This window comes from Eucyclogobius newberryi, unplaced genomic scaffold (genome assembly GCF_026437365.1).
Source record: "Eucyclogobius newberryi isolate DKJ021-1_F unplaced genomic scaffold, fEucNew1.0.hap1 SCAF_19, whole genome shotgun sequence".
In the NCBI taxonomy this organism is placed as follows: domain Eukaryota; kingdom Metazoa; phylum Chordata; class Actinopteri; order Gobiiformes; family Gobiidae; genus Eucyclogobius; species Eucyclogobius newberryi.
In genome coordinates, this window is record NW_027315823.1 from 1 (window position 1) to 112243 (window position 112243).

Consider the following 112243-nt stretch of genomic DNA (forward strand, 5'->3'; position numbering starts at 1 on the left):
AGCAAAACACTGAAGATCTAAAGACGATCGGTGAAAGTTTTGGACATTTCGACAAAGATCTAATCAGCGAAGCCTGAAAGGTGCTATTTTTAAAGACGTTTTGGAAGGACATTTTCTGGTTCTTTAAACTCTGAATGAAGAAATGACCTTTTCATGTCACGTTCATGCTTCATTTGGCTTTGCTTTGGTGAAAGACTGAACTGGAGACAGCATCGAAGACAGAGACAGAGACGCAGCAGCATCGAAGACAGAGACAGAGACGCAGCAGCATCGAAGACAGAGACAGAGACGCAGCAGCATCGAAGACAGAGACACACCAGCGCCACTGTTATTGTCGGTTGAAGACGCATGTTTCCTGCTAGTTTCCTGGTCGTTTCCTGCTAGTTTCCTGCTAGTTTCCTGCTAGTTTCCTGGTCGTTTCCTGCTAGTTTCCTGCTAGTTTCCTGCTAGTTTTCTGCTAGTTTCCTGCTAGTTTCCTGCTAGTTTCCTGCTAGTTTTCTGCTAGTTTCCTGCTAGTTTCCTGGTCGTTTCCTGCTAGTTTCCTGGTCGTTTCCCGGTCGTTTCCTGGTCCGGTTTTGCGTTGCCTAAATGACGGTGAACTCGGTGCTGACGCCCTCGATGAGCAGCAGCAACAGCATGAGCAGCGGCTACTGCAGTCTGGACGATGAGAGCGAGGACTTCACCTTCTTCACGGCCAAGACTTCCTTCTTCCGCAAACCCAAACATGCTCCAAAGGTACGCGCCGCGTCTGTGTTTGTGTGTGAAGGGGACGTTCTGAAGCCTGTACCAGAGAAGAAGTGTCTGAAGTTATTGGAGTAGATTCTTGCACTTACAGAAGAGACATTTATATATTTAGCACCGTCAAAACATGTTTTTCGTTTGCATTTATGTAATTTTAATCTTTTTTTTTAAGCGACAGAAAACGTTGATCTTTGTGTCACTTTAGTGTCAGATATGAACCATAAACCAGGACAAACATCCTTTAATGTTCAATGTGTGTTTGAAGTGTTGTTGTCGTGAGAAGCAGAAGTTCAGGAGGAAGTGGTTTGTGTGAGCACAGGCTGTGTAACCGCCTAAACCAGGTCTAAACCAGGTCTAAACCAGGTCTAAACCAGGTCTAAACCAGGTCTAAACCAGGTCTAAACCAGGACTAAACCAGGACTAAACCAGGATTAAACCAGGTCTAAACCAGGTCTAAACCAGGTCTAAACCAGGTCTAAACCAGGTCTAAACCAGGTCTAAACCAGGTCTAAACCAGGACTAAACCAGGTCTAAACCAGGACTAAACCAGGTCTAAACCAGGTCTAAACCAGGTCTAAACCAGGTCTAAACCAGGTCTAAACCAGGACTAAACCAGGACTAAACCAGGTCTAAACCAGGTCTAAACCAGGACTAAACCAGGTCTAAACCAGGTCTAAACCAGGTCTAAACCAGGTCTAAACCAGGTCTAAACCAGGTCTAAACCAGGTCTAAACCAGGTCTAAACCAGGTCTAAACCAGGTCTAAACCAGGACTAAACCAGGTCTAAACCAGGACTAAACCAGGTCTAAACCAGGTCTAAACCAGGTCTAAACCAGGTCTAAACCAGGTCTAAACCAGGACTAAACCAGGACTAAACCAGGTCTAAACCAGGTCTAAACCAGGACTAAACCAGGTCTAAACCAGGTCTAAACCAGGTCTAAACCAGGACTAAACCAGGTCTAAACCAGGACTAAACCAGGACTAAACCAGGTCTAAACCAGGTCTAAACCAGGTCTAAACCAGGCCTAAACCAGGTCTAAACCAGGCCTAAACCAGGACTAAACCAGGACTAAACCAGGTCTGAACCAGGTCTAAACCAGGTCTAAACCAGGACTAATACGGGTTTCTTGGAGCTCTGTCTACGTCCCGTTTGTGACATTGATCTCCTCCTGTCGCCTCCTGTCGGCTCCTGTCGGCTCCTGTCGGCTCCTGTCGGCTCCTGTCGGCTCCAGTTCTCCAGAGCTCATTACTCAGAGCTTCAGACACTTGAGAAGGTCCATGAGGACGTGGAACCTGGAACCTGCTCAGACATTTATGTAAACAGTGCATTTCATCCTGGTTCAGTCCCAGAGGTCAGAGGTCATGGTCTGAGCCCGGTACAGGCCTGACGCTGACCTCTAATGACTTTAATTAGACCTCTAATGACACTTTAGTAACACTTCTTGTCACTTCTTCTCATCTGAAGTCGTCATTTCTACTTTTTGGCCAGTTTTGAAACGAAAATCAACTGAAATCCAGGCAACATTGCACCTCAAAATATCACAATACCTGTAGTGTACCGTGGCTCTGAGTATCACGATATTCAGGTGAATCGACGCCCCCGGCAACGACGCCCCCGGCGACGCCCCTCACAGTTGGATTTGTGGGCGTTCTGGGATATGTTTGAGTGTAAATCATGCGTCTCATCTGTGCGTTGGAGATGTTTGTGCTGCTGCTTTTGCTCCACTTCAGATACAGTCGAGCTCTCTCTGCTGCCGCCGGCTCCTGTTGCCATGGAAACTGTGCTCTCATTCAGATACACACCGCCGAACTCTCAGTCGCTCACACAACTGGGTTTCTGTGACTTCAAAGTGCAGAAGCCGAGTTCTTGAGTTCAAAAATGTTCATTAATGTAAAGTTCTGTTCTGGAGAGTCGAGCGGCTGGAATGGAACTGCTTTGCCTGGAATGTGTCAATCAAACATTTATTCATGTACAGGTCTTTTTATTGCTCCTGTGATTCCCCGATGTCTTACTACGGCAACATGGAGGTGAACACATGTCTATGTGGTTCTTTTACTTTAATTCTAAGTCAAATATGAGCTAAAACACACATTGAACGGCTCATACGCCCGAGCAAACAGATCAGCAAAGAAATGTGTCTTCAGTTTAATAAATGTGTTTGTTCTTTGTGGATAAAGACGTAAAATAACGGTCAGAATCGCCATGTGCTGCACTTGAAGGACACGAGCAGTAAAAACCTGTTTAAAGTGTTGTCCTGATCTGTCATGTCACGTCTGAGATCGTCCATAAATCATCTCCAGACTCGACTTCATAACTGCGCGGCTGCATTAGCATGTCGGAGCGCAGCTAGCTTTTGTTTATCTCTTCAGACTTGAGCGACGTGAATTTATTAGTTTTTTTGCCAAAGTAACGAAAGTTTGAAGGACAAAAACAACACAAAAATACACAATAGTTGTTCTTTAAATGACTAAAGCTACAATAGACATTTTGAACTGGTCGTAATAAAAGTATAAACAGTCTAACAAAGTAACACGACCGACGCAAATGCAGTAAATGACTCAAACTCTGAGGAATCAGAAGTTCATCGTGTCATTAGCAGTATCAGGAACTTAAGTATTGTAGTTCCTGAACAAACCAACACCTTCTGAAACGTCTCATTTCCCGGTCTTTTCTCAAAGGTTAAAGCTCCTGGAGGTTTGAAATGTGAACTCTGAACTCAAGTAAAAGGCATGAGCGTTAAAACCTTGTGTTTCCTTCTGTGTCTTTGGGCCTGATTTGCTCTTGCTCTGAATTATTGACCGCTCGCTTTAGTCGTGTTTTCCACCAGCTGCTGACGCTAGAATATGGATTATCTCCTCTGACTTTTACTACAGCAGGGAAACGACAAAACGACAAGACACACGGTCCTTTTATCCTGGTTTAGTCCTGGTTTAGTTCTGGTCTTGTTTGTCCTTGTCCCTGGTTTAGTCCTGCAGCAGAATGAGATGTAGCCCACTTAGATTATGTCTGAACAGAGCTCATAAACCATATATATATATATATATATATATGTATATGTGTTTGTCATCAAGACAATGAACCACAACTATTTGTACAATAATACAATCAAAATTGAATTAAATGCGATCATGAAGTGGTTGCCATAGTGACGATGCTAGAGGCCGGTGCAGTTTTGTGGCTCAGGTTCCAAAGTTCAACTGAGCTGACTCGTCACTTGATCTTCTCCGTGAATCTTGATCCAACCACAAGAAATACCTGATCACACGGCTCTGCTCCCCCTTGTCCTGTCGCGGGGCCCTTGTCCTGTCGCGGGCCCTTGTCCTGTCGCGGGGCCCTTGTCCTGTCGCGGGGCCCTTGTCCTGTCGCGGGCCCTTGTCCTGTCGCAGGGCCCGTTGTCCTGTCGCGGGGCCGTTGTCCTGTCGCGGGGCCCGTTGTCCTGTCGCGGGCCCTTGTCCTGTCGCGGGCCCTTGTCCTGTCGCGGGCCCTTGTCCTGTCGCGGGGCCCTTGTCCTGTCGCGGGCCCTTGTCCTGTCGCGGGCCCTTGTCCTGTCGCGGGCCCTTGTCCTGTCGCGGGCCCTTGTCCTGTCGCGGGGCCGTTGTCCTGTCGCGGGGCCCGTTGTCCTGTCGCGGGGCCCTTGTCCTGTCGCGGGCCCTTGTCCTGTCGCGGGCCCTTGTCCTGTCGCGGGCCCTTGTCCTGTTGCGGGGCCCTTGTCCTGTCGCGGGGCCCTTGTCCTGTCGCGGGCCCTTGTCCTGTCGCGGGCCCTTGTCCTGTCGCGGGCCCTTGTCCTGTCGCGGGGCCCTTGTCCTGTCGCGGGGCCCTTGTCCTGTCGCGGGCCCTTGTCCTGTCGCGGGGCCCTTGTCCTGTCGCGGGCCCTTGTCCTGTCGCGGGCCCTTGTCCTGTCGCGGGGCCCTTGTCCTGTCGCGGGGCCCGTTGTCCTGTCGCGGGGCCCTTGTCCTGTCGCGGGGCCCTTGTCCTGTCGCGGGGCCGTTGTCCTGTCGCGGGGCCCTTGTCCTGTCGCGGGCCCTTGTCCTGTCGCGGGGCCCGTTGTCCTGTCGCGGGGCCCGTTGTCCTGTCGCGGTGCCCGTTGTCCTGTCGCGGGCCCCTTGTCCTGTCGCGGGGCCCTTGTCCTGTCGCGGGGCCCTTGTCCTGTCGCGGGGCCCTTGTCCTGTCGCGGGGCCCTTGTCCTGTCGCGGGGCCCTTGTCCTGTCGCGGGCCCTTGTCCTGTCGCGGGCCCTTGTCCTGTCGCGGGGCCCTTGTCCTGTCGCGGGGCCCTTGTCCTGTCGCGGGGCCCTTGTCCTGTCGCGGGCCCTTGTCCTGTCGCGGGGCCCTTGTCCTGTCGCGGGGCCCTTGTCCTGTCGCGGGGCCCTTGTCCTGTCGCGGGGCCCTTGTCCTGTCGCGGGCCCTTGTCCTGTCGCGGGGCCCTTGTCCTGTCGCGGGGCCCTTGTCCTGTCGCGGGCCCTTGTCCTGTCGCAGGGCCCGTTGTCCTGTCGCGGGGCCGTTGTCCTGTCGCGGGGCCCGTTGTCCTGTCGCGGGGCCCGTTGTCCTGTCGCGGGCCCTTGTCCTGTCGCGGGCCCTTGTCCTGTCGCGGGCCCTTGTCCTGTCGCGGGGCCCTTGTCCTGTCGCGGGCCCTTGTCCTGTCGCGGGCCCTTGTCCTGTCGCGGGGCCGTTGTCCTGTCGCGGGGCCCGTTGTCCTGTCGCGGGGCCCTTGTCCTGTCGCGGGCCCTTGTCCTGTCGCGGGCCCTTGTCCTGTCGCGGGGCCCGTTGTCCTGTCGCGGGCCCTTGTCCTGTCGCGGGCCCTTGTCCTGTCGCGGGGCCCTTGTCCTGTCGCGGGCCCTTGTCCTGTCGCGGGCCCTTGTCCTGTCGCGGGCCCTTGTCCTGTCGCGGGGCCGTTGTCCTGTCGCGGGGCCCGTTGTCCTGTCGCGGGGCCCGTTGTCCTGTCGCGGGCCCTTGTCCTGTCGCGGGCCCTTGTCCTGTCGCGGGCCCTTGTCCTGTCGCGGGGCCCTTGTCCTGTCGCGGGCCCTTGTCCTGTCGCGGGCCCTTGTCCTGTCGCGGGGCCGTTGTCCTGTCGCGGGGCCCGTTGTCCTGTCGCGGGGCTCTTGTCCTGTCGCGGGCCCTTGTCCTGTCGCGGGGCCCGTTGTCCTGTCGCGGGCCCTTGTCCTGTCGCGGGCCCTTGTCCTGTCGCGGGGCCCTTGTCCTGTCGCGGGCCCTTGTCCTGTCGCGGGCCCTTGTCCTGTCGCGGGCCCTTGTCCTGTCGCGGGCCCTTGTCCTGTCGCAGGGCCCGTTGTCCTGTCGCGGGGCCGTTGTCCTGTCGCGGGGCCCGTTGTCCTGTCGCTGGGCCCGTTGTCCTGTCGCGGGCCCTTGTCCTGTCGCGGGCCCTTGTCCTGTCGCGGGCCCTTGTCCTGTCGCGGGGCCCTTGTCCTGTCGCGGGCCCTTGTCCTGTCGCGGGCCCTTGTCCTGTCGCGGGGCCGTTGTCCTGTCGCGGGGCCCTTGTCCTGTCGCGGGGCCCTTGTCCTGTCGCGGGCCCTTGTCCTGTCGCGGGGCCCTTGTCCTGTCGCGGGGCCCTTGTCCTGTCGCGGGCCCTTGTCCTGTCGCAGGGCCCGTTGTCCTGTCGCGGGGCCGTTGTCCTGTCGCGGGGCCCGTTGTCCTGTCGCGGGGCCCGTTGTCCTGTCGCGGGCCCTTGTCCTGTCGCGGGCCCTTGTCCTGTCGCGGGCCCTTGTCCTGTCGCGGGGCCCTTGTCCTGTCGCGGGCCCTTGTCCTGTCGCGGGCCCTTGTCCTGTCGCGGGCCCTTGTCCTGTCGCGGGCCCTTGTCCTGTCGCGGGGCCGTTGTCCTGTCGCGGGGCCCGTTGTCCTGTCGCGGGGCCCTTGTCCTGTCGCGGGCCCTTGTCCTGTCGCGGGGCCCGTTGTCCTGTCGCGGGCCCTTGTCCTGTCGCGGGCCCTTGTCCTGTCGCGGGCCCTTGTCCTGTCGCGGGGCCCTTGTCCTGTCGCGGGGCCCTTGTCCTGTCGCGGGGCCCTTGTCCTGTCGCGGGCCCTTGTCCTGTCGCGGGGCCCTTGTCCTGTCGCGGGGCCCTTGTCCTGTCGCGGGGCCCTTGTCCTGTCGCGGGCCCTTGTCCTGTCGCGGGGCCCTTGTCCTGTCGCGGGGCCCTTGTCCTGTCGCGGGCCCTTGTCCTGTCGCAGGGCCCGTTGTCCTGTCGCGGGGCCGTTGTCCTGTCGCGGGGCCCGTTGTCCTGTCGCGGGGCCCGTTGTCCTGTCGCGGGCCCTTGTCCTGTCGCGGGCCCTTGTCCTGTCGCGGGCCCTTGTCCTGTCGCGGGCCCTTGTCCTGTCGCGGGCCCTTGTCCTGTCGCGGGCCCTTGTCCTGTCGCGGGCCCTTGTCCTGTCGCGGGGCCGTTGTCCTGTCGCGGGGCCCGTTGTCCTGTCGCGGGGCCCTTGTCCTGTCGCGGGCCCTTGTCCTGTCGCGGGCCCTTGTCCTGTCGCGGGCCCTTGTCCTGTTGCGGGGCCCTTGTCCTGTCGCGGGGCCCTTGTCCTGTCGCGGGCCCTTGTCCTGTCGCGGGCCCTTGTCCTGTCGCGGGCCCTTGTCCTGTCGCGGGGCCCTTGTCCTGTCGCGGGGCCCTTGTCCTGTCGCGGGCCCTTGTCCTGTCGCGGGGCCCTTGTCCTGTCGCGGGCCCTTGTCCTGTCGCGGGCCCTTGTCCTGTCGCGGGGCCCTTGTCCTGTCGCGGGGCCCGTTGTCCTGTCGCGGGGCCCTTGTCCTGTCGCGGGGCCCTTGTCCTGTCGCGGGGCCGTTGTCCTGTCGCGGGGCCCTTGTCCTGTCGCGGGCCCTTGTCCTGTCGCGGGGCCCGTTGTCCTGTCGCGGGGCCCGTTGTCCTGTCGCGGTGCCCGTTGTCCTGTCGCGGGCCCCTTGTCCTGTCGCGGGGCCCTTGTCCTGTCGCGGGGCCCTTGTCCTGTCGCGGGGCCCTTGTCCTGTCGCGGGGCCCTTGTCCTGTCGCGGGGCCCTTGTCCTGTCGCGGGCCCTTGTCCTGTCGCGGGCCCTTGTCCTGTCGCGGGGCCCTTGTCCTGTCGCGGGGCCCTTGTCCTGTCGCGGGGCCCTTGTCCTGTCGCGGGCCCTTGTCCTGTCGCGGGGCCCTTGTCCTGTCGCGGGGCCCTTGTCCTGTCGCGGGGCCCTTGTCCTGTCGCGGGCCCTTGTCCTGTCGCGGGGCCCTTGTCCTGTCGCGGGGCCCTTGTCCTGTCGCGGGCCCTTGTCCTGTCGCAGGGCCCGTTGTCCTGTCGCGGGGCCGTTGTCCTGTCGCGGGGCCCGTTGTCCTGTCGCGGGGCCCGTTGTCCTGTCGCGGGCCCTTGTCCTGTCGCGGGCCCTTGTCCTGTCGCGGGCCCTTGTCCTGTCGCGGGGCCCTTGTCCTGTCGCGGGCCCTTGTCCTGTCGCGGGCCCTTGTCCTGTCGCGGGGCCGTTGTCCTGTCGCGGGGCCCGTTGTCCTGTCGCGGGGCCCTTGTCCTGTCGCGGGCCCTTGTCCTGTCGCGGGGCCCGTTGTCCTGTCGCGGGCCCTTGTCCTGTCGCGGGCCCTTGTCCTGTCGCGGGGCCCTTGTCCTGTCGCGGGCCCTTGTCCTGTCGCGGGCCCTTGTCCTGTCGCGGGCCCTTGTCCTGTCGCGGGGCCGTTGTCCTGTCGCGGGGCCCGTTGTCCTGTCGCGGGGCCCGTTGTCCTGTCGCGGGCCCTTGTCCTGTCGCGGGCCCTTGTCCTGTCGCGGGCCCTTGTCCTGTCGCGGGGCCCTTGTCCTGTCGCGGGCCCTTGTCCTGTCGCGGGCCCTTGTCCTGTCGCGGGGCCGTTGTCCTGTCGCGGGGCCCGTTGTCCTGTCGCGGGGCCCTTGTCCTGTCGCGGGCCCTTGTCCTGTCGCGGGGCCCGTTGTCCTGTCGCGGGCCCTTGTCCTGTCGCGGGCCCTTGTCCTGTCGCGGGGCCCTTGTCCTGTCGCGGGCCCTTGTCCTGTCGCGGGCCCTTGTCCTGTCGCGGGCCCTTGTCCTGTCGCGGGCCCTTGTCCTGTCGCAGGGCCCGTTGTCCTGTCGCGGGGCCGTTGTCCTGTCGCGGGGCCCGTTGTCCTGTCGCTGGGCCCGTTGTCCTGTCGCGGGCCCTTGTCCTGTCGCGGGCCCTTGTCCTGTCGCGGGCCCTTGTCCTGTCGCGGGGCCCTTGTCCTGTCGCGGGCCCTTGTCCTGTCGCGGGCCCTTGTCCTGTCGCGGGGCCGTTGTCCTGTCGCGGGGCCCGTTGTCCTGTCGCGGGGCCCTTGTCCTGTTCGCGGGCCCTTGTCCTGTCGCGGGGCCCGTTGTCCTGTCGCGGGCCCTTGTCCTGTCGCGGGCCCTTGTCCTGTCGCGGGGCCCTTGTCCTGTCGCGGGCCCTTGTCCTGTCGCGGGCCCTTGTCCTGTCGCGGGCCCTTGTCCTGTCGCGGGCCCTTGTCCTGTCGCGGGGCCCGTTGTCCTGTCGCGGGCCCTTGTCCTGTCGCGGGCCCTTGTCCTGTCGCGGGGCCCTTGTCCTGTCGTGGGCCCTTGTCCTGTCGCGGGCCCTTGTCCTGTCGCGGGCCCTTGTCCTGTCGCGGGGCCGTTGTCCTGTCGCGGGGCCCGTTGTCCTGTCGCGGGCCCTTGTCCTGTCGCGGGCCCTTGTCCTGTCGCGGGCCCTTGTCCTGTCGCGGGCCCTTGTCCTGTCGCGGGGCCGTTGTCCTGTCGCGGGGCCCGTTGTCCTGTCGCGGGGCCCTTGTCCTGTCGCGGGCCCTTGTCCTGTCGCGGGGCCTGTTGTCCTGTCGCGGGCCCTTGTCCTGTCGCGGGCCCTTGTCCTGTCGCGGGCCCTTGTCCTGTCGCGGGCCCTTGTCCTGTCGCGGGCCCTTGTCCTGTCGCGGGGCCCTTGTCCTGTCGCGGGGCCCTTGTCCTGTCGCGGGGCCCTTGTCCTGTCGCGGGGCCCTTGTCCTGTCGCGGGGCCCTTGTCCTGTCGCGGGCCCTTGTCCTGTCGCGGGGCCCTTGTCCTGTCGCGGGGCCCTTGTCCTGTCGCGGGGCCCTTGTCCTGTCGCGGGCCCTTGTCCTGTCGCGGGGCCCTTGTCCTGTCGCGGGGCCCTTGTCCTGTCGCGGGGCCCTTGTCCTGTCGCGGGCCCTTGTCCTGTCGCGGGGCCCTTGTCCTGTCGCGGGCCCTTGTCCTGTCGCGGGGCCCTTGTCCTGTCGCGGGGCCCTTGTCCTGTCGCGGGGCCCTTGTCCTGTCGCGGGCCCTTGTCCTGTCGCGGGCCCTTGTCCTGTCGCGGGCCCTTGTCCTGTCGCAGGGCCCGTTGTCCTGTCGCGGGGCCGTTGTCCTGTCGCGGGGCCCGTTGTCCTGTCGCGGGGCCCGTTGTCCTGTCGCGGGCCCTTGTCCTGTCGCGGGCCCTTGTCCTGTCGCGGGCCCTTGTCCTGTCGCGGGCCCTTGTCCTGTCGCGGGCCCTTGTCCTGTCGCGGGCCCTTGTCCTGTCGCGGGGCCCGTTGTCCTGTCGCGGGGCCCGTTGTCCTGTCGCGGGGCCCTTGTCCTGTCGCGGGCCCTTGTCCTGTCGCGGGCCCTTGTCCTGTCGCGGGCCCGTTGTCCTGTCGCGGGGCCCCTTGTCCTGTCGCGGGCCCTTGTCCTGTCGCGGGGCCCGTTGTCCTGTCGCGGGGCCGTTGTCCTGTCGCGGGCCCTTGTCCTGTCGCGGGGCCCGTTGTCCTGTCGCGGGCCCTTGTCCTGTCGCGGGGCCCTTGTCCTGTCGCGGGCCCTTGTCCTGTCGCGGGGCCCTTGTCCTGTCGCGGGCCCTTGTCCTGTCGCGGGGCCCGTTGTCCTGTCGCGGGCCCTTGTCCTGTCGCGGGGCCCGTTGTCCTGTCGCGGGCCCTTGTCCTGTCGCGGGCCCTTGTCCTGTCGCGGGCCCTTGTCCTGTCGCAGGGCCCGTTGTCCTGTCGCGGGGCCGTTGTCCTGTCGCGGGGCCCTTGTCCTGTCGCGGGGCCCTTGTCCTGTCGCGGGCCCTTGTCCTGTCGCGGGCCCTTGTCCTGTCGCGGGCCCTTGTCCTGTCGCAGGGCCCGTTGTCCTGTCGCGGGGCCGTTGTCCTGTCGCGGGGCCCGTTGTCCTGTCGCGGGGCCCGTTGTCCTGTCGCGGGCCCTTGTCCTGTCGCGGGCCCTTGTCCTGTCGCGGGCCCTTGTCCTGTCGCGGGGCCCTTGTCCTGTCGCGGGCCCTTGTCCTGTCGCGGGCCCTTGTCCTGTCGCGGGCCCTTGTCCTGTCGCGGGCCCTTGTCCTGTCGCGGGCCCGTTGTCCTGTCGCGGGCCCTTGTCCTGTCGCGGGCCCTTGTCCTGTCGCGGGCCCTTGTCCTGTCGCGGGGCCCGTTGTCCTGTCGCGGGCCCTTGTCCTGTCGCGGGCCCTTGTCCTGTCGCGGGGCCCTTGTCCTGTCGCGGGCCCTTGTCCTGTCGCGGGCCCTTGTCCTGTCGCGGGCCCTTGTCCTGTCGCGGGCCCTTGTCCTGTCGCGGGGCCCTTGTCCTGTCGCGGGCCCTTGTCCTGTCGCGGGCCCTTGTCCTGTCGCGGGCCCTTGTCCTGTCGCAGGGCCCGTTGTCCTGTCGCGGGGCCGTTGTCCTGTCGCGGGGCCCGTTGTCCTGTCGCGGGGCCCGTTGTCCTGTCGCGGGCCCTTGTCCTGTCGCGGGCCCTTGTCCTGTCGCGGGCCCTTGTCCTGTCGCGGGGCCCTTGTCCTGTCGCGGGCCCTTGTCCTGTCGCGGGCCCTTGTCCTGTCGCGGGCCCTTGTCCTGTCGCGGGCCCTTGTCCTGTCGCGGGCCCGTTGTCCTGTCGCGGGCCCTTGTCCTGTCGCGGGCCCTTGTCCTGTCGCGGGCCCTTGTCCTGTCGCGGGGCCCGTTGTCCTGTCGCGGGCCCTTGTCCTGTCGCGGGCCCTTGTCCTGTCGCGGGGCCCTTGTCCTGTCGCGGGCCCTTGTCCTGTCGCGGGCCCTTGTCCTGTCGCGGGCCCTTGTCCTGTCGCGGGGCCCGTTGTCCTGTCGCGGGCCCTTGTCCTGTCGCGGGCCCTTGTCCTGTCGCGGGGCCCGTTGTCCTGTCGCGGGCCCGTTGTCCTGTCGCGGGCCCTTGTCCTGTCGCGGGCCCTTGTCCTGTCGCGGGGCCCGTTGTCCTGTCGCGGGCCCGTTGTCCTGTCGCGGGCCCTTGTCCTGTCGCGGGCCCTTGTCCTGTCGCGGGCCCTTGTCCTGTCGCGGGGCCCGTTGTCCTGTCGCGGGCCCGTTGTCCTGTCGCGGGCCCTTGTCCTGTCGCGGGCCCTTGTCCTGTCGCGGGCCCTTGTCCTGTCGCGGGCCCTTGTCCTGTCGCGGGGCCCGTTGTCCTGTCGCGGGCCCGTTGTCCTGTCGCGGGCCCTTGTCCTGTCGCGGGCCCTTGTCCTGTCGCGGGGCCCGTTGTCCTGTCGCGGGCCCGTTGTCCTGTCGCGGGCCCTTGTCCTGTCGCGGGCCCTTGTCCTGTCGCGGGCCCTTGTCCTGTCGCGGGGCCCGTTGTCCTGTCGCGGGCCCGTTGTCCTGTCGCGGGCCCGTTGTCCTGTCGCGGGCCCTTGTCCTGTCGCGGGCCCTTGTCCTGTCGCGGGCCCTTGTCCTGTCGTAAAATGATGTTCATAAATAATATTTTACAAAAACAGAATCAGTTTGACCTCGTGAAAACATGTGTTTGTTTGACCTTTGACCCAGAGGCAGAAGTTTAGTTCTGTTATTTCTAAATGTCTTTGTTCAGCTTTAAACTTGTCTGGTTTAGACCTGGTGGATTTAAGGGAGCTCTTGTGATTGACACTTCACTTGTGATTGACACTTCACTTGTGATTGACACTTCACTTGTGATTGACACTTCACTTGTGATTGACACTTCACTTGTGATTGACACTTCACTTGTGATTGACACTTCTGTTGTTGCTGTACCTAATAAAGTGTCTGACTTTGCCTCGCTCAGAGACGTTTGTGCAGCAGCTTCTGGCAGTGCTCCGCCCTGAACATGAAAACACTGCATTTCATTGATTTACTTGAGAAGTTTTGTCTTTATTTAAAGAAGAAATGCAACATTTATGAATAATTCCCAGCATCCTTTGCTCCAGATCAGTCCCCACAGTGAGACTTGATCTGTGGAAGCTTCAGTTCAACCTTTTCTACTTCACATTAATCTGAATTTCAGACATTTGTGCAGTTTTACTTTGGTTTGTGCAGATTTAATGTTTCACGTGGCTCTGATCAGATATTATTGCTTTGCCTTGAATTCTACACTAAACAGCATTATACAAGTGTAAAGTTGCTTCTCCACAGATCTGACCTGTAACTGCCCTGGAGTCACATGTTACACTGTAAAATAGGAATTACTGTCACAACGATTCATCCAAAAAAAAACATAACATTTAACTGGAACAGAGTCGTGATTTCTGTTTATGTTTTTTGTTACTATTTTTTATTCTATTTATTACAACTTAAACATTCACTGGGACGATTGAGCCGAGAGGGAAGCGTCTGGGAAGAGAACCAGCTCCAGATCTGAGGTCATGATTCTCAATTGGAAAAAGGGGTCCTTGTTCTCTCCAGGTGGGTGGGGGGTCCTTGTCCTCTCCAGGTGGGTGGGGGGGGTCCTTGTCCTCTCCAGGTGGGTGGGGGGTCCTTGTCCTCTCCAGGTGGGTGGGGGTCCTTGTCCTCTTCAGGTGGGTGGGGGGTCCTTGTCCTCTCCAGGTGGGTGGGGGGGGTCCTTGTCCTCTCCAGGTGGGTGGGGGGTCCTTGTCCTCTCCAGGTGGGTGGGGGTCCTTGTCCTCTTCAGGTGGGTGGGGGGTCCTTGTCCTCTCCAGGTGGGTGGGGGGGGTCCTTGTCCTCTCCAGGTGGGTGGGGGGTCCTTGTCCTCTCCAGGTGGGTGGGGGGGGTCCTTGTCCTCTCCAGGTGGGTGGGGGGTCCTTGTCCTCTCCAGGTGGGTGGGGGGTCCTTGTCCTCTCCAGGTGGGTGGGTGGGGGTCCTTGTCCTCTCCAGGTGGGTGGGTGGGGGTCCTTGTCCTCTCCAGGTGGGTGGGGGGTCCTTGTCCTCTCCAGGTGGGTGAGGGTCCTTGTCCTCTCCAGGTGGGTGGGGGTCCTTGTCCTCTTCAGGTGGGTGGGGGGTCCTTGTCCTCTCCAGGTGGGTGGGGGGGGTCCTTGTCCTCTCCAGGTGGGTGGGGGGTCCTTGTCCTCTCCAGGTGGGTGGGGGGGGTCCTTGTCCTCTCCAGGTGGGGGGGGTCCTTGTCCTCTCCAGGTGGGTGGGGGGTCCTTGTCCTCTCCAGGTGGGTGGGTGGGGGTCCTTGTCCTCTCCAGGTGGGTGGGGGTCCTTGTCCTCTCCAGGTGGGTGGGGGGTCCTTGTCCTCTCCAGGTGGGTGGGGGGTCCTTGTCCTCTCCAGGTGGGTGGGGGTCCTTGTCCTCTCCAGGTGGGTGGGGGGTCCTTGTCCTCTCCAGGTGGGTGGGGGTCCTTGTCCTCTCCAGGTGGGTGGGGGTCCTTGTCCTCTCCAGGTGGGTGGGGGTCCTTGTCCTCTCCAGGTGGGTGGGGGTCCTTGTCCTCTCCAGGTGGGTGGGGGTCCTTGCCCCAGGTGGAGGAGTTCAAGTATCTCGGGGTCTTGATGGAGCGTGAGATCGGCTGTTGAGGTGAAGAAGGAGCTGAGTCCAAAGACAAAGCTCTGGATTTACCGCTCACTCCACGTTCTGACCTCACCTATGGTCATGAGCTTTAATGACCCAAAGGACAAGATCGCGGATACAAGAGGTCGAAATGAGTTTCCTCCGCCGTGTGGCTGGGCGCTCCCTTAGAGATCAGGTGAGGAGCTCAGCCACACGGGGGGAGCTCGGAGTAGAGCCGCTGCTCCTCTTGGGCCCCTCCCTGGACAGGTGTTCCAGGCATGTCCCACCGGAAGAGGCCCCAGGGAAGACCCAGAACACGCTGGAGAGACTATGTCTCTCGGCTGGCCTGGGAGCGTCTCGGGATCCCCCCAGAGGAGCTGGAGGAAGTGTCTGGGGAGAGGGAAGTCCAAACGCCCAAACAAACAAAGACGCCATATTATATAATCAAAGTTGTGTCACAGATATTATGTTAATGACTTTAATACAGGTTTAAAATGATAAACAGTTGGTGGTTGTGTACGAGCGAAACATTCCCGAGTGTTTCTGACGTCGCTGGTTGATTGTGTCATGTTTAGACCGCTCTACATCGCTCTACATCGCTCTACGTCGCTCTACGTCGCTCTACGTCGCTCTACATCGCTCTACATCGCTCTACATCGCTCTACGTCGCTCTACGTCGCTCTACATCGCTCTACATCGCTCTACGTCGCTCTACGTCGCTCTACGTCGCTCTACATCGCTCTACATCGCTCTACGTCGCTCTGCGTCGCTCTACGTCGCTCTGCGTCGCTCTACGTCGCTCTACGTCGCTCTGCGTCGCTCTACGTCGCTCTGCGTCGCTCTACGTCGCTCTACATCGCTCTACGTCGCTCTACATCGCTCTACATCGCTCTACATCGCTCTACGCCGCTCTACGTCGCTCTACATCGCTCTACATCGCTCTAGATCGCTCTAGACCGCTCTACGTCGCTCTACGTCGCTCGACGTCGCTCTACATCGCTCTACATCGCTCTAGATCGCTCTACACCGCTCTACATCGCTCTACGCCGCTCTACGTCGCTCTACATCGCTCTACATCGCTCTAGATCGCTCTACGTCGCTCTACGTCGCTCTACGTCGCTCTACACCGCTCTACATCGCTCTACATCGCTCTACGTCGCTCTACGTCGCTCTACATCGCTCTACATCGCTCTAGATCGCTCTACGTCGCTCTACGTCGCTCTACGTCGCTCTACATCGCTCTACGTCGCTCTACGTCGCTCTACGTCGCTCTACATCGCTCTACGTCGCTCTACGTCGCTCTACATCGCTCTAGATCGCTCTAGACCGCTCTACGTCGCTCTACGTCGCTCTACGTCGCTCTACATCGCTCTACATCGCTCTACGTCGCTCTACATCGCTCTACATCACTCTACGTCGCTCTACGTCGCTCTACGTCGCTCTACATCGCTCTACGTCGCTCTACGTCGCTCTACATCGCTCTAGATCGCTCTACGTCGCTCTACATCGCTCTACATCGCTCTACGTCGCTCTACGTCGCTCTACGTCGCTCTACACCGCTCTAGATCGCTCTACATCGCTCTACATCGCTCTAGATCGCTCTACGTCGCTCTACATCGCTCTAGATCGCTCTACACCGCTCTACATCGCTCTACGTCGCTCTACATCGCTCTACGTCGCTCTACGTCGCTCTACGTCGCTCTACACCGCTCTAGATCGCTCTACATCGCTCTACATCGCTCTAGATCGCTCTACGTCGCTCTACATCGCTCTACGTCGCTCTACGTCGCTCTACGTCGCTCTACGTCGCTCTACGTCGCTCTACATCGCTCTACATCGCTCTACATCGCTCTAGATCGCTCTACGTCGCTCTACATCGCTCTAGATCGCTCTACACCGCTCTACATCGCTCTACGTCGCTCTACGTCGCTCTACATCGCTCTACATCGCTCTAGATCGCTCTACGTCGCTCTGTCCTGTCGCGGGCCCGTTGTCCTGTCGCGGGCCCTTGTCCTGTCGCGGGCCCTTGTCCTGTCGCGGGGCCCGTTGTCCTGTCGCGGGCCCGTTGTCCTGTCGCGGGCCCTTGTCCTGTCGCGGGCCCTTGTCCTGTCGCGGGCCCTTGTCCTGTCGTAAAATGATGTTCATAAATAATATTTTACAAAAACAGAATCAGTTTGACCTCGTGAAAACATGTGTTTGTTTGACCTTTGACCCAGAGGCAGAAGTTTAGTTCTGTTATTTCTAAATGTCTTTGTTCAGCTTTAAACTTGTCTGGTTTAGACCTGGTGGATATAAGGGAGCTCTTGTGATTGACACTTCACTTGTGATTGACACTTCACTTGTGATTGACACTTCACTTGTGATTGACACTTCACTTGTGATTGACACTTCACTTGTGATTGACACTTCTGTTGTTGCTGTACCTAATAAAGTGTCTGACTTTGCCTCGCTCAGAGACGTTTGTGCAGCAGCTTCTGGCAGTGCTCCGCCCTGAACATGAAAACACTGCATTTCATTGATTTACTTGAGAAGTTTTGTCTTTATTTAAAGAAGAAATGCAACATTTATGAATAATTCCCAGCATCCTTTGCTCCAGATCAGTCCCCACAGTGAGACTTGATCTGTGGAAGCTTCAGTTCAACCTTTTCTACTTCACATTAATCTGAATTTCGGACATTTGTGCAGTTTTACTTTGGTTTGTGCAGATTTAATGTTTCACGTGGCTCTGATCAGATATTATTGCTTTGCCTTGAATTCTACACTAAACAGCATTATACAAGTGTAAAGTTGCTTCTCCACAGATCTGACCTGTAACTGCCCTGGAGTCACATGTTACACTGTAAAATAGGAATTACTGTCACAACGATTCATCCAAAAAAAAACATAACATTTAACTGGAACAGAGTCGTGATTTCTGTTTATGTTTTTTGTTACTATTTTTTATTCTATTTATTACAACTTAAACATTCACTGGGACGATTGAGCCGAGAGGGAAGCGTCTGGGAAGAGAACCAGCTCCAGATCTGAGGTCATGATTCTCAATTGGAAAAAGGGGTCCTTGTTCTCTCCAGGTGGGTGGGGGGTCCTTGTCCTCTCCAGGTGGGTGGGGGGGGTCCTTGTCCTCTCCAGGTGGGTGGGGGGTCCTTGTCCTCTCCAGGTGGGTGGGGGTCCTTGTCCTCTTCAGGTGGGTGGGGGGTCCTTGTCCTCTCCAGGTGGGTGGGGGGGGTCCTTGTCCTCTCCAGGTGGGTGGGGGGTCCTTGTCCTCTCCAGGTGGGTGGGGGTCCTTGTCCTCTTCAGGTGGGTGGGGGGTCCTTGTCCTCTCCAGGTGGGTGGGGGGGGTCCTTGTCCTCTCCAGGTGGGTGGGGGGTCCTTGTCCTCTCCAGGTGGGTGGGGGGGGTCCTTGTCCTCTCCAGGTGGGTGGGGGGTCCTTGTCCTCTCCAGGTGGGTGGGGGGTCCTTGTCCTCTCCAGGTGGGTGGGTGGGGGTCCTTGTCCTCTCCAGGTGGGTGGGTGGGGGTCCTTGTCCTCTCCAGGTGGGTGGGGGGTCCTTGTCCTCTCCAGGTGGGTGAGGGTCCTTGTCCTCTCCAGGTGGGTGGGGGTCCTTGTCCTCTTCAGGTGGGTGGGGGGTCCTTGTCCTCTCCAGGTGGGTGGGGGGGGTCCTTGTCCTCTCCAGGTGGGTGGGGGGTCCTTGTCCTCTCCAGGTGGGTGGGGGGGGTCCTTGTCCTCTCCAGGTGGGGGGGGTCCTTGTCCTCTCCAGGTGGGTGGGGGGTCCTTGTCCTCTCCAGGTGGGTGGGTGGGGGTCCTTGTCCTCTCCAGGTGGGTGGGGGTCCTTGTCCTCTCCAGGTGGGTGGGGGGTCCTTGTCCTCTCCAGGTGGGAGAAACAAACAAAGACGCCATATTATATAATCAAAGTTGTGTCACAGATATTATGTTAATGACTTTAATACAGGTTTAAAATGATAAACAGTTGGTGGTTGTGTACGAGCGAAACATTCCCGAGTGTTTCTGACGTCGCTGGTTGATTGTGTCATGTTTAGACCGCTCTACATCGCTCTACATCGCTCTACGTCGCTCTACGTCGCTCTACATCGCTCTACATCGCTCTACGTCGCTCTACGTCGCTCTACGTCGCTCTACATCGCTCTACATCGCTCTACGTCGCTCTGCGTCGCTCTACGTCGCTCTGCGTCGCTCTACGTCGCTCTACGTCGCTCTGCGTCGCTCTACGTCGCTCTGCGTCGCTCTACGTCGCTCTACATCGCTCTACGTCGCTCTACATCGCTCTACATCGCTCTACATCGCTCTACGCCGCTCTACGTCGCTCTACATCGCTCTACATCGCTCTAGATCGCTCTAGACCGCTCTACGTCGCTCTACGTCGCTCGACGTCGCTCTACATCGCTCTACATCGCTCTAGATCGCTCTACACCGCTCTACATCGCTCTACGCCGCTCTACGTCGCTCTACATCGCTCTACATCGCTCTAGATCGCTCTACGTCGCTCTACGTCGCTCTACGTCGCTCTACACCGCTCTACATCGCTCTACATCGCTCTACGTCGCTCTACGTCGCTCTACATCGCTCTACATCGCTCTAGATCGCTCTACGTCGCTCTACGTCGCTCTACGTCGCTCTACATCGCTCTACGTCGCTCTACGTCGCTCTACGTCGCTCTACATCGCTCTACGTCGCTCTACGTCGCTCTACATCGCTCTAGATCGCTCTAGACCGCTCTACGTCGCTCTACGTCGCTCTACGTCGCTCTACATCGCTCTACATCGCTCTACGTCGCTCTACATCGCTCTACATCACTCTACGTCGCTCTACGTCGCTCTACGTCGCTCTACATCGCTCTACGTCGCTCTACGTCGCTCTACATCGCTCTAGATCGCTCTACGTCGCTCTACATCGCTCTACATCGCTCTACGTCGCTCTACGTCGCTCTACGTCGCTCTACACCGCTCTAGATCGCTCTACATCGCTCTACATCGCTCTAGATCGCTCTACGTCGCTCTACATCGCTCTAGATCGCTCTACACCGCTCTACATCGCTCTACGTCGCTCTACATCGCTCTACGTCGCTCTACGTCGCTCTACGTCGCTCTACACCGCTCTACGTCGCTCTACGTCGCTCTACATCGCTCTAGATCGCTCTACGTCGCTCTACATCGCTCTACATCGCTCTACGTCGCTCTACGTCGCTCTACGTCGCTCTACACCGCTCTAGATCGCTCTACATCGCTCTACATCGCTCTAGATCGCTCTACGTCGCTCTACATCGCTCTAGATCGCTCTACACCGCTCTACATCGCTCTACGTCGCTCTACATCGCTCTACGTCGCTCTACGTCGCTCTACGTCGCTCTACACCGCTCTAGATCGCTCTACATCGCTCTACATCGCTCTAGATCGCTCTACGTCGCTCTACATCGCTCTACATCGCTCTACGTCGCTCTACGTCGCTCTACGTCGCTCTACGTCGCTCTACATCGCTCTACATCGCTCTACATCGCTCTAGATCGCTCTACGTCGCTCTACATCGCTCTAGATCGCTCTACACCGCTCTACATCGCTCTACGTCGCTCTACGTCGCTCTACATCGCTCTACATCGCTCTAGATCGCTCTACGTCGCTCTAGATCGCTCTACATCGCTCTACATCGCTCTAGATCGCTCTACGTCGCTCTACATCGCTCTAGATCGCTCTACATCGCTCTACGTCGCTCTACGTCGCTCTACACCGCTCTAGATCGCTCTACATCGCTCTACGTCGCACAGTCAAATGTCATGGATTCTTCACGCTGTGTGGACGGCTCGGTGTGAAAACTCATTAAGGCATAATTAAATCCTGCCGAGGCACATGTTCTGTGTGTGTTCTGTGTGTGTTCTGTGTGTGTGTGTTCTGTGTGTGTTCTGTGTGTGTTCTGTGTGTTCTGTGTGTGTTCTGTGTGTGTGTGTTCTGTGTGTGTTCTGTGTGTGTTCTGTGTGTGTTCTGTGTGTGTTCTGTGTGTGTTCTGTGTGTGTTCTGTGTGTGTGTGTGTTCTGTGTGTGTTCTGTGTGTGTTCTGTGTGTGTTCTGTGTGTTCTGTGTGTGTTCTGTGTGTGTTCTGTGTGTGTTCTGTGTGTGTGTGTTCTGTGTGTGTTCTGTGTGTGTTATGTGTGTGTGTGTTCTGTGTGTGTTCTGTGTGTGTTCTGTGTGTTCTGTGTGTGTTCTGTGTGTGTTCTGTGTGTGTTCTGTGTGTGTTCTGTGTGTGTTCTGTGTGTGTTCTGTGTGTTCTGTGTGTGTTCTGTGTGTGTTCTGTGTGTGTTCTGTGTGTGTGTGTTCTGTGTGTGTTCTGTGTGTGTTCTGTGTGTGTTCTGTGTGTGTTCTGTGTGTGTTCTGTGTGTGTGTGTTCTGTGTGTGTTCTGTGTGTGTTCTGTGTGTGTTCTGTGTGTGTTCTGTGTGTGTTCTGTGTGTGTTCTGTGTGTGTTCTGTGTGTGTTCTGTGTGTGTTCTGTGTGTGTTCTGTGTGTGTTCTGTGTGTTCAGACGAAGGACAATATTGACCAAAAGGAGTCGCCATATAATTCTTGGATTAGTTCAGTGACAATATTCAGACAATATTCGGGCAATCCAAGTATCACACCAAAGTGACTGAACAACTAACGACCAATGTTTGTATTTTTGAATAATCATGTCATATTTAAACTCTCACCTCAACATTTGCTGAAAAGAAGACATTAAGCTTTGTAACGATGATTCTTTTATCCAGGACCAGTGTGAAGTCGTTTAAACTGGGTCAAATCATGAGATATATTTCCAAACTGCTCGTCTTGTATCGACATGATTAAAACCACTGGACTTCAGTTATTGTGTCGTTTTGAGGAGAGGAAGTGTGTTCGCCTGAGTGGAGCTGATTGTGTTTCTATCTCTGAGCACAGCCAGGGCCGACCGGAAAGTTCCGGAAGGACAAAATCCAGGCTTCTATTCATGAGAGAGTGATGAGGGAGAAAGGACGAGGAGAGAAGGAAGCGAGGAGCTAGAAGAGGAGAGAAGGAAGCGAGGAGCTAGAGGAGGAGAGAAGGAAGCGAGGAGCTAGAGGAGGAGAGAAGGAAGCGAGGAGCTAGAGGAGGAGAGAAGGAAGCGAGGAGCTAGAGGAGGAGAGAAGGAAGCGAGGAGCTAGAGGAGGAGAGAAGGAAGCGAGGAGCTAGAGGAGGAGAGAAGGAAGCGAGGAGCTAGAGGAGGAGAGAAGGAAGCGAGGAGCTAAAGGAGGAGATAAGGAAGCGAGGAGCTAGAGGAGGAGATAAGAAAGCGAGGAGCTAGAGGAGGAGATAAGGAAGCGAGGAGCTAGAGGAGGAGATAAGGAAGCGAGGAGCTAGTCGAGGAGAGAAGAAAGCGAGGAGCTAGAGGAGGAGAGAAGGAAGCGAGGAGCTAGTCGAGGAGAGAAGGAAGCGAGGAGCTAGAGGAGGAGAGAAGGAAGCGAGGAGCTAGAGGAGGAGAGAAGGAAGCGAGGAGCTAGAGGAGGAGAGAAGGAAGCGAGGAGCTAGAGGAGGAGAGAAGGAAGCGAGGAGCTAAAGGAGGAGATAAGGAAGCGAGGAGCTAGAGGAGGAGATAAGAAAGCGAGGAGCTAGAGGAGGAGATAAGGAAGCGAGGAGCTAGAGGAGGAGATAAGGAAGCGAGGAGCTAGTCGAGGAGAGAAGAAAGCGAGGAGCTAGAGGAGGAGAGAAGGAAGCGAGGAGCTAGTCGAGGAGAGAAGGAAGCGAGGAGCTAGAGGAGGAGAGAAGGAAGCGAGGAGCTAGAGGAGGAGAGAAGGAAGCGAGGAGCTAGAGGAGGAGAGAAGGAAGCGAGGAGCTAGAGGAGTTTAGTGGACAACATGGACACTTTTGTCCTGCCGTCAGAAGGACCTGGACCGGTCATCTCAGTCACATGACCTGGTCAGATGGTCAGAGTTTTAAAAACATGTGTAATAATAACAGAATATCTTTATTGCCATAATTTGAAGAGGAGCAAGTGAGGAGGAGGAAGGACAGAGGAGTTAGGAGTGATGAAAGAGCGTTGCTGAGCCAGCCTTAGCAACACACAGTTTGTGGGAGTTATTTATAGTCCAGAAGGATGCAGCCTCACTCTCTACAGAGAGAGCCAGAAGGATGCAGCCTCACTCTCTACAGAGAGAGCCAGAAGGATGCAGCCTCACTCTCTACAGAGAGAGCCAGAAGGATGCAGCCTCACTCTCTACAGAGAGAGCCAGAAGGATGCAGCCTCACTCTCTACAGAGAGAGCCAGAAGGATGCAGCCTCACGGTTTAAGACGGTTTAAGACTGTCCACTGTCCAGTGCTGAAGCTGAAGGTCACATCATGAGTCCAGTTATAAAAACATAAATCATCAGTATAAGTTCACACATAAAAGGGGCTGTATTTGATTTGTATTGTCTTTTAAAAAGGTGACAAACAGAATTAACTGACCCTTTGAAACAGTTTGAAACAGTTTGAAACAGTTTGAAACAGTTTGAAACAGTTTGAAACAGTTTGAAACAGTTTGCAGTGGTAAAAGTTCTTGAACACTGCTCAGAACAAACACAGAAGCAGAGCCACTTTTCAAAACTATGGCTGTCAAATGAAGTACAAACAGAAAGTATCCACTGTCAAATGTACTGAAGTACATTTCAGAATTGTACTTTTACTCTTGTACTTTGTTGCGTGCTGCAGATCCAGATCCAAAGTAACGTCTCATTTTGATCCAAAGAGCGTCTTTTACACGACATTATGTTCAAATGTGACTTTGTTCCATGAAAAACATTTTAAACAAAGACACAGATACTCAGTATTCATGTATTTGTATCAGTATCAGGACTAAATACAGCTGTATTTGTGTTTGAATAATGTGGTATTTTCAGATGAAGTATCCGGAATGTAAATAAAACATTCTGTGTTTGAAGTATTAAAGGAGGAGCAAATACTCCTTGTACTCTGATGACTGATTCACTTTATCTGTAAATATTGTCTATTATTGAGGAAAATCACATATTGGATTGACTTTTTGACATTTAGTCGTAATAATTCCACTGTGTCTTTGTTATAAAAGTTATTTTTAGAGTCTGTCAATCACAAGTGTCGATTAACGAGTCGATTCATCTTTGCAGCCGGAAAATATGAAACGCATTAGAGGAAAATCACTGCGTTTCATGGTCTCCACCTTCTGCTGCCATCTGCTGGTGAGAGAAGGAAGTGCACTCATTTAAACCTGTGTCCTTCAGGTGGAGACGAAAGAGGACGAGGACAGAGGGACCAAGGAGCTGACGGAGGAGGAGGCGCGGCAGAGGATCCAGGAGTACAACTCACACGTGTCGGAGAACGGCATGAAACTGGTGAGTCTGACACGCCCAGACTAAAGGTCACGAAGGAGCCACAGAGGTCAAAGGTCAAATGAAGCGTTGTCCAGGTCAGAGGGAAAGAAAACACTTAAAACACAGAAAAATGAAGTATGGAAATGTCTTTACATTACATCTTTAGGTGGTTTAATCTGGCTTCACACAGTTAAAATATACAGTAAAATATACAGTAAAATATACAGTAAAATATACAGTATATACAGTAAAATATACAGTAAAATATACAGTAAAATATACAGTATATACAGTAAAATATACAGTAAAATATACAGTAAAATATACAGTTAAAATATAGTAAAATATATAGTTAAAATATACAGTTAAAATATAGTAAAATATATAGTTAAAATATAGTAAAATATATAGTTAAAATATACAGTAAAATATACAGTTAAAATATAGTAAAATATACAGTAAAATATACAGTTAAAATATAGTAAAATATACAGTAAGATATTCCTTTATTGTCCCACATGGGGAAATTTCATTGTTGCAACGCAGGTAGATCCAGAGGTAGATACAGAAGAACAGATCACTTATAGGAAGTCTGAAAAACACTTTCAGTAGAAGATCTCCTATAAATAAATAAAAACTCCCATAGACAAATAAATAAATAAATACATAAATACCATTGCATGTGATCACGACAGTAATTGCACATGAATATGTGTCACGACAGCACATAGGTTGCACATGAATTGCACATGAATTCCAACAGCAATTGCACATATGACAGAATTGCACATCAGTATTAGGTTAGGTCAGTATTGCGAGTGTTCAGTACTAACAGTTTTTGTTATAAAGTCTGACAGCAGCAGGAAGGAAAGACCTACGGAACCTTTCCTTCACACATCGAGGGTGGATCAGTCTCTCACTGAAGCTGCTCTCCAGAGCGGAGAGAGTGTCCTGCAGGGGACAGAGTGTCCTGCAGGGGACAGAGTGTCCTGCAGGGGGTGACACTCATGGTCCAGCATAGATGTGAATCTAGCCAGGACCCTTCTGTCCCCCACCTCCTGCACCGAGTCCAGAGCACAGCCCAGGACGGAGCTGGACTTCTTGATGACTCTGTCCAGCCTCTTCCTCTCCCTCTCTGTGATGCTGCTGCTCCAGCAGGCCACACCGTACAGGAGGGCTGATGCCACCACAGAGTCGTAGAAGGTCTTCAGGAGTGGCCCTGTCACTCCAAAAGACCTGAGTCTCCTCAGGAGGTAGAGCCGACTCTGGCTCTTCCTGTACAGTGCGTCTGTGTTATGAGTCCAGTCCAGTTTGTGGTTCAGATGAACACCCAGGTACTTATATGAGTCACTCTCTCAATGTCCCGTCCCTGGATGTTCACTGGTGAGGGGGCAGTGGGGTGGCCTCTGTGGAAGTCCACCACCATCTCCTTGGTCTTCCCCGCGTTGATGAGGAGGTGGTTCCGCTGACACCAGTCCACAAAGTCCTGCGCCAGTCCTCTGTACTCCGCGTCATCGTCGTCCGTGATGAGTCCGATGATGGCAGAGTCGTCAGAGAACTTCTGCAGGACACAGCTGTCCGTGTCATGTCTGAAGTCTGCAGTGTAAAGGGTGAAGAGAAAGGGCGCGAGGACAGTGCCCTGGGGCGCCCCCACACTGCAGGTCCGAGTGTCAGACACACAGTCCCGGGCTCTCACAAACTGGGGTCGGTCTGTGAGGTAGTCCAGGATCCACTCTGCAGGTCGTACTCCACACCAGCCGTCTCCAGCTTGTCCCTCAGGAGCCGTCTCCAGCTTGTCAGAACAGAATCCTCACAGAGCTGCCAGGCTTTTCCAGGTGAGAGAGAGAGCGGTGCAGCAGGGAGATGACGGCGTCCTCCACTCCGATGCCAGACCGATATGAAAACTGCAGCGGGTCCATGGCTGAGCTCACGGTGGAGCGGAGGTGGTCCAGGACCAGCTGCTCCAGTGTCTTCATCAGGTGGGACGTGAGAGCCACTGGCCTGAAGCTGTTGAGGTCTTTGGGGCGCGGTGTCTTAGGCACAGGTACCAGACAGGAGGTCTTCCAGACCTGTGGTACCACCCTCAGCTTCAGGCTCATGTTGAAGACATGCTCCATAACTCCACACAGTTCATCTGCGCAGGACTTAAGGAGCCTGGGGCTGACGCCATCAGGTCCTGCTGCCTTCCTCACTTTAATCCTCTTCAGCTCACTCCTCACCTGTGCTGCTGTGACAGTCAGTGGTTGGCAGGGGGACCGTGTGCTGGGGGGATGGGTGAGTCCAGGCGAAGTGGGGAGCTGATGGTCCGGGGCAGAGAAGTGAAGAGGAACGGATGCAGGGCATTGTCCAGCTGTGGAAGAGGGAGCATGCAGCTGTGCAGGGGGAGGGGCGGGTGACCGATCAAACCTCAAGAAGTGAGCATTTAAATCATTCACCCACTGTAGATCCCCCTCTGTCTGGGCAGGGGGGATTTTGAAGCCCGAGATGGTTTTCAGGCTCCTCCACACTCCCTGAATGTTCTTTTGCTGCAGCTGCTCCTCCATCCTCCTCTTGTAGCCGGCCTCAGCCTGCCTGATCTTCCTCCTCAGCTCCTTCTGCACAGTCCTCAGCTCCTCCTTGTTCCCTGACCTGAAGGCTCTCTTCTTCTCCTTCAGCAGAGCCTTCAGTTCACGGTTAATCCATGGCTTGTTGTTTGGAAAACACCGCACCGTCCGGGAGGGAACAATGTTCTCAAAACAGAAGTTGATGTAGTCCGTGATGCACTCTGTGATGGTGTTGATGTCCTCCCCATGTGGGTCGTAAAGCTCAGTCCAGACAGTGGTGCTGAAGCAGTCCCTCAGAGCCTCCTCGCTCTCAGCAGACCACATCCTCACCTCACGGGACACCACAGGCTGCCTGCGCACGATGGGTTCATACACAGGCCTCAGATGTACAAGGTTGTGGTCCGAGCTGCCCAGGGGAGGGAGGGGGGAAGAAGAATAAGCCTCCTTGGTGTTGGCAAAAAACAAGTCCAATGTTCTATTGTCTCTGGTGGGGCAGGTAACATACTGGGTGTATGTTGGTAGAACAGAAGAGGGAGAAGCGTGGTTAAAGTCACCAGAGATGAGGAAGAGAGCCTGTGGATGCTGTGTTTGCAGCCTACAAGTGCAGGAGAGCAGTGCTTCACAAGCATTTTCAGCATTGGCAGACGGGGCCACATAGACTGCGATCAAAATCACATGTGAGAACTCCCGGGGCAGATAGTATGGCCTCATGCCAATAGCCAATAGTTCAATATCCTTGTTACATAGCTGCTGCTTCACTGTGCAGTGTTCGGGTTTGGACCAGCTCGTGTTCACATACACCGCCAGACCTCCACCTCTTTTCTTCCCGGATTCTCTCGTTCTGTCGCCCGCAGCAGATGAAAATTGTCCAAACCTACAATAGAGTCTGGCATTTCTGCTGTTAACCAGGTCTCTGTGAAAATCAAGACGCTGCTGTCCCTATAAATCCTCTGGGACCGCATGAGGCTCGCTATTTCCGTCATTTTATTTTGAAGGGACCTCACGTTACCCATGACTACGGCGGGAACCGACTTCCTGTTTGTCCCTCTCTTCTCTCGGAGTTTACGTCCAGCCCGTCTGCCTCGTTGCGTTTTCCTTAGGATGTCCGCCGGGATAACGTGACGATCTCCGGGTAAGACGACTGTTCTCCGCAGTTTCATGAGTTCCTCCTTTGTGTAAACGCGGTACGGCGCTGGCCGGGGGGCGGGGCCGGAGCCGGGGGGCGGGGCCGGAGCCGGGGGGCGGGGCCGGACTCAGAGCCAAGACACATCGCAACGACACGACGAAAACACTCAATCCAGCCGAATAATGTCAAAACAAGTTAATATATAACAAGTTAGTATATACATGTACAAGTATAAAGTATAAGTCCTCTGTGTAGTGATGCTCTTCTTGTTTCCATGGTTTCCCTCCAGTCGTCAGACGGCTCGTACAACGGCTTCATCAGAGTCCACTTGAGGCTGAGTCGACCCGTCACCGTCAAGGCCGTGGACAGCCCCGCCCCTGACGGACAGGTGACCAATCAGAACGCCCGGCTCTGCTCGGACGGTGGCGCGGAGGAGGAGTCCACGTGTTCGGGGGCGGAGAAGCGCACCTCGTTTTACCTGCCGTGCGACTGCGTGAAGCAGGTCCACATCAGCTCGCTGACCTCCACACGAGAGGTCATCCAGGGCCTGCTCAAGATGTTCACCGTCCTGGACAATCCCTGCAAGTTCGCCCTCTACAGGCAGACGCACCGGGACGGCCAAGGTGAGCGGCTCAATCCAGCATTTTACCATTTATTATAGATTTAAATGTGACGTGATGTTTGTTTTTTGCTTTGGGAACTATTTTTTACTTTGTTTTTTATCTGTTTTGTGTGAATAGTGCTGTATAAATAAAGAGTGACAATGATCACTGAACGATTAAAAACTATTTATACAAAGCTTTTCTAAAAATGTATAAATACAAAGTGGGGAAAAAATACAATTTAAATAAATAAATACAAAAGAAAAGAAAATGAATGCGCCAGAATTTCGATTTAATTCTCCTAAAAAGAGAAAAAATCTCAAGCGCAGCACAAAAAATAAAACATTTAAAAAAGTAACATATGTGAACAATAAAACAACAGAATTAAAGACTCATTAACATTTGGAGGAAACTAAAATATCTGAAAGGAAAAAACAACGTCTTTTTGCTTCGCTCTGAAATTAAAGAGTTAAATTAAATCTTGTTTATTTTGTGTGAAGTTCCTTAAACAAATGAAAAGTTAAAGTCGCGAGGCTTTTTTCCTCCATTTGAACTGATTTTAGAACCGATTTTGTATCTTTTTGTAAATTGTTGTTCTTTTCCCAGACTTGTTCCAGAAGCTGCCGCTGTGGGAGCGCCCCCTGCTGCTCAGGCTGATCGCAGGTCCCGACACGGACACGCTCAGCTTCGTCCTGAAGGAGAACGACACGGGCGAGGTGGAGGTGAGCGCTTCCTGTGCGTCCTTTAAAGATCAGAAGGTTTTCAACAGGAAAACAGGAAAATATTGCAATAAGTGATGGTATTTAAGACCACATGAACTTTAAAGCAGCAGCAACTCTTTTATCAACTATATTTGCTGCTGCTTTTTAAAACTTCAGTTCATAAATGGATCTGGTCGTGATAAAGTAAAGACCAAACTTATGGTGTTCAAAGTGACTTCGATAATGCATCATATTCACTCATATTCTCACTTTAAAGGTGCATTTGGTTTAAATCCAGAATGTTTTTAATCACAGGTGTTTTTATGGCTCTATAATACAGGCCTTCTTACTGTGAGCTCTCCTTTCCACAGTTCTGACATGTAACGTGGCTCAGTGGCGCCACCTGCTGGTCTCCATGAAGACATTTAAAACCGCTGCTCCTGATTTTACACGTCCAAATATGTCCCGGGCGTTCTCACTCCGAGCGTCCTGAGGACTTTACAAGAGCTTCACCACTTCAAAGGCCAGAGCCAGTTTGGCCCTTGAAGCTAACTACAATTAGCATGCTAACGGCTGTGACTAGATTTCCAAAATGAAAAGCTGGGACACTGGGACACACTTGTGAGGCCGCAGTTATTTTATTACTTGGTTTACGGATTTTTAAATGAAATATATTGAACAGGCGGGTGAAATATAAATATAATTTAAGTTTAAATTTCAAAAGATTTTTTCTTCCGGGTTTACCCAAAACGCATCACGGGAGGAGGAGGGAGGGAGACGCGGCGTGCAGGAACGTGTAACAGTAGATTTAGTGTTTTGCATTGGTAGAACTGAACTTCTAAGAGTTCACCCTCATAGTCACGGCAAAACGCGCTGGAAAAAATGTGGTAAACGGGTTTAAAATGTGTATTTGCGATATAAAGGCGCAGCAGACAGGGAAACGGGCGCGCACGCTCTCGCCACCGCGCAGGGACAGAGCGGCTCCGTCACGCTTCACGCGCTCTTATCTTTTGACTTAATATCGCTTTTTATATTTCATTTAATGCTATTTTGCTTTGTCGGCACTACTTTCTATCTATATTGTATAAATCAATAATCTAAGTGCGGCGGATCCGTAAACCAAGTAATAAAATAACTAAGGCCTGAGTAAGAATCTGATGAGGTTGTGTTGTGGTTAGTTTGGCTAAAGAAACGACGTGTTCCCTCTTTACTGTTGGCGGGTCAAAATCTGGGACAACTGGGACATGTCTCGTATGAAACTGAGACAAATCAATGGTTTTGGACACATCTGCTGGGACATGGGACGCAGGGCTGTCCTTACGTAGAATAGAACTCTGCGGTCTCATTTTGACGCTAACACATCTGTATCAAAGCAGCAGAGTAACACTTTTGTCCTCTTTTGTCCCTGTCTCACCAGTGGCACGCCTTCTCCGTCCCAGAGCTCCAGAACTTTCTGGGGATTCTTGAAAAGGAGGAGTCGGAGCGCGTTCGGGCCGTGGAGCTGAAGTTCGCTGTTTACCGGAGGAAACTGCAGGAGGCGCTACAACGGCACGACCCCCAGTGACTGCCCCGCCCTTCACCTTTGACCTTACGACCTCTCCAGGGAACAGACCACACTGATCACATGGCCCCTCTCTTCTCCCCTGGGACGTCTTTTCTCAGGCCCGACGTGAACTGTTTAAGCCAAAACGCTGCAAATCACTTGAATTCAGAACGTTAATTTTATTTAGTTCATTTAAAGGTTCAAATGAGACAAAGAAGCAGAAGACGTTTTATTCTTATTTCATATTTAATTGGATAAGTATATTTGACTTTAGTTTGCGTTTGTGACTGGTGTAGGGTCACCTCCTGATATTGTTTTATTTCTTTACCAGTAACAATTCGGTTTGAACAGTAATATGTTGTTTTTTTACATTATTATCTGCTTTTTATGTCGTTACTTTGTCTGGAATGTTCCACAGTTTGGCATTATGAATGTTTTTACTCCACAGATCTGACCTGTAGCTTCAGTCTGCTTTTCTCTAAACAGACACTAGTGTAGTATAATGCCACACTGTTTCCATGGAGACGAGCAGGTGACCCTCCATCAGGAACTGTTCACACTTTAAATCACTTTAAATGCACTTTCAATCAAAAATACAAAACCATATTTGTTTATCCACTAAAACTCGATCTTAAATCCACAAATGACTCTAAAATGAACATTCTGCTTCAGGTCTTGGTAGAACAGATGTTTTGCAGTTTCCTCCTACAAAGACTGGAAAAGAGAAGAGGACAAATGTGTGAATGGACACGTCCCTTCTGGACTTTCTTCTGCCGTTTCCACTGCTGCTACTGCAAAGTGTTACTTACTGTACGCCTGAGTCCCGGCTCTTGTCCCGCCTCGTCCCGGCTCTTGTCCCGGCTCTTGTCCCGGCACAGAGGCGCACGGTTCACGTCTCTGCGTTGCTCCGGGACACAAGGACAATCACGTTCTGACTTTGACGTGTGAATTGTGTGAGATTTAGTGACGTAAAAGCCGAGGCTTTTCAGGCTGTTTCATAAAACGAGGACCAGTTTGAGGCGCCGCACGTGCTCAAAGTCTTCAGACTTTATCCCCAATCAAATTGTGCTAAAATATCACCCAAAGAAATGCATTTTCCAGAATATATATAATATTTGTGATAATAATAATTTGGCTTAAGTACAAAAAAAGAGCGAGACAAACTATAAAAGAAAAATCAATTCCTTTTTTTCACAGGATCTAGTCAAGGGTCAAGGATTTAGTGTAAATTGACCAGTATTTGTCACTAGTTGAGGCTGAGCGCCCCCTGGAGGTGGTTTTCTGGAACAGCCCTCGGCCCCGTCACAGGAGAAGAATCTGTTTATTTCTCAGGGAAAAACATGATGATGATGAGAGTCTTCCACAGAGTCCTGTTTTCTTTTACATGTGACATCGCGGTCACCTGGTCACCTGGTCACCTGGTCACCTGGTCACCTGGTCACCTGGTCACATGTGCATGCATTTCAAAACAAAAATCAGTCCAATTCAAGGCTTTCTCTGCTTTACTGTCACGAGGGTCTGAATGTCGAGGGTTTCACTGGCCACTTTATTAGGCACATTTCATCACATCATCACAAACCAACTCTAAGTTATGGTTTATCTCTAGTTTAGTTTTGGTTAAGATTTTTCTGCAGTGATAATTGTTATCTGGACTAAACCGACTCAAACACCAACGAAAAGACCTTTTTATAACAAAGATTGTGACATTATTCAATCAAAATGTCAAAAAGAAAACTTTTTTTAAAATTTCTTAGCAATATTTCACTTTATTTGGAATGATCCTACACCATGTCCTTTTTTACATTTTATTTAATATAATTTTAATGTAATTACAGACTAATAATCCACCCTTGGCTCAGTCACTACTAAAACTAAACAGGAATTATATAGTTTTAAGAAAATACTGGTTAGTTGCCGTCTTAGTCGTGTGGTTTGGTTCTGCTTTAGTCCTGAGCTCTAAAAATGATTTCAATAGTTCATGTACTTTGAAAAAACATGATACAATTAGACTTTGTTGTTATTGCTGGTTCTAAAGTTTTATACTAAAGTGGCCAGTGAGTTTGTTCTGGGTGAAGTGAATATCGCGTGTACATAAAGCTCCTTCTGGATTTGCACATTTGTGGCACTTATTTCCCAAATATTTCCCAAAAACAAATTCAAAATGGACTGAAACAAAGGTGTGGCTTTGGTCAGTGTTTTATACTTTCATCTCCACAATGTCCACAATGTCCATAATGTCCACAATGTCCACACGTCCTGGTTCATAATGAGCCTCTTCTGTTTCGTCACACATACTTTACACATACTGGTGTTTGCGTCCTCACGGATCACATGACCATCACATGACCATCACATGACCATCACATCAAGATCACATGACCATCACGGGATCACATGACCATCACGGGATCACATGACCATCACATGACGCTCACATGACCATCACGGGATCACATGACCATCACATGACGCTCACATCAAGATCACATGACCATCACGGGATCACATGACCATCACATGACGCTCACATCAAGATCACATGACGCTCACATCAAGATCACATGACCATCACGGGATCACATGACCATCACATGACGCTCACATCAAGATCACATGACGCTCACATCAAGATCACATGACCATCACGGGATCACATGACCATCACGGGATCACATGACCATCACATGACGCTCACATGACCATCACGGGATCACATGACCATCACATGACGCTCTTTCACTGTGACTTTGGTTCAAATTGTTAACATTTGACTTTTCTTTCGTCTGAATTCAACAAAATAAGAATAACTATTGTAACATTTAAGCAAAAATCAGGAAAATGTTCTCAAAAATGTTCAAACTTGTAAAATCCCACAACACATGCTTCAAATCACTGCTTTTCCAGATAAACACAAACGGAATAAATCAAACACATAAAAGCTTCACTTGGTCGTGAGTGTCATCTTCTGTTTGTGGAGGAAGTATTTTAACATTTGAGTCAAAGTCACCGAGAAACTCCTGAAGATTCCGTGTGTAATTGTCCCACGTGTGCGTCCTTGTCCCGCCGCTGTTCCTGCCACGTGTGCGTCCTCATGTGCGTCCTCGTGTGCGTCCTCGTGTGCGTCCTCGTGTGCGTCCTCGTCCTCGTCCCGTTCTGCTGCAGTGCCTTAGTTTCTGAGCCCCGTGTTTCCAAATGTAACTTTTCTTTTTCTGCCGTTTGGGTTTCATTATTGAGTTTTGTTTTAATTTATTTTGTCCCGATGGGTCCTCCGTCCCGCCGGCGCCGTGAGGACGTGGACAAACGCACGTATATTTATTTATTCCCGTCCTCGCTCCGCGTGGGACTTCCGGAGGACACGGAGAGCTTTTCTTTTGAAAGAGTTGTGTAAAATATATGAAGTGTACAGAGTTTTGAGCTGAAATAAAATGTCATCCCTTTATTAACTGTGTGGAAAGTACTTTTACTTATTTACAGTATTTGCTGCTGTTATTGCAACTTTCACCGCTGCATACTTCCTCCTGATTGACATGTGTGTTTATAGTTTTTGCAAGAAACGTCCAAAAGTCTCATCCACAAATGGTGAAAATCGTCATTATTGTTTGGGATTTGGCAACAATAACTTTCCATATCAATCTTACGGCTCAAAGTTCTTTCGTTAGACAAAAATCAAGATTTTGTTGTTGAATAATTGCCTCTTTCTGAAGCTATTTGTTTATTCTCGCTGTGACAGTTTTTAGTTTCTTGTGGATTGGCCCAGGACGAGTGGACAGTGGTCGTCTCATGAGACACTCTGAGGACGAGTGGACAGTGGTCGTCTCATGAGACACTCTGAGGACAAGTGGACAGTGGACGTCTCATGAGACACTCTGAGGACGAGTGGACAGTGGTCGTCTCATGAGACACTCTGAGGACAAGTGGACAGTGGACGTCTCATGAGACACTCTGAGGACGAGTGGACAGTGGACGTCTCATGAGACACTCTGAGGACGAGTGGACAGTGGACGTCTCATGAGACACTCTGAGGACGAGTGGACAGTGGACGTCTCATGAGACACTCTGAGGACGAGTGGACAGTGGTCGTCTCATGGACAGTGGACGTCTCATGAGACACTCTGAGGACGAGTGGACAGTGGTCGTCTCATGAGACATTCTGAGGACGAGTGGACAGTGGACGTCTCATGAGACACTCTGAGGACGAGTGGACAGTGGACGTCTCATGAGACACTCTGAGGACGAGTGGACAGTGGTCGTCTCATGAGAGTGGACAGTGGACGTCTCATGAGACACTCTGAGGACGAGTGGACAGTGGTCGTCTCATGAGACACTCTGAGGACGAGTGGACAGTGGTCGTCTCATGAGACACTCTGAGGACAAGTGGACAGTGGACGTCTCATGAGACACTCTGAGGACGAGTGGACAGTGGACGTCTCATGAGACACTCTGAGGACGAGTGGACAGTGGTCGTCTCATGGACAGTGGACGTCTCATGAGACACTCTGAGGACGAGTGGACAGTGGACGTCTCATGAGACACTCTGAGGACGAGTGGACAGTGGACGTCTCATGAGACACTCTGAGGACGAGTGGACAGTGGACGTCTCATGAGACACTCTGAGGACGAGTGGACAGTGGTCGTCTCATGAGAGTGGACAGTGGACGTCTCATGAGACACTCTGAGGACGAGTGGACAGTGGACGTCTCATGAGACACTCTGAGGACGAGTGGACAGTGGTCGTCTCATGAGACACTCTGAGGACGAGTGGACAGTGGTCGTCTCATGAGACACTCTGAGGACGAGTGGACAGTGGACGTCTCTTGAGACACTCTGAGGACAAGTGGACAGTGGACGTCTCATGAGACACTCTGAGGACAAGTGGACAGTGGACGTCTCATGAGACACTCTGAGGACGAGTGGACAGTGGACGTCCCATGAGACACTCTGAGGACAAGTGGACAGTGGACGTCTCATGAGACACTCTGAGGACTTACTGACTCTACTTTCAAATTGCAGATTAAAGTCTAAACAGAACCACTTTGATTTAGATTTGTCTCACATTTTGACTCTGGCACCAGCAGGAGGCTGGTCCATGTTTAGTCCTGACTCTGGCACCAGCAGGAGGCCGGTCCATGTTTAGTCCTGACTCTGGCACCAGCAGGAGGCCGGTCCATGTTTAGTCCTGACTCTGGCACCAGCAGGAGGCCGGTCCATGTTTAGTCCTGACTCTGGCACCAGCAGGAGGCCGGTCCATGTTTAGTCCTGACTCTGGCACCAGCAGGAGGCCGGTCCATGTTTAGTCCTGACTCTGGCACCAGCAGGAGGCCGGTCCATGTTTAGTCCTGACTCTGGCACCATCAGGAGGCCGGTCCATGTTTAGTCCTGACTCTGGCACCAGCAGGAGGCCGGTCCATGTTTAGTCCTGACTCTGGCACCAGCAGGAGGCCGGTCCATGTTCAGTCCTGACTCTGGCACCAGCAGGAGGCCGCTCCATGTTTAGTCCTGACTCTGGCACCAGCAGGAGGCCGGTCCATGTTTAGTCCTGACTCTGGCACCAGCAGGAGGCCGGTCCATGTTTAGTCCTGACTCTGGCACCAGCAGGAGGCCGGTCCATGTTTAGTCCTGACTCTGGCACCATCAGGAGGCCGGTCCATGTTTAGTCCTGACTCTGGCACCAGCAGGAGGCCGGTCCATGTTTAGTCCTGACTCTGGCACCAGCAGGAGGCCGGTCCATGTTCAGTCCTGACTCTGGCACCAGCAGGAGGCCGCTCCATGTTTAGTCCTGACTCTGGCACCAGCAGGAGGCCGGTCCATGTTTAGTCCTGACTCTGGCACCAGCAGGAGGCCGGTCCATGTTTAGTCCTGACTCTGGCACCAGCAGGAGGCCGGTCCATGTTTAGTCCTGACTCTGGCACCAGCAGGAGGCCGGTCCATGTTTAGTCCTGACTCTGGCACCAGCAGGAGGCCGGTCCATGTTTAGTCCTGACTCTGGCACCAGCAGGAGGCCGGTCCATGTTTAGTCCTGACTCTGGCACCAGCAGGAGGCCGGTCCATGTTTAGTCCTCACTCTGGCACCAGCAGGAGGCCGGTCCATGTTTAGTCCTGACTCTGGCACCAGCAGGAGGCCGCTCCATGTTTAGTCCTGACTCTGGCACCAGCAGGAGGCCGCTCCATGTTTAGTCCTGACTCTGGCACCAGCAGGAGGCCGCTCCATGTTTAGTCTCCTGCTTGTCTCTTTGGAGACACATATGTTTAATGTCACACTCTGAGCAGGTGTTGGACGCTCCAGAAGAGGACAACATGTAATGCCCTGAAACAATGAGCACCGTGCGTGTCCCGTCCAGCCGGGTCCAGCCGAGGCCGCCCGGTGTAAAGCGATGCTGCCAGATCCGTGCCAGTGTCTTATTTCTGGAGCAAATGGAGCAGGACTCACTTGTCACCTCAGAGTTGGAGCTAACTTTAGTCTGGCTCAGCTCAGCTTGTATTTAGCTCCAGATCTGCTCTCGAGCTAAACATACACCTGGCCTTGTCCCATCCAGGTCTGGTTACCGTCCCAGCAGAGCCACACGGCTGACCACATCGAGCACGAGCTGATTCTGCTGTTTAAGGGGGCGGGGCCAACAGCTCCAACATTATCACCTTAAAGACATAAAATCATCATCAATATCCAACAGGGTTATTTATGTTGGCGACAAGACGTGCAATAAAACTGCAAAACTCCACTTTTACTTCTGACTATTTCAAGCAGAACTAGAGCAAAGTCTAAACTAAAATATGATCAAAAGTCGGTCGTGTGAAATGTTCATGTGCATCAGCAGTTGGACAGTGACTTTATCTTTCTTACAGATTATTCACCGCCAAGATCGTCGACTTGTGAGACCAAAGAGTTTTATTGTCGCGATTTAATTTGAACCCGTAAATAATAATGATGCTTGACACGTGAAGGAAGAGTGGGAAACACATTCATCAATTCTCTAAATGAATGAAACGTCTGGTCAGAGAGCGAGAAGTGACCGCGCCCTGTTGAACCCGTGAAGAGTTGAAGCAGAAGAAGAAACGGTCCGGATAAAACCTCGAGTCGTGTTTGAGTCCGTGTTTGAGTCGTGCTTGAGTCGTGTTTGAGTCCGTGTTTGAGTCGTGCTTGAGTCCGTGTTTGAGTCCGTGTTTGAGTCGTGCTTGAGTCGTGTTTGAGTCCGTGTTTGAGTCCGTGTTTGAGTCGTGCTTGAGTCCGTGTTTGAGTCGTGTTTGAGTCCGTGTTTGAGTCGTGTTTGAGTCCGTGTTTGAGTCCGTGTTTGAGTCGTGTTTGAGTCGTGCTTGAGTCCGTGTTTGAGTCCGTGTTTGAGTCGTGTTTGAGTCCGTGTTTGAGTCATGCTTGAGTCCGTGTTTGAGTCGTGTTTGAGTCCGTGTTTGAGTCGTGTTTGAGTCGTGTTTGAGTCCGTGTTTGAGTCGTGTTTGAGTCCGTGTTTGAGTCCGTGTTTGAGTCGTGTTTGAGTCCGTGTTTGAGTCCGTGTTTGAGTCGTGTTTGAGTCCGTGTTTGAGTCGTGCTTGAGTCCGTGTTTGAGTCGTGTTTGAGTCGTGCTTGAGTCCGTGTTTGAGTCGTGTTTGAGTCCGTGTTTGAGTCCGTGTTTGAGTCGTGTTTGAGTCGTGCTTGAGTCCGTGTTTGAGTCCGTGTTTGAGTCGTGTTTGAGTCCGTGTTTGAGTCATGCTTGAGTCCGTGTTTGAGTCGTGTTTGAGTCCGTGTTTGAGTCGTGTTTGAGTCGTGTTTGAGTCCGTGTTTGAGTCGTGTTTGAGTCCGTGTTTGAGTCCGTGTTTGAGTCGTGTTTGAGTCCGTGTTTGAGTCCGTGTTTGAGTCGTGTTTGAGTCCGTGTTTGAGTCGTGCTTGAGTCCGTGTTTGAGTCGTGTTTGAGTCGTGCTTGAGTCCGTGTTTGAGTCGTGTTTGAGTCCGTGTTTGAGTCGTGTTTGAGTCCGTGTTTGAGTCGTGTTTGAGTCGTGTTTGAGTCCGTGTTACAGTCGTGTTTGAGTCCGTGTTTGAGTCGTGTTTGAGTCCGTGTTTGAGTCCATGTTTGAGTCGTGTTTGAGTCCGTGTTTGAGTCCGTGTTTGCGTAGTGTTTGAGTCTGTGTTTGAGTCGTGTTTGAGTCCGTGTTTGAGTCCGTGCTTGAGTCGTGTTTGAGTCGTGTTTGAGTCCGTGTTTGAGTCGTGTTTGAGTCGTGTTTGAGTCCGTGTTTGAGTCCTTGTTTGAGTCCATGTTTGAGTCGTGTTTGAGTCCGTGTTTGAGTCCGTGTTTGAGTCCGTGTTTGAGTCGTGCTTGAGTCGTGTTTGAGTCGTGTTTGAGTCCGTGTTTGAGTCCGTGTTTGAGTCCGTGTTTGAGTCGTGTTTGAGTCCGTGTTTGAGTCGTGTTTGAGTCGTGTTTGAGTCGTGCTTGAGTCCGTGTTTGAGTCGTGTTTGAGTCGTGTTTGAGTCCGTGTTTGAGTCGTGTTTGAGTCCGTGTTTGAGTCGTGTTTGAGTCCGTGTTTGAGTCGTGTTTGAGTCCGTGTTACAGTCGTGTTTGAGTCCGTGTTTGAGTCGTGTTTGAGTCCGTGTTTGAGTCGTGTTTGAGTCCGTGTTTGAGTCGTGTTTGAGTCGTGTTTGAGTCCGTGTTTGAGTCCGTGTTTGAGTCCGTGTTTGAGTCGTGTTTGAGTCGTGTTTGAGTCGTGTTTGAGTCCGTGTTACAGTCGTGTTTGAGTCCGTGTTTGAGTCGTGTTTGAGTCCGTGTTTGAGTCGTGTTTGAGTCGTGTTTGAGTCCGTGTTTGAGTCCGTGCTTGAGTCGTGTTTGAGTCGTGTTTGAGTCCGTGTTTGAGTCCGTGTTTGAGTCGTGTTTGAGTCGTGTTTGAGTCGTGTTTGAGTCCGTGTTTGAGTCGTGTTTGAGTCCGTGTTTGAGTCGTGTTTGAGTCGTGTTTGAGTCCGTGTTTGAGTCGTGCTTGAGTCCGTGCTTGAGTCGTGTTTGAGTCCGTGTTTGAGTCGTGTTTGAGTCGTGTTTGAGTCCGTGTTTGAGTCCGTGTTTGAGTCCGTGTTTGAGTCGTGCTTGAGTCGTGTTTGAGTCGTGTTTGAGTCCGTGTTTGAGTCGTGTTTGAGTCCGTGTTTGAGTCGTGTTTGAGTCGTGTTTGAGTCGTGCTTGAGTCCGTGTTTGAGTCGTGTTTGAGTCGTGTTTGAGTCCGTGTTTGAGTCGTGTTTGAGTCCGTGTTTGAGTCGTGTTTGAGTCCGTGTTTGAGTCCGTGTTACATTTGTGTTTGAGTCCGTGTTTGAGTCGTGTTTGAGTCCGTGTTTGAGTCCGTGTTTGAGTCGTGTTTGAGTCCGTGTTTGAGTCGTGTTTGAGTCGTGTTTGAGTCGTGTTTGAGTCCGTGTTACAGTCGTGTTTGAGTCCGTGTTTGAGTCGTGTTTGAGTCCGTGTTTGAGTCCGTGTTTGAGTCCGTGTTTGAGTCGTGTTTGAGTCCGTGTTTGAGTCCGTGTTTGAGTCGTGTTTGAGTCCGTGTTTGAGTCGTGTTTGAGTCCGTGTTTGAGTCCGTGCTTGAGTCGTGTTTGAGTCGTGTTTGAGTCCGTGTTTGAGTCCGTGTTTGAGTCGTGTTTGAGTCGTGCTTGAGTCCGTGTTTGAGTCGTGTTTGAGTCGTGTTTGAGTCGTGTTTGAGTCGTGTTTGAGTCGTGCTTGAGTCGTGTTTGAGTCGTGTTTGAGTCGTGTTTGAGTCCGTGTTTGAGTCCGTGTTTGAGTCGTGCTTGAGTCCGTGTTTGAGTCGTGCTTGAGTCCGTGTTTGAGTCGTGTTTGAGTCCGTGTTTGAGTCGTGTTTGAGTCCGTGTTTGAGTCGTGTTTGAGTCCGTGTTTGAGTCCGTGTTTGAGTCGTGTTTGAGTCCGTGTTTGAGTCCGTGTTTGAGTCGTGTTTGAGTCCGTGTTTGAGTCGTGCTTGAGTCCGTGTTTGAGTCGTGTTTGAGTCCGTGTTTGAGTCCGTGTTTGAGTCCGTGTTTGAGTCGTGCTTGAGTCGTGTTTGAGTCGTGTTTGAGTCCGTGTTTGAGTCCGTGCTTGAGTCGTGTTTGAGTCGTGTTTGAGTCCGTGTTTGAGTCCGTGTTTGAGTCGTGTTTGAGTCCGTGTTTGAGTCGTGTTTGAGTCGTGTTTGAGTCCGTGTTTGAGTCCGTGTTTGAGTCGTGTTTGAGTCGTGTTTGAGTCGTGTTTGAGTCCGTGTTTGAGTCGTGCTTGAGTCCGTGTTTGAGTCGTGTTTGAGTCGTGTTTGAGTCCGTGTTTGAGTCGTGCTTGAGTCGTGTTTGAGTCCGTGTTTGAGTCAGTGTTTGAGTCGTGTTTGAGTCCGTGTTTGAGTCGTGTTTGAGTCGTGTTTGAGTCGTGTTTGAGTCGTGTTTGAGTCCGTGTTTGATTCCGTGTTTGAGTCGTGTTTGAATCGTGTTTGAGTCGTGTTTGAGACCGTGTTTGAGTCGTGTTTGAGTCCGTGTTTGAGTCCATGTTTGAGTTGTGTTTGAGTCCGTGTTTGAGTCGTGTTTGAGACGTGTTTGAGACGTGTTTGAGTCCGTGTTTGAGTCGTGTTTGAGTCCGTGTTTGAGTCCGTGTTTGAGTCCGTGCTTGAGTCGTGTTTGAGTCGTGTTTGAGTCCGTGTTTGAGTCCGTGTTTGAGTCGTGTTTGAGTCGTGCTTGAGTCGTGTTTGAGTCGTGTTTGAGTCGTGTTTGAGTCCGTGTTTGAGTCCGTGTTTGAGTCGTGTTTGAGTCGTGTTTGAGTCCGTGTTTGAGTCCGTGTTTGAGTCCGTGTTTGAGTCGTGTTTGAGTCGTGTTTGAGTCCGTGTTTGAGTCGTGTTTGAGTCCGTGTTTGAGTCGTGTTTGAGTCGTGTTTGAGTCCGTGTTTGAGTCGTGCTTGAGTCCGTGCTTGAGTCGTGTTTGAGTCCGTGTTTGAGTCGTGTTTGAGTCCGTGTTTGAGTCGTGTTTGAGTCGTGTTTGAGTCCGTGTTTGAGTCCGTGTTTGAGTCCGTGTTTGAGTCGTGCTTGAGTCGTGTTTGAGTCGTGTTTGAGTCCGTGTTTGAGTCGTGTTTGAGTCCGTGTTTGAGTCGTGTTTGAGTCGTGTTTGAGTCGTGTTTGAGTCCGTGTTTGAGTCGCGTTTGAGTCGTGTTTGAGTCCGTGTTTGAGTCGTGTTTGAGTCCGTGTTTGAGTCGTGTTTGAGTCCGTGTTTGAGTCCGTGTTACAGTCGTGTTTGAGTCCGTGTTTGAGTCGTGTTTGAGTCCGTGTTTGAGTCCGTGTTTGAGTCGTGTTTGAGTCGTGCTTGAGTCCGTGTTTGAGTCGTGTTTGAGTCGTGTTTGAGTCCGTGTTACAGTCGTGTTTGAGTCCGTGTTTGAGTCGTGTTTGAGTCCGTGTTTGAGTCCGTGTTTGAGTCCGTGTTTGAGTCGTGTTTGAGTCCGTGTTTGAGTCCGTGTTTGAGTCGTGTTTGAGTCCGTGTTTGAGTCGTGTTTGAGTCCGTGTTTGAGTCCGTGCTTGAGTCGTGTTTGAGTCGTGTTTGAGTCCGTGTTTGAGTCCGTGTTTGAGTCGTGTTTGAGTCGTGCTTGAGTCCGTGTTTGAGTCGTGTTTGAGTCGTGTTTGAGTCGTGTTTGAGTCGTGTTTGAGTCGTGCTTGAGTCGTGTTTGAGTCGTGTTTGAGTCGTGTTTGAGTCCGTGTTTGAGTCCGTGTTTGAGTCGTGCTTGAGTCCGTGTTTGAGTCGTGCTTGAGTCCGTGTTTGAGTCGTGTTTGAGTCCGTGTTTGAGTCGTGTTTGAGTCCGTGTTTGAGTCGTGTTTGAGTCCGTGTTTGAGTCCGTGTTTGAGTCGTGTTTGAGTCCGTGTTTGAGTCCGTGTTTGAGTCGTGTTTGAGTCCGTGTTTGAGTCGTGCTTGAGTCCGTGTTTGAGTCGTGTTTGAGTCCGTGTTTGAGTCCGTGTTTGAGTCCGTGTTTGAGTCCGTGTTTGAGTCGTGCTTGAGTCGTGTTTGAGTCGTGTTTGAGTCCGTGTTTGAGTCCGTGCTTGAGTCGTGTTTGAGTCGTGTTTGAGTCCGTGTTTGAGTCCGTGTTTGAGTCCGTGTTTGAGTCGTGCTTGAGTCGTGTTTGAGTCGTGTTTGAGTCCGTGTTTGAGTCCGTGTTTGAGTCGTGTTTGAGTCGTGTTTGAGTCGTGTTTGAGTCCGTGTTTGAGTCGTGCTTGAGTCCGTGTTTGAGTCGTGTTTGAGTCGTGTTTGAGTCCGTGTTTGAGTCGTGCTTGAGTCGTGTTTGAGTCCGTGTTTGAGTCAGTGTTTGAGTCGTGTTTGAGTCCGTGTTTGAGTCGTGTTTGAGTCGTGTTTGAGTCGTGTTTGAGTCCGTGTTTGATTCCGTGTTTGAGTCGTGTTTGAATCGTGTTTGAGTCGTGTTTGAGACCGTGTTTGAGTCGTGTTTGAGTCCGTGTTTGAGTCCGTGTTTGAGTTGTGTTTGAGTCCGTGTTTGAGTCGTGTTTGAGACGTGTTTGAGACGTGTTTGAGTCCGTGTTTGAGTCGTGTTTGAGTCCGTGTTTGAGTCCGTGTTTGAGTCCGTGCTTGAGTCGTGTTTGAGTCGTGTTTGAGTCCGTGTTTGAGTCCGTGTTTGAGTCGTGTTTGAGTCGTGCTTGAGTCCGTGTTTGAGTCGTGTTTGAGTCGTGTTTGAGTCCGTGTTTGAGTCCGTGTTTGAGTCGTGTTTGAGTCGTGTTTGAGTCCGTGTTTGAGTCCGTGTTTGAGTCGTGTTTGAGTCCGTGTTTGAGTCGTGTTTGAGTCCGTGTTTGAGTCCGTGCTTGAGTCCGTGTTTGAGTCCGTGCTTGAGTCGTGTTTGAGTCCGTGTTTGAGTCGTGTTTGAGTCGTGCTTGAGTCCGTGTTTGAGTCGTGTTTGAGTCGTGTTTGAGTCGTGTTTGAGTCCGTGTTTGAGTCGTGTTTGAGTCGTGTTTGAGTCGTGTTTGAGTCGTGTTTGAGTCGTGTTTGAGTCGTGCTTGAGTCGTGTTTGAGTCGTGTTTGAGTCGTGTTTGAGTCCGTGTTTGAGTCCGTGTTTGAGTCGTGCTTGAGTCCGTGTTTGAGTCGTGCTTGAGTCCGTGTTTGAGTCGTGTTTGAGTCCGTGTTTGAGTCGTGTTTGAGTCCGTGTTTGAGTCGTGTTTGAGTCCGTGTTTGAGTCCGTGTTTGAGTCGTGTTTGAGTCCGTGTTTGAGTCCGTGTTTGAGTCGTGTTTGAGTCCGTGTTTGAGTCGTGCTTGAGTCCGTGTTTGAGTCGTGTTTGAGTCCGTGTTTGAGTCCGTGTTTGAGTCGTGTTTGAGTCGTGTTTGAGTCCGTGTTTGAGTCCGTGTTTGAGTCGTGCTTGAGTCCGTGTTTGAGTCGTGCTTGAGTCCGTGTTTGAGTCGTGTTTGAGTCCGTGTTTGAGTCGTGTTTGAGTCCGTGTTTGAGTCGTGTTTGAGTCCGTGTTTGATTCCGTGTTTGAGTCGTGTTTGAGTCCGTGTTTGAGTCCGTGTTTGAGTCGTGTTTGAGTCCGTGTTTGAGTCGTGCTTGAGTCCGTGTTTGAGTCGTGTTTGAGTCCGTGTTTGAGTCCGTGTTTGAGTCCGTGTTTGAGTCGTGTTTGAGTCGTGTTTGAGTCCGTGTTTGAGTCCGTGCTTGAGTCGTGTTTGAGTCGTGTTTGAGTCCGTGTTTGAGTCCGTGTTTGAGTCGTGTTTGAGTCGTGCTTGAGTCCGTGTTTGAGTCGTGTTTGAGTCGTGTTTGAGTCCGTGTTTGAGTCCGTGTTTGAGTCGTGTTTGAGTCGTGTTTGAGTCGTGTTTGAGTCGTGTTTGAGTCGTGCTTGAGTCGTGTTTGAGTCGTGTTTGAGTCGTGTTTGAGTCCGTGTTTGAGTCCGTTTTTGAGTCGTGCTTGAGTCCGTGTTTGAGTCGTGCTTGAGTCCGTGTTTGAGTCGTGTTTGAGTCCGTGTTTGAGTCGTGTTTGAGTCCGTGTTTGAGTCGTGTTTGAGTCCGTGTTTGAGTCCGTGTTTGAGTCGTGTTTGAGTCCGTGTTTGAGTCCGTGTTTGAGTCGTGTTTGAGTCCGTGTTTGAGTCGTGCTTGAGTCCGTGTTTGAGTCGTGTTTGAGTCCGTGTTTGAGTCCGTGTTTGAGTCCGTGTTTGAGTCCGTGTTTGAGTCGTGCTTGAGTCGTGTTTGAGTCGTGTTTGAGTCCGTGTTTGAGTCCGTGCTTGAGTCGTGTTTGAGTCGTGTTTGAGTCCGTGTTTGAGTCCGTGTTTGAGTCGTGTTTGAGTCCGTGTTTGAGTCGTGTTTGAGTCGTGTTTGAGTCCGTGTTTGAGTCCGTGTTTGAGTCGTGTTTGAGTCGTGTTTGAGTCGTGTTTGAGTCCGTGTTTGAGTCGTGCTTGAGTCCGTGTTTGAGTCGTGTTTGAGTCGTGTTTGAGTCCGTGTTTGAGTCGTGCTTGAGTCGTGTTTGAGTCCGTGTTTGAGTCAGTGTTTGAGTCGTGTTTGAGTCCGTGTTTGAGTCGTGTTTGAGTCGTGTTTGAGTCGTGTTTGAGTCGTGTTTGAGTCCGTGTTTGATTCCGTGTTTGAGTCGTGTTTGAATCGTGTTTGAGTCGTGTTTGAGACCGTGTTTGAGTCGTGTTTGAGTCCGTGTTTGAGTCCATGTTTGAGTCGTGTTTGAGTCGTGTTTGAGTCCGTGTTTGAGTCGTGTTTGAGTCGTGTTTGAGTCCGTGTTTGAGTCCTTGTTTGAGTCCATGTTTGAGTCGTGTTTGAGTCGTGTTTGAGTCCGTGTTTGAGTCGTGTTTGAGTCGTGTTTGAGTCCGTGTTTGAGTCCGTGTTTGCGTAGTGTTTGAGTCTGTGTTTGAGTCGTGTTTGAGTCCGTGTTTGAGTCCGTGCTTGAGTCGTGTTTGAGTCGTGTTTGAGTCCGTGTTTGAGTCGTGTTTGAGTCGTGTTTGAGTCCGTGTTTGAGTCCTTGTTTGAGTCCATGTTTGAGTCGTGTTTGAGTCCGTGTTTGAGTCCGTGTTTGAGTCCGTGTTTGAGTCGTGCTTGAGTCGTGTTTGAGTCGTGTTTGAGTCCGTGTTTGAGTCCGTGTTTGAGTCCGTGTTTGAGTCGTGTTTGAGTCCGTGTTTGAGTCGTGTTTGAGTCGTGTTTGAGTCGTGCTTGAGTCCGTGTTTGAGTCGTGTTTGAGTCGTGTTTGAGTCCGTGTTTGAGTCGTGTTTGAGTCCGTGTTTGAGTCGTGTTTGAGTCCGTGTTTGATTCGTGTTTGAGTCCGTGTTACAGTCGTGTTTGAGTCGTGTTTGAGTCCGTGTTTGAGTCGTGTTTGAGTCCGTGTTTGAGTCGTGTTTGAGTCGTGTTTGAGTCCGTGTTTGAGTCCGTGTTTGAGTCCGTGTTTGAGTCCGTGTTTGAGTCGTGTTTGAGTCGTGTTTGAGTCGTGTTTGAGTCCGTGTTACAGTCGTGTTTGAGTCCGTGTTTGAGTCGTGTTTGAGTCCGTGTTTGAGTCGTGTTTGAGTCGTGTTTGAGTCCGTGTTTGAGTCCGTGCTTGAGTCGTGTTTGAGTCGTGTTTGAGTCCGTGTTTGAGTCCGTGTTTGAGTCGTGTTTGAGTCGTGTTTGAGTCGTGTTTGAGTCGTGTTTGAGTCCGTGTTTGAGTCGTGTTTGAGTCCGTGTTTGAGTCGTGTTTGAGTCGTGTTTGAGTCCGTGTTTGAGTCGTGCTTGAGTCCGTGCTTGAGTCGTGTTTGAGTCCGTGTTTGAGTCGTGTTTGAGTCGTGTTTGAGTCCGTGTTTGAGTCCGTGTTTGAGTCCGTGTTTGAGTCGTGCTTGAGTCGTGTTTGAGTCGTGTTTGAGTCCGTGTTTGAGTCCGTGTTTGAGTCGTGTTTGAGTCCGTGTTTGAGTCGTGTTTGAGTCGTGTTTGAGTCGTGTTTGAGTCCGTGTTACAGTCGTGTTTGAGTCGTGCTTGAGTCCGTGTTTGAGTCGTGTTTGAGTCGTGTTTGAGTCGTGTTTGAGTCGTGTTTGAGTCGTGCTTGAGTCGTGCTTGAGTCGTGTTTGAGTCGTGTTTGAGTCCGTGTTTGAGTCCGTGTTTGAGTCGTGCTTGAGTCCGTGTTTGAGTCGTGCTTGAGTCCGTGTTTGAGTCGTGTTTGAGTCCGTGTTTGAGTCGTGTTTGAGTCCGTGTTTGAGTCGTGTTTGAGTCCGTGTTTGAGTCCGTGTTTGAGTCGTGTTTGAGTCCGTGTTTGAGTCCGTGTTTGAGTCGTGTTTGAGTCCGTGTTTGAGTCGTGCTTGAGTCCGTGTTTGAGTCGTGTTTGAGTCCGTGTTTGAGTCCGTGTTTGAGTCCGTGTTTGAGTCGTGCTTGAGTCGTGCTTGAGTCGTGTTTGAGTCCGTGTTTGAGTCCGTGCTTGAGTCGTGTTTGAGTCGTGTTTGAGTCCGTGTTTGAGTCCGTGTTTGAGTCGTGTTTGAGTCCGTGTTTGAGTCGTGTTTGAGTCGTGTTTGAGTCCGTGTTTGAGTCCGTGTTTGAGTCGTGTTTGAGTCGTGTTTGAGTCGTGTTTGAGTCCGTGTTTGAGTCGTGCTTGAGTCCGTGTTTGAGTCGTGTTTGAGTCGTGTTTGAGTCCGTGTTTGAGTCGTGCTTGAGTCGTGTTTGAGTCCGTGTTTGAGTCAGTGTTTGAGTCGTGTTTGAGTCCGTGTTTGAGTCGTGTTTGAGTCGTGTTTGAGTCGTGTTTGAGTCGTGTTTGAGTCCGTGTTTGATTCCGTGTTTGAGTCGTGTTTGAATCGTGTTTGAGTCGTGTTTGAGACCGTGTTTGAGTCGTGTTTGAGTCCGTGTTTGAGTCCATGTTTGAGTTGTGTTTGAGTCCGTGTTTGAGTCGTGTTTGAGACGTGTTTGAGACGTGTTTGAGTCCGTGTTTGAGTCGTGTTTGAGTCCGTGTTTGAGTCCGTGTTTGAGTCCGTGCTTGAGTCGTGTTTGAGTCGTGTTTGAGTCCGTGTTTGAGTCCGTGTTTGAGTCGTGTTTGAGTCGTGCTTGAGTCGTGTTTGAGTCGTGTTTGAGTCGTGTTTGAGTCCGTGTTTGAGTCCGTGTTTGAGTCGTGTTTGAGTCGTGTTTGAGTCCGTGTTTGAGTCCGTGTTTGAGTCCGTGTTTGAGTCGTGTTTGAGTCGTGTTTGAGTCCGTGTTTGAGTCGTGTTTGAGTCCGTGTTTGAGTCGTGTTTGAGTCGTGTTTGAGTCCGTGTTTGAGTCGTGCTTGAGTCCGTGCTTGAGTCGTGTTTGAGTCCGTGTTTGAGTCGTGTTTGAGTCCGTGTTTGAGTCGTGTTTGAGTCGTGTTTGAGTCCGTGTTTGAGTCCGTGTTTGAGTCCGTGTTTGAGTCGTGCTTGAGTCGTGTTTGAGTCGTGTTTGAGTCCGTGTTTGAGTCGTGTTTGAGTCCGTGTTTGAGTCGTGTTTGAGTCGTGTTTGAGTCGTGTTTGAGTCCGTGTTTGAGTCGCGTTTGAGTCGTGTTTGAGTCCGTGTTTGAGTCGTGTTTGAGTCCGTGTTTGAGTCGTGTTTGAGTCCGTGTTTGAGTCCGTGTTACAGTCGTGTTTGAGTCCGTGTTTGAGTCGTGTTTGAGTCCGTGTTTGAGTCCGTGTTTGAGTCGTGTTTGAGTCGTGCTTGAGTCCGTGTTTGAGTCGTGTTTGAGTCGTGTTTGAGTCCGTGTTACAGTCGTGTTTGAGTCCGTGTTTGAGTCGTGTTTGAGTCCGTGTTTGAGTCCGTGTTTGAGTCCGTGTTTGAGTCGTGTTTGAGTCCGTGTTTGAGTCCGTGTTTGAGTCGTGTTTGAGTCCGTGTTTGAGTCGTGTTTGAGTCCGTGTTTGAGTCCGTGCTTGAGTCGTGTTTGAGTCGTGTTTGAGTCCGTGTTTGAGTCCGTGTTTGAGTCGTGTTTGAGTCGTGCTTGAGTCCGTGTTTGAGTCGTGTTTGAGTCGTGTTTGAGTCGTGTTTGAGTCGTGTTTGAGTCGTGCTTGAGTCGTGTTTGAGTCGTGTTTGAGTCGTGTTTGAGTCCGTGTTTGAGTCCGTGTTTGAGTCGTGCTTGAGTCCGTGTTTGAGTCGTGCTTGAGTCCGTGTTTGAGTCGTGTTTGAGTCCGTGTTTGAGTCGTGTTTGAGTCCGTGTTTGAGTCGTGTTTGAGTCCGTGTTTGAGTCCGTGTTTGAGTCGTGTTTGAGTCCGTGTTTGAGTCCGTGTTTGAGTCGTGTTTGAGTCCGTGTTTGAGTCGTGCTTGAGTCCGTGTTTGAGTCGTGTTTGAGTCCGTGTTTGAGTCCGTGTTTGAGTCCGTGTTTGAGTCCGTGTTTGAGTCGTGCTTGAGTCGTGTTTGAGTCGTGTTTGAGTCCGTGTTTGAGTCCGTGCTTGAGTCGTGTTTGAGTCGTGTTTGAGTCCGTGTTTGAGTCCGTGTTTGAGTCCGTGTTTGAGTCGTGCTTGAGTCGTGTTTGAGTCGTGTTTGAGTCCGTGTTTGAGTCCGTGTTTGAGTCGTGTTTGAGTCGTGTTTGAGTCCGTGTTTGAGTCGTGCTTGAGTCCGTGTTTGAGTCGTGTTTGAGTCGTGTTTGAGTCCGTGTTTGAGTCGTGCTTGAGTCGTGTTTGAGTCCGTGTTTGAGTCAGTGTTTGAGTCGTGTTTGAGTCCGTGTTTGAGTCGTGTTTGAGTCGTGTTTGAGTCGTGTTTGAGTCCGTGTTTGATTCCGTGTTTGAGTCGTGTTTGAATCGTGTTTGAGTCGTGTTTGAGACCGTGTTTGAGTCGTGTTTGAGTCCGTGTTTGAGTCCGTGTTTGAGTTGTGTTTGAGTCCGTGTTTGAGTCGTGTTTGAGACGTGTTTGAGACGTGTTTGAGTCCGTGTTTGAGTCGTGTTTGAGTCCGTGTTTGAGTCCGTGTTTGAGTCCGTGCTTGAGTCGTGTTTGAGTCGTGTTTGAGTCCGTGTTTGAGTCCGTGTTTGAGTCGTGTTTGAGTCGTGCTTGAGTCCGTGTTTGAGTCGTGTTTGAGTCGTGTTTGAGTCCGTGTTTGAGTCCGTGTTTGAGTCGTGTTTGAGTCGTGTTTGAGTCCGTGTTTGAGTCCGTGTTTGAGTCGTGTTTGAGTCCGTGTTTGAGTCGTGTTTGAGTCCGTGTTTGAGTCCGTGCTTGAGTCCGTGTTTGAGTCCGTGCTTGAGTCGTGTTTGAGTCCGTGTTTGAGTCGTGTTTGAGTCGTGCTTGAGTCCGTGTTTGAGTCGTGTTTGAGTCGTGTTTGAGTCGTGTTTGAGTCCGTGTTTGAGTCGTGTTTGAGTCGTGTTTGAGTCGTGTTTGAGTCGTGTTTGAGTCGTGCTTGAGTCGTGTTTGAGTCGTGTTTGAGTCGTGTTTGAGTCCGTGTTTGAGTCCGTGTTTGAGTCGTGCTTGAGTCCGTGTTTGAGTCGTGCTTGAGTCCGTGTTTGAGTCGTGTTTGAGTCCGTGTTTGAGTCGTGTTTGAGTCCGTGTTTGAGTCGTGTTTGAGTCCGTGTTTGAGTCCGTGTTTGAGTCGTGTTTGAGTCCGTGTTTGAGTCCGTGTTTGAGTCGTGTTTGAGTCCGTGTTTGAGTCGTGCTTGAGTCCGTGTTTGAGTCGTGTTTGAGTCCGTGTTTGAGTCCGTGTTTGAGTCGTGTTTGAGTCGTGTTTGAGTCCGTGTTTGAGTCCGTGTTTGAGTCGTGCTTGAGTCCGTGTTTGAGTCGTGCTTGAGTCCGTGTTTGAGTCGTGTTTGAGTCCGTGTTTGAGTCGTGTTTGAGTCCGTGTTTGAGTCGTGTTTGAGTCCGTGTTTGATTCCGTGTTTGAGTCGTGTTTGAGTCCGTGTTTGAGTCCGTGTTTGAGTCGTGTTTGAGTCCGTGTTTGAGTCGTGCTTGAGTCCGTGTTTGAGTCGTGTTTGAGTCCGTGTTTGAGTCCGTGTTTGAGTCCGTGTTTGAGTCGTGTTTGAGTCGTGTTTGAGTCCGTGTTTGAGTCCGTGCTTGAGTCGTGTTTGAGTCGTGTTTGAGTCCGTGTTTGAGTCCGTGTTTGAGTCGTGTTTGAGTCGTGCTTGAGTCCGTGTTTGAGTCGTGTTTGAGTCGTGTTTGAGTCCGTGTTTGAGTCCGTGTTTGAGTCGTGTTTGAGTCGTGTTTGAGTCGTGTTTGAGTCGTGTTTGAGTCGTGCTTGAGTCGTGTTTGAGTCGTGTTTGAGTCGTGTTTGAGTCCGTGTTTGAGTCCGTTTTTGAGTCGTGCTTGAGTCCGTGTTTGAGTCGTGCTTGAGTCCGTGTTTGAGTCGTGTTTGAGTCCGTGTTTGAGTCGTGTTTGAGTCCGTGTTTGAGTCGTGTTTGAGTCCGTGTTTGAGTCCGTGTTTGAGTCGTGTTTGAGTCCGTGTTTGAGTCCGTGTTTGAGTCGTGTTTGAGTCCGTGTTTGAGTCGTGCTTGAGTCCGTGTTTGAGTCGTGTTTGAGTCCGTGTTTGAGTCCGTGTTTGAGTCCGTGTTTGAGTCCGTGTTTGAGTCGTGCTTGAGTCGTGTTTGAGTCGTGTTTGAGTCCGTGTTTGAGTCCGTGCTTGAGTCGTGTTTGAGTCGTGTTTGAGTCCGTGTTTGAGTCCGTGTTTGAGTCGTGTTTGAGTCCGTGTTTGAGTCGTGTTTGAGTCGTGTTTGAGTCCGTGTTTGAGTCCGTGTTTGAGTCGTGTTTGAGTCGTGTTTGAGTCGTGTTTGAGTCCGTGTTTGAGTCGTGCTTGAGTCCGTGTTTGAGTCGTGTTTGAGTCGTGTTTGAGTCCGTGTTTGAGTCGTGCTTGAGTCGTGTTTGAGTCCGTGTTTGAGTCAGTGTTTGAGTCGTGTTTGAGTCCGTGTTTGAGTCGTGTTTGAGTCGTGTTTGAGTCGTGTTTGAGTCGTGTTTGAGTCCGTGTTTGATTCCGTGTTTGAGTCGTGTTTGAATCGTGTTTGAGTCGTGTTTGAGACCGTGTTTGAGTCGTGTTTGAGTCCGTGTTTGAGTCCATGTTTGAGTTGTGTTTGAGTCCGTGTTTGAGTCGTGTTTGAGACGTGTTTGAGACGTGTTTGAGTCCGTGTTTGAGTCGTGTTTGAGTCCGTGTTTGAGTCCGTGTTTGAGTCCGTGCTTGAGTCGTGTTTGAGTCGTGTTTGAGTCCGTGTTTGAGTCCGTGTTTGAGTCGTGTTTGAGTCGTGCTTGAGTCGTGTTTGAGTCGTGTTTGAGTCCGTGTTTGAGTCCGTGTTTGAGTCGTGTTTGAGTCGTGTTTGAGTCCGTGTTTGAGTCCGTGTTTGAGTCGTGTTTGAGTCGTGTTTGAGTCGTGTTTGAGTCCGTGTTTGAGTCGTGTTTGAGTCCGTGTTTGAGTCGTGTTTGAGTCGTGTTTGAGTCCGTGTTTGAGTCGTGCTTGAGTCCGTGCTTGAGTCGTGTTTGAGTCCGTGTTTGAGTCGTGTTTGAGTCCGTGTTTGAGTCGTGTTTGAGTCCGTGTTTGAGTCCGTGTTTGAGTCCGTGTTTGAGTCGTGCTTGAGTCGTGTTTGAGTCGTGTTTGAGTCCGTGTTTGAGTCGTGTTTGAGTCCGTGTTTGAGTCGTGTTTGAGTCGTGTTTGAGTCGTGCTTGAGTCCGTGTTTGAGTCGTGTTTGAGTCGTGTTTGAGTCCGTGTTTGAGTCGTGTTTGAGTCCGTGTTTGAGTCGTGTTTGAGTCCGTGTTTGAGTCCGTGTTACAGTCGTGTTTGAGTCCGTGTTTGAGTCGTGTTTGAGTCCGTGTTTGAGTCCGTGTTTGAGTCGTGTTTGAGTCGTGCTTGAGTCCGTGTTTGAGTCGTGTTTGAGTCGTGTTTGAGTCCGTGTTACAGTCGTGTTTGAGTCCGTGTTTGAGTCGTGTTTGAGTCCGTGTTTGAGTCCGTGTTTGAGTCCGTGTTTGAGTCGTGTTTGAGTCCGTGTTTGAGTCCGTGTTTGAGTCGTGTTTGAGTCCGTGTTTGAGTCGTGTTTGAGTCCGTGTTTGAGTCCGTGCTTGAGTCGTGTTTGAGTCGTGTTTGAGTCCGTGTTTGAGTCCGTGTTTGAGTCGTGTTTGAGTCGTGCTTGAGTCCGTGTTTGAGTCGTGTTTGAGTCGTGTTTGAGTCGTGTTTGAGTCGTGTTTGAGTCGTGCTTGAGTCGTGTTTGAGTCGTGTTTGAGTCGTGTTTGAGTCCGTGTTTGAGTCCGTGTTTGAGTCGTGCTTGAGTCCGTGTTTGAGTCGTGCTTGAGTCCGTGTTTGAGTCGTGTTTGAGTCCGTGTTTGAGTCGTGTTTGAGTCCGTGTTTGAGTCGTGTTTGAGTCCGTGTTTGAGTCCGTGTTTGAGTCGTGTTTGAGTCCGTGTTTGAGTCCGTGTTTGAGTCGTGTTTGAGTCCGTGTTTGAGTCGTGCTTGAGTCCGTGTTTGAGTCGTGTTTGAGTCCGTGTTTGAGTCCGTGTTTGAGTCCGTGTTTGAGTCCGTGTTTGAGTCGTGCTTGAGTCGTGTTTGAGTCGTGTTTGAGTCCGTGTTTGAGTCCGTGCTTGAGTCGTGTTTGAGTCGTGTTTGAGTCCGTGTTTGAGTCCGTGTTTGAGTCGTGTTTGAGTCCGTGTTTGAGTCGTGTTTGAGTCGTGTTTGAGTCCGTGTTTGAGTCCGTGTTTGAGTCGTGTTTGAGTCGTGTTTGAGTCGTGTTTGAGTCCGTGTTTGAGTCGTGCTTGAGTCCGTGTTTGAGTCGTGTTTGAGTCGTGTTTGAGTCCGTGTTTGAGTCGTGCTTGAGTCGTGTTTGAGTCCGTGTTTGAGTCAGTGTTTGAGTCGTGTTTGAGTCCGTGTTTGAGTCGTGTTTGAGTCGTGTTTGAGTCGTGTTTGAGACCGTGTTTGAGTCGTGTTTGAGTCCGTGTTTGAGTCCGTGTTTGAGTTGTGTTTGAGTCCGTGTTTGAGTCGTGTTTGAGACGTGTTTGAGACGTGTTTGAGTCCGTGTTTGAGTCGTGTTTGAGTCCGTGTTTGAGTCCGTGTTTGAGTCCGTGCTTGAGTCGTGTTTGAGTCGTGTTTGAGTCCGTGTTTGAGTCCGTGTTTGAGTCGTGCTTGAGTCCGTGTTTGAGTCGTGTTTGAGTCGTGTTTGAGTCCGTGTTTGAGTCCGTGTTTGAGTCGTGTTTGAGTCGTGTTTGAGTCCGTGTTTGAGTCCGTGTTTGAGTCGTGTTTGAGTCCGTGTTTGAGTCGTGTTTGAGTCCGTGTTTGAGTCCGTGCTTGAGTCCGTGTTTGAGTCCGTGCTTGAGTCGTGTTTGAGTCCGTGTTTGAGTCGTGTTTGAGTCGTGCTTGAGTCCGTGTTTGAGTCGTGTTTGAGTCGTGTTTGAGTCGTGTTTGAGTCCGTGTTTGAGTCGTGTTTGAGTCGTGTTTGAGTCGTGTTTGAGTCGTGTTTGAGTCGTGCTTGAGTCGTGTTTGAGTCGTGTTTGAGTCGTGTTTGAGTCCGTGTTTGAGTCCGTGTTTGAGTCGTGCTTGAGTCCGTGTTTGAGTCGTGCTTGAGTCCGTGTTTGAGTCCGTGTTTGAGTCGTGTTTGAGTCCGTGTTTGAGTCGTGTTTGAGTCCGTGTTTGAGTCGTGCTTGAGTCCGTGTTTGAGTCGTGTTTGAGTCCGTGTTTGAGTCCGTGTTTGAGTCGTGTTTGAGTCGTGTTTGAGTCCGTGTTTGAGTCCGTGCTTGAGTCGTGTTTGAGTCGTGTTTGAGTCCGTGTTTGAGTCCGTGTTTGAGTCGTGTTTGAGTCGTGCTTGAGTCCGTGTTTGAGTCGTGTTTGAGTCATGTTTGAGTCCGTGTTTGAGTCCGTGTTTGAGTCGTGTTTGAGTCGTGTTTGAGTCGTGTTTGAGTCCGTGTTTGAGTCGTGCTTGAGTCCGTGTTTGAGTCGTGTTTGAGTCGTGTTTGAGTCGTGTTTGAGTCCGTGTTTGAGTCCGTGCTTGAGTCGTGTTTGAGTCGTGTTTGAGTCCGTGTTTGAGTCCGTGTTTGAGTCGTGTTTGAGTCGTGCTTGAGTCCGTGTTTGAGTCGTGTTTGAGTCGTGTTTGAGTCCGTGTTTGAGTCCGTGTTTGAGTCGTGTTTGAGTCGTGTTTGAGTCGTGTTTGAGTCCGTGTTTGAGTCGTGCTTGAGTCCGTGTTTGAGTCGTGTTTGAGTCGTGTTTGAGTCGTGCTTGAGTCGTGTTTGAGTCCGTGTTTGAGTCAGTGTTTGAGTCAGTGTTTGAGTCGTGTTTGAGTCCGTGTTTGAGTCATGTTTGAGTCGTGTTTGAGTCCGTGTTTGAGTCGTGTTTGAGTCGTGTTTGAGTCCGTGTTTGATTCCGTGTTTGAGTCGTGTTTGAATCGTGTTTGAGTCGTGTTTGAGACCGTGTTTGAGTCGTGTTTGAGTCCGTGTTTGAGTCCGTGTTTGAGTTGTGTTTGAGTCCGTGTTTGAGTCGTGTTTGAGACGTGTTTGAGACGTGTTTGAGTCCGTGTTTGAGTCGTGTTTGAGTCCGTGTTTGAGTCGTGTTTGAGTCCTTGTTTGAGTCGTGTTTGAGTCGTGTTTGAGTCCGTGTTTGAGTCCGTGTTTGAGTCGTGTTTGAATCGTGTTTGAGTCGTGTTTGAATCGTGTTTGAGTCGTGTTTGAGTCGTGTTTGAGTCGTGTTTGAGTCCTTGTTTGAGTCGTGTTTGAGTCGTGTTTGAGTCGTGTTTGAGTCCTTGTTTGAGTCGTGTTTGAGTCGTGTTTGAGTCGTGTTTGAGTCGTGTTTGAGTCCTTGTTTGAGTCGTGTTTGAATCGTGTTTGAGTCGTGTTTGAGTCCGTGTTTGAGTCGTGTTTGAGTCGTGTTTGAGTCGTGTTTGAGTCCTTGTTTGAGTCGTGTTTGAGTCCGTGTTTGAGTCGTGTTTGAGTCGTGTTTGAGTCGTGTTTGAGTCGTGTTTGAGTCGTGTTTGAGTCCGTGTTTGAGTCCGTGTTTGAGTCGTGTTTGAGTCCGTGTTTGAGTCGTGTTTGAGTCCGTGTTTGAGTCGTGTTTGAGTCGTGTTTGAGTCGTGTTTGAGTCCTTGTTTGAGTCGTGTTTGAATCGTGTTTGAGTCGTGTTTGAGTCCGTGTTTGAGTCGTGTTTGAGTCGTGTTTGAGTTGTGTTTGAGTCGTGTTTGAGTCCGTGTTTGAGTCCGTGTTTGAGTCCGTGTTTGAGTCGTGTTTGAGTCCGTGTTTGAGTCGTGTTTGAGTCCGTGTTTGAGTCGTGTTTGAGTCCGTGTTTGAGTCGTGTTTGAGTCGTGTTTGAGCCGTGTTTGAGTCGTGTTTGAGTCCGTGTTTGAGTCCGTGTTTGAGTCGTGTTTGAGTCGTGTTTGAGTCCGTGTTTGAGTCCGTGTTTGAGTCCGTGTTTGAGTCCGTGTTTGAGTCGTGTTTGAGTCCGTGTTTGAGTCCGTGTTTGAGTCCGTGTTTGAGTCCGTGTTTGAGTCGTGTTTGAGTCCGTGTTTGAGTCGTGTTTGAGTCCGTGTTTGAGTCGTGTTTGAGTCCATAAACGTGATCGTCATGTGACCGCCGCTGCCGTCCAATCACAGCACAAGAAAACTGAAAACAAAAACATCTATCGGCCGTTTTCCATCGACCGGCTTGATTCAGAAGGACTTTCCAGCATCGGGCAAACGAGACACCCGAGTGTTTACGGCCTGTCCGACTCCAACGTGTGACATGGAAAATACCGGTGCACTGTGACCTCTGACCTCGGGAAGGGGTAGGGGCCAATGCGCTGGAGCTGCGACTTTACGACTCTGTTTCCAAACGTAATGTCTGCGTTTTCAAAAGTTATGGTTATGTCTGTTTGGTGACTGGAGAGCGGCGCAGTGACACGTGGAGCGCCGCCGCCGCCGTCCCGGGTCAGAGAGTCCATTTCCTGCTTCATCCAAGAATACAGACGTGTTTTGTAGAGGTGGAAATTAAAGGTGCGCTACGTAACCTTTTTCCACCGGTCGTACATCCAAGGAGATGTTCCACAGTACGGCATTAAACTTCCCTTTCCTCAGAGACGGACGAGGCGATGACACCAGGTCAAGCTACAGGTCAGATCCGTTCAAATATCGCTGGAAACGAGCAGCACGAGAAAAGTTACAGTGTTCAGAAAGTACCTTTAAGGAACCCTTTAATTTGTCTTGAGTGATTGATCATGCAAATTAAATATTAAACACATTTTCTGACGGAAATACATCAACAAAGATTTCAGATTATTGGGGTCAATTTGTGGTCAATTTACGTAGTTTTTTTAATTATTATTTGTCCATGTTGAGGTTGTAGGGCTATATTTTTGATTTAAGATAATATAAGATAAGCCTTTATTTGTCCACACATGGGGACATTTCGATGTTGCAACACAAGTAGATTCAGAAGAAAAGAACAGAAAACTCTCTTAATAGAAAAAAACTCTTATAAACAAAACTCCTATGGACAGAACCTCTCATATTCTTAATAGCGAACAGAGATTTAGCATGATTTTGTAGGTTTATCTGTAATAATTATCTTACTTTTTGAAGTGTAAAACCAATACAACCCTGTTCTAAACGAAGCAGCAAAGTGCCATCGTTTCCAGCGGCACAAACGCGAGACAAACGCGAGACAAACGCGAGGACTTGGAGTTCTTGTTCTTTTTTTGTGTCGCGTCCGGGACAAAGTGTATCGATCCCACTTCCGGGTGTGGGCGGCGTCATGGGGGTAGGGGGCGGTGCCATGTGGGCGGCGCCTCCTTTGCCTGTCCCCGCGAGCGCTCCCTCTAAGCCCCGCCCCTCCGCGTCGCTCCCAAACCACGCCCACCACCACAGCGGCGGAGCGACGACGCGGAGCAGACGCCCTCAGCACACGACGCTCCCGGAGCCGCGCTCACACCCGGGATTACACGCGCCCCGAGCGGACCTGAAGCTCCTGCCCCCCCGCTCACGCGAACCGTCCCGCGGCGAGAGACAGAGACAACACCGCACTTTCCACACCCGGGAACCATGGGGCTTCCGTCTTGACCGCAGCGAGGAGCCTGGAACGCGGAGCCCGACGGGGGACGCGCGATTCTCGGGTTCAGCCCCGGTGGCGGTAGACTCGGTGTTCGCCCCAGGAGACCTGTGCGGGAATGGTGCTGCTTTTCGACGGCTTGAGCAGACAGAGAGCGGCGCGGGGATCACGGGAGCGGAGCGGCGTCGAGGAGCGGGTCGTGGGGGGTTTTCTGACCGAAGGGAGCGGCTCTTGTCGGGAGTGTTTTTGTGGCTAGCTCCGGAGCGGCTAACGGAGACCAGCGGCGACCCCCATCCGGTCACATCTCAGGGCTTCGACCGAAAACAACCGCGGCCAAACACTTTGCCGGCCTTTTTACCGCGAGGAAACTACAAGGAGATCGTTTTATACCTTTTTATTCTCTACATCTCGTGGACTTTTGTTGTTAAGGTTGTCAATAAAGCGGATAAAGCTTTTCTTGTGAAGCTGCGTTCAAGACAAACCCGCTGGACTGTTGTTGTGTTGCTAAATGTAGTTTCAAACCTTTTGTTCTTTTTTATGATTTTGGAAGAGTTTTTTTCTCCACGTTGGATGCTGACGTCACTGTTTACCTGTAATCATGATGATAATGAGCCGGAAACCAGAGGGTCCAATTGCAACAGGTAAAAACAGTTTAAACTCCTCGTGTCATGTTTGTGTTGGTGACAACTTCATGCAACATTTGTAAAGTATGTTCTGTCTTGTTTATTTGCATTATAACAAACAAATAAGGGATTTAAACTTTAAAAACCTTGTTTAATGTCTTGTAAAGAACTACTATAGGTGATTTAACTCACTTTTCCCAACTTAAATGCACAAAAAATGATCTCAGGAATAATTAATTTGCTTTATCGGCACAATTCTTAATCCATAACGTTATTTCTTCCTTATTAACCTTTGTTTTTGCGACTTAAATGCAAAGAAATAGACGGGAACAATGATCAAAAGAGTGCATTAGGTTCGTTCTTCTTGTTTTTTTACCCTTAAATGACAAATTCCCTTTCGACTCATGGGACAAACTTCATCACTTGCTAATTTCAACTTGTTTAACACGTTCTAAATCCAAACGTGTTCTGGTTATGTTGGTTTTGTTCTAAACCTGATGTCAGCATCTGTTTGGTGGAACTGCCAACTCCTCCTGGCATTTACACAAATATCCTCCTTTAATCTGCCTTTATTTCTTTGCCCCGGCGGCTGGTCCTGGGTGTCACGTCGTCTCACCCTCTGTCTCACCCCTCGTCTCACCCTTCGTGTCACCCTTCCTTCGTCTCACCCTTCGCGTCCCTCTTCATCTCACCCTTCGCGTCCCTCTTCATCTCACCCTTCGTCTCACCCTTGTCTTCTTCCTGGTCCAAAGCTCTTTTCTTGCAGGAGTTGGAGACGTTGTAAACATGTTTTCCTGGTGTTGTCAGGTCAGACACGAGACTCGTCCTCACGTCTGTGTCTTTCACATATTTACAGTGAGATTAGTGTTATTAATGTCAGCTTCTTTGTGCCATGACGTTCTCTTTATCTTTATGATTTGATCTTTATTATGTCTTCTTGATATAACGGAGACGTTCTGTTGTGTCGGAGCTTTGGATTTGGATTTAACGACTTGTTGCAGTAAATTTTATGTCCTTAAGAATTTCAGGGGATTTTAAGCTTGAAACGTAAATTAAAATATAATTGGCATTGTACAGCTATAATAAACAGGGTTATTTACCGAGTGTTGGTACTCGTAATGTTAAAGAAATGTGGGAACCACAAAGGAATGTCCTGCCTTTAGAATAATACATTTAACTGTTAAATGCAGTAAATGTTTGTCCAAGATTAAAATGAATGTTTTTAAATGTCCAAATTCAGATGTTTTAGACCAAATTTGCTCCTGAATCTTTCAGTTTGAGTTTTTTGTGGCCAAAGGAAAAACCCTGAGGTGGATTTATGTCTTTTGTAATTCAAGTGGAACTTTTGATTGTACAACATATTGTTTTAGTGCCATTTTATTTACTTCAAATGTAACGCTTCATATTATAATTATTCTGCTGGATTGTAAAATAGTTTGATAATAGATTAATAATTTAATGATTGGAAAGACAAGTCAGAATTCCATCCAGGACTAAAAGACCTAAAGTCAAAACTGGGCTAAAACGGGTTTAAAACTTGGCTTAAACGGGTCTAAACTGGGCCAAAAGAAGCAGACTTGGATTAAAGCCGCTGCAGAGTCTGTGGCTGCTCTGTCCTTTTGTTACACCAACACTTTGAAACCAGAGCCTTTTATGGGACCGACAGCAGCCGTTAGCCTAGCACGTTAGCTCGCACATGCTCAGCTGTGTTTGTGATGGGGGATTCCACAGCACGAGGGTCAGACGGACTGAGCGGTCACAGCGGGTCTGAGCGGTCACAGCGGGACAGAGCGGTCACAGCGGGTCTGAGCGGTCACAGCGGGACAGAGCGGTCACAGCGGGACAGAGCGGTCACAGCGGGACTGAGCGGTCACAGCGGGTCTGAGCGGTCACAGCGGGTCTGAGCGGTCACAGCGGGACAGAGCGGTCACAGCGGGTCTGAGCGGTCACAGCGGGACAGAGCGGTCACAGCGGGACAGAGCGGTCACAGCGGGTCTGAGCGGTCACAGCGGGTCTGAGCGGTCACAGCGGGACAGAGCGGTCACAGCGGGTCTGAGCGGTCACAGCGGGTCAGAGCGGTCACAGCGGGTCTGAGCGGTCACAGCGGGACAGAGCGGTCACAGCGGGTCTGAGCGGTCACAGCGGGTCAGAGCGGTCACAGCGGGTCTGAGCGGTCACAGCGGGACAGAGCGGTCACAGACGGACAGAGCGGTCACAGACGGACAGAGCGGTCACAGACGGACAGAGCGGTCACAGACGGACAGAGCGGTCACAGACGGACAGAGCGGTCACAGCGGGACAGAGCGGTCACAGCGGGTCTGAGCGGTCACAGCGGGACAGAGCGGTCACAGCGGGTCTGAGCGGTCACAGACGGACTGAGCGGTCACAGCGGGTCAGAGCGGGGACAGCGGGTCAGAGCGGTCACAGCGGGTCTGAGCGGTCACAGCGGGACAGAGCGGTCACAGACGGACAGAGCGGTCACAGACGGACAGAGCGGTCACAGACGGACAGAGCGGTCACAGACGGACAGAGCGGTCACAGCGGGACAGAGCGGTCACAGCGGGTCTGAGCGGTCACAGCGGGACAGAGCGGTCACAGCGGGTCTGAGCGGTCACAGACGGACTGAGCGGTCACAGCGGGTCAGAGCGGGGACAGAGCGGTCACAGCGGGACTGAGCGGTCACAGCGGGTCTGAGCGGTCACAGCGGGTCTGAGCGGTCACAGCGGGACAGAGCGGTCACAGCGGGTCTGAGCGGTCACAGCGGGACAGAGCGGTCACAGCGGGTCAGAGCGGTCACAGCGGGACAGAGCGGTCACAGACGGACAGAGCGGTCACAGACGGTCAGAGCGGTCACAGCGGGTCAGAGCGGGGACAGAGCGGTCACAGCGGGACTGAGCGGTCACAGCGGGTCTGAGCGGTCACAGCGGGTCTGAGCGGTCACAGCGGGACAGAGCGGTCACAGCGGGTCTGAGCGGTCACAGCGGTCACAGCGGGTCAGAGCGGTCACAGCGGGACAGAGCGGTCACAGACGGACAGAGCGGTCACAGACGGACAGAGCGGTCACAGCGGGTCTGAGCGGTCAGCAAAAGTCAGACCTTTGGACAGAAAGTACAGAACAGGGGACGGTGGAGGGGACGGTCAGCGTGTCCATCCTCAATATTAAAAACACTCAAAGAGAAGAATAATAAAGTATCTCTTCTGGTCAGACAATGTTGTTTAGTCATGGTTGAAGTGACCGGAGCTGAAACAACTCATCACAACAATCAACAAGTCATTTAGTCATCAATTATAGTTATATTATAGTTATTATAGTTATATTATAGTTATTTTATAGTTATTTTATAGTTATTATAGTTATATTATAGTTATATTATAGTTATTATAGTTATATTATAAGATAAGATATTCCTTTATTGTCCCACATGGGGAAATTTCATTGTTGCAACGCAGGTAGATCCAGAGGTAGATACAGAAGAACAGATCACTTATAGGAAGTCTGAAAAACACTTTCAGTAGAAGATCTCCTATAAATAAATAAAAACTCCCATAGACAAATAAATAAATAAATACCATTGCATGTGATCACGACAGTAATTGCACATGAATATGTGTCACGACAGCACATGGATTGCACATGAATTTCATAGAAATTGCACATGAATTCCAACAGCAATTGCACATATGACAGAATTGCACATCAGTATTAGGTTAGGTCAGTATTACGAGTGTTCAGTACTAACAGTTTTTGTTATAAAGTCTGACAGCAGCAGGAAGGAAAGACCTACGGAACCTTTCCTTCACACAGCGAGGGTGGATCAGTCTCTCACTGAAGCTGCTCTCCAGAGCGGAGAGAGTGTCCTGCAGGGGACAGAGTGTCCTGCAGGGGGTGGCACTCATGGTCCAGCATAGATGTGAATCTAGCCAGGACCCTCCTGTCCCCCACCTCCTGCACCGAGTCCAGAGCACAGCCCAGGACGGAGCTGGACTTCTTGATGACTCTGTCCAGCCTCTTCCTCTTGTGGAACAATCAAGAAAGGATCCACGATCAGAGGAGAGGACGGGAAACTCCAAATAGAAGTATATAGGAAACCTACACACACGGACCAGTATCTGCTCTTTGGTTCCAACCACCCACTACAGCACAAGCTGGGAGTGATCAGAACCTTACAACACAGAGCTCAAGGTGTGCCCACCAGCTCAGAGGGCAAGAAGAAAGAGGAAAAACATGTCCGAAATGCCCTCTCAGCCTGTGGTTACCCCGCTTGGGCTCTCAACAGAGTGAAGAGAACCAAGAAGCAGGACAAAAGGGAAACTGAACAGAGAAGGAAGGGTGTTTCTATCCCTTATGTGTCTGGCCTGTCGGAAAAACTTCAGAGATTTTTTAGACAACACGAAGTTCCTGTTTATTTTAAACCAGGAAACACTTTAAGACAAAAACTGGTTCACCCTAAGGACAAGTTGCCGACTCAAAAACAGAGCAATGTAGTTTATTCGATCCAATGCAGTGAAGAAAGCTGTAAAGAACGTTACATAGGTGAGACGAAACAGCCTCTACACAAGAGGCTTTATCAGCACAGAAGAAATACTAGTTCAGGTCCACAGAGTGCCGTGCATCTCCATCTTGAAGCCTCTAATCACTCGATTGAAGACGGTGAGGTGAAGGTTTTAAGCAGGAGAAAAGATGGTTTGAAAGAGGAGTCAAGGAAGCTATTTTTGTTAAAAAAGAAAGACCTTCTTTAAACAGAAATGGAGGGCTTAGGTTTAATCTTCCTGTTATTTATAATGGGTTACTGAACCCCTGGAAAGGTAAAGGACCAGGACATTTAGATGCTAATCAGGTACTCAGGGTGGTTGAGCCAGGGTCTCACAAAGACAAAGAGGATTCTAACAGCCCATTAAGATTCTGAATAGGCTCGGTAGATACAAGGGGGGAGTTTCTGTTGAAACAAACAACTCTTTCTACTTCAGGAAGGCTCCGCCCAATGGGCGGGTCTTACCACAGAACAGTATTAATATCGGAGTTCTCGACCTAAATTCTGTTATTGACAATGACTCTTGGATGAGAGTCGAAACGTCTAATTTTCAAACTGAGTCCAGATGACTACAACTGAAGCTTTTTCTACTATAGTTATTATAGTTATATTATAGTTTTATTATAGTTATATCATAGTTATATCATAGTTATATTATAGTTATATTATAGTTATATCATAGTTATATCATAGTTATATTATAGTTATATTATAGTTATATCATAGTCATAGTTATCTGCTCCATGCAAAGTGACATTCCAGTAAAAACATACAATGTCCTCAAGTCACTTAAGCTTCTTCTGGGTCAAATGTAGTAAAAACCTCATTCACAAAGTTCAGTTTTATCATTGTTCGGTACATTTTATTTTAATTATCCTTGATTTGTCTTGTTTTTGTCCTTTTTATGTTTGAATTCAGTCCGAGTAAAACTGACACAGACATAAACGTGTTTAATTATACCTGAAATGAAGTATATTTAAATCCTGCAGTAACATGAATACTTTCACCACAGTTATTTACCCTGTGTCTTTCTTACATTTGGCCCCTCCCTCCGGCGGCGTGTTCTTGTGTCCGGGGCCTTGGTTTCCAGGCAGTGGCCCCGAGCGGCTCCTGTGACGCACCTGAGCGTTTCCATCCTTCTCTTTATGTAACAGGATCATAAGCTCATAATCAGCGCCTGTCAAAGTGTTTCCAGGTACAATTAATCTGGATTAATCTAAACCGATGAAGACGATGACGCGGGTTCATCGTCTTCATTGTCTGCTTATGACGCTCTGGACGGATCGTCTCCACGGCGATGTTCAGACGCCGTTATGTGCCACAGAAATGGAACATGTGGACGTCGGCCTTGGTTTAGTCTCAGTCCTGTGTTTTTAAATGTAATTATTGTTTCTCTTTCTCTTCCTCCGCTCTTTGCCCTTTAAACCTTTCATCATCGTAGACATCATAGTCATAATGGACAGTCGGGGCCCAGACGATGATAAATATATTCTTTTTTTGGTGCAGATGTTTTGTGAGGATCGAGGACCTTTGTCCATTCGAGAGACACAATATTTTGATTTGAATTGGACTTTTAAACTCTGGTCATTAGAGCGACACTGGAGGACCTTCTGCCTTGTACTTTATTACTACAAGACTGAATACAACATTATAAACTATGACAATGTGGTGCTTGTGATGGAGATGTTGGTGCAGCATCTAAAGTGTTGAATGGAAATGACAAATGTGCCGTTCTCACAGGAGGACGACCAGGAAACATCTCAAATAACTGAATATTCCACTCTAAACGTATCGTTTGTTCTTCACAGACTCAAACACAAAGACTAAATAAAAGTTTATTCAGTTAAAACACATTTTCATTCAAATACATTTATGGGCGACGCAGAACTTTAATGTTATTGTGATATATTATATTCTTATAAACACGATAAACTTAAAGTTGAGTAAAAGCTTTGGTCAACATGTCAATCAAGATCCACTCACAGTCCTGCAGACGCGGGGCCCTCTGCAGACGCGGGGCCCCGCTGCAGACGCGGGCCCCGCTGCAGACGCGGGCCCCGCTGCAGACGCGGGCCCCGCTGCAGACGCTGTCGTCACATTAAGGCCGGTCAAGCGTCTGTGCCACATTTAGACCTCGCCCGCTCTAAGCCCCGCCTGAGCTCATCCCAGGGGCCCCTCGCCCGGGCTCCTGCTCCAGGGGCCGCTCGCCCGGGCTCCTGCTCCAGGGGGCGCTCGCCCGGGCTCCTGCTCCAGGGGCCCCTCGCCCGGGCTCCTGCAGGAACACTACTGCTTTGCCTGAACTGTTGCCGTTAAACGCATGAATCTCGCATCTAATCCAGGTGTTTTGTCTTCGTATTGATTTGATTGACAATTGTTGATGTGGTTTTGCCCAGTGTTTGACTCGTGCGGTGGCTTTAGGCGCTGGGCTGGGGCCAGGGGCCCCGTTTGACTGGAGCCAGGGGCCCCGTCTGACTGGAGATGTGAAACTAGTGCAGATGATGGAGACGTTCTTAAGGCATTAAATCTTTAACGAATGATTATTTTAGTCGTCAGCGATTATTGTTGTAAATGAGACTTTTTCATTATCTGGAGCTTCTCGGGGAGAAATATGAACAACGTGGATCCATGGAGGGCAGAATGTGCCACAGCGATTAACAATTTAAAATGAAATACTATTATGCCTTTTATTGAATGGGAAAAGTCCAAAACGTTGCCGTAAAACAGGAAGCTGAAGGTCATGAGGTCGTGAGGTCATGAGTAGGTCTGGTTCTCCTGCTCGTCGGCGTCTCACTCACCATGTGTTTCTCACTGTGTTTCTTCTTCTTCCTGCAGCTCGTCACGGTGATAACCTGTATGACTCGTACATGAGGTCGGAGGAGAACCCGGGCAGCCCCTCGGCCCTGCCCCCCATGCCCAAACACACTGTGAGTGCACACTTCCTGTCTCTGCACGAGTCACTTCCTGTTTGGACTCGCTTTGACATAACAACTTTACACATGGATTCAATGGAATATTTGATAATTTCGGGCCTGAACATACTTCTGGACCCATTATTCAGCTTATATATTTATATATTTTATGTATATATATATATGTATTATATATCTATATCTATCGTGCGGTTTCGAGCAATTTTGTGCGGTTTCGATCGGTTTCGTGCGGTTTCGTGCAGTTTCGAGCGGTTTCGTGCGGTTTGGAGCACGAGCTTGAGGGCGTGGGAGCCAGTGTTTGGATTGGAGGTGGGAGTCCAGGATGTGAAGTTTAAAGCTGTTTTGACCCGGACAGAAGTTTGACTTGTGACGAGTGACGGACGCCGACAGGTCCGGGTCCCACTCCAGCAGGACAACAGGTCCGGGTCCCACTCCAGCAGGACGACAGGTCCGGGTCCCACTCCAGCAGGACAACAGGTCCGGGTCCCACTCCAGCAGGACGACAGGTCCGGGTCCCACTCCAGCAGGACGACAGGTCCGGGTCCCACTCCAGCAGGACGACAGGTCCGGGTCCCACTCCAGCAGGACGACAGGTCCGGGTCCCACTCCAGCAGGACGACAGGTCCGGGTCCCACTCCAGCAGGACGACAGGTCCGGGTCCCACTCCAGCAGGACGACAGGTCCGGGTCCCACTCCAGCAGGACGACAGGTCCGGGTCCCACTCCAGCAGGACGACAGGTCCGGGTCCCACTCCAGCAGGACGACAGGTCCGGGTCCCACTCCAGCAGGACGACAGGTCCGGGTCCCACTCCAGCAGGACGACAGGTCCGGGTCCCACTCCAGCAGGACGACAGGTCCGGGTCCCACTCCAGCAGGACGACAGGTCCGGGTCCCACTCCAGCAGGACGACAGGTCCGGGTCCCACTCCAGCAGGACGACAGGTCCGGGGTGTTTATGTCACATTTGGCACTTGAGAAAATGTGAATGAAAGAAAATGAAGCGTTCTCAATAGAATCGTGGCACTTTCCTCATAAACATGTTAAACTAAATATGTGTATTGAAAAAAACTAGCTGCATTTATGTTCTAGATGCATTTTGTTGTATTTCAAATTTTTGTTTATGGACTTATATTGAGACACAAATATAATCGTCCCGTGTTAAAAGTTGTTTGCATTAAATTGCTCATGTTCAGTAGAAAACACGTTTGTCTGAACTTCAGCAGGAAAAAGAGGCCGGTCATTTGTAAAGTTTTATTGGACTTGAAAATGTGACCCACAAACAAAGATGGCCGCCGCCCCCCCCCCCCCCGGCGCTTCCTCTCATTCAGGCGCAGCCTCGTGGCCCCGAAGCACAACGCCGGGCCCAGTTTTCTGTCCTCGTGAGTGTGTTTAGTGTCCCAACCGCGCCTTGTCCCACGTCAGACCGGCCAAGTGACCGCGGCCAAGTGTGTTGTGTCGTCTCAGGACAACGAGAACAGCTCCCAAGAGAATGACTGTGTATGTGGGGCGGAACCGGGAGTCTGAAGGGGACGACCGGGGAGTCTGAAGGGGACGACCGGGGAGTCTGAAGGGGACGACCGGGGAGTCTGAAGGGGACGACCGGGGAGTCTGAAGGGGGACGACCGGGGAGTCTGAAGGGGGACGACCGGGGAGTCTGAAGGGGGACGACCGGGGAGTCTGAAGGGGACGACCGGGGAGTCTGAAGGGGACGACCGGGGAGTCTGAAGGGGACGACCGGGGAGTCTGAAGGGGCCCTTCAGACCGGGGAGTCTGAAGGGGACGACCGGGGAGTCTGAAGGGGCCCTTCAGACCGGGGAGTCTGAAGGGGACGACCGGGGAGTCTGAAGGGGCCCTTCAGACCGGGGAGTCTGAAGGGGGACGACCGGGGAGTCTGAAGGGGAGTCCCCACATCCATTTGTTCTAAACTGGGACTAAACTCAGTTCTAAACCGTCTGCATAAGGCCTCAGACCAGAACCTGGACCTGACCACGCCCTCAGTCTGACCCTTCACCTGTAAAGAGCTCCAGGTGTTTCCTGCACGTGACACGTCCGTCTCCAGACCAAACGCTGACCTTCTGCATCACATCACGGCGATCTTCCCTTTGCTCGCCTCAGAAAACGCACTCGATCGAAAACAGACGTTTCAGTGTTTGTCTTTGGAACAGTTGGACGTCTCAGTGTTTGTCGTGACATAAATACAAATGTGGCGGTCGCAGAGATAGATACTCGGATACTAATCAATCGAGTACGACGATACTCAATTCAGCGCGTGATGAAAACGAATGGAATGGGACAAAATGTGACATTCCCTGAGTCGTTTTAGTCTTATTCTATATCGTGATGGTAAAGAAATGACTCTTGTGTTGGGAATGATTGGGCCTGAAGTCGACTAAATACTCGTCCTGTCAATTCAAAAAGTATCTGTCTGACCGGACTGCACAGGAGCAAAAACAAGTCGTGTATTTATATTTTAATACAAGTTAGATTAAACTCACTCCATATCGTCTCCTTTTGGCCGTCCACCGATTAATCGACTGAAGGACAAAGCGATTATATCCAGAGAGATGACGCCAAACAGTTTTAAAAAAGCACTTTTAGTATTGAAATTTAGCTTGATATTTTAGCATCACGATAACGTTATTTACAGCGGTCGACACGACGACAGAATGGATTTCGTCTACACCTTTAACCCCGTCGTCCCCTGGTCCTGCAGCGGCTCTCGGGGGCCGCGCCTCGCTCTCAGATGCTCAGGGCGTTTGTCTGACAGCGGGAGATAAGCCTCTGCTCCATCTGCCGCCGCGGGACAGATTTACAGTCCACGTCCTCTGCTCGCCGGGACCAACGCCGCCGCTCGATTGGCCCTTGTGTGTGGAATTGGAACAGAACTATGACTAAAACAAGAGTCGATTGTATGGGACATATTTGACCGTTATATTTGAATAACTGCATCGTTTACAGACAAAAAAAGACCTGACGCAAAATACAAATGAGAAAAGAAGTGTTAAAATATCAAATAGGAGTTTAAGGTGATATTTCTGCACTTTTGTGGTTAATTTTACTGACGCTTCACATTTGCTGCTCCTTAAACCTCGACTCGTGCAGTTTAAAGACATTTCTCGACATAATATTGCCTGTCGTAGAAAATAAAAATCAAGATACGGTTAAACAAATACAAGGATGACCTTTCAGAGCATGAGATCTGAAGAGCGCACGTACTTTTGGGCGTGTGAGCGGCTCCTGTGAGGGAGTCACGCCCCAGAGCCGCCGCCCCAGAGCCACCGCCCCAGAGCCGCCGCTTCAGAGCCGCCGGAGCCGCCGCCGCTCCGGAGCCGCCGCCGCCCCGGTGGAGCCGCCCCTGAGCCGCCCCTCAAGAGCCGCCGCCCCTCAAGAGCCGCCGCCTCTTTGGCTCGTCAGCTCCAGTTTAATCTCACTTTAATGAGCGCCTTTTCCCTCATGCTCCATAATCTTGTCGTGTGGAGCTACGATTCCACCGCACAGAGGAAACGAGAAGAGAAAGAGAGGACAAGTCAGTGAGGAGGGAGGAGGAGAGGAGGAGAGAAGAGGAGGAGGAGAGAGAGAGGAGGAGAGAAGAGGAGGAGGAGGAGAGAGAGGAGGAGAGAGGGGAGAGAAGAAAGAGGAGAGAGGAGGAGAGAGAGGAGAGGAGGAGAGAAGAGGAGGAGGAGAGAGAGAGGAGGAGAGAGGGGAGAGAAGAAAGAGGAGAGAGGAGGAGAGAGAGGAAAGGAGGAGGAAAGGAAAGAGAGAGGAGGAGGAGAGATTAGAGAAGAGGAGAGATGAGGGAGGAGGAGGAGAGAGGAGGAGATGTCGGTGAGGCAGAGCCAGACTGAAAGGAAAAATTAATTCCTGGCGTTCCTTTCCGTTCACACCGAGAGTTCTTTGACCCACATCGCCGGGTCAACAGGGAAAATGTTTTGTTTTTGTCTTTTTTATAACTTCTTCTTGTTACGAGGTCTGTAAGACATCCACTGGAATAAATCATGTGTCACCGTATCAAACTGTGACCTTTATTTAAACTGGGACGAGCTTTACAAAACTAAACTCTCTGAAAGACAAAATAAATATGAACGTGACAAAAACATTTTAGGGCTTTTTTTTTTCAAGCAATAGATTTTTAGTATTTTATGTTTCATTCATAAGGAAGTAAAGTAAAACCAGTGACACAGTGACACAGATAATGAATGAAAAGCTGCAGAAAGAAGAGTCTTTTGTTCTTTGACCTCTTTTCTGCTTAACAGTTATTTTAAAACACATTAAACATTTACTTTACAATCCCAGACACAATATGTTTTATTTATTACCTCATGTTTTTAACAATATTACATTAGGGCCAATCCTGCTTCAGGATGGTTGTGTCCTGTCACGTACTGGCACGTACTGTCACAAGAGTGGCTCCAGTTCGCCTCAGTCGGTCCCTCATCTGAAGAGTGGCTCCAGTTCGCCTCAGTCGGTCCCTCATCTGAAGAGTGGCTCCAGTTCGCCTCAGTCGGTCCCTCATCTGAAGAGTGGGTCCAGTTCGCCTCAGTCGGTCCCTCATCTGAAGAGTGGGTCCAGTTCGCCTCAGTCGGTCCCTCATCTGAAGAGTGGGTCCAGTTCGCCTCAGTCGGTCCCTCATCTGAAGAGTGGGTCCAGTTCGCCTCAGTCGGTCCCTCATCTGAAGAGTGGGTCCAGTTCGCCTCAGTCGGTCCCTCATCTGAAGAGTGGGTCCAGTTCGCCTCAGTCGGTCCCTCATCTGAAGAGTGGGTCCAGTTCGCCTCAGTCGGTCCCTCATCTGCCTGAAGAGTGGGTCCAGCTCGCCTCAGTCGGTCCCTCATCTGCCTGAAGAGTGGCTCCAGCTCCAGTCTCCCTCGTGTCCGTCTGTCCGTCTGTGAGAGTCGGATCTCTCCTTCACTGGAACTCCTCCAGGTTTCTACGCTTTTTTCCCAAAGAGGTTTTTTTTGTAGTTTTTCCTGGCCGAGAAGGAGAGTCTAAGGACAGAGGACCCTGGGACATCGTCCCTCGCCACCACAGACATTGTTGATTCATTTCTCCCTGTGGCCCTCAGAGGCAACTGTTGTTGTGATTTTAAGATAAGATAAGATAAGATAAGATATTCCTTTATTGTCCCACATGGGGAAATTTCATTGGTGCAACGCAGGTAGATACAGAGGTAGATCCAGAAGAACAGATCACTTATAGGAAGTCTGAAAAACACTTTCAGTAGAAGATCTCCTATAAATAAATAAAAAACTCCCATAGACAAATAAATAAATAAATACCATTGCATGTGATCCCGACAGTAATTGCACATGAATATGTGTCACGACAGCACATGGATTGCACATGAATTTCACAGTAATTGCACATGAATTTCACAGTAATTGCACATATGACAGAATTGCACATCAGTATTAGGTTAGGTCAGTATTGCGCCGGGATAACGTGACGATCTCCGGGTAAGACGACTGTTCTCCGCAGTTTCATGAGTTCCTCCTTTGTGGAAACGCGGTACGGCGCCGGCCGGGGGGCGGGGCCGGAGCCGGGGGCGGGGCCGGAGCCGGGGGGCGGGGCCGGGGCCGGGGGACTCAGAGCCAAGACACATCGCAACGACACGACGAAAACACTCAATCCAGCCGAATAAAGTCAAAACACGTTAATTTAAAGCGATTCCAGTGCGTGTCCCGATCGTTGGTGAAGTTCCTCTTTCATATAAACGTGTATATAAACGTGTATATAAACGTGTATATAAACGTGTATATAAACGTGTACCGACGACACGCCGTACTTTAGCGCGGCCGGAGGGCGCGGGGGGCGGAGCTAGCTCACGTCACAACAACACAACGAACGCAACGAAAAACGATCAAATCCAGCCGAAAAAAGTCAAAAACAGTTGAATTAAAAAACTATTCCAGCGCGTGTCCCTATCGTACAGTAAAATAGAAAAAATATACTAACTATATTTACAAAATATAGGAGATAAAGCACAATAAGTGTGAGAAAGAAGAGAGAGCGTTTACACCGGGCTGCCAGCTGTACCAGCGCCTTATGACGTGTTTTTGGGCCTTACAAAAATAAATTGATTTGATTTGATAATGTCACGTACTGGCACGTACTGGTGTTTCCTGCTCTTAAACTGGTGGTGCTGGTTGAACGGCTCTAAACGCTGTGGGTGGAGCCTGGTTCTCTGGTGGTGGAGGTTGTTGTAATCTGACTCGTTATCGCTGCTGCCACATGCAAACGAGCTCTTTGTGTCCAGCACATGTCGTGGACACTGTGGACACTGTGGACACTGTGGACACTGTGGACACTGTGGACACTGTGGACACTGGGCTATTGTTTCCCTCTTAAAGCACAAATAAGTGAAAAGACTTGAGGGTAACTCAAGCCCCGCCCCCACAGCACTGCTGTCTTCTGTGTGACAGTGAAACATGTGATCAATGTTTCTGCAAATGTATTTTCATATTTATCTTATTCAAATCATTACATTTGAGTTAAAACATGTTAATGTTTATTGAAAAATGAAACAGGATGAATACATTATATATATCTATAGATATATATATAGATATATATATATATAGATATACATACATACATACAGTATGTATGTATATATAATATATATATATATATATATATATATATATATATATATATAAATATATATATATATATATATATATATATTTATATATATATATATATATATATATATATATATATATATATTTATATATAGATATATATATAGATATATATATAGATATATAGATATATATAGATATATAGATATATATAAATATATATATATATATATATATATATATTATATATATAGATATAGATATCTATCTATATATAATATATATACATACATACATACATACATACATACATACATACATACATACATACATACATACATACATACATACATACATACATACATACAGTATGTATGTATGTATATATATACATACAGTATGTATGTATGTATATATAATATATATATACATACAGTATGTATGTATATATATAATATATATATATTATATATTACAGGCTCCAAACAACAACACTAAGTATTTTATTTCACAACAAATCATAATTTTGTCCTGCAGTAAAATATTATACAATTCTCTGTTAAAGAAAAACCTATAGAAGGTGAAACATGACATGGACGACACTTTTACACATGTAAACACTTCTTCATCTTCTTCTTCAGGTGACGAGTAACAAGACTTTGCTGAGGGACCAGGTCTCCATCCGGGGCGGGGCCCTGAAGGTCAAGTACCTGTACGAGGACGGAACCAACAACCGCAAAGTCAACGCCATCTCCACGGTGACCGCCCAGAACGGAAGCACGCCCAACAAGGCCGCGCCCGCCCCGCCCCTGTCCAAGGAGCACAGCTCAGACAGGTGAGCGCCTGACGGTCTGTTCGACCAGCGCCGGCCGTGGACAAGGGACAGGGGACAAGGGACAGGGGACATGTGGAGGAATATACTGTTTATTAAGGTTTAAGAAGTTCGGTCTTTAAAGGTTCATATCTGCAAACTCACATTTATATTGTTTAATGCTTATGATGTTCAAAGCCCTTTTCAAATAAACAAGACGTTCTAAAGTTAAATTCAAAGTTTCATCTAGAGGATTTATATATATATATATATATATATATATATTACAGACTAAAGTGTCCTATAGACTCTAGAGCAGAGCGTCCAAACACAGAGGGCCACAAACACCAACAATGTCCAATTAATCCAATTAATGATTTGAAATTTTGCTTTTGACATAGTTTTGATGAGTTAATAAGACTTGAACACTAATATTATGTTGGTACAACATAAAAATGCTTGAATTTTTCCAATTTTAAAGTAAAAAGTACTATTTTTTTGTTGTTTGGAGCAAGTTAGCAGAAGGGCCAACAAAAATGAGTCTGAGGGCCGCATTTGGCCCCCGGGCCGTACTTTGGACATGTCTGTGGGAGACAATGTGAAGTGAATGGTAAAAAGTTCAGTTTATTTTAATTCTATTGATCAAATAAAAAAGCTTGTTCTTCCAAACACAAAGGCTGAAGGTGCTGAACATGATGAAGACGATACAAGAGGCAAAACACAACTATGTCTTTAGTTTTGTCAGACGTTCTTTCAATGGTCGATGTCTTTGACCCTGATGTTGAGTCCTGATTCACCTGGATGTCACCTGCTCGTCTCACGTTCTCCCTCTTGTGTTGGTCCAGTGCTGAGTCTAAAGGCTCCAGCGAGTCGTCCAGTGGTAACGGCAGTAAGTGCAGCCCGCTGACCCCTGACCAGGCGCTGAGGCTGTACCGGGCGCAGCTCTCGCCGCTCGAGCACTCGGAGATCCTGTCCTACTCCGACGTCTACTACGTGGGCCCCAACGCCAAGAAGCGCCCCGCGGTGGCCGGAGGAAGCAACAACAGCGGCTACGACGACGAGCAAGGCGGCTACATCCACGTCCCACACGACCACCTGGCCTATCGCTACGAGTTCCTCAAGGTACGATAAGTATACGGACGACTCCATCAAAGCGGGAGCTACTTATGGTCATTTTGGAGTGTTTTTATGAAGAAACTGTTCTCCCATGACGATATGAATCTCCTTTATGGATCCAGATGGTCCTCGTCCTGACTCTCGTCTCTTCACAGATCATTGGGAAGGGCAGTTTTGGTCAGGTGGCCAAAGTCTACGACCATAAGACGCAGCAGCATTTGGCCTTGAAGATGGTTCGAAACGAGAAGCGCTTCCACCGACAGGCGCAGGAGGAGATCCGGATCCTGGAACACCTGCGCCGACAGGACCGCAGCGGCTCCATGAACGTGGTGCACATGCTGGAGAACTTCACCTTCAGGAACCACATCTGCATGACCTTCGAGCTGCTCAGCATGAACCTGTACGAGCTCATCAAGAGGAACAAGTTCCAGGGCTTCAGTTTGCCCTTGGTCCGGAAGTTTGCTCACTCCATCCTGCAGTGTCTGGAGGCTCTGAGCCGCCACCGCATCATCCACTGTGACCTGAAGCCTGAGAACATCCTGCTGAAGCAGCAGGGCCGCAGCGGCATCAAGGTAACGCCTGGACACGCTGACCACACGCTGACCACACGCTGACCACACGCTGACCACACGCTGACCTTCATGACAGACGGTGTTGAGACGTCTCTTTCTGTCCTCAGGTCATCGACTTTGGCTCCAGCTGCTTCGAGCACCAGCGCGTCTACACCTACATCCAGTCCCGCTTCTACCGCGCCCCGGAGGTGATCCTGGGCGCGCGGTACGGCCTGCCCATCGACATGTGGAGCTTCGGCTGCATCCTGGCCGAGCTGCTGACGGGATACCCGCTGTTCCCCGGGGAGGACGAGGGCGACCAGCTGGCCTGTGTCATGGAGCTGCTGGGCATGCCTCCTCAGAAGGTGCTGGAACAGGCCAAAAGAGCCAAGAACTTCCTCAACTCTAAAGGCCACCCGCGGTACTGCGGCGCCAACACACTGCCCACCGGGGCCACGGTGCTCACGGGCGCCCGCTCCAGGCGGGGCAAAATGAGGGGTCCCCCGGCCTCTAAGGAGTGGAGCACGGCCCTGAAGGGCTGCGAGGACGCCACCTTCACTGACTTCATTAAGAAGTGTCTGGACTGGGACCCCTCGTCCCGCCTCACCCCGAGCCAGGCGCTCAGACACCCCTGGCTCTACCGCCGGCTGCCCAAACCACTGCCCGCCGACAAGAGCCAAGGGCCCACGGTCAAACGACTGCCCGAACAGCACAGCACCTCCTTCCCCTCCATCCTGGCCAAAGGGGGGCCCGGCCTGGGGACCACCACCAGCAAACTGCGCAGCACCATGATGGGGGACTCGGGCGACTCCATCCCGCTGCGCACTGTGCTGCCCAAACTGGTCAGTTAGAGAGAGAGAGGCCTCCTCTCCCTGGACACGAGCTTTGAAACTGGTTTGGATCTTTTATTTGTTTTGTCCTGAGGTGTCGACACCCCAGGTTTTAAGATTAGTGAAGACGAGAAACGCTCTGGAGTTTTTTACAGAAGATTTTGAGAAACTGTGGACTTTTCTGTATCGAGCCTTGTTCAGGTTTGATTTAGATTCTGCTTTTCAAATGTTTGTATCTGAGTGTTCTCACCAGTGTCTCATCGTTCACACACTTCAAAGGGCTCCACACTCTTTAGGCTCCACACTCTTTAGGCTCCACACTCTTTAGGCTCCACACTCTTCAGGCTCCACACTCTTTAGGCTCCACACTCTTCAGGCTCCACACTCTTTAGGCTCCACACTCTTCAGGCTCCACACTCTTTAGGCTCCACACTCTTTAGGCTCCACACTCTTTAGGCTCCACACTCTTCAGGCTCCACACTCTTCAGGCTCCACACTCTTCAGGCTCCACACTCTTCAGGCTCCACACTCTTCAGGCTCCACACTCTTCAGGCTCCACACTCTTCAGGCTCCACACTCTTCAGGCTCCACACTCTTCAGGCTCCACACTCTTTAGGCTCCACACTCTTCAGGCTCCACACTCTTCAGGCTCCACACTCTTTAGGCTCCACACTCTTTAGGCTCCACACTCTTCAGGCTCCACACTCTTCAGGCTCCACACTCTTCAGGCTCCACACTCTTCAGGCTCCACACTCTTCAGGCTCCACACTCTTCAGGCTCCACACTCTTTAGGCTCCACACTCTTTAGGCTCCACACTCTTTAGGCTCCACACTCTTCAGGCTCCAAGCTCTTCAGGCTCCACACTCTTCAGGCTCCAAGCTCTTCAGGCTCCACACTCTTTAGGCTCCACACTCTTCAGGCTCCACACTCTTCAGGCTCCACACTCTTCAGGCTCCACACTCTTCAGGCTCCACACTCTTCAGGCTCCACACTCTTCAGGCTCCACACTCTTCAGGCTCCACACTCTTCAGGCTCCACACTCTTCAGGCTCCACACTCTTCAGGCTCCACACTCTTCAGGCTCCACACTCTTCAGGCTCCACACTCTTTAGGCTCCACACTCTTCAGGCTCCACACTCTTCAGGCTCCACACTCTTCAGGCTCCACACTCTTCAGGCTCCACACTCTTCAGGCTCCACACTCTTTAGGCTCCACACTCTTTAGGCTCCACACTCTTCAGGCTCCACACTCTTCAGGCTCCACACTCTTCAGGCTCCACACTCTTCAGGCTCCACACTCTTCAGGCTCCACACTCTTTAGGCTCCACACTCTTCAGGCTCCACACTCTTCAGGCTCCACACTCTTCAGGCTCCACACTCTTCAGGCTCCACACTCTTCACAGTCACATCACGATCATGTATTATCCATGTCATCTTCAGCAATAACACATTTCTGTTCCATCCTGATCCGTGGTGCTAGCGCGGCAGCTCGTGGTGCTAGCGCGGCAGCTCGTGGTGCTAGCGCGGCAGCTCGTGGTGCTAGCGCGGCAGCTCGTGGTGCTAGCGCGGCAGCTCGTGGTGCTAGCGCGGCAGCTCGTGGTGCTAGCGCGGCAGCTCGTGGTGCTAGCGCGGCAGCTCGTGGTGCTAGCGTGGCAGCTCGGTATGTCACAGGAGGATGTGTGCTTTAGCTCGCTGGTGCTATGTTGGGGGACGGTCAGCGCCGCCTCGTCGCGCCCGTCGCCGCCGTGTCGAGGCCCACGCCGCTCACATAGATGCCAATTATGATTCAGAAATGTAACGAATCCAGTCAGAGCACAAAAGACTTAAGCGAACCAGGAAAGTCGAGGATGGAAAGTTTAGACGGACGTGACATCTACTGCTCAAATCAAATCAATTTATTTTTGTAAGGCCCAAAATCACAACAACAGTTGCCTCTGAGGGCCACAGGGAGAAATGAATCAACAATGTCTGTGGTGGCGATGAAGTCAGACAATGTCTGTGGTGGCGAGGGACGATGTCCCAGGGTCCTGGGACATCGTCCCTCGCCACCACAGACATTGTGTCCTGCTGCAGGAAAGAGTCGATTCTGTGGGAGAAAAACGGTGTAAATCTTTTATTATATGAGCCAAGTTTTACTGAATGGGCCAGTGACAATAGATACGTTTTATGGTACGAGAAGGACGGCGTTTCTCAGGGAGTCATACTTGATACATCCCTCCATCCCTCTCACTGTCGACCCCTTTGTGACTTCTGTGTGACCTTCTTTATGGGCAAGATAAGCTAATAAGACGATGTAATAGATGCTGCTGTCGACAGTCGCAAATTCTGGATGAAAGATGTGGTTTTGAAGACTCGACATGGTCAGTGCAAAGGTGGAGAGCATTAGCAGCGTGCGATTAGCGGATTAGTCGCAATTAGCGCTATCCAAGTTTAAGGCTAAACAGGTCACAAACATCCTGATCTGGACAAACGCATAGACAGGATTATAATTATTCCAAAATACTGGCAAAGTTCTGCTAAATGAATGCCATGTGTAACATCGGCGCTAGTTGACAACATTAGCATACCACTGGGCTAGCCGCGATTAGTTAGTCGGCTGGTTAGCTAGTTTTAGATACCTCATTTCCCAACGTAATAAGCTAGCATCCGCGGCCAACCAATTAGCATTAACGAGTGTTGTCAGTGCGCGAGTCGCGAACGTTACCCGAGGGTTACGTTTATTACAACAATCTGTGGCTGAGCTAAAGGCTAGGCTAAATGCTAACGTGACAAACGCTGAGGTCTTTGTGCTGTTTTACCGTCTTGTAAACGCTTTTCTTGCCTCTAAAACACACGCAGCTCACACTTCCATCACTTCTTGAAGGGTCTTTAGCTCCACTCGTCCCGGCCCTTTCCACCGTGCATGCCCCGCCCCTGTGTGTCCATGCCCCGCCCCCGTTTGTCCATGCCCCGCCCCCGTGTGTCCATCGCCCGAGAGCGAGAGAGAATGTGTGTTCTTTTTTTTACGAGTGCGGCTGCGATGTGACCTAGATTCTCCCTCGCTCCCTCTCTCCTCCCCCCTTGCTCCCTCTCTCCTCGCTCCCTCTCTCCTCCCCCTCTCTCCTCCCCCTCTCCGCCGCCTCATGTAGGGCACGCTCTCTACACTATGGTGCTGACGTATCCATGCATGCACGGAGCTACTTTCAGGCCGGGGGACGAGGACGACTCAAAAATGAGATCATGATCCTCTTTTCCTGCTCCCGTCACTGTCCGAGCGAGTGACCAATGGAAGTGACCTCTTTAGGGCTTAAGTGACCTCTTTAGGGCTTAAGTGACCTCTTTACGGCCGCAACGATGAATCAACTCGTCCCAATTGTGTTTTGATCATCGGTATCGGGACTATTCCGACTCAAAAACACGTTAAAAAAAAGAAGAAAACAAACCATTTACTATTACCGTATTTTCCACACTATACGGCGCACTGTCAATAAATGGTCTATTTTCGATAATTTTTCATATATTAGGCACATTAAGCGAAACAAAAGCCAGATAAGTCGGTCAGTTGAACTTCATGAATGCAGTATGCGTGGAAAGTGGCGAGATATTAAGTAATCCATATATAAACTGCACTGCAATGTTTTGAGAAAATGAAAGGTTTTTAAGTGCGCCTTATAGTCCGGAAAATACGGTACATTAAATCGTAATTATTCTCCATCTAGAAGTCTTCAATGGCGGGAAGTCTCAATGTACAGATGAAATCATCGTTTGACAAGTGGAACACTAAAATACCTCTGAAATGCAATGTAAAGAATAAAAGCACATGAATCATGACACATTTTGTCGTCACGTCGCCCGGCCGCACTTTCAGGGGCACGTTGAAAAAGGACCACCACTAAGACATAACTCCGCCCTCCTCTTTAGGCGACGTCAGGGATTTGTACGCTCCACTTTTCTACAACGGTTTCTATTTGAATGTGAATGTGAAGTTAGGCCGTGGAGAGCGATACTAGCCGTGTGCATTTGGCGTTTCCAGCATGAATCCTTTTATCAGACCGAGTGACTATGAAGAGAAACTGTACAGTAACAAAAGATGTAATAGTTTCTTTTTGTAAAGAAAATAAAATACTTATTAAGTGACTTGTGCTTGTTGCAGATGTTTCTTTTTACTCTTTATTGGTCATGCTAACAAATGCTAATAGCTAGTCTGATGCAGCATTTATTTGTCTTTACATTTTGCTTATTTAAATTCATTTCGAAACTCTCCATTGTTTGTTCTCCAATTTAAGAGCTGTGCTTTTCCGTGGGTTTTAGGGTTAACGAACAATTAGCATGAGCTATTCAAAGCTAAATGTATCTATGGAACGGTCAAAAGTTTTTAAAAATGGCACCTTTTTTAAACGGGAAACTAAAACCCATAAATGTAAAGAGTTTGCACGATGGAAAAATTTTGCATTTGTACCAAATTGCTTGGATTTTAGTTTAATTTAATGGACGTACATTTTCACTTTAGGCCACAGTTATTTTATGACTTGGTTTACGGATCCGCCGCACTTGGATTATCAATTTTTTTTTATAAAGTACCGCCGAACACGCAAAATAGCATTAAATGAAATATAGAAAGCGGTATTAAGTCAAAAGATAAGAGCTCATGACGCAATTTTTCCTGCTGGAGTGAGTCCGTCCCTGCGCGCGGCCCCGGAGCGTGTGAAGACACGCGTCCGTTTCCGTGTCTGCTAAGGCGCAGCGCTAACTCCTTTATATCGCAAATACACATTTTATACCCTTTTACCACATTTTCTCCAGCGCGTTTTGCCGTGACTATGAGGGTGAACACTTAGAAGTTCAGTTCTACCAATGCAAAACACTAAATCTACTGTTACACGCTCCTGCACGCCGCGCCCCCTCCTCCTCCCGTGGTGCGTTTTGTGAAAACCCGGAAGAAAAAATCTTTTGAAATTGAAATTACATTTATATTTCGCCCGCCTGTTCAATATATTTCATTTAAAAATCCGTAAACCAAGTAATAAAATAACCAATAACCAATTATTATAACCAATTATAATCAAAATGTGCAAAAGGAGCAAAACATGGGTTTCAGAATGATGAAAATGAAAAAGTTTGTTGCCTTTTATCTAAGTCCTCAAAATGTCACCTAAATCAGGAAACTGAAACTGAAACTGAAATTAACTCTTTTTCATTCAATTTTAATACAATTTAAATCAATACAGATGTAAAAACAGCTGAATTTCATCAAATTTTCATAAAAAATACCAAATATCGGCGCATTCGATTTTTGTACCACAACTGAAGAAGTCATTTTGAACCGACATAACCGTCTTCATGACTCAGCGTTTGACATCTTACATCACTTACGAAACAGAGATGACGCGACCTCATAAATCATAGCGTGTTTTTCAAAAGAAACGCCGCGGCGACAAAAGTGTGGGCGCAGTAAAGGAGTCACGGCGGCAGCAGTGACGGTGTATTTCCCGTGTGGTTGGCTCTCAAGGGCGGAGCTGGTCACCTGACCCCTCCCTCCAGACGGCACACGGCGGCGCTTCGCTTAAAGTGCATTGAGTTTCAGGCGATTGGGTTTCAGATTGTGTGACTCATGTGCGGCTCTTATTGTCTCATGAAAAATACACTGCATAACGAGAGATCCCAACGACCCAAGGACAAATTTCACCAAAGTGACGCCATAATCTGTGTTTCTCAGACGTTTAACACGGATGTTTGGCTTTGTGAGAAGCACCAGAACTACATCGAGTCTATAACAGGAATATTACAGCTCTAAATTAGGCCGAAACCAGGTTTTAAGTCAGAATCCACCAAGAAGTGACTCAAAAACGTGCTGAAGAGCTGTAAAGTTGATCCCGTTCCACCAGAAGAAGTCTGTTCGTGGCAGGAAACTTTACTCTACATTTTCCTGATGGTTTTGAGTCATTTCTTGGTGTTTTCTGACTTAAAATCTGCTTTAGCCTGAATTTTGTCCTGAAACTTTCTACTTCTGCAGTTTGAGAAATACTTGACATTTTATTTTGTTGCATTATAAAGATGTGAAATGGCTTTACATTTCCTGAACATAAACGATGAAGACTTTATAGACCTGGTGATTAAAATGTCACTAATGTCACTGCCCTAAAAGTAACTTCCTTTTCACTGTCAAACACAGACCAGGGTTTTCTTTTGTTTCACCTTGAACTTTAGCTTATATTTTCACCTTTGCCTTGGCTTTTATATTGTTTAAGTCATAATTATAATAAATACTGGACTATTCACATGAAACTACATTTACATGAAGTTAATTATGTCTATATCACCTTCATTAACGATGAAGATGACTATTCTACTGTAGTATTAAAAAGCCATGACATTCATCATTAACCGTCTGTTGAAAAGACTTAAAATAAAATGGAAAGTTTGTGGACAAAAGCCAAATAAATGTGGATTTTATGTCGTGTTATTGACGAACATTTCCACAGAATTATGGAATTATGCTGACGCAGCGCTTTGACTCACTTCACCTGTCGTCCTCCTCCAGGTGTTACACATAAATCCATCAGTTTTATTGGTCATTAAAAGTGCGACGTGTGGAATCGTTTGTGGTTTGAGTCAGAGACACTTTTCGTGTTTGTGTTTGTGTTTGTGTTTGTGACGCACGATGACACATGAAAACACAGACAGAATGAACGGGGAACAGGGACTTTTATACTTTTATCACATTTGGCTCAATAAAAATTAAATATTAGATGATTTAGACCAGCGGTTCTCAAACTGTGGTGCACGGATTCATCTCAAATATTTAGTGAAGATAAAGTCATTTTTGTCTTCTTTTTAGTTTGGCCTTATTTAAAACTAGTAAATCAGTTCTGTTTTCTCTTTTAGCCAGAGTTTAGACCTTGAAAAGTCCAGTTTTAGACTTGGTTTATATCTGGTGCTTCTCAGACGTTTCCAGAGCTGCAAAGCTGGAACTGAACCAGAACTAAAGCACTTGTCCCAGTTTGGTCCAGTTTGGTCCAGTTTGGTCCAGTTTGGTCCAGTTTGGTCCAGTCTGGTCCCAGTTTGGTCCCAGTTTGATTCCTGATGTGGACTTTGGACTCGGTTTGGTCCTGGTCTTGTCTACGTTTAGTTTAAGGTTTAATCCTAGTTTCGTCCCGTTTTTAATTTGAGGTTTTTGCGAGTGAAACAGGACTAAAGCAGGACTAAAGCAGGACTAAAGCAGGACTAAACCAGGACTAAAGCAGGACTAAAGCAGGACTAAACCAGGACTAAAGCAGGACTAAACCAGGACTAAACCAGGACTAAACCAGGACTAAAGCAGGACTAAACCAGGACTAAACCAGGACTAAACCAGGACTAAAGCAGGACTAAAGCAGGACTAAACCTGGACTAAACCAGGACTAAAGCAGGACTAAACCTGGACTAAACCAGGACTAAAGCAGGTCTAAAGCAGGACTAAAGCAGGACTAAACCAGGACTAAAGCAGGACTAAACCAGGACTAAAGTAGGACTAAAGCAGGACTAAACTAGGACTAAACCAGGACTAAAGCAGGACTAAACCAGGACCGGTCCAAGTCTACGTTAGGACTTAAACACATATGATTTATAATGTGGATAAATCTTCTCGTTCTTGAACTTCAGACTGATTATTATTCTGATTATGATTCTGATTATTATTATTATTCTGATCTAATGAGGTGGATTTACTCATGGAGCATCTAGACTCTCCTCCTCCAGTAGAAAGAGTCAGAGAGAGTTTTAGTTCCGGTTTGGTCATGTGTCACGCCTCATGCAGGTATCAGCCGTGACTCAGAGTGTTTACAGACAAGAGAGGGCCCCCAGGGGCCGGAGAGGAAAACAACTGAATCTATCAAACCGGTTTTAAAGAGAGAGTGAATGTGTGAGAGAGAAAGAAGAGAGATAACACTGTAACAGAGCTGTGAAGGTGAAGAGAGAGAGGAGGAGAGAGGAGAGGAGAGAGGAGAGGAGAGAGAGGAGAGAGGAGAGAGGAGAGGGGAGAGGAGAGAGGAGAGGAGAGAGAGGAGAGAGGAGAGGAGAGAGAGGAGAGAGGAGAGAGGAGAGGGGAGAGGAGAGAGGAGAGGAGAGAGAGGAGAGAGGAGAGGAGAGAGAGGAGAGAGGAGAGGAGAGAGGAGAGGGGAGAGGAGAGGAGAGAGGAGAGAGGAGAGAGGAGAGGGGAGAGGAGAGGAGAGAGGAGAGGAGAGAGAGGAGAGAGGAGAGAGGAGAGGGGAGAGGAGAGAGGAGAGGAGAGAGAGGAGAGAGGAGAGGAGAGAGAGGAGAGAGGAGAGAGGAGAGGGGAGAGGAGAGAGGAGAGGAGAGAGAGGAGAGAGGAGAGGAGAGAGAGGAGAGAGGAGAGGAGAGAGGAGAGGGGAGAGGAGAGGAGAGGGGAGAGGAGAGGAGAGAGGAGAGGAGAGAGAGGAGAGGAGAGAGAGGAGAGAGGAGAGGAGAGAGGAGAGGAGAGAGAGGAGAGAGGAGAGAGGAGAGGAGAGAGGAGAGAGGAGAGGGGAGAGGAGAGAGGAGAGGAGAGAGAGGAGAGAGGAGAGAGGAGAGGGGAGAGGAGAGAGGAGAGGAGAGAGAGGAGAGAGGAGAGGAGAGAGAGGAGAGAGGAGAGGAGAGAGGAGAGGAGAGATGAGAGGAGAGAGAGGAGAGAGGAGAGGAGAGAGAGGAGAGAGGAGAGGAGAGAGGAGAGGGGAGAGGAGAGGAGAGAGGAGAGGAGAGAGAGGAGAGGAGAGAGAGGAGAGAGGAGAGGAGAGAGGAGAGGAGAGAGAGGAGAGAGGAGAGGAGAGAGGAGAGAGGAGAGGGGAGAGGAGAGGAGAGAGGAGAGGAGAGAGAGGAGAGAGGAGAGAGGAGAGGGGAGAGGAGAGAGGAGAGGAGAGAGAGGAGAGAGGAGAGGAGAGAGAGGAGAGAGGAGAGGAGAGGGGAGAGGAGAGGAGAGGAGAGAGGAGAGGAGAGAGAGGAGAGAGGAGAGGAGAGAGGAGAGGAGAGATGAGAGGAGAGAGAGGAGAGGAGAGAGGAGAGGTGAGAGGAGAGGAGATGAATTGTGAGTTCTGATTGCAGACGGGTGGAGGCTGTGAGACTTTGGGAGGTGGTGCTCCTGGTTCCTACAGGAACTCTCCCTCTGTTAAGTGTGGGAGCTTTTCTATTCAACAGCCGCTTTAATGTGGCTCAAAGTGGCTCTAACTGGCTTTAACATAATGTGGGATGTTTACACACAGTGTAACATCCCACATGATCCCACTGGTTTCATTCTGAGTTAGCGCCTGTTTAGTCCTGGTTTAGTCCTGGTTTAGTCCTGGTTTAGTCCCGGGTCAGACCTGGTTAGTTCTAGTCTTAACCCAGGATTAAGCAATATTTTTAACACAGAATCGGAAATGATTGAAATGACAAATTGACGGAATAATTTGAAAAAAAGTCAAAGGTAAATCTCATCATTCTGTTCGATCTGTTTTGTTCTCGCGGCGACTCAAACGCTCCAGTTTCACGCCTCAGATCACAGAGCCGACGCGTGCGCCACATGTTTGGAATTCCTTCAGCAGCTTTTCATATGCAGTGAGTCACATGGGAGGAGCCAGAGCAGCCTCGACAACCATCGCCCTCGACAACCCTCGACAACCATCGCCCTCGACAACCATCACCCTCGACAACCATCGCCCTCGACAACCATCACCCTCGACAACCATCGCCCTCGACAACCCTCGACAACCATTGCCCTCGACAACCCTCGACAACCATCACCCTCGACAACCATCACCCTCGACAACCATCGCCCTTGACAACCATCGTCCTCGACAACCCTCGCCCTCGACAGCCCTCGACTACCATCGCCCTCGACAACCATCGCCCTCGACAACCATCGCCCTCGACACCCTTCGCCCTCGACAACCCTCGACAACCATCATCCTCGACAACCATCACCCTCGACAACCATCACCCTCGACAACCATCGCCCTCGACTACCATCGCCCTCGACAACCCTCGCCCTCGACAACCTTCGCCCTCGACAACCATCACCCTTGACAACCCTCGACAACCATCACCCTCGACAACCATCACCCTCGACAACCATCACCCTCGACAACCATCGCCCTCGACTACCATCGCCCTCGACAACCCTTGCCCTCGACACCCATCGCCCTCGACAACCATCACCCTCGACAACCCTCGACAACCATCACCCTCGACAACCATCACCCTCGACAACCATCACCCTCGACAACCATCGCCCTCGACAACCATCGCCCTCGACTACCATCGCCCTCGACTACCATCGCCCTCGACAACCATCGCCCTCGACACCCTTCGCCCTCGACAACCCTCGACAACCATCACCCTCGACAACCCTCGACAACCATCACCCTCGACAACCATCACCCTCGACAACCATCGCCCTCGACTACCATCGCCCTCGACAACCCTCGCCCTCGACACCCTTCGCCCTCGACAACCATCACCCTTGACAACCCTCGACAACCATCACCCTCGACAACCATCACCCTCGACAACCATCACCCTCGACAACCATCACCCTCGACAACCATCGCCCTCGACTACCATCGCCCTCGACACCCTTCGCCCTCGACAACCCGCGACAACCATCACCATCGACAACCATCACCCTCGACAACCATCACCCTCGACAACCATCACCCTCGACAACCATCGCCCTCGACTACCATCGCCCTCGACAACCTTCGCCCTCGACACCCTTCGCCCTCGACAACCCTCGACAACCGTCACCCTCGACTACCATCGCTTTTGACAACCATCGCCCTCGACAACCATCGCCCTCGACAACCATCACCCTCGACAACCATCACCCTCGACAACCATCACCCTCGACAACCATCGCCCTCGATTACCATCGCCCTCGACAACCCTCGCCCTCGACACCCATCGCCCTCGACAACCATCACCCTCGACAACCCTCGACAACCATCACCCTCGACAACCATCACCCTCGACAACCATCGCCCTCGACAACCATCGCCCTCGACAACCATTGCCCTCGACTACCATCGCCCTCGACAACCATCGCCCTCGACACCCTTCGCCCTCGACAACCCTCGACAACCATCACCCTCGACAACCCTCGACAACCATCACCCTCGACAACCATCACCCTCGACAACCATCGCCCTGGACAACCATCGCCCTCTCGACTACCATCGCCCTCGACAACCCTTGCCCTCGACAACCATCGCCCTCGACAACCCTCGCCCTCGACAACCCTCGACTACCATCGCCCTCGACAACCATCGCCCTCGACAACCATTGCTCTTGACAACCATCGCCCTCGACAACCATCGCCCTCGACTACCATCGCTTTTGACAACCATCGCCCTCGACAACCATCGCCCTCGACAACCATCGCCCTCGACTACCATTGCTCTTGACAACCATCGCCCTCGACAACCATCGCCCTCGACTACCATCGCTTTTGACAACCATCGCCCTCGACAATCATCGCCCTCGACAACCATCGCCCTCGACAACCATCGCCCTCGACAACCCTCGCCCTCGACACCCTTCGCCCTCGACAACCATCACCCTTGACAACCCTCGACAACCATCACCCTCGACAACCATCACCCTCGACAACCATCGCCCTCGACAACCATCGCCCTCGACAACCATCGCCCTCGACTACCATCGCCCTCGACAACCATCGCCCTCGACACCCTTCGCCCTCGACAACCCTCGACAACCATCACCCTCGACCACCCTCGACAACCATAACCATCGACAACCATCACCCTCGACAACCATCACCCTCGACAACCATCACCCTCGACAACCATCGCCCTCGACTACCATCGCCCTCGACAACCATCGCCCTCGACACCCTTCGCCCTCGACAACCATCACCCTCGACAACCCTCGACAACCATCACCCTCGACAACCATCACCCTCGACAACCATCGCCCTCGACAACCATCGCCCTCGACTACCATCGCCCTCGACAACCATCGCCCTCGACACCCTTCGCCCTCGACAACCCTCGACAACCATCACCCTCGACAACCCTCGACAACCATCACCCTCGACAACCATCACCCTCGACAACCATCGCCCTCGACAACCATCGCCCTCTCGACTACCATCGCCCTCGACAACCCTTACCCTCGACAACGATCGCCCTCGACAACCATCGCCCTCGACAACCCTCGACTACCATCGCCCTCGACAACCATCGCCCTCGACAACCATTGCTCTTGACAACCATCGCCCTCGACAACCATCGCCCTCGACTACCATCGCTTTTGACAACCATCGCCCTCGACAACCATCGCCCTCGACAACCATCGCCCTCGACTACCATCGCTCTTAACAACCGTCACCCTCGACTACCATCGCTTTTGACAACCCTCGCCCTCGACAACCCTCGACTACCATCGCCCTCGACAACCATCGCCCTCGACAACCATTGCTCTTGACAACCATCGCCCTCGACAACCATCGCCCTCGACAACCATCGCCCTCGACAACCATCGCCCTCGACTACCATCGCTCTTGACAACCATCGCCCTCGACTACCATCGCTTTTGACTACCATCGCTCTTGACAACCATCGCCCTCGACAACCATCGCCCTCGACTACCATCGCTCTTGACAACCATCGCCCTCGACAACCATTGCTCTTGACTACCATCGCTCTTGACAACCATCGCCCTCGACTACCATCGCTTTTGACAACCATCGCCCTCGACAACCATCGCCCTCGACAACCATCGCCCTCGACTACCATCGCTCTTGACAACCGTCACCCTGCCCACCGGGCTGTTACTCTCAGCCCTTTAAGAGGCTGTCGGCCTCTTGTTGTGGACTCACTTTCGCTCCCTCCTCACTGAGGACCCGATCAGCATCAGAACGCTCTGGGCGTCGACCTCTCCAGGGACTCAAAACTCCATTATAGACGACCAGAGGGTTTATTTTATCTTTTCTTTTTTCCTTTTTTTTTTTTTACAAAGATTGTTTCTTTAATTCCTTTTTCAAAGTATCTTTTGTCCTGTTCAGAATCTTCCCCTCACTGTCTTTGATCCAGTGTTTGTGTCTTTAAGATGAAGCTGCACGACGCTCTGTGGTCCTGAACTCTAGTGTCTGACGTGTGAGAGCCTCTGGCTCTTTAGTCTCACTATGTGGCTCTTTAGTCTCACTATGTGGCTCTTTAGTCTCACTATGTGGCTCTTTAGTCTCACTATGTGGCTCTCTTTAGTCTCACTATGTGGCTCTTTAGTCTCACTATGTGGCTCTTTAGTCTCACTATGTGGCTCTTTAGTCTCACTATGTGGCTCTCTTTAGTCTCACTATGTGGCTCTTTAGTCTCACTATGTGGCTCTCTTTAGTCTCATTATGTGGCTCTTTAGTCTCAATATGTGGCTCTCTTTAGTCTCACTATGTGGCTCTTTAGTCTCACTATGTGGCTCTTTAGTCTCACTATGTGGCTCTCTTTAGTCTCACTATGTGGCTCTTTAGTCTCACTATGTGGCTCTCTTTAGTCTCACTATGTGGCTCTTTAGTCTCACTATGTGGCTCTCTTTAGTCTCACTATGTGGCTCTTTAGTCTCACTATGTGGCTCTCTTTAGTCTCACTATGTGGCTCTCTTTAGTCTCACTATGTGGCTCTTTAGTCTCACTATGTGGCTCTTTAGTCTCACTATGTGGCTCTCTTTAGTCTCACTATGTGGCTCTTTAGTCTCACTATGTGGCTCTCTTTAGTCTCACTATGTGGCTCTTTAGTCTCAATATGTGGCTCTCTTTAGTCTCACTATGTGGCTCTTTAGTCTCACTATGTGGCTCTCTTTAGTCTCACTATGTGGCTCTTTAGTCTCACTATGTGGCTCTTTAGTCTCACTATGTGGCTCTTTAGTCTCACTATGTGGCTCTTTAGTCTCACTATGTGGCTCTTTAGTCTCACTATGTGGCTCTCTTTAGTCTCACTATGTGGCTCTTTAGTCTCACTATGTGGCTCTCTTTAGTCTCACTATGTGGCTCTTTTGTCCTTAGGATGAACCACTTTGTGTCTTAAAGTGTTTCCTGCTTTAAAATAAACAGGGATTTCATGTTGTCTAAAGATTCTCTGCAGTTTTCCCGAGACATAAAGGACAGAGACATAAGGGACAGAGACATAAGGGACAGAAACACCCTCTGTCTCTGTTTTGTCCCTTTTGTCCTGCTTTATGGTTCTATGGCCCAAGCCGGGTGTCCACAGGCGGAGAGGGCGTAGTAAACAAAGAGTGAAACCAAATCCCCCCCTTTATCAGGAGGCCACGCCCGGTGGCTAGCTCAGCTAGCTCAGAGTTAGCATCACTTCCTGTCCAGTTCTCTTTGGATTTTTTGCCTCGTCACACGAAAATGAATAAATACTGACAACATGTGACTTTACACTTCCACGTTTATAGAGGTGTTTGTGGATCAATGCTAATGCTAATGTTAACTAACTGCGGGGCATAACAAATATTTAATAATCATTCAACAAACTAAAGGCGTTATCGGGTATTATGGTTTCATTTATATGGATTTTGGCCCTTGTTTACAATATGGTTGCTAGGTAACCATTGTGGAAGGGCCTTTATACCTGCAACATGCTCATTTCCAACCAGGAAGTACAACTATAAATGAGTTACTGAACCTGAATCCTCCTCAATAAAACCATGTGTTCTGTCTTTATTAAAGCTAATTACGGTGTAGTTATTATAAATTGTAGTTATTAAACAGTGTAGTTATTATAAAGTGTAGTTATTATACGGTGTAGTTATTATAAAGTGTAGTTATTATACGGTGTAGTTATTATAAATTGTAGTTATTATACAGTGTAGTTATTATAAAGTGTAGTTATTATACGGTGTAGTTATTATACGGTGTAGTTATTATAAAGTAGTTATTAAACGGTGTAGTTATTATACAGTGTAGTTATTATACGGTGTAGTTATTATAAAGTGCAGTTATTAAACTGTGTAGTTATTATACGGTGTAGTTATTATATGGTATAGTTATTATACGGTGTAGTTATTATACGGTGTAGTTATTGTACGGTGTAGTAATTATATGGTATAGTTATTATACGGTGTAGTTATTATACAGTGTAGTTATTGTACGGTGTAGTAATTATACAGTGTAGTTATTATATGGTGTAGTTATTATACGGTGTAGTTACTATACGGTGTAGTTATTATATGGTGTAGTTATTATAAAGTGTAGTTATTAAACGGTGTAGTTATTATACGGTGTAGTTATTATACGGTGTAGTTATTATACAGTGTAGTTATTATACGGTGTAGTTATTATAGTAGTTATTATAGGGTGTAGTTATTATAGGGTGTAGTTATTATAGTAGTTATTATACAGTGTAGTTATTATACAGTGTAGTTATTATAGTAGTTATTATACGGTGTAGTTATTATACGGTGTAGTTATTATACGGTGTAGTTATTGTACGGTGTAGTTATTATATGGTGTAGTTATTATATGGTGTAGTTATTATAAAGTGTAGTTATTATACGGTGTAGTTATTATACGGTGTAGTTTTATACAATGTAGTTATTATATGGTGTAGTTTTATACGGTGTAGTTATTATACGGTGTAGTTATTATACGGTGTAGTTATTATATGATGTAGTTATTATAAAGTGTAGTTATTAAACGGTGTAGTTATTATACGGTGTAGTTATTATAGTAGTTATTATACAGTGTAGTTATTATACAGTGTAGTTATTATAGTAGTTATTATACGGTGTAGTTATTATACGGTGTAGTTATTATACGGTGTAGTTATTATACGGTGTAGTTATTATACGGTGTAGTTATTATACGGTGTAGTTCCGCTTGTTTCTTGGCTCTTTTCACAAATGGCCGACACATTAGAAACACGTTGTCTTCTCGCTCTGATCTCTCTCTCTGCTTAGCCTTGATCCCATTAAGGACTTCAGCTGGTCCTCGTCCATCTGCTCCGTCCCTCGTCCCCCGTCCCCTCATCCCTCGTCCCCTCGTCCCCCGTCCCTCGTCCCCTGTCCCTCATCCCGCCCCGGCACACTGACTTCATGCCCTTTAAGAACCGTGTCACCTCCATGATGAATGGGCCCCGTGCCTTTAAGGGCCCGAAGCGGCGCTTTAAGCCTCGGGACCAGATGGAGACGTCTGGAGCTGACACAGGATTAAACACTCCACAAGTTTCCACTGCCTTTATTTCACCTGTTGAGCCCAAATCACAGACATGTGGAAATGACCAGTGTTATTATCGTTCTAATGAAGAACCACACTTTATTCTAACTGTTTTATTCTGAGTTATTCATCGTTTGGTGGATTTGTCCCTGTGGTAAATATTTCACACAGTTTTACATCAGACGAGCGACAGTTTGTGGAAAATTACAAAAATAAAAGTTGTATGTGAATAATTGACAATTTAGACCCAAATTGACACATGTTTCAACAATCATTTAACAAAATAAAGGAGTTATAAGGATTATCAGAACTATTGTGTCATTTATTTGGATTTTTGTTTGTTTGTTTGTTTACTTCATAGTTGCCATTAACGTTTGTGGACAGGCAAAATCTTTAGTAAAATATTAAATATACTGTAATTATGTTTAGTCTAAAAATAAAAGCTGTTTTCCACTTTTCATATACTAAATAGTTCGCCTCTTGCACTGACAAAAATGAATATTTACCCCGGTTAAATCATTTAATCATTTCATGGTGATTAAAAGCAAATATTTTAGATTTTAGGATGATATATTTCATGTACTTAGCATAAAATATTGAAATCTACAAAAAATGTTCAAGGATAATTAAGATAACTATAATCTACAGCCCTTTGGTTAAAAAAATGTCAATAACACATCGTGGTATTGATTTATGGAATAGTTTAATTAAATGACAAAATGAAGAGTAACCCTAACTCTAATAAAATAATCTGATAAATCTAAAAAACAAACAAAGAAAGTAAAATTAAAAATATGACAATATCAAGGGGAAATAAATAGACAATGGAAAATTTAGCATTTCACATTTCTGTATAACAAGAAATAAGCAAAATACATAAAAATAATAAGCGTGTCATTATGAATGTGCTGTGTCATTATGAATGTGCTGTTTTCATGTGGATGTGCTTCTCCTCCATGTTCCACACTACGGCATTAAACGTCTCTGTCTCCATGGAGAATGATGAGCTCATCGCTGGAGAAGTTACGCGATGCTGCTTTAAATCTGACATCACACCTCCGCTGTATCAAATAAGCAGAATCCACGACTGTTTTGGTTCGTTTTGACCGTCTTTTGACATAAAACATTAATAGTGACATATTTAGGCCCGAGTGACCAACAAGCTGGCGAGAGGCCTATTAGTTCTGTAAGGAACGTAGTGCGCACGAAATCGAGCGCGAAGAGCTCGCCCACTTCCAAACACTCACTAACGCACTCCTCCCTCATGTACGCCCCGTGCATACTAATTAGTTGTAGGAAAATGGAACATTACTGTTGGAAAACGGGCGAAGCCCGTGCAAAAGTGCGCACTAAACAAGCACTTTACATGTTACATATAAAGCACTCATTTGTGCTAAGTAGCTCATGAATACGTTCCCCATCTCTTGCATGTTCCGTCATATAAACATGTAATGTTACTGTTTAGAGGGCCAAAAACACAAAGTGGGCAGAGCCCACTCAAAATTAACGAAAGTACCCGTCAGTGACCAGGGACCCACACCATGAGGTAGGAAAGCGCGAAAATGTATAGTTTATGATATTTGAAAAATGGGAAACATTGTTTTCAAATCGGAATATTATTATTCTTCTTTCTTTCTTCTCGGGACACACCCCCTATTTTTCACCCAGTGAACATTGACGAAAAGTCACAAAAATTTGCACACCTATAAACATCGTGCCTCTCTACATTCTGGATATTTCCATTTTTCTAAAAGGCGCGCGCAACCAAATGTTGGCCATATTGGTTCAAAAATGGCTAAGCATGACTTTGGAGTTTTTCCAAACGTCGTACTTTCACAAACTCCTCCCAGGGCGTCAGCCCTATTAACCTGAAATTTGGTGAGACTCATCTTCAGGGGTGGACCATCAAAAGTTATCCACATTTTTAATCAAAGAGTCACAGTGTCTGTGCGGCTTCACTGCACAGACACTGTGTAACTCTAACCCTAACCCACTGTGTAACTATTCTTTGCCAAGAATTCAAAATAAAATAGCTTTTTGATGGTAAAACAAAGGGGAGCCTTCTCCTCTTGTGCTGTGGCGGCGGCGTGACAAGGGCCGATCATTGCCGCTTGCGGCTATATTTCTTGTTTCTTTTTATGTTCTGACATTTTTCTCTTTTCATTTTTAACTCTCAAAAACAACAGGAGCACGTTTTTGTGGAATGTTTCACCGCTCGGCATTCGTTTCACAGCATTTTATATTTTATTAGAAATTAAGTCAACAACAACAAAACAACAACAGAAAGAAAAAAAACCAAAAAACCCACAAAGAACGAGCTAAAAGTAGAAAAGAAGGAAGTTACATCAGAAAAAAAGAGGAATTAGAGCATGTTAAGTTCTGAGTAATTGTCCCATTTTGTCCCTTGTTTTCCGTCTCAGAAAAACGTCTTCTTCTTTGAACCTGTCGCTCGCCCTGATGGAAACTGAACTGTGTTCCTGTAACCGTGTGTTCCTGTAACCGTGTGTTCCTGTAACCGTGTGTTCCTGTGACCGTGTGTTCCTGTAACCGTGTAACCGTGTGTTCCTGTAACCGTGTGTTCCTGTAACCGTGTAACCGTGTGTTCCTGTGACCGTGTGTTCCTGTAACCGTGTAACCGTGTGTTCCTGTGACCGTGTGTTCCTGTAACCGTGTAACCGTGTGTTCCTGTAACCGTGTGTTCCTGTAACCGTGTGTTCCTGTAACCGTGTGTTCCTTTAACCGTGTAACTGTGTGTTCCTGTAACCGTGTGTTCCTGTAACCGTGTAACCGTGTGTTCCTGTAACCGTGTGTTCCTGTGACCGTGTGTTCCTGTAACCGTGTAACCGTGTGTTCCAGTGACCGTGTGTTCCTGTAACCGTGTAACCGTGTGTTCCTGTAACCGTGTAACTGTGTGTTCCTGTAACCGTGTAACCGTGTGTTCCTGTAACCGTGTGTTCCTGTGACCGTGTGTTCCTGTGACCGTGTGTTCCTGTAACCGTGTGTTCCTGTAACCGTGTAACCGTGTGTTCCTGTAACCGTGTAACCGTGTGTTCCTGTGACCGTGTGTTCCTGTAACCGTGTAACCGTGTGTTCCTGTAACCGTGTGTTCCTGTGACCGTGTGTTCCTGTAACCGTGTAACCGTGTGTTCCTGTAACCGTGTGTTCCTGTAACCGTGTGTTCCTGTAACCGTGTAACCGTGTGTTCCTGTAACCGTGTGTTCCTGTAACCGTGTGTTCCTGTAACCGTGTAACCGTGTGTTCCTGTAACCGTGTGTTCCTGTAACCGTGTAACCGTGTGTTCCTGTAACCGTGTGTTCCTGTGACCGTGTGTTCCTGTGACCGTGTGTTCCTGTAACCGTGTGTTCCTGTAACCGTGTAACCGTGTGTTCCTGTAACCGTGTAACCGTGTGTTCCTGTAACCGTGTGTTCCTGTAACCGTGTGTTCCTGTAACCGTGTAACCGTGTGTTCCTGTGACCGTGTGTTCCTGTAACCGTGTAACCGTGTGTTCCTGTAACCGTCTGTTCCTGTAACCGTGTAACCGTGTGTTCCTGTAACCGTGTGTTCATGTAACCATGTAACCGTGTATTCCTGCAACCGTGTGTTCCTGTAACCGTGTGTTCCTGTAACCGTGTAACCGTGTGTTCCTGTAACCGTGTGTTCCTGTAACCGTGTAACCGTGTGTTCCTGTAACTGTGTGTTCCTGTAACCGTGTGTTCCTGTAACCGTGTAACCGTGTGTTCCTGTAACCGTGTGTTCCTGTAACCGTGTGTTCCTGTAACCGTGTAACCGTGTGTTCCTGTGACCGTGTGTTCCTGTAACCGTGTGTTCCTGTAACCGTGTGTTCCTGTAACCGTGTGTTCCTGTAACCGTGTAACCGTGTGTTCCTGTAACCGTGTGTTCCTGTAACCGTGTGTTCCTGTAACCGTGTAACCGTGTGTTCCTGTAACCGTGTAACCGTGTGTTCCTGTAACCGTGTGTTCCTGTAACCGTGTAACCGTGTGTTCCTGTAACCGTGTGTTCCTGTGACCGTGTGTTCCTGTAACCGTGTAACCGTGTGTTCCTGTAACCGTGTAACCGTGTGTTCGTGTAACCGTGTGTTCCTGTAACCGTGTAACCGTGTGTTCCTGTAACCGTGTGTTCCTGTAACCGTGTGTTCCTGTAACCGTGTAACCGTGTGTTCCTGTAACCGTGTGTTCCTGTAACCGTGTAACCGTGTGTTCCTGTAACCGTGTGTTCCTGTAACCGTGTAACCGTGTGTTCCTGTAACCGTGTGTTCCTGTAACCGTGTAACCGTGTGTTCCTGTAACCGTGTGTTCCTGTAACCGTGTGTTCCTGTGACCGTGTAACCGTGTGTTCCTGTAACCGTGTGTTCCTGTAACCGTGTGTTCCTGTGACCGTGTAACCGTGTGTTCCTGTAACCGTGTGTTCCTGTGACCGTGTAACCGTGTGTTCCTGTGACCGTGTGTTCCTGTAACCGTGTGTTCCTGTAACCGTGTAACCGTGTGTTCCTGTAACCGTGTGTTCCTGTAACCGTGTAACCGTGTGTTCCTGTAACCGTGTGTTCCTGTAACCGTGTAACCGTGTGTTCCTGTAACCGTGTGTTCCTGTAACCGTGTAACCGTGTGTTCCTGTAACCGTGTAACCGTGTGTTCCTGTAACCGTGTGTTCCTGTAACCGTGTAACCGTGTGTTCCTGTAACCGTGTGTTCCTGTAACCGTGTAACCGTGTGTTCCTGTAGCCGTGTGTTCCTGTGACCGTGTAACCGTGTGTTCCTGTAACCGTGTGTTCCTGTGACCGTGTAACCGTGTGTTCCTGTGACCGTGTGTTCCTGTAACCGTGTGTTCCTGTAACCGTGTGTTCCTGTAACCGTGTAACCGTGTGTTCCTGTAACCGTGTGTTCCTATAACCGTGTAACCGTGTGTTCCTGTAACCGTGTGTTCCTGTAACCGTGTGTTCCTGTAACCGTGTAACCGTGTGTTCCTGTAACCGTGTGTTCCTGTGACCGTGTGTTCCTGTGACCGTGTGTTCCTGTGACCGTGTGTTCCTGTAACCGTGTAACCGTGTGTTCCTGTGACCGTGTGTTCCTGTAACCGTGTGTTCCTGTAACCGTGTAACCGTGTGTTCCTGTAACCGTGTGTTCCTGTAACCGTGTAACCGTGTGTTCCTGTAACCGTGTGTTCCTGTAACCGTGTAACCGTGTGTTCCTGTAACCGTGTAACCGTGTGTTCCTGTAACCGTGTGTTCCTGTGACCGTGTGTTCCTGTAACCGTGTAACCGTGTGTTCCTGTAACCGTGTGTTCCTGTAACCGTGTAACCGTGTGTTCCTGTAACCGTGTGTTCCTGTGACCGTGTAACCGTGTGTTCCTGTGACCGTGTGTTCCTGTAACCGTGTGTTCCTGTAACCGTGTGTTCCTGTAACCGTGTAACCGTGTGTTCCTGTAACCGTGTGTTCCTGTAACCGTGTAACCGTGTGTTCCTGTAACCGTGTGTTCCTGTAACCGTGTGTTCCTGTAACCGTGTAACCGTGTGTTCCTGTAACCGTGTGTTCCTGTGACCGTGTGTTCCTGTGACCGTGTGTTCCTGTGACCGTGTGTTCCTGTAACCGTGTAACCGTGTGTTCCTGTGACCGTGTGTTCCTGTAACCGTGTGTTCCTGTAACCGTGTAACCGTGTGTTCCTGTGACCGTGTGTTCCTGTAACCGTGTGTTCCTGTAACCGTGTAACCGTGTGTTCCTGTAACCGTGTGTTCCTGTAACCGTGTAACCGTGTGTTCCTGTAACCGTGTGTTCCTGTGACCGTGTGTTCCTGTGACCGTGTGTTCCTGTGACCGTGTGTTCCTGTAACCGTGTAACCGTGTGTTCCTGTGACCGTGTGTTCCTGTAACCGTGTGTTCCTGTAACCGTGTAACCGTGTGTTCCTGTAACCGTGTAACCGTGTGTTCCTGTGACCGTGTGTTCCTGTAACCGTGTGTTCCTGTAACCGTGTAACCGTGTGTTCCTGTGACCGTGTGTTCCTGTGACCGTGTAACCGTGTGTTCCTGTAACCGTGTGTTCCTGTAACCGTGTGTTCCTGTGACCGTGTGTTCCTGTGACCGTGTGTTCCTGTAACCGTGTAACCGTGTGTTCCTGTGACCGTGTGTTCCTGTAACCGTGTGTTCCTGTAACCGTGTGTTCCTGTAACCGTGTGTTCCTGTGACCGTGCTGCTGTGACACCGGAGCTGCTGCTCTTCATGAGCTGATAATAAAACACCTCTGTCGCTTTTTTATGGTCGGTGGAAAGAGAATAATATTTGGGAACGACTCGTTTATTCCCCTCAGGAAACTCCATAAAATATGACTCATCTGTGAAATATTAAACTATACAACCTAAAACATGAACAATAGGCAAAATCAAAATGACAGATTAGAACCGTTGCCTTCAGGATTAACAATTAAAAACAAAATATTAAACTTTTTCAACAGGAAAAAGTCTCAAAAGTAAAAATGATGAATGAATATTGTGGAATTCTTGCCGATTGATTATGATCTGACCATAACCATAACCCTCTGACCCAAACAGAACACAGCAAAATAACTGCATAATTCACAAAACTGCAGGGAAACTGTGTATTTATGTCAAAATGTAGATTAAACTCATGAATCCATGTTTTCTCCTTAAATTTCTGACTTTGAGAGACTTTTATCTACTTGGAAAAAAATGCAATAAATAAAGGCCGTGGCTGAAGAGCCGCGGCGCGGTCAAATGGACGCGCAGTTTCCTAACCCTAACCCTAACCCTAACCCTAACCCTAACCCTAACCCTAACCTTAACCTTAACCTTAACCTTAACCCTAACCCTAACCTTAACCCTAACCCTAACCCTAACCCTAACCCTAACCCTAACCCTAACCCTAACCCTAACCTTAACCTTAACCTTAACCTTAACCTTAACCTTAACCTTAACCCTAACCCTAACCCTAACCTTAACCTTAACCTTAACCTTAACCTTAACCCTAACCCTAACCTTAACCCTAACCCTAACCCTAACCTTAACCTTAACCTTAAGCTTAACCTTAACCCTAACCCTAACCTTAACCCTAACCCTAACCCTAACCCTAACCCTAACCCTAACCCTAACCCTAACCCTAACCTTAACCTTAACCTTAACCTTAACCTTAACCCTAACCCTAACCTTAACCCTAACCTTAACCCGGCGCGGTCTAAAACGGCGCTAAAACGCGGTCAAATAGCAGAGCAGTTTCAGGAGCCGCAGCGCGCGGCCGGCACAAAAATAACATGGTAGTTTCGGCCGCGCGCCGCGGCTCTGCAGACACTCCCTTTAATAAATAAATAAAACAAAATAAATAAATAAAATGAATAAAATGAATAAAATGAATAAAATGAATAAAATGAATAAAATAAAATAAACAAAATAAATAAATAACATAATACAATAAAATACATGACATAAAAGTAATCTGATCTTTTAATCTCTAAATTGACGTCTTGGCAGTCAAATACTACAACTCAATTACAAGTAAAATAAATAATGATAATGCAGCAATTTACGGTTCAAGGTTCATTTATGCACATTTATCTGCAGTAAAATGAGACAAATATCTCACCAATCTCACTCGTTCATACAATCACACAATCGTACATGGGCAAAACGGGTGAAGTGCTTTGCTCAGAGACACAACGGGACATGACATTCAGGTGGTCAAACGCTCACTCCCTGAAGCCTGAACCTGAAGCGCTGATTATCCCAAAGTGACTCAACTAAACGCCCGTGGCTGCTCTCTAGGTCTGTGTTAGCTCTTTCTTTATCGCCCTCTTTATTCTCTGGCTGTTTGTCCTGAAATGCTTCGCTGACAAAGCTCATATTTGCAGCGCTTTGATCCACCTGCTGCGCCGCGGATCAGGCAGAGCTGTGTTTAGGACAGGGCTTACTCATTAACCCTGCGTCAGCTCGCCGTTAGCACCGAGTGAGTCTCTGGCCTGTGATTAGGGCTAATGAAGCCTGTAAAAGTGTGAGAGGCTTCATGCGCTGAGGCTTCATGCGCTGAGGCTTTATGCTCTGAGAGGCTTCATGCTCTGAGAGGCTTCATGCTCCGAGGCTTCATGCTCCGAGGCTTCATGCTCCGAGGCTTCATGCTCCGAGGCTTCATGCTCCGAGGCTTCATGCTCCGAGGCTTCATGCTCTGAGGCTTCATGCTCCGAGGCTTCATGCTCTGAGAGGCTTCATGCTCCGAGGCTTCATGCTCTGAGGCTTCATGCTCTGAGGCTTCATGCTCTGAGGCTTCATGCTCTGAGAGGCTTCATGCTCCGAGGCTTCATGCTCTGAGGCTTCATGCTCCGAGGCTTCATGCTCCGAGGCTTCATGCTCCGAGGCTTCATGCTCTGAGAGGCTTCATGCTCTGAGGCTTCATGCTCTGAGGCTTCATGCTCCGAGGCTTCATGCTCTGAGGCTTCATGCTCTGAGAGGCTTCATGCTCCGAGGCTTCATGCTCCGAGGCTTCATGCTCCGAGGCTTCATGCTCCGAGGCTTCATGCTCCGAGGCTTCATGCTCTGAGGCTTCATGCTCCGAGGCTTCATGCTCTGAGGCTTCATGCTCCGAGGCTTCATGCTCCGAGGCTTCATGCTCTGAGGCTTCATGCTCCGAGGCTTCATGCTCCGAGGCTTCATGCTCTGAGGCTTCATGCTCCGAGGCTTCATGCTCCGAGGCTTCATGCTCTGAGGCTTCATGCTCCGAGGCTTCATGCTCTGAGGCTTCATGCTCTGAGGCTTGAGTAAGCACTGCTTTTCAGTGCCCAATACATTAATTATATGTTTGAAGCTGTATTTAATTGACCAGGTGGTTTCCCCTTCTCATTAAACCACTTGACGTTGTGTTTAGAGTGATTCATGATGTTTGAGTCATGTTGGTTCTTCTGTGGACGGGACTCTGGAGGGATTAAAAAAGGCTCTGAAACAAACCGGCTTTCAATGTCCGATCTGCTCCTGAAGATGTTTTATTATTACATTTCATCCTCAGAATTCTCTGCGACGTTGTAACTTCAAAGACCGTTTTCTTCAAATGCATTTTCTCCCACAGAAATATAAAGATCTTTAAAGCAGCTTCACACAGCAAACCTTAAGAAAGTCCCTTTATCTAATATGGCAATAAAATGAAGCATCCTGCTCTTGGTCGTTCGGGTGGGGGGGCGTCGGTTGTTCGGGGGGGGTTGGTTGTTCGGGGGGAGGTGTTGGTTGGTCGGGGGGGGTTGGTTGTTCGGGGGGAGGTGTTGGTTGGTCGGGGGGGCGTCGGTCGTTGGATGGCCGCGCTGACCCCGTCGCTCTGATTAAATATACTCGCGCAGGGTCAGCGAGTGCAGATTCTCTTCAGTCGTACAGTTATGTGTGTCGTCTGGCTCCGCTCCACCGGGGACAGCTGACGACCAGTGCCACAAGTGACCACCAGAATAACACCACCACCACCGCCCGGACCCTCCCCCCCAAACACGTCCTGGCCTTCTGCCCCCGCTCAGAGCGCTCGTCCGTCAACGCCAAGAAGGTCAGCGGAACGAGTCCAGATCCAGCACGTTCTGACCGTTGTCCTCAAGCAAAAGTGTTCAGTATTTGGAAAAAGTTGACTCAAGAAATGCGACTTTAAGAGAAACTGTTTTTACAACGGATTTATACTCGAAAACACCGTGCACTAAAACGTACAGTGTACGGTGACGAGTCTTGTTGCACCTTCTAAAGACACTGGAGCTCTTTATGTTCACACCAACGGAAGTCTGATCATGATCTGATCTCTGGAGTTGTCAGATTTCTGAAACGTCATGTAAACCGTTCTATCTGACGTGAGTAATCTGATTTCTGATTGTAATACTAATGCAAACTAATGTGGTTAAAACAAACAGTTTAAGACTGAAAGCGCTTCTTCTTCTTCTTCTTCTTCTTCTTCTTCTTCTTCAGTTACAGGTCAATCGTTCGATCTGGGACGAGGGACAAAAACGTGCTCGACTTATTGGGTCATGTGATGATTCCATGAGTAAATGTGATACTGGGACTTTCTCTTCCTCTGAGTGACACACAGCTGATGTCAGAGCTGCACATGTCAGCACAGGCCTCAGCACGGATCTATGGGCCTCGGGCGGGGGGAGGGGCAATGGGAGGGGCAGGGGGAGGGGCAAGGGGGGAGGCCAGCACGCGGTCATCAACAGCAGTCGTATTATTATCAATATACACGGAGAAAAGAGGGAACCAAAAAGTCACGGTTAAAAAACAGGACTTATGACGTCAGCGCAGTTTTTGAGCCTTTGAGAGAACGAAACTGAACTAACTGCAAAACTCTATGTAGTGTAAAGTTTATAATAAGACAATAGTCAAAAAGCTGCAAAAAACAACAATCACTTTAACAAATAAACGAAACAACCAGTCTAAAAATTTAACAAAATAGATAAATACTGACAAAATCATGGCATAATTATTACAAATTAAAAATAAACGTCCCATTAAGTCTGTCAAATTTGTCCATTTCCAACTTGAATGTCATTTTTTCCCCATTTGTCTGATGTCTGTTCCTATGTCGGTCCCGTCCTTGATCTGCTGATGTCATCCACCTTTTTCCCGCCGCCAAAAGAACTTCCCAAAGGTATCCACCCATTGTCCAGGAGTTTTGAGGCCCAGATACACAGTTCTGAAGAGATGGATCTGTTCTGATTCATTATAAATATATGACTTATATATGATTATTGCTCAAAACAGTATCATCCAGGTGAACCACACTTTAGTGTCATGGGGCCAATATCTCACGACATTTGAATCAAACAAAGGTCATTAGTCATTTACTTTCTATTTCTGTCTGTCCTGTCGGCAAATCCACATTTCTATGAGAGCCTGACCCGCCGACCTGCACTTTCAGAGGTGCTGTTGTCCGTCGCCAGTCTCCTCTCCTCTTCTCCTCTTCTCCTCTCCTCTCCTCCTCTCCTCCTCTTCTCCTCTCCTCTTCTCCTCCTCTCCTCTTCTCCTCTTCTCCTCTCCTCTCCTCCTCTTCTCCTCTCCTCCTCTTCTCCTCTCCTCTTCTCCTCCTCTCCTCTTCTCCTCTTCTCCTCTCCTCTCCTCCTCTTCTCCTCTCCTCCTCTTCTCCTCTCCTCTTCTCCTCCTCTCCTCTTCTCCTCTTCTCCTCTCCTCTCCTCCTCTTCTCCTCTTCTCTTCTCCTCTCCTCTCCTCCTCTTCTCCTCTCCTCTCCTCCTCTTCTGCTCTCCTCCTCTCCTCCTCTTCTTCTCTCCTCCTCTTCTCTTCTCCTCTCCTCTTCTCCTCTTCTCCTCTCCTCTCCTCCTCTTCTCCTCTTCTCCTCTCCTCTCCTCCTCTCCTCCTCTTCTCCTCCTCTCCTCCTCTCCTCCTCTTCTCCTCTCCTCTTCTCCTCCTCTCCTCCTCTCCTCCTCTCCTCCTCTTCTCCTCTCCTCTTCTCCTCTCCTCTCCTCCTCTCCTCCTCTTCTTCTCTCCTCCTCTTCTCTTCTCCTCTCCTCTTCACCTCTTCTCCTCTCCTCTCCTCCTCTTCTCCTCTCCTCTTCTCCTCTCCTCCTCTCCTCTTCTCCTCTTCTCCTCTCCTCCTCTCCTCCTCTTCTTCTCCTCTCCTCCTCTTCTCTTCTCCTCCTCTTCTCCTCTCCTCTTCTCCTCCTCTCCTCTTCTCCTCTTCTCCTCTCCTCCTCTTCTCCTCTCCTCCTCTTCTCCTCTCCTCTTCTCCTCCTCTCCTCTTCTCCTCTCCTCTCCTCCTCTTCTCCTCTCCTCTCCTCCTCTTCTGCTCTCCTCCTCTCCTCTTCTTCTCTCCTCCTCTTCTCTTCTCCTCTCCTCTCCTCCTCTTCTCCTCTTCTCCTCTCCTCTCCTCCTCTCCTCCTCTTCTTCTCCTCTCCTCCTCTTCTCCTCTCCTCTTCTCCTCTCCTCCTCTCCTCTTCTCCTCTTCTCCTCTCCTCTCCTCCTCTTCTCCTCTTCTCCTCTCCTCCTCTCCTCTTCTCCTCTTCTCCTCTCCTCTCCTCCTCTTCTCCTCTCCTCTTCTTCTCTCCTCCTCTTCTCTTCTCCTCTCCTCTTCTCCTCTTCTCCTCTCCTCTCCTCCTCTTCTCCTCTTCTCTTCTCCTCTCCTCCTCTTCTCCTCTTCTCCTCTCCTCCTCTCCTCTTCTCCTCTTCTCCTCTCCTCTCCTCCTCTTCTCTTCTCCTCTTCTTCTCTCCTCCTCTTCTCTTCTCCTCTCCTCTTCTCCTCTTCTCCTCTCCTCTCCTCCTCTTCTCCTCTTCTCCTCTCCTCTCCTCCTCTCCTCCTCTTCTTCTCCTCTCCTCCTCTTCTCTTCTCCTCTCCTCCTCTTCTCCTCTTCTCCTCTCCTCCTCTCCTCTTCTCCTCTTCTCCTCTCCTCTCCTCCTCTTCTCCTCTTCTCCTCTCCTCCTCTCCTCTTCTCCTCTTCTCCTCTCCTCTCCTCCTCTTCTCCTCTCCTCTTCTTCTCTCCTCCTCTTCTCTTCTCCTCTCCTCTTCTCCTCTTCTCCTCTCCTCCTCTTCTCCTCTTCTCTTCTCCTCTCCTCCTCTTCTCCTCTTCTCCTCTCCTCCTCTCCTCTTCTCCTCTTCTCCTCTCCTCTCCTCCTCTTCTCTTCTCCTCTCCTCCTCTCCTCTTCTCCTCTTCTCCTCTCCTCTCCTCCTCTTCTCCTCTCCTCCTCTTCTCCTCGCACCTCTCGTGGTTTCGGTTTCGCCCGTTTTAGAAGCTGATTCACGCTCTATCTATACCTCTGTGTCTCTCAGCGTACAGGCCACACTTGGACGTATGTTTATGAAAAATCGTGTCTCTTTTCGACCCGGAGACAGTGGGACGCTTCAGGAAGACGCTTCAGGAAGACGAGGTTGAAACGACCTGCAGAACCTGCCCATCAACAGCAGAGGAAGTTATTCAAAGTGAAATGTCACGTGTTAATGATGGAGCGACAAAACAGACCGCCGTGCGCTTGTGTTTTTGAGTCTTCACCGATGGTTTTACAGTGCATCGTCTTGTGCGTCTGAGCTGAAACGTCGAAGAGCAAACGTTACACTTCAGACCTGGTGCGTCGCCTCTGGATGAAACCGAGAAGCTGCTGGTGAGAGGGACCTCCTGAACTAGATAAACCCAGGTGATTGTTCCTCTCTCTCTCTATGTGATCTTACGACACTCTTCACGACCCTTTAGCACTCATGCCTCACAACGAGAAGGTCCTGGTTCGATTCCCAGAGCAGGTGGCGCTTCCTGTGCAGTTTCTTCTGCCAAGTTTGGATTTGTCTGTTTTATGACTTTTCTTCTTTAAAGGAGTTTGTGCTTTTCTTTGGTCATTGTTCTCCCCTGACCACGACCTCCTGCACAAGAACTGCTGCCTTCACCTTTCTGTTGCTGCGTAAACGGGATATTTATGACTGCACTCAGGTTACACGCGGTACACGCAGTACATCTGTTGTTGAACAAGATACTTTTACTCAAGTACTTACTCGCACCTCAGATCGTACAGATCGTACAGCGCTCTGGTGTTTAAGGGATGATCTTTCAACTGTAAGAGTTTCACCTGCGAGAACGCAAGACCAAGAGTACACAAGACCAAGAGACCAAGAGACCAAGAGAACACTAGAATGCGAGACCGCCAGAAATCAGCTTTACTCATTTATATATTTAATAAAGGATTTAAGGATTTAAATCTGATTTCCTCTGTGCTGAGCGTGTTTCTTCTTCTGATTAGAGTAAAACACACGTCAGAGTCTTAAACGACAGAGTCTTAAACGACAGAGTCTTAAACGACAGAGTCTCAGCGTCACAAAGAGTCCAGAGTGTTTGGGCTCCGGAGCCTCAGGCCCTAAGGGGAAGATCACTATCTTTACATTGCCTCTTTTCAAAGTTTGCACAGGAATTCTATGCATTTTCTTGCTACACAACAGTGAGCTACATGAGCCCGTGCAAACTGATTAAGAGGGAAATGCGTTTGACCCATTCTACAAAGACCGCGTCATGAAACAGCAGGACGTGTGTTCAAGCTGAAGGAACCTTCAGAGAAGCCTCACTGTGTTCCACAGAAACAGATAATGAAGTTTCACGCTTCAGAAGCAGCACAAACAGGACAGACATGTGACCCAGGGTCAGGCTCTGTGTACACTAAAGAGCACATGTACTTACATACTTGTACACTGAAGAGCACATGTACTTACATACTTGTACACTGAAGAGCACATGTACTTACATACTTGTACACTGAAGAGCACATGTACTTACATACTTGTACACTGAAGAGCACATGTACTTACATACTTGTACACTGAAGAGCACATGTACTTACATACTTGTACACTGAAGAGCACATGTACTTACATACTTGTACACTAAAGAGAACATGCACTTACATACTTGTACACTGAAGAGCACATGTACTTACATACTTGTACACTGAAGAGCACATGTACTTACATACTTGTACACTGAAGAGCACATGTACTTACATACTTGTACACTGAAGAGCACATGTACTTACATACTTGTACACTAAAGAGAACATGCACTTACATACTTGTACACTGAAGAGCACATGTACTTACATACTTGTACACTAAAGAGCACATGTACTTACATACTTGTACACTAAAGAGCACATGTACTTACATACTTGTACACTGAAGAGCACATGTACTTACATACTTGTACACTGAAGAGCACATGTACTTACATACTTGTACACTGAAGAGCACATGTACTTACATACTTGTACACTAAAGAGCACATGTACTTACATACTTGTACACTGAAGAGCACATGTACTTACATACTTGTACACTAAAGAGAACATGCACTTACATACTTGTACACTGAAGAGCACATGTACTTACATACTTGTACACTAAAGAGCACATGTACTTACATACTTGTACACTGAAGAGCACATGTACTTACATACTTGTACACTGAAGAGCACATGTACTTACACACTTGTACACTGAAGAGCACATGTACTTACACACTTGTACACTGAAGAGCACATGTACTTACATACTTGTACACTGAAGAGCACATGTACTTACATACTTGTACACTGAAGAGCACATGTACTTACATACTTGTACACTGAAGAGCACATGTACTTACATACTTGTACACTGAAGAGCACATGTACTTACATACTTGTACACTGAAGAGCACATGTACTTACATACTTGTACACTGAAGAGCACATGTACTTACATACTTGTACACTAAAGAGAACATGCACTTACATACTTGTACACTGAAGAGCACATGTACTTACATACTTGTACACTAAAGAGCACATGTACTTACATACTTGTACACTGAAGAGCACATGTACTTACATACTTGTACACTGAAGAGCACATGTACTTACATACTTGTACACTGAAGAGCACATGTACTTACATACTTGTACACTGAAGAGCACATGTACTTACATACTTGTACACTGAAGAGCACATGTACTTACATACTTGTACACTGAAGAGCACATGTACTTACATACTTGTACACTGAAGAGCACATGTACTTACATACTTGTACACTGAAGAGCACATGTACTTACATACTTGTACACTGAAGAGCACATGTACTTACATACTTGTACACTGAAGAGCACATGTACTTACATACTTGTACACTGAAGAGCACATGTACTTACATACTTGTACACTGAAGAGCACATGTACTTACATACTTGTACACTGAAGAGCACATGTACTTACATACTTGTACACTGAAGAGCACATGTACTTACATACTTGTACACTGAAGAGCACATGTACTTGCACACTTGTACACTGAAGAGCACATGTACTTACATACTTGTACACTGAAGAGCACATGTACTTACACACTTGTACACTGAAGAGCACATGTACTTACATACTTGTACACTGAAGAGCACATGTACTTACATACTTGTACACTGAAGAGCACATGTACTTACATACTTGTACACTGAAGAGCACATGTACTTACATACTTGTACAATGAAGAGCACATGTACTTACATACTTGTACACTGAAGAGCACATGTACTTACATACTTGTACACTGAAGAGCACATGTACTTACACACTTGTACACTGAAGAGCACATGTACTTACACACTTGTACACTAAAGAGCACATGTACTTACATACTTGTACACTGAAGAGCACATGTACTTACACACTTGTACACTGAAGAGCACATGTACTTACATACTTGTACACTGAAGAGCACATGTACTTACATACTTGTACACTGAAGAGCACATGTACTTACACACTTGTACACTAAAGAGCACATGTACTTACATACTTGTACACTGAAGAGCACATGTACTTGCATACTTGTACACTAAAGAGCACATGTACTTACATACTTGTACACTGAAGAGCACATGTACTTACACACTTGTACACTGAAGAGCACATGTACTTACACACTTGTACACTGAAGAGCACATGTACTTACACACTTGTACACTGAAGAGCACATGTACTTACATACTTGTACACTAAAGAGCACATGTACAGCCATGCTTCTGCCAGTCTGCCCCAGGGCTGATGGCCACAGACCTCACGGCTGAGAGATACTGAACTGACAAGCTCCTGGTCAAGTGGAATCAGACACATATTTGTCTTTGTCTATTAAAAGAACGAAACTCTGACTTTGTCGTGAGGCTTCGTCTGCACAAGACGACACGGCTCCAGGACATGTTTGTGAGGGTCAAAGGTCAGACCCTGTCTCCATCAGCCTGTCTCTCTCTCTTCCTCTGTCTCCCTCTCTATTCTTCTCATCCTTCTCTCTCTTCCTCTCTGCTGCAGCAGCTGTGATGGCTGAGAGCCTGAGAGGTGAAGAGGACTCCCCCTCTCTCCTCCTCTCTCCCCCTCTCTCCTCCTCCTCTCTCCCCCTCTCTCCCCCTCTCTCCTCCTCCTCTCTCCCCCTCTCTCCTCCTCTCTCCTCCTCTCTCCTCCCCCTCTCTCCTCCTCTCTCCTCCTCTCTCCTCCCCCTCTCTCCTCCTCTCTCCTCCTCTCTCCTCCCCCTCTCTCCTCCTCTCTCCCCCTCTCTCCTCCTCTCTCCTCTCTCTTCCTCTCTCCTCCTCTCTCCCCCTCTCTCCTCCTCTCTCCTCCTCTCTCCTTCACCTCTCTCCTCTCTCTTCCTCTCTCCTCCTCTCTCCCCCTCTCTCCTCCTCTCTCCTCTCTCCTCCTCTCCCCTCCTCTCAGCCCATCAGAGCCCTTTAGAGGCTCCATCAATAATACATTTCTCCTTTGCTGCCGTTACTTTCATGTTTGTGTTGCTCTGGCCTCAGTTTGTGGAGTTATTTTAAGAACAGATCTGTGTCGAGAGGCGACTCCTGCTGAAGCTCCTGAAGATTAGAAAAATCCAGGCCGAGCAGAAGGAGGACGTGTTTACAGCTGCTAAACCGCTAATGAACGTGTTCAGACTGGAACATTAAAGAGGATCTGGCCCAGGGCATTGTGGGAAACAAAAGAACAAACATATGATTTACACATTATTAGGCCCGAGCGCCACAAGCTGGCGAGAGGCCTATTAATCTCGTAAGGCCGTGCGAAGCACGGCTGCGAAAGTGACTCACTAACGCACTCCTTCACTCATGCACGCCCCGTGCATACTAATTAGTAGTAGGAAAATGGAACATTACCGTTGTAAACGGGCGAAGCCCGTGCAAAAGTGCGCACTAAACGAGCACTTTACATTGGGATGACGACCGCGAAATATAAAGCACTCATTTGCGCCAAGTAGCTCACGAATACGTTCCCCATCTCTTGCATGTTCCGTTCATATAAACATGTGATGCAAAAATTGAACATTATTACTGTATAGAGGGCCAAAAACACAAAGTGGGCGGAGCCCACTCAAAATTAACGAAAGTACCCGTCAGTGACCAGGGACCCACACCATGAGGTAGGAAAGCGCGAGTGCTTTCCGAAAATGTATAGTTTATGATATTTGAAAAATGGGAAACATTGTTTTCGTATCGGAATATTATTCTTCTTCTTCTCGGGACCAACCCCCCTATTTTTCACCCAGTGAACATTGACGAAAAGTCACAAAAATTTACACACCTCTAAAAATCGTGCCTCTCTACATTCTGGCTATTTCCCTTTTCTAAAATAAAAAAAATTGGCGCGTCAGCGCCCCCAAATGTACCAAAAATGCATTGAGAGATGGGAAATGACCCAAAAAAAATCTGATCGTAGAATCATGAAATTTGGCGCAGAGGTAGATGGTGACAAGAGACGTAAAAAATATTATTACGGCAACGCCGTCCGCCCAACCAAATGTCGGCCATATTGCTTCAAAAATGGCTAAGCATGACTCGGGAGTTTTTCCAAACGTCGTACTTTTACGAACTCCTCCCAGGGCGTTGGCCCTAAAAAGCTGAAATTTGGTGAAAATGCTACTGAGGAGTGGGACATCAAAAGTTATCCAAATTACATTGATACCTCTCACGGTCTCTGTGCGGCGAAGCCGCAAACTGTAGCTAGAATTTCAGAAATCTCCCAAATTTAACATTTCTGCCGTTTGCGCAGATAAAGTCAGAATTGCGTCAAATTAGAATCAGTTGTTAAACTCTTTGCCCTAAACCCACTTGAGGTGAAATAAATTTATTTGGCGCCACAGCGCCCCCTACAGATTTTATATGGAGGTTAAATGTTTAGTTTTGCAAAATTATATGAAATTTGACACAAAACTCAATTTTGGCCCCATCAAAAAAGTCAATGACCCATGTCATAATTGTTATGGCGTTGCCGTAACGATGACAGAAACCTCCCATGTTATTCCAATGGGGAAATCGCCAGAACATGTTTACACTTTAGACTTTCACAAACTCCTCCCCCTCAGGGCGTCAGCCCTATTAACCTGAAATTTGGTGAGACTCATCTTCAGGACCATCAAAAGTTATCCACATTTTTATTCAAAGAGTCACGGTGTCTGTGCGGCAAAGCTGCACATTTTGCCAAGAATTCAAATAAAATGTCTTTTTGATGTAAAACAAAGGGGAGAAGATGTGACAGCGTCACAGATTCAGCAGTAGGCGTAATAAAAGGACAATTGGGGCGCGTTAGCGCCCCCTCCTCTTGCGGCGTGGCGTGGCGAGGGCCGATCATTGCCACTTGCGGCTATATTTGTCATTGTTATTATATTTGAGGAATGAGAGGCTTTCTCCAAATAATCAGCAGGAGGACAATCTTTTTGTCTTCTTTACATGTTCAGGAAACGTTCCACGACACGAAAAGCATGAAACGTTGTCCACACCTCACACTGTTGATAACGTGACTGTAAAGTTCTGCCTGTGACGTCGTGGGACAGTTCCTCACACGCTGGAACCAAAGAAACCCAGACGCTGCTTTTAAAAGGACTTTTCTGGTGAAATAAAGGTCAAATCGAGCAGCTCTTATCACACGTGAGTGACTTTCTGAGCAGGTTTCACACTCGCTCCGGTCTGAGCTTTAGTCCTGATGTCCACTTGGTTTGGTCCGGTTCCAGTCCTGGTCCAGGTTTAGATCTGGATTTAGTGAAGAATTTGAAGGTTCACGTGGGTTTGTCTGGGTGAATATCATGTACTCGGCTCCGTGTGAGAAAGTGGCAGCTGTTGCACAGTTAGCTCAGGCTAGCGCTACGTGCTAGCAGTGTTCCTAATGTAACGAGAAACGAGGAGCTCTTCTAGTGCGACTTACGCTCGTGCTTTTGTTGGAGAATTTGATCGAACGCTTCATCGAGTTATTTCTCCCTTTTCTTTCCATGATCAGACAAACTCAAACCAATCACAGATTCATTGATCGTAGCGAGAGGAGGTCTCACTCTGCCACCAAGAATCCAAAACATCAGACGGGTTTGACGTAAATCGCGGCTCGTCTTTGGTCTTAGCTTCATCTTCGCCGCTGCCGCCAACGATCTGGAACGAGGACTTGAGATTTCCCCCACAATCCGTAATCTTCCATCGCAGTCGGACATAATCGTGCCGTGGGCCCCGGGCTCTTGTTGGTTCCGCGCGTCTATTGATTATTTTATCACGTGTGCTGAACGCTGTGCGTCAGGCTCTGCTCGGACGCTTATGCCCTCCTGACATTTTCCTCTCCGGGCACAAATAACCTGCTCCGTGCCGGCCCCGGCCCCACCCCGGCCCCACCCCGGGCCCCTCCGTGCACACCCCGCTCAGTGCCGGCCCTGCCAGCCCTTCTCCGTGCACCTCTTGCTCCGTGCGCCCCCCGCCCCGTGCCGGCCCTGCCAGCTCTTCTCTGTGCGCCCCCCGCCCCGTGCCGGCCCATGCCGGCCCCGCTCCGTGCCGGCCCCCGCTCCGTGCGCCCCCTGCCCCGTGCTGGCCCTGCCAGCCCTTCTCTGTATATTTTAGTATTTATTATCTTAAAATCGTCTTTGTTTTAACATTAGGCCGACTGTAACATAATCAGAGAACTGTCTGAACACCAAAAGAGCTTTATGTTTATTATGCATTTATTTATCACAGTTTAAATCACTCGAGTGGAGAATGTGTGATCAAAATACTACAATGATTTGTATTTGTATTTTAGGAAAGGAAGTGCATTCTTGATTAATATCCAGGTTACGTATGTTTGGCACATTTACTTCCCAACATTAATTCACATGTGAAGCACACGACGAGCCACTGAATCTGAGCGTGTCATGAAGACTATAAACACTTCCTGGATTACCACTGGATAATGTGGCTTTACTTGAAGGTGCACTTTGTAGACTACTTATCCAAATAGAAACAAACACGTGATGCCACCGGGCCAGGTTACAGGTCACGTCTGTGGATAGACTAACCCACTTACACTTAAGATGTAGAGCACATGACTGACATGTCAGAGGTCTGCACGTCATTACAGCTCAGAGTTGACTTTGGTTCACATTCTGTCTTTCTTCCATCTTATCCGTGCGACTCTTGTGAAAGAGGCGAATTCCAGGAATGAAACCCACACCAGCTGAAGGCAGCGGAGTCCCACCTGCACCTGCCGAGCTCCACAGACAGGGGCGCCGCCACTGACCGAGGCGCAGGGCAGAAATAGGACTGTTTATAATAACGGCTTTTCCATCAGGGTGTTTAATGTCCAGTTTAATGTCCAGTTTAATGTCCAGTTTTATGTCCAGTTTAATGTCCAGTTTTATGTCCAGTTTTATGTCCAGTTTTATGTCCAGTTTTATGTCCAGTTTAATGTCCA

General features: G+C 49.5%; 2 protein-coding genes across 3 annotated transcripts; both read left to right on the top strand.

Annotated features, from left to right (window-relative positions):
- Positions 1-529: 529 nt before the first annotated feature.
- On the top strand, positions 530-33594 carry rassf5 (Ras association domain family member 5). 2 transcript variants are annotated; one of them, XM_072451407.1, is made up of 6 exons: positions 530-735; positions 23551-23661; positions 27599-27697; positions 27746-27932; positions 28518-28633; positions 30030-33594. In XM_072451407.1, the coding sequence occupies exons 1-6, from the start codon at positions 589-591 to the stop codon at positions 30174-30176; spliced, it is 807 nt and encodes a 268-aa protein (XP_072307508.1). In that variant the 5' UTR covers positions 530-588; the 3' UTR covers positions 30177-33594. The 2 variants fall into 2 exon arrangements, with proteins under 2 accessions (XP_072307508.1, XP_072307507.1); XM_072451406.1 differs by having other exon boundaries at positions 27599-27932.
- Positions 33595-57441: 23847 nt separating this feature from the next.
- Positions 57442-75227, top strand: dyrk3 (dual specificity tyrosine phosphorylation regulated kinase 3). The gene is made up of 6 exons (XM_072451408.1): positions 57442-57584; positions 64931-65022; positions 72247-72440; positions 73262-73538; positions 73688-74104; positions 74212-75227. The coding sequence occupies exons 1-6, from the start codon at positions 57542-57544 to the stop codon at positions 74932-74934; spliced, it is 1746 nt and encodes a 581-aa protein (XP_072307509.1). The 5' UTR covers positions 57442-57541; the 3' UTR covers positions 74935-75227.
- The last annotated feature ends 37016 nt before the right edge of the window (positions 75228-112243 follow it).

Excerpts from the sequence above, each read along its gene's own strand:
- dyrk3 (XM_072451408.1), top strand. The coding sequence starts at position 57,542 with ATGATGATAATGAGCCGGAAACCAGAGGGTCCAATTGCAACAG. Across the intron at positions 57,585-64,930 it reads AGAGGGTCCAATTGCAACAG|CTCGTCACGGTGATAACCTG; the intron begins GTAAAAACAGTT and ends TTCTTCCTGCAG. Across the intron at positions 74,105-74,211 it reads AGGGCCGCAGCGGCATCAAG|GTCATCGACTTTGGCTCCAG; the intron begins GTAACGCCTGGA and ends TTCTGTCCTCAG.
- rassf5 (XM_072451406.1), top strand. The coding sequence starts at position 589 with ATGACGGTGAACTCGGTGCTGACGCCCTCGATGAGCAGCAGCAACAGC. Across the intron at positions 736-23,550 it reads AACCCAAACATGCTCCAAAG|GTGGAGACGAAAGAGGACGA; the intron begins GTACGCGCCGCG and ends TGTGTCCTTCAG. Across the intron at positions 23,662-27,598 it reads CGGAGAACGGCATGAAACTG|TCGTCAGACGGCTCGTACAA; the intron begins GTGAGTCTGACA and ends GTTTCCCTCCAG.